Source organism: Peromyscus leucopus, chromosome 8b (genome assembly GCF_004664715.2).
Source record: "Peromyscus leucopus breed LL Stock chromosome 8b, UCI_PerLeu_2.1, whole genome shotgun sequence".
Taxonomy (NCBI): domain Eukaryota; kingdom Metazoa; phylum Chordata; class Mammalia; order Rodentia; family Cricetidae; genus Peromyscus; species Peromyscus leucopus.
The window spans coordinates 50,565,916-50,708,593 of record NC_051086.1 but is presented as its reverse complement, the minus strand read 5'-3'; the positions used below and the strand labels follow the sequence as shown (position 1 = coordinate 50,708,593).

The 142,678-nt window shown below is 46.5% G+C and overlaps 4 protein-coding genes across 4 annotated transcripts; 1 reads left to right on the top strand and 3 right to left on the bottom strand.

Moving 5' to 3' along the window:
• Positions 1-25,609: 25,609 nt before the first annotated feature.
• Positions 25,610-43,209, bottom strand: Dhrs7c (dehydrogenase/reductase 7C). The gene is made up of 7 exons (XM_028869384.2): positions 43,079-43,209; positions 42,706-42,865; positions 33,367-33,479; positions 31,832-32,042; positions 28,649-28,741; positions 26,601-26,756; positions 25,610-25,871 (listed from the first exon to the last, which is right to left on the bottom strand). The coding sequence occupies exons 2-7, from the start codon at positions 42,857-42,859 to the stop codon at positions 25,663-25,665; spliced, it is 936 nt and encodes a 311-aa protein (XP_028725217.1). The 5' UTR covers positions 42,860-42,865; positions 43,079-43,209; the 3' UTR covers positions 25,610-25,662.
• A 9,802-nt stretch (positions 43,210-53,011) lies between these two features.
• Positions 53,012-67,363, bottom strand: Gsg1l2 (GSG1 like 2). The gene is made up of 5 exons (XM_028869544.1): positions 67,054-67,363; positions 59,619-59,666; positions 57,742-57,894; positions 56,598-56,709; positions 53,012-53,261 (listed from the first exon to the last, which is right to left on the bottom strand). The coding sequence occupies exons 1-5, from the start codon at positions 67,361-67,363 to the stop codon at positions 53,012-53,014; spliced, it is 873 nt and encodes a 290-aa protein (XP_028725377.1).
• Positions 67,364-71,233: 3,870 nt separating this feature from the next.
• Glp2r (glucagon like peptide 2 receptor) lies at positions 71,234-124,096 on the top strand. The gene is made up of 13 exons (XM_037201268.1): positions 71,234-71,349; positions 77,232-77,319; positions 78,954-79,058; positions 83,851-83,972; positions 91,284-91,390; positions 93,160-93,313; positions 95,542-95,701; positions 96,561-96,621; positions 97,432-97,501; positions 104,924-105,012; positions 114,307-114,445; positions 120,394-120,435; positions 122,707-124,096. The coding sequence occupies exons 1-13, from the start codon at positions 71,284-71,286 to the stop codon at positions 123,031-123,033; spliced, it is 1,530 nt and encodes a 509-aa protein (XP_037057163.1). The 5' UTR covers positions 71,234-71,283; the 3' UTR covers positions 123,034-124,096.
• A 5,469-nt stretch (positions 124,097-129,565) lies between these two features.
• Positions 129,566-138,411, bottom strand: Rcvrn (recoverin). The gene is made up of 3 exons (XM_028869542.2): positions 137,607-138,411; positions 133,170-133,281; positions 129,566-129,995 (listed from the first exon to the last, which is right to left on the bottom strand). The coding sequence occupies exons 1-3, from the start codon at positions 137,985-137,987 to the stop codon at positions 129,880-129,882; spliced, it is 609 nt and encodes a 202-aa protein (XP_028725375.1). The 5' UTR covers positions 137,988-138,411; the 3' UTR covers positions 129,566-129,879.
• Between the last annotated feature and the right edge of the window lie 4,267 nt (positions 138,412-142,678).

Here is a 142,678-nt window from a genome sequence, read left to right as displayed (position 1 = left end):
AATCCCCAACCCCAAAACCCTGTCTCGAAACAAACAAACAAGCCAAACAAAGAAGAAAGTAACCGATAAAAGTCTCCTTTCAAAATATTCCTACCTTGCAAATTAACCATTACTGATTTCTGGGTTAGAAAGCCAAGATTCGAGAATCACATCCATAGCAGATTGAAATGCCTGAGCTGGTCAGAAGGCCTGTAGACCCCTGCTGAAAGGTCAGGAGACGCTGCAGTTATAAAGCCCTGGAGAAAGATGGCAGGGAGGGAGGGGGTCACAGTATCATGAAATACTGTTTATAACTCTGATGTTTTCTAACCTGCCGCTGTAAAACCAGTCTTATTCCCTTTTGAAACAGCGTCCTGGGAGCCCCGAGATGACCCGTTCGGATGTTCTCAAACAGACTTTCCCGGTGAACCTGGCATGCGATGGTTTGTTTAAGGATCTTTGTGATTCATTTAGTCTCCAAAGGAGCCCCCAGGTCAGTTTGTAAAGAGACCCGAGAGATCTTTTGGAATTCTCCTGAATTCTTCTGTGAAGTTCAAGAGCTTCACATTTGGATTTTATTTAAATCTGAAGCTACAGGGCAACGTATCATGAACATGTAAGATGCAGTTTCCACTGAGGTATTGGGGTGAACTGATGAGGACTTTGAAATAACTAAGTTAAAGGATTGAAGACAAAGGAGCGGGCATAGCACCCAAGAGAGCCCCCTGCTCTTCCAGAGGACCAGAGTTCGGTTCCCAGCACCCACGTCAGGCAGTTCCAGGACATCTGACTTCCTCCTCTGGCCTCCTGGGGTACCCAGACACAGGTGCCACGTACATAAATAAAAATAAGTATTTTTTTTAGTAGAAGAAAGAGTAGAAAATTTTACCAGGGAACTGGGGATCCTTTCAAAAACTAGTCACGTGAGAATTTTAAAAATGAAATAAAAATGTGGTGCCCCAAATTAAGACCTTATTAGATAGGCTGAACAGCAGAGGATGATGTAAACAATGCAACTACTGGTGTGTTACTCAACCTTTCCATCACTGTAACAAACTCCCTGAGGTAATCAACAGATAAAGGGAAAAGTTTTGTTTCTGAAGTTCTGGCTCCTGGTTGATTGGTCATGCTGCTTTTGGCCTGTGGTGAGGTGACGCCTCTTCACAAAAGAGAAAGATGGGGCTAGGTTCCCCCCACTGCTATCTGAGGACATGCTCCCCCAGACCTAAGGACCTTCCCTGTAGATCCTGACCCCCAGAAGCTCTATGACTTCTGGACAGTGTCATCCCAGGGATCATGATTTTTTCACTCATGGGTCTTTGGGGACATTCAGATTCAAGCAATAGCAATAGGTCAGTAAACATTACCCACAGCACAAACACTATGGCGCATTCCTATCACGAAATACAACACAGTAAAAGAAATGAACAAAAATATAAGATACTGATCTGTACAGCCCAAATGACATGCAAAGAAATCATATGAGAGAAATGAAATATAAAACAGACATGTTCTGGTCATCTATTTATACATAATTCAAGAATAAATATTGATTTCAGAAAAAAAAAACCCAAATGGTCCCTGCTTCTGAGGAGCAGGTATGAACTGGGTGTAAGCAAAAAACATTATGGAGTAATATAGGTGTTTTGTAACTTGATTTGTATAATGGTTACAAGGGGAACACCATACACACGCATGCACACACACATAGACATACACATAATACACATATGCACATACACATACATGCACACACAGGCACATATATACATTCATAAAAACACACACATTTTTTATGCATGTAAAATTTCACTGAGTGCACACTTAAAATCTACTTGCTTTGCTCTGCATAAAAAATAGCTTAATTAAAAGCACACTAAAAGAGACTCCCCAACTGTTCTGTTTTTGAGTCATCTTTTGTGTGTTGGAAGGAAGGTCCCTGGGGTTGTCAGTGACTCCTACGGCTGCTGGGAAGTCTATCAAGGAGGAAGGAGCCTGGACGGAGGGTGTTCAGGAAGTTGCAGAGCGTCTACCATGAACTACTGCTGTCCTTAGAGGTAAGAAAACTGAAGTCTCCCTTGAAGAGCCTCTGGAGGAAGTCAGCAGGGGTCACTCCGCATTCCCTTGCTTATTCCCTGACAAGTTCTCCAGGCCCCCGGTCGTCCTCTCAGCCTCTCCTCCGAGTACAAATTAACCTGTTATCACCATACATGTGCACTTAGGATGTGACGCACAGGCCGCCAGCCTTTGCCTCAATAGTTTTTGGCTTAAAGCCGTGTGTGTGTGTGTGTGTGTGTGTGTGTGTGTGTGTGTGTGTGTGTGTGTGTGTGTGTATACCCAGGCCCTTTCACTTGTTAGAGACCCAGCCCCAAGGTGTAGCGCTATCAAAATGTCAAGCATTCTCAGTTGAGCAGGGATATTTAACAGCCTGTCTCTTTCAAATAGTTTACCCTGTAGGCAAGAAGGTGGAGGGCATTTACGTACACTCTGAGTTCTTCATTATGGAAAGCACTGAAGTAGTCAACATTTAAAATGACCATGTGTCATTTAATGAATACATGTGTGGTAAGACAGACCCAAGCCCCTTTGCTACCAGTGGTCAGAGCCTGGGTCCTGTGTTTTCAGGAAAGAATTATCCTGAGCGCCGAAAGCAGAGGCTCGCACAGTTTCACAGAAGGAGCAAGGTAACTTTATTTGGAGCAAAGTGACAGTATGCATTAAAGAAGGATGCGCTGTGGTCCATCTTGATTGACAGTGGGACCCATGGGTGAGGCTCCTCAAGGACTCTGATTTTTTTTTTTTAAATAGGGTTTAAGAAAAGGGGGCACTGATTACGAGGGGGCATAGTTTGGGAGGGTCTCTTTTTTGTATTTATATTTTATTTTATGTATATCAGTGTTTTCCTTGTACATTTGACTGTACACTGTGTACATGCCTGGTGCTCACAGAAGCCAGAAAAGGGCACTGAATCCCCTGGAACTGGAGTGATGTTGTGAATCACCATGTGGGTGCTGAAAACCAAACCTAGGTTCTCTGCAAGACCAGCCAGTGCCCTGAGCAGCTGAGCCATCTCTCCAGCCCAATTATTCTCTATTTTGATTGATAGGTTATGTAATCACTTCTTGGTTGCACATGTCCCTTCCCATAATGCATCTAGTTTTAATCATAAGCACACCTAATTACATATATGTATAAGATAGTAAATAGAGGATTAGCCTTTAAAGGTTATTAGAGGACACAATTTTGTCTTACTGAGCATGCACCCGAGACTAGTCCAGGCCAGAACAGCCCTCTATTCTTTACACCCACAGATATGTTGGGAATACACTTGAACAGAAACTATATAAATAGTGTTATCATGGAAGATGATCAGAGATGGGAGTACATGTAGCCCAATGCAGGTTAGAGATATAGGGCATTGTGACATTACCAAGTGCATTTTTTAAAGAGGGGTGTGTGTGTATATAGTGTGAACAGGTAATGGATCTTGGTTGCCAAGTGCATTATTGCAAGAGGTCTTCATGTGTGCATAACCCAAAACCAAATGGGGATCTCAGGGCACTAAACTATGTCCTGTGCTTGTCTGCCTCACTTTCTGTTGGGTGGCATTCCTAGAGATGTTCACATTTTTCTCATTTCCTGACAGTTATGCAGTACCAAGCTAGGAAGGGAGATAGACGAGGTCTGAGACCTCCTTTCCACTGCCAGGGCCCCACATCACAGCCCCTGGAATCAGCAGGATCCGGTCTAAGTTCCTCTCTCTAAAAAACTTCAGGTTTAAATCATTTTTCACAACTGTGGAAGTGGCTTCTCATATGAGTTCTCATGACTGATGGAAAGAGAAGGAATCATTCTGAGACTGCCTCCCTGTTTGCTGGTGAGGAGGCAAGTGGAATAGAAGATGAAAAGGCCAGGCTTGCCTTTTTTCTTGGGAAAATATTGAAAACTCAGTTTAATTAGGATAAGTTATACCATAACTGGAGGCTTTGTGAGTTTTCCCACTCATTGATTCATCTATACATTCATCCATATCCATTTTGTCTATCTCTCTGTCTCTCTGTCTCTTTCTCTCTCTCTCTGTCTATCTGTCTATCTATCTATCATGTGTCCATTCATTCATTGATCTGATCACCCACTCATCCATATCTATCCAGTCATTCTTCCACGCACCCACCTACCCAATCAATATTTATTGACTCCATGTCCCAAGCCAGATACTGTTCTAGGATAAGGGATATTCTGCTGATCGTGGTGTGTTCTCATGAAGCCTACATTTTGTTTAGGGAGACAGACAGTAAACAAGACAAAAACAAGCAAACACTTTCTTATTGTGATCTGTGCTGGCAAGAAAATGAAACAGAGCGATATTCCAAAGACTGGGAGATGATTCCTGTGGGTTACAGGTCAAACACCTTAGACCATCATCCTTCTCTCAGAGTTCAGTTTTTCTCTTCTAAATTCTTTCATAGCGAATACCTGTGTTGGTCCTCTTTTTGAGACTTCTATTTGGTTGGGTAAATAACAATGATAAGACAGAATATATTGTACTTATTTGAATGTAAATTATGTTTGTGTGCTGAATCTGCCTTGAGAGGTACATAGGAAGGAGCCCATCAAGATGAAGGGAGGTGTGCGGAATTCCAGAAGAGGAGGTCAGAGCTGGCGTTTGTCTTAGCCCTTTAAAATTCCAGGAAGCATATATAAACAAGTGAGTATTTATATAGCACACATTTTGTTAAGATGAGGAAAGACTCCAGGTTCCTTTCAGCTTTAGTAGGCAGGGCCCCCGCTCCTATGACTCAGTGACATCCAGTTGCTCCATACAGATAGCTCATTGCTGGAAGGAGGAAAGAGTGATCACACACAGCATGGTCAGGTTTGGATAGGACACTAGTGGGTTCCCAGAGGGTGAGCTGGGTACATCAAGAGGCACGGTCTTGCCCTGGTCATCTCTCTGGATGGCTGTCTCCCTTCTTCTTTCACTCTTGGACCATAGCAGGGAGCCAGCCATCCCTCCCCAGCCTGTGCAATTGCTCTTGCTGTCTTGACTTTTCCGTAGTGGTGGATCCAATGGATTCTTGTAAGTACCAGAATTCAGTGGCTTCCTTTCCATCTCCCACCTCGCCCCATCCTCTGTCTCTACAGCATTTTATATCATAGTTTGTTATTTCTATTTAGAAGCCAATTTCTCTTGAACATTTGTGATACCAATGTCCCTTTAAGTTCTGGGAGGAAGAAGGTTAGGGGATAGAACTCAGGGGAAACTTCCAGAAGCAGGCTGACCCTGGGCTTAGAGGGATGAGGGTGTCAGGGAGAGTTCACCAGATCGGCCATGCTTTCACTCCATTTCCTCCTTCATTCTCTAAAAAATGCAGAAAACTCAAATGTCATTTTTTTTCTTTTTCTAAAAGGATGTTTTGGGGAACAGCTCCTGCCAGGAGGGTAACTGAGATGTCTTTCAGTGCTTAAAATCCAAATTCTACTAACGTTCATGTAAACAGTTTCAATGCAAAAACACAGGTCTTGCCTAAAGGGAATAAGAGATAGTTTATTCTGGAGTCAAATATGAGCAGCCCCGGCCCAAGAAGACGGAGTCAGGTTTCCCCAAATACTGTGTTAGACTGCAGAAGAATTTAGAAGGGAATACTTGTCTTTTCCCAAATACTGTGTTAGACTGCAGAAGAATTTAGTAGGGAATACTGTCTTTCCCCAAATACTGGGTTATGATGAAAGGGTTACGTGAGATGGAAGAATTATGTGAGAACAGTTGGAAATCAAAGTATTTATCAAATACACTCAAGGTAGCAGGTTGAGGGGAGCTAGTGACTTACAGCAGTGAGGGAAAACTCTGCAATAGGTTTAGATAATATCTGTGGACATCCTTAGCTTCTTAAAATTTTTTTATTTATTTATTTATTCATTTATTTTTCCCAAATCCAAATCTCTCTCTCTCTCTCTCTCTCTCTCTCTCTCTCTCTCTCTCTCTCTCTCCCCCTAACTCTCTCACTCTTTCATGTTCTCTTTTTCTCTCTCCCTAAAAACATGAAAATCAAAACAAACAAACTTTTTGGTTGGCATTGGTATTTTCGGCTAGTAGGGAGCTAAGAATACATTGCAAGGCTCTGATAGTCGCAAGGATGTTAGAGCAGACACAGCTGTGGGCAATGGACGGCTGTGGTAGGTTAAGTGAGAAATGTTCCCCTCAGGCTCAGGTATTTGAACACTGGCTCCCCAGTTGGTGACTTAGTTGGGGGATGTTATTGAACATTTAGGGGGAAGTCCGTCACTAAGGGCAGGTTTTGAGAGTTTATAGCCTTACCCAACTTCCTGTTTGCTACCTCGGTTTCTTTATCCAGTTGAAGATGTAATCACTCAGCTTTCATATCAGAACACTGCTGCCATGACGGCCTCTCCCTCTGCAACTGTAGAGCCAAATGAACTCTTTATTCCTTAAGTTGCTTTTGGTCTGGGTGTTTTATCACTGCAATATAAAAGTAACTAATATAATAGTTTCTAAAGGGATTAAAAGTAGCCCAAGATAATTTGGTTTTGATTTGTAACATTTTCTCTAGCTATAATCTTAAACTTTAGTCATTTGGCCTTGCAGAATCTTTAACATAAGTACAATCTATCTATCTATCTATCTATCTATCTATCTATCTATCTATCTATCTATCTAATCTATCTATCTCAATCTCTATCTCTTTTCTATGTCTTTCCTTTCTTTCTTTTTAGGGCTTCAATTGGGATTGTTCTCAGATATTCCAAAAGAAGAGAGGAGGCAAAACGCCTTTTCTGACTCGGAGCCTGATTGCATTTGGCTTGAGGGCCCTTATGGGGCCAAAGGCGCAGCAGGTTTTTCTGACCAGTGAGTAGGTTTGCTTTGGCATAAACGTTGCGGTGGAGGTAGGGAATTTGTTAAGCAGGTGTAAGGAGCTAGGATGACACAGATCTAAAGGAGTGTCATGTGAGAAGGGACTTTGGCCAATCCACCCCACATCAAAGCCATGAAAAGGATCACACTTGCCTGGACAGTAGATGCCCGCTGATAGAGGAGAAGGGATGTAGCTGGGAGATGGCTCTTCTGGGACTGTGGGGACTGGGACACTGGGGTGGAAGATTAGTCACTGAAACAAAAGTGAAAGGAGGGAAAGAAATAAATTATTGTAAGTTTTTAAAAAAGATTTATTTTCAATTATATGCACACATGTGAGTTTGTTGTGGGCATGTTCATTAGAGAGCCGCTATCATCAAATACGAGAAGAGGGTTGTCTGAGTCCCTGGAGTTGGGAGTTTCTAGCAGTTGTGAGCCAACCTATAGGATGTTGGGAACCTAATTCAGATCCTCTGCAAGAGCAGCAAAAGCTCTTGACTGCTGAGCCTTCTCTCTAGACCGATTTGCCTTTTTGATGTTTTATTTCTTAAGTTCTTTATATATACCGATATTAATCCCCTGTCTGATGCATAGTTAGCAAGGATTTTGCTCCCTCATTCTATAGGCTGTTTCCTCTCTATTGAAATGATTGTTTCCTTTGCTGTACAGAAACTTTAAAGTTTCATTTAATACAATTTTTCAACACCTAAAAAAAGTTTTTAAAGTTTATGTTTTAAGTGTATTTTTAAGGTGTTTTGCCTGCATGTATTTCTGTGTACCATGTGTGTTCCTGATGCCAGGCTCCCCTCAGAAGAGGATACCTGATCTACTAAGACTGGAGTTATAGACAGTTGGGTGCTGGAGTTATAGACAGTTATGAGCTGCTATGTGGGTGCTGGGACTCAAAACCAGGTCCTCCGGAAGAGCAGCCAGTGCTCTTAACCACTGAGCTATCTCTCCAGCCCCACTTGTCAATTCTTGCTATTGGTGTCCTCTTCAGAAAGTCTTTGCCTCTATCTACATCTTGAAGTGTTTTCTCTTATCAGTTTTAAAGTTTTGGACCTGGTACTGTGGTGGTTTGAATGAGATCAGCCCCCAGAGGGTCATGTGTTTGAATACATGGTGCACAGTTTGTGGGACTGTTTGGGAAGAATTTGAAGTGTGACCTTGTTGGAGGATGTGTGTCACTGAGGGGGAGTTTTGAGGTTTCAAAAGGCTCTTGCTATTCCCAGTGTGCTCCCTCCTTTCAACTTGTAGTTTGAGATGTGAGCTCTCAGGGGTTCCTGTCACCATGCCTTCGCTCCAACATCATGTATTTGCTATGTGCATGGAACTTGCTATGTAGACCAAGACGGCCCAAGACAGCCTGAAACTCAGAGATCCACCTGCTGCTACCTCCTGAATGTTGGGATTAAAGACTTGTACCACCACACCCAGTCTGTCTTGTTTTTGTTGTTACTGTTGGGTTTTTTTTTGAGATAGAGTCTCATATATCTTTGGCTGGCCTTGAACTTTCAATAGCCAAGGATGAATTTGAACTCCTGATCCTCCTGCCTCCATCTTCCAAGTCCTGGGATTGTAGGCATGTGCCACCACACCTGGCCATGAGTCCAAAAGACATCTGCTAGAGAATTCCCCTTATTCAGAGGTCAAGCGTCTGTTCTCTTTAGCCTATTAGCTGACTGCATGAGACCTATGGGAGAAAATCTGCTTTACTTAGAATCTACAGATTCAGTTTAAATCTCACCAAAATCCACCCTCACAGAAACCCCCAGACTAAATATTTGGGCACCACAGACCAGCCATTGACCACCATACCTACCTACCATACCACCATACCACCATACCCCATGGCTTAGTTAGGGTTTTTATCACTGTGATAAAACACAATGACCAAAAGCAACTTGGAGAGGCAAGGGTTTATTTTGCTCCCATTTCCACATCACAGTCCATCACTGAAGGACGTGAGGGCAGAAGGACTCAAGGCAGGAACCTGGAGGCAGGAACTGATGCAGAGGCCATAGAGGAGTGCTGCTTACTGATGGACTTGCCATGCTTATTCAGCCTGCTTTTTTTTTTTTATAAAAACCCAGGACCACATGAGCCCAGGGGTAGACCTGCCCTCAGTGAGCTAGGCCTTCCCACATCATCAGTCAAGAAAATGCATTACAGGCTTGCTCATAGGCCAATCTATCAGGAGCCTGTGTCAAGTTGACATTAAACCAGACAACACAATTGACCCCTTCTCAATTTGACACACAAACACATCTCTATCAAACTACAATCTTTCCTATTTGTCCCTCAAGATTGCATGTTAATATTATCATCACAATACAAAACATCCCAACTTTAAAAGTTTCATAGTCTTTTAAAAAATTCAAACACTTTAAAAGTTCAGTCTCTTTAAAATATCCAAAATCTCTTTCAACACGCAAGGTTCTCTAAAATATCCAAAGCCTCTAAAATACCAAGTTTCCCCAAAATATTCTAAGTCTTACAACTCTGGGCTCTTCTAAAATAAAAAATAAGTTACAAACTTTCTTATTTCAAGAGGGAAGAACCAGGACACAGTCGAGATCAAATCAAAGAAAACCCAAAGCCCGCCAGTTGGAGGTTCAGCATCAGGCTTCTGGGATTCATTTACAACTTGTAGGCTCCTCCAAGGGGCTTGGACATCCATCCACAGCACAGGCAGCTTGTCTCTAGCTCAGGCTGGCTCCCCTCCAGAGTTGCTGTCCTTGGCAGTCACCCCATGGTATTGGCATCTCCAAAATGCTGGGATCTCCACAGCAACTGGCCTGTATCTTCACCAAGAGCCTCTCCTGGCTCTCTTTGGTGAGTCTAACTCAGTCATATGGTGCCAAGCCTCAGCTTCTCCCATGGCCTCTTCAGTCTTAAGGTTTTCACTGTTATTGAGGCTATCACCTTCACCAATGGCCTCTGCCTGTGTTCCTTCAGGGACTCCAGTCCTACCACACAGTACCAAGCCTCAACCTCTCTTCATGACCCCCTGGTGCATTCAAAGCCAGTGTCACCTGGATGACTCATACACATTATGGAGTTTGGGTGCTAGCATGAGATATACCTGCAGCCCATTCTGGACCACAGCGTCCGTGTGCTTACCCTGAGGAAACCTTTCCAGGAGATTTCACCTCAGTGATGCTGGGCACTTAATCACAGCCAATTCCTAAGTCCCAACTGTTCATAACCACATATCCTTGTATTTTTGGTTGTCAGCCCAGCCTTTAGCACCTGAGCCATCTCTCCAGCCTGACTACAGATTCTTAAAGCTCAAAGCGTCCACAATCTTCCCCAAGACACATAGTCGGGTCTGTCACAGCAATACCCTATCACCTGGTACTAATTCATGTTTTAGAGTTTCTATTGCTGTGATAAAACACAATGACCAAAAGCAACTTGGGGAGGAAAGGGTTTATTTCTCCTCCACAGGACAGTGTATCAGGAAAGAAGTCAGGGCAGGAACACAAGGCAGGAACCTGGAGGCAGGAACTGACGCAGAAGCCATGGAGGAATGATGCCTGCTGATGTACTTGCCATGGTTTATTCAGCCTGCTTTCTTATAGCACTGTTGTTGGGTTTGTGTTTTACTCTTTGGGGGCTCACCACCCAGCTCCCAAATAAACACATGGAGACTTATTCTTACTTATGAATGCCTGGACTTAGCTTGGTTTGTTTCCAGACAGCTTTTCTAACTTAAATTATCCTGTTTCTCTTTAACTACATTTTGCCTCTGGGCTTTTTGTCTTTATTTATTCTATATATCTTTCTTCACTTATTACTCCATGACTGGCTGTGTGGCTGGGTAGCTGGCCCTTGGCATCTTCCTCTCCTTTTCTTGATCCTCCCTCTTCTTCTCTCGCACCTAGTTTTCTCCTCCTATTTATTCTCTCTGCCTGGCAGTCCTGCCTATTTCTCTCTCCTATCTAGTTATTGGGTGTTCAGCTCTTTATTAGACCAATCAAGTGTTTTAGGCAGGCAAAGTAACACAGCTTTACAGAGTTAAACAAATGCAATATAAAAGAATGCAATCACATCTTTGCATCATTAAACAAAATTCCACAGTATAAATGAATGTAACACATCTTAAACTAATATTCTACAACACAGCACCCAGGACCACCATCCCAGGGTTGAAAACACCCACAGTGAGCTGGGCCTTCCTGTATCAATCAAGAAAATGTACCACTGCTCACAGGTCAATCTGGTGGGGGCATTTTCTCAATTGGGGTTTTGTCTTTCAAAATGACTCTAACTTGTGTCAACTTGACATAAAACTAGCCAGGACACCCTGGCACTTTGGCAAGAATTTTATAGAACAAGCACCTTCTTTTACTCTGGTCCAAAAGCCTCAGTTTCTTGTACTTTGTATCCATCATCTATTGATTTCTGCACCACTACCAAATGAGCACTACCACTACCATTATCTTCATTTTATAGATGAGATGGTAGGGACTTAGAGATGCCAAGGAACTTGTCCAGGCTTGCTCTGTACCTAGGAAATGCTCCGTGTCCAAAGCAGGTGTTCTTCCTCATTGCTAGGTTAACCAGTTGCCCCCTGCTCCAATAGCTCTGGAGGCTTAAATGGATCCTAGTCCTCCAGTTGGCTGTGATTTCAGGCAGGGTGAACTCTAACTGCCTTCTCTACTCTTTGTCTAAGAAGTGGGTAGCCAGAGAAAGGTGAGAGACGAAGCTAAATCTGTAAGACTCATTAACTGTTAGGATGCTAATTTTATATCCAAGACAAAGGATTTTCTTTTCTTCCATTTTTGTATGTATGTGTGTATTTTTTTTCTAGTGTGGTACATGTGGAAACCTGAGCTTAATATCAGGAACCATGAATTGTTCTTCCACTTCATTCACTGAGGCAGGGTCTCTCTAGCAAATCCCTGATATGGTTGGCCTTGCTAGCCAGCTTGCTCTGGTAACCCCCTCTCTGCCTTCGGAGGCAAGGCTAGAATTACAGGCAGGCTGGGTCACCATGCCCACCCTGCACTTTTGTGGGTTCTGGGGTTCTGAACCCTAGTCCTCAAACTTGCACAGCAAGTTCCTTAACCACCCAGTCGTGTCCTCATCCCAGAGAAGAAGTTTTAAGTAAAATTATTTCAACTGTCCCATAACTTTGTTCAGGATGGTCTTATTTATCATGAACAATAAAGGAAAAAGATTGTCGTCATAGAGGAAAATCCAAGCGATGGTTCTTTTCCATAGGAGACTGTGAACAGTAGTCTTTCTTAGAGGAAATGCCACATTCCTTTGATTGCATGTACACAGTCAGACTTGAGCATCTCTGGAATTGGGGTGTGTTTCACGGTTGATGGCATGTGTGGTGGTCTGAAGGAGAAGTTCCATACATGCTCAGAAGTTTGGATACTTGGTCCCCGGTTAGTGGCTCTGTTTGGAAAGGTTATGAGGTGTGGCTTTGCTGGAGACACTATGTCACCAGGGGCAGGCTTTGAAGATTCAAAGCCACGTGCCATTCCTAGTTTATTGCCTCTGCTTCCTGCTTGCTGTTCCAGATGTGAGCCCTCAGCTGTCCCCGACGCCCTGCCTGCCGACTCTCATACTTCCCTTCCATGATAGCGATGAACTCTTACCCGCTGGAACCTTAAGTCCAAACAAAGCCTTTCCTTTTGTAAGTTGCCTTGGCCATGGTGTTTTATTACAGCAATAGGAAATTAACTAAGACTGTATCTTAACATGGTATTCTAGAAAACTAGGTATTTTTCTCCCCAAGATACTTTTAAAGTCTTAGATTTAATGTAATATTTGAGTCACGTAAAAAACCTGATCACACTGATGTTACTTATGATAGTTATTCATTAGGTAAGCCTGGGATTACTTATTTTTTTTGAAGTGGTGATGCTGATTAAGCCTCAGATCTTGCAGACGGCAGGCAAATACTCTACAACTGAGCTATACCCCCAGGCTTTGGGTTCATTTTTTACATTTAAGAATTATTATGCGGCAAAATCAACTCTCTCTCTCTCTCTCTCTCTCTCTCTCTCTCTCTCTCTCTCTCTGTGTGTGTGTGTGTGTGTGTGTGTGAATTTCAATGGCATGTATAGATTTGCATAATCACCACTATAAAGTGAATACAAAGTAACCCACCACCCTAAATCTTTCTTATGCTCTCCGACATAGCCTTCCATCTCCCCCATGCTCCCTAGCCCCTGGTGTCTTCTCCATTGTTTCGTCTGACATCATCACATAAGTAGATTCATATAGTATGTGACTTTTGAAGACTGGCTCCCCCCCACACACACACTCAGTGTGATGCCTTTGAGAATCATTCAGGCTGTTGCTATGTGTGAATAGCTGGATCCTTTTCATTGCTGGGCAGTACATCACTGTATCGGTCCAGTTCAATAATTTACCCCTCATGGAGGTTTGGGCTGGTGATTCTAACTCAAACTGCCATTAAACATGTGTGTGCAGGCTTTATAAAGGTTTTATCCTTTAGGGTCAGCATCCCATGTGAGAGCTTGTCAGATCATGTGGTACAGTCATTCCTTCTCATGAAGCTAGCACACCATTTCCCGGAATGGTGACCGGTTTGTTTCCTGTTGTAACCTCGGAGAATTATAGCTGTTTGGTCTCTCTCAGCACTTGCTATTCACAGCATTGCTTACTTTAGACGTTCTAGTAGATGTGTGATGCCTTTTATTTTCATTTGCATTTCTGTAGTAACCAATGACTACAAGCAACTTTCTCTATCATTTGCCCCCATTTGTACTCTGACAAAATAGCTGTTTGAGTCCCGTTAAATTAGTTTGTTTTCTTACCAGTGAGTTGTTAATTTTTTTTAAAGATTTATTTTCATTTTTAATTGTGTCTGTCTCTCTCTCTGTGTGTGCCTGTGTCCATGCATATGAGTGCTGGTTGGTGCCTAGGGAGACCAGAATACCCACATCAGGTAGCTCAGAGCTACCTGGGTGTAACTCCAGCTCCAGTAATCGAACTTGGATCATCTGGAAGAACACTATATGCTCTTAACCACTGAGTCATATCTCTAGCCCACCCCTGAATTTTGAGGGCTCCTTATAGGTTCTATTACTTTGTGGGATGTGTGGCTTGGAAATAGTTTTGCTTAGCCTATTAATTATCATTTATTTCCTTAAAATGTCATTCAGAGAGCAAATATTTTAGAGTTTGATAAACTCTGATTTATCCTAAGTATGTGTATACACACACACACACACACACACACACACACACACACACATTGCTCTTTTCTTTGCTTGTGTCTAATCCCAGGAGGTCCCACCAATTTTCTTCAAACTCAACATTTTATAGTTTTTATCTTTTACATTTAGGTCTATGATCCTTGTGCTGGCTAGTTTTATGGCAACTCAATGTAAACATTGACACTGGAAACAGAAAGTCTCAATTAAGAAAATGACCTCACCAGATTGGCCTGTGGACAAGCCTGTGGGCATTTTCTTGATTGATAATCAATATGGGACAGCCCAGCTCAAGTGGGCAGTGCCAACCCTGGGTTGGTGGTCCTGAGTTGTATAAGAAAGCAAACTGGAGCAAACCAGGAGGAGTGAGCCTGTAAGCAGCACTCCTCCATGGCCTCTGCAGCAGCTCCTGCCTCCAGGCTCCTGCCCTGACTTACACTTGGATCATGAACTACAAGCTGTAAGGCAGAATAAACCCTTTTCCCCAAGTTGCTTTTGGTCATCGAATTTGTTACAGCAGCACAAGGCTAACTAAGACAATCTCCTTTGAACTAATTTTGTATGATGTGAGATTTAGATTGATACTCTTCCCCACATAGAGCTCAAATATTCTGGCAGGTTTTTTTTTTTTTTTTTTTTTTTTTTTTTTTTTTTTTTTAATAGCGGAGACCATCCTTCCTCCGTTGAGTTATTTTTGCCCCTTTCTCAAGGTGATTGACCATCTTATGGAGGCCTATTTTTAGACTCTCTGTTTTATTCCGGTGTCTCCTTTTCATTATTGCAGCACTGTCTCAGTGACAATGGGTGGTTCACTTTGCTTTTTAAGCAGATATTATTCTATAAATGGCATCTGGCATATCCACACAATTCAAAATGCAGATCTAGACAGGGTCTACGCAGTAGTGAGAATCCAATGTGTAGCATGAATTTTAAAGAGTCTTATTAATAAAAATCAAACCTGAGACCAGTTATTGGGGTGAACTGGAAGATCAGAGAACCAGAACAAGCCACAGCTACCTCGCCTCACCAGTTCCTCAGCTGATTCTGTTTCTTCAGACTGGAGGCCTCTGAGTCCTCATCCCAATGGCTCTCAGCTGAACTGCTGCTCAAAAGCCTGAAGCTTAACCAGCTAAAAGCTTAACCAGCCAAATGCTTCTTGTTCCTGGTCCTCACGCCTTATATATCTTTCTGCTTTCTACCACCACTCTCTGGGATTAAAGGCTCACTTTCTGGGATTAAAGGCGTATGTCACCATGCCTGGCCATTTCCAATGTGGCCTTGAACTCACAGAGATCCAGAGGGATTTATACCTCTGGAGTGCTAGGATTAAAGGTGTGAGTGCCACCATTTTCTAGCCTTTGTATCTAGTGGCTGTTCTGTCTCTGACCCCAGATAAGTTTATTAGGTTGTGCAATATTTTGGGGAACACAATACCGCCACACCAATGTCTAAAGAAGCTGCTGAATCAAAAGCACCTGCCTCTGAGAGAGTCAAGAAGCGGGCGGTGGTGTGGCTGGGATGGATGCTGGTCATGCTTTGGGCTAGTGACACTTGGACATTTTATACTGTGTTTTACTTTCCGATGTGAAACAGCAAATTTCACTCTCTAAAGACGAATAGAGGAAACAGGTGAAGCATGAGCTCATTTTGATCCAGGCTCTTTGGTCTGGGTGCTGATTACAAGGTCGTCCCCCTGGGAAAACCCACTGGTTCCCCATTTTGATCTGTGCGCTTTTCCACATGTGTGTCTGTGCTTGAACCGAAACATTTACAAAACGCTGCAGATAGCTCTAGGGGCCTGGGACTGTGAGTCGAGAGATTAGATGAAGAACTGCCCCTACCACCTTTCAGCTTCCTGCTTTATTACTTCCCTTTGTGTTCTGATGCGAACCTTTAAAAAACATTTTAAGGAATTGTTCGCACGTCAACTATTCCAGAAGAAAGAAGCAGATGGCTATGTGTGCACACAGAAAACACGGTGTACGGCAGTCTGGTGTAGCGTGCAACTCAGAAAAGAGTGGAACACCTACTGATGTAGCAGCGTAAAAACAACAACAACAACGAAAAACTATAACAGTACCCATGAGAAGTAGTAGTATATGATTGGGATTTCTTTTAAAATATTTTCTATATGGGACTTTTAATAATAATTATAGTAACTCATTCCCATAATCCCAGAACTTGGGGAAAAGGCAAGAGGATCATGAGTTCCACAACCAAGACAGCCTGGGCTACATAGTGAGTGAGGTACTGTTTCAAAGGAAACAAAACATACCTGAAACTAAGACCCAAACAAAATGATTTTGAAAATTAAAAGGAGCGAAAGGGAAATAGGAATGTTGATGATAACCTGACAATAAAATTAAGATGCCCTCCTGAAGGCATGTGAAGACCACCATGCTCTTGGGGACACTTCTGAGATCATTGGTACTCATTCACTCAGTGCTATTAAAAATGAAATGATTCTATAATTAAAGTTATGCTTAGGGAAGTTCTAAGTTTCAGCTCACTGCTTTCTCTCTTCCTTTAGGCCCTTTTTGCTAATCTGCTGGGATTCATTCCCCCCAGAACCCGATTTAACAAGATAGCAGAGACAGGCGGTGGAAATGAGTGGGATGTCAAAGAGCACCCGTCGCCATCACTGGTTCACGTGCTTAGAGCTCTTCCTTCTCATCCTTATCTGCTTGGCTCCTGTGTGGCTCCTTCAGGAGAGGCCTCCCACTTGCAGGGTGATAAGAGAATGACAGATACAGAAGGCCTGGAGGCTCAGCCCGGTGTCCTTATCTGCACAAAGCATCCATTTATCCTCCAAACAATGCCAGAAAGAAATCCTAGCTTTGTCCTCATTTTTATCAACATTCCATCAATTGTGGAGAAGCGGTTCTGACCACCACCCCATAAAACTTTGAAATTGAGGGGAGAACCAGAGGCTTCAGCCTTGAGAAGGTTCTTTTAAATTATTTTTATTTTATCTTACATATACGATTCTTTCCCCAGCATGTGAGCCTGGCACCTATGGAGGCCAGAAGATGGTGTTGGATCCCTCAGGACTGAGTTATGGACAGTTATGATCCACCATGTGGGTGCTGGGAATTGAACCCAGGTTCCCTGGAAGAGAAGTCAGTGCTTTTAATCTGAGCCATTGCTTAACTTCTCTTAGATTCCAGCCCATCAGTGGGCTCTAAGGTCTGTCTCTTTGATGTTTAGGGAGATGCAGCTGTGGTAGACCGAAAGCGTGAACACAGAAGCTGTGTGCATAAGCAGTAAGCAAGACTGTTGTCATTTTCAATTTGTGAATGTTAATAAAATAGTTGATAAACATGAGTGTAAATCATATTTGAAGGAACGAGTAAGCCTCAGTCATGAACCTGTTGCTAAGCTTAAAAAGTACCAACCTCATCAGCACATCTGGAGCCTCTGTGCCTCCCCCAGGTCAGATCTCCACCCCTGACCACTCCCGGGATTGCTATGGGCCCCTCCTAACCCCTCCCCTGCTTTTCCTTGGAGTTTCATCACACACATGTTTCTGCTTAAATAGTACATTCAGTCAATTTGCTCATTTCTGAATTTTAAATGCTCTAAATTTGCTCTCTGTTTCTTTAAGTTTGAACATTTTAATTTAGGGCTATTCATAGGGATTTATAGTCATTAATTTGTCTATATCTAAATTGGACATGATCTTCTGTTTCCACCAAATTATCTCATCATTGACTTTGTTAACACTTGGCTTCACGGGCGATTGTTGTGGGATGTTCTGTATGTCCTGTGGGAGCCCGTTCTTGGGTTCCTCGTGGCTTTACATCCTCCAGCAGGTCTGCATAGAGGATGATTAGGACCATGGGCCTGAGTGCAGGTGTTTGAGATGGTCTGCACTTTGCTGTGCTGTGGGATGGTCTATATGTCAAGTTGCTCTGATTGGTCAATGAATAAAACCTGATTGGCCATGGCTAGGCAGGAAGTATAGGCAGGACTAACAGAGGAGAAATAAAAGAACAGGAAGGCAGAAGGGGTCACTGCCTGGAGCCACCACTAGGACAGGGAAGATGTAAAGTACTGGTAAGCCACGAGCCACGTGGCAGGGTATAGATTTATGGAAATGGATTAATTTAAGCTGTAAGAACAGTTAGCAAGAAGCCTGCCACGGCCATACAGTTTGTAAGCAGTATAAGTCTCTGTGTTTACTTGGTTGGGTCTGAGTGGCTGTGGGACTGACAGGTGACAAAGATTTGTCCTGGCTGTGGGCAAGGCAGGAAAACTCTAGCTACAGGCAATCATGTAAATTTAGGTTGAGATCAATTCAACTCTACCAGAAGTTAATCCTTCATAAATAACCATGCTTCGCTATGCAGAACAAAAGAGTGTCCAAACACATGTTATCTGAGGGTGTAGAGCAGTGTATTTGGTTAGGGGAGCAGAGAGTACTTGGCTACCCTGCCCCTATCTCAGTGTCCTTCAGTACCTGTCTCATATGCCTAGTGACACCTCATAGCCATTTGTAACCCCTCTTTCTCCCTTACTCTTACGTCTAACTAGCTGCCAGTCTTGCCAGTTACAGATGCTCCGCACCACAGCCATCTGTCCACCCTGAATGCCGCCTGACCCTCATTATCAATCATCTGGATTATTGAAACAGCCTCCTTACGCCTTCCTTGCCTGCTGCTGTTCCGATTTAGTCTTACATATAATCCACATTAATGTTTCAGAAGCTTAGCTGCCCCTCTTCTCCTTGGTTGTATTTGTTTTAATTTCGTTTTCTGTCTCCTCACCCATGCCCCTGTCTTAGTAATCTGGTCTACCCATACGGACTGGAAGAAGCCAGAGGCCTGATTGAACCAGGGGTAGAACCAGAAACTCGTAAAAAGGGGCATTTGAACTCATCTGCTTGGGAGAATAAAGCTGTGTAAGGGGGCAAGAGAAGAAGCCAGCCAAGAGTGCTATTGAACGGTACTCAGGTCTGTTGCAGACCCCATGGGAAACCGCATAGATATGCCTCTGAGATGTAAAAGGTTGAGGCCCTGCCCACAAACTCCTGCCCCTGGTTGGTACTGGATTCCTGGCCAGGGACATGAACGCTTACAGTTCTGTACTGCACACGCAATGGCTGAAAAACTCTTTTGCTTTAGAGAGAGCCCCAGGCAGAAAAGTGGGGACTGGAAAGGTGAGATGGAATGGCAGTTGGCATGCATGAGATCATCTGCCATAACTGTGGTAGAAAGTCCTTCATCTGGAGAGATGGCTGCTCTTCCAGAGGACCCTGGAGTGATTCCCAGCACCCACATGATGGCTCAAAACTCTCCATAACTGCAATTGCAGGGCCTTGGTGTCCCCTTCTGGCCTCCATGGATACTGAACATACTGTGATAAAAAGACATAGGTGCAGGCAAAACACCCAAACACATAAAATAAAATAATAAAAACATTCAAAATTAACTTTTAGAAAGTCCCCCTTTATGTCTATAGATCACTGGCTGGCCCAGAACAGACTCCCCACCATGGCTTCCTTAACTTACCTTTGCCTCCTATGGCTTCCCAAGTACCACCGTTGACACACTAGGAGGATGCCTGACCTGATTCTGCAACCAGAAGTCTGGCCCACTTCTAACACAGGTTATTATTGCTCTTGGTCCTTGAACGGTCCATCCCTCCATCTCCATTCACCAGGCTTTTCAGTTGACCAGCTACATAATGTTGCCTCTGCTACCTACCCTCTTTGATGATAGGCATATATTTTTACGTTATGTGTAGCGATAGAGCCAATATTTGTTTTGGAGACTTGCTGGGAGCATCGCATGGAGTGATGAAGATTCAAGTCAGTCAGAGAACGAGTCACCCACGTTCCCTGTGTGCTCTTTCCTTGCCTCCTCTGGGGAGCATGCACGTATAACAAAGGCTGCTGTGTCTGCAAAGCAAGTGTTGTCCCTTCCTTTTGGAAAAGTATCTTAGTTACAGACCCTGTGAGAAGCCACTGGGCATGTGTCTTCAAAGCATAAGAGGTTGGGGCACTGCCTACCAACCCTGGGTCCCTGTTGGTGGAGGGATCCCTCCACACACATGGACTCCGACCGCACCTGTAAAGGCTGGAGGGACATGTGCCTTAGAGAAAGCCCAGACACGGCACAAGTAGAGGCTGGGGAGGAGAGCTTGCCTGCTCTTGGCATGTATGGGAACCATCGGCCCTTGATGAAGCTGAGAGTGGGGCTTGGGTAGGAGGAGGCTTGCTCGGGAAAGGATGCTTCCCTGCTCTGCTCCCGTTCACTCAATCCTGTCCCCAATCCTGTCTCCAAACTCCTGGCCTAGAGAGGGCATGTGGCCCAGGCCCAGGACCTTAGACATGAGATGCCTGGCTATTTCACCAATCCCCGCTGAGAAAGAGGACTCTCATTATACTTTGCTTCTACACAGATAGGACACAGCCCTGGAGTCGTTGGTGCCCTCTTATCCCAACAATGGGAAGACAATGGAATATGTTTGAGAGATAGTGGGGATCGGGGCATTGGTACCCTGCATCTAAACGCTTCAAACAGGACTTTGTACTTACTTGGAGGAATAAATGTATACTTTGGGTTCTTGTTGCCTGTAGCCCCCACCCCCCTCAAGCCATAACTGACTTCCTAAGCATCCACATAGTCACTCCCAGAATACAGAATGACAATGGCTGTAAGATGCCAAGGACAACCCGGGCTGGCTCAAGGTCCACTCTGATTGGCTCACGGTCTGTCTTCAACAGACTTTTGATTCACTCCTGTGAGAGATTCCACATCAGAGAAGACCATCCTGCCACAGGGCAGAGCTGGCAGTGGGCAGCCTTGACTGGGCTTGGTGCACTTGGCTGCTTATTGGTGTTGAGGACCCAGGAGTCCCTCCTCCCACGGAGATCTGGCCTACCATGCTGTGAGGAGAAAGAGAGAAGAATGCCGGTGTCCTGCTTCCTCTCCTTTTATTCAGCACGGAATAGTGCTGCTCACTTTCAGGGTGAGTTTTCCCACCTGAGCTAAAGTCCTTAGAGACACCCTCACAGACATTTCCAGAGGTTGGTTTCTGAGGCGACGAGGTAACCTGGTTATAATGCAGAAACTAGTTATGCAGTGCAGTTCGAGTTAACAGGAACCAGCAAGGAGGCACAAGCACCCAGGATTAACAGCCGCAAAAGGCATTAACCTCCCTGAGCTCCAGGACGAGGGAAGGAGTTGTCTAACCATAGTCTAGCCTAAGGATCTGCTCCCCATCTGCTCCCCACCTGCCAGCCACCACAGCAACCTGATGGAAAGTCTAGGTAGTTAAACGCTCTGGCTTCATCCCCCCCCCCCCCCCCCCCCCCCCCCCCCCCCCGCCAGCCAATCAATCTCCAGTGGCTGAGCTCCATCACCAGCCAACAGCTAGGGGAACCCACAGCTGCCATCCACAGGGGCTGGGCTCCTGGGGACAACGAGATACAGCCAATACAGGATCTGCTGGGGCAAATAGAGACGGAGCTCAGCCACCGTGAATGTGTGTACACTTCTCACTGCCATGACCTGGTGCAGGAATCCAAGAGGCCCAAGCGGTGTGCTGTTTTTCGAGGGTTCTAATCTTACCAGAGAAGGGCCCAAGTGCTAAAAGAGGTTGGCAATTGTGATCCACTTATCTGTTTCTTTGTGTTTTCTTATGTAATGCACTTCTAGAGTTTTTACAGGTATGGGCTAGGAAGCAGTGACAAGAAAATCGACTTTGTCTTTGATAGCACCGAGTTGAGAGCTGTTTCAGTGTCCTGAAATGGCCACTGCTGGGTCTGGGACCGCCACTGCTACCTAGGTCCTTTATCGCATCCAGTCATTCTGTATCTCGGGATAAGTACAGGCCACCCTTGTTCTTCCCTGAACAACAGCAGCAGCAGGCAAGCACGGATACCCTTAGCTTCCCCATCTGTGACATGGACTGCTGGTCCTTCCAGGGAACCAAGGCAGAGAGGAGGGCCACATCGCATCTTTTTAAAAATTATACATGATATTGTGAGTGTGACACATGGAATCTTGCATCTATCTAGTTGTGCTTTGTGTGAGTTCTAGGATGCATCTTGTAAAATGTGTTTGGAGCAACAGCGACACCCTGTGGTTATTACTCATACTGCATAACATGTCCGTTTCCACCACACCTCGTTTCTTGGCTAATATTTCATTCATTCATTCATTCATTCATTCATTCATTCATTCATTCATTCATTCGTTCGTTTGCTTATTTATTTGTTTGCTTATTTATTTATCTATCTTTCGTCCTGGGTTTCAATATAAAGGTTGGAGGTCTTTATTTACTATGCTAGTGCGTTATCCCACTATGACAGGGTGGCAGCCGTCTGAGAGCAACAAGTTGCATCCTGAGGGAGATGATGGACAGGAAATTTGACTATGGTTGCTCCGGGCCGTTCTTACTAAGCCCACCCCAAGGCTCTGGGATCCCTGTCCAGCTGGCAGAGGATGGTAGAGCAAACTCACCTACGTGGGAGGGTCCTTTTTTCCTTAGCGTTGCTCACCCTGGCTTGTTTTAGGGGAATTCCAGTGCAGTGGCTTCCCCCACTCTGGAATCCTTGCTTTGCAGAATGCAACCTTCAGTGACCCAGTGGGTGCTTCTAGTGACAGTGCCCCTCCCCCTCCCCCAAAGGTCAGGCCCTTGTGCCCACTTACCCTAGGTACTGAGAAGCAGCTTTTACTAAAACTATTGACTTCTCACTTGGGCCTGCAAGGTAACTAAGCAGGACCAATGCCCAGCTTCGGCATCTATGCCTTCATGTAACATCCGCCTCCCTTGTCTGAAAACCCCAGGTCAGACTTCTGCTTAACTTAGCATGCAGACATGCTAGTCACTCCAGGAGTGTCTACCTACAAGCTGGTGATGCCGAACCTGTCTCATCCCCCTTCAAGACAGACGACACAGGCGCGTGATTTAAACTAATCAGTCAGCTTCCATAATCTGGGATAGGTCTGGTCCTAGCCCAGACCTCAGAAGGCATCCACAGGTCTCTCATCATTGGCCCAAATCTGCAAGTCACTCTGGATTCCAGGAAGAGTAGAGCCCTATAGACAAGTCACCGTATCATGAGATCACTCCCAAGCAGGGGCAGTCATTTTATGGGAGCTGCCTTGTGCCCTTAAGCAAGAAGAGCTACTTCGAACCACCCCCCACCCCCGCCCGCCCGCCCGCCCCTGCCCCTGCAGAACCAGAACTAAGACAACGATCAACCAGACACACTTGACCAGGACTGCTCAGTTATGCGAACCTCTGGCCCTCTGCCCTACTTACTCTTAGTTCAAACTAAAGCTCACATTGATATTCTAAGTGGACATGGGGTCACTCAAGCCTTGTTCTTCCCAGCATAACCACATTGCTAGATCTCTCTTCTCTGTCCTTCACTGCTCCTCACTTTGATGGACATTTCTGATCAGGTGACAGAGCCTGGTCTGTTGAGACTCTCTTGCCCTAATAACACACTCTTGGTCTGGAGCTTACCTTTGCAAAGCAGAGCCTGGAAGGGAGCAGGTGCGGACTCCGGCCAAGCTCTGAGTGAGTAAGTCCTGAGGACCAGATGCCCATGGCTCTGGCTCTGACCCTTCCTGCCCCAAAGGTGCCATACTCATATTCTGGCTATGGCTGATGCTGCCTCCTGCTTCCCACAACGTTTCCCACCATGACAATCAAACCCACTAAAACAGAGTTGCCTTGCTGACATCCTCCTAAATTGGAACCCCATATTTTGCTTCCTGTGGAGGACTTGGCAATCCCATGTTTTGGGGGCTCTTGGGTGACCATGAAAGCCTAGACAACTTTTTAAAAAAGATTTATTTTATCATGTGGATATGTGTGTGTGCATGTGGGTAGGTGTATGGGAGTGCAGGTGCCCTCAGAGGCCAAAGGGGTCAGAGCCTCTGGAGCTGGAGTTAGAGGCAGCTGTGAGCATGCAAGAACAGTAAGCACTCTTAACTTCAGAACTGTCTCTATGGCCCACATTTTTACTTTTTAAAAGATTGATTTATTTATTTTACACGTATGAGTGTTTTGTCTGCATGTATGTGTGTGCACTGAGTATCTGGTGCCTGCAGAGGCCAAAAGAGGGCATTGGGTGCCTTGGAACTGGAGTTACTGATGGTTGTGAGACATGATCTGGGTGGTGGGAATTGAACCCCTGTCCTCTGGAAGAGCAGCAAGTGCTCTTAACCACTGAGCCATCTCCCTAGCCCATGATTTTACCTTTTAGGAGAAGATTAACATAGGTGCATCTATAAAGCTTTATATGTTAATTTTGTGAGTGACAGGTTTGGGGAATGTAGTAGCATTGCGGTTTTTCATCTACAAATATTAGAAGGTTTGAGTCACTGGTTACAATATTAGTGCAGAACCATATGTCAATACTTCCCAAGAGTCCAAGAATCATTTACCGTCTGCACACGCAGAGCAGCGAGGTGGTGCTTTAGAACGGGGTTTTGTTCTGAGAAAGTCTGGAAGACGATGCCTGAAGCGGAGGGTCTTAGCAGCCACTGAGGATTTAAGAAACAGGCTGTTGGTGGCTACCTCCCAACTGGGGAAGGGCTAAATTGTGCTTCTAATGAGGTGTGCTTGTAATAATTTCCAGCCAAGCTTAATAAGAAGTATATCATGATGTAATATTATGTATAGCATAAGCATATTATTACATGTGTTCACAGTATATATTTATTTGTAAAGTATATACACAATATATTATATAATTTATATATCACATAATATACCATATTAAATAGTAACACTCAATAACTATATTAATATTAGTCATTCTTATTGGCATAATTTAGCTTTATATATTTATATAAGTTATGTGATATATTTATATAATATAAAAATGTTAACATAAATCAATGATTGACCTTTTTATGATGTCATGTTCTTATAATATCATGCTTAAATAATATTAATATTTAAATTACTCTCAATTAAATACAATTTAAAATTCAATTTGTCCCACATGGCTGGTGGCTGTTGCACAGGCTGATAGAGATTAGAGGCTATTTTCATCCTATAGGAAGTTGGACTGGGAAAAGCTCCTTTAATGGGTTATCCAGTGCTGTCTGGCTGTTGGAGGTTGACTGAGCATATACCCCTGTAGGAGACCGGGGTGGGGGCGGTGGTGGTGGGGGTGGTGGGTGGTGGTGGTAGTAGTGGTGGGGTGTAGGGGTGTGGGGGTGGGGGTTGTTGTTGGTGGGTGGGTGGGGTGGTGGTGGTGGTGGTGGGGGTGTGGGTGTGGTGGGTGGGTGGTGGGGGTTGGTGGTGGGTGTTTCTGGGCAGGCTAGAGGCCATAGCATGCTTAGATAAATTGATGGTTTGATGGTTACAGCTCATACACTCCTGCTCAGTTGTCACCCCATAAAGCAGAGAAGCTTCTGGAAATGTGCCCCTGCTTTTGTGTAGGAGACACGCAGGGGCCCTGTAGCTCTGGGGTGGCATGGCCACCCTCAGTGGGAGGGTGAGAGCCTTGCGCAGGGGATCTAGCAGTGTTTGGCCTGTGGCCTGTAAGCGACCTCTCTGGAGGGAGAGAATGGATGAGCCAGCACTAGCTAGGAGAGCCTTTATTCCCCCTCCGTGGCCCCTTCGGTCACTCTCGCGTTAATTCTCTTCTGGGACACTGAGCTTCTCCTTCACCCCACAGGCCACCACAGCAAAGAAGAACTCTGGAAAGAAGGTTCGAATGAACACGGCGGCCTTGGGGATCGGGTTGGCCATGAACACCTCTTGCTTCCTCCTCCGCACCGTGCGCATCACTTCCTCAGCCACCTCCACCGGGTGCACGCCGTAGGCTAGCTTCCTGCAAAAGACTGAAAACACGGGCTGGGGTGGCCGCAGCTGGTTCCAATCCCCCCACTACGAAGATGCTTGAGTGCATCTTTAAAGTCAGGGTTTCCTGACACTCTTGCTATCCTCCGGCCTCAAGCCTGGGAAAGACACTTCACCCTCCAGCCTCTGCAGCTTTGTTTACTGCCACATTTTCTCCATGGTGCCTTCACAGTGGAGGGGATGGGGACGAGCTTGAGTGCTAAGGAGAAGGAGGGTCTGCCATGTGTGGTGGTGAAGCTGTGCTTGCCTAGGGCCTCTGGTGCTCTTTGCTCTGACCTCCAGGCCAGTTGATGTTGCTGTCTCAGTGCAGACCTAGGGCTCTGAGTAAGGAGCAATCTCTGTCATGAGAGTATTCAGGCTATTGGGCTAGAACCTTCTTCCCTGTTTCCAAAAGGGAAAATGGGGCCTAGCTCTATAAAGGGCTTGCCTCTAAGCTGTGGCAGAGGCAAGCCTGAGGTACAGGCAGTCCTAGCTGGGAAGGCTTAGCCTCCACTCAGAGCTGCCTCTTCAGAAAGAGGGAGCAGGGTGGTTCTTGAAGACCACGTGTTGGTTGTTAGGCCTGGGAAAATCTGTTGAACAGGGTGAGTGTCCCACTCAGCCCTGCCAGGGTCTGTTGGGTGCAGCTTGGGTGTGCTCTCTACCTGGTACCCCAGGCCTAAAGGCTTTGTTTCTCTACCTCCAGACTTAGGGTTCTCTCTTTTAACTCTTACATTTACAAATGGATGACTCCCAGTTTCTTTGCTCAGGATAAACATGGTAGGAACGGATGAAAGTCGGGCTCACGGTGCTGACCACAACATCGTACTCCTCAACCTCAGCTCGGAGGCAGTCGAAGAAACCCATGATGGCGTGCTTGGAGGCTGCATCTGGAAGAAAGACCAGCCAGAGGTGGGTACAGGAAGGGCTTCTCTGGGCTTGACTGTAGACAAGAGGGCAGACATACATCTTCCTCCTAGCTCAGATCCGAAAGGGGCCTGCAAGCTCCCTGGGTTAAACTGTTAAACTAATTTATTCACTATCTCACTGGATCTCTGCTCCTATTGTATGGCTTGCTGTCTCCTTAATTTAAATCAGCCCTCGAGACCCACAGGTTCCCCAGCCGTGAACTGAAATACTCAGAAAAATAACTGCATGTTCCCTAAACAGGACACTACAGCGACTTCCCCACAGCTGTATTAGGTATTTCATGCAATCCAGAGATGATGGAAAGTATGCGAGAGGATGCAAACACCATTTGTAGGGTGTCTAAGGACCACCGTTGCCATGGATACCGAGGGACCACTGTACACCGAATGAAGAGATAGAGGAGCCATTGTGCCCACTTTATGAAGAGTAAAAGAGTCACCGAGAGGTCATGTGATGGCACTAGGTTCTCAGCCAAAGGTGGAAAAGCGTTGGCTAGAATCCTGGCCTCCTATCCCCCATCACTCAGTGGGCCCACCCTCAGTAGAGCTCATAGGAGACCTGATTCCATATGCATGAACATAGGGACGGTTAACCAAAGCCACTTCTTCATACCACTAAGAGGGCTACAATCAAGATGGACCGTCACTAGTGTTGGTGAGTGGAGGAGATTTCAGAACCCTTATGCAATGCTGGTGGGAATGGAAGGGGTGTATCTGCTTTGGAGACAGCTTAGGGAGTTTCTTATAGACATTTAAATATAATTCCTTCCCTAGGTTTGCAACCCTGGAGAAATGAAGCCATGTTCTCAACAGAAGCTATTCATGCATGCCCATAGACTCATTACTCGTAATTCCAAAGTGGTATCAACAGATAGCCATCAATAGATATAGATAAGTAACTTGTGGTATATCCAAGCCATGAAGGATTTGCCATTTTCAATGGAAAAGATGGCAAGAAATTTTGATGCATGCTACAACATTGTGCTAAGTTTAAAACACACACACACACACACACACACACACACACACATCTTTAAGAGCCAATAACAGTCTGTCTGGGGATGGGGAGGTCAAGAAGTACCACCCTTCTCTGAGGACATATAGGTGGCTAATTGTTGGTGGGGGTGGGGCAGAGACATTTTCTTCAGTGATGTAACCACTTATAAGTTACCCATGCTCCCGTAAGGTGACTCCTCATCCATCCCCTGTCAGTAGTGCCAGTGAATCTCCTTGATTCACCAAGCTAGAACTGGGTAGGACTATCATTGTTCATATCACCCAGAAAAAATAAATACAACAGGGACATAACAAAGGTGAGAAAGTTTCCAGAGTTTCTCCGATAGTTCCTGGGAACACACCCCTGGAGTCTCCTCCATGCACATCTCGCTTTTGGAGCTGCCCATCTCCTGGGATTCTCAGTGGCAATGATCATGCCTCAGATAAACCCCTTTGGCTATGATATTGCTATTTCACAGATCCTCTTCTTTTTCTCTTCTTTCTTGTCCCCAGTTCTAGTCTTTGGAGACAACTTCATAGAGGAAGAGGTGTTTGAGCTAGGGATGTGTGTATGTGTGTGTGTATGTATGTAAGAGTGTGACCTTCACCTGAAGTGTCATGTTGAAGCAGCACATATCTTTCCACCTGTGGGACTGCACTTTGGGAGGAGAGGAACCTTGTCTATAACATCCCCAAATCAGGGAACTGGGACATGAAAGAAATCCCAGCTGACCCATCTCATCTCTGGATGAGATTCCCCTTATCCCGTATGGTCCCTTGCCTGGTCTAGACCTAACGGTGCTTGCTCTGACACAAACACACAGCAAGGACACCCCTATTTTGTCTTAGTGACTTACAGGCTGTGCGGAAGGGGATCCCAAACTTGGCTTGGATGTTGTTCACTAACACAATCTGGCCTGTCCTCCTGGAGATCATGTTGGGAAGCAGAACTGGAAGAGACAAGGAGTCCCAGTTAGAAATCTGAGCTAGGCAGGCAGCAGAGGCAGGTCCCCAGCTCTACCCCTTGTCACCCACGGCTCTGCTACCTCTTTGCCTTCTAGAGGGCAAGGGACAGAGATGGAGCGGTTCCAGGAAGTCACTGGCCCTGTGTTTCTGAGAGACCAGATGGCTGGCTCATTGCTGGGTGATTTGAAATGACCCACCAATGCACTAGCTAAGACACAGAACTTTCTCCTCTCTCTCCTCTTCCCTCTCCCCCATCTCTCCTACTCCCCTTTCCTCCCCTCCCTTCTTTTCTCCTCCTCTTTCCTATTTCTCCACTTCCTCCTCCAGTCTGGGTCATCGCTACATGCAGCTTGGAGGGCGTTTTCTTCTCACTTCTATTACTTCAAGAAGACAGTTTCTTGTTGTTCCTAACAGGTCTCTTCTGCTGTTTTGAGACAAGATTGCCGCATACAGCCAAGGCTGGTCTGGAATTTGCTGTGTGGCTCAGATAGGCTTTGAACTTGTGATCTATCTGCCCGAGCCTCCCACTGCAGATATTATAGGTGTGCACCACTGCACCTGGCCTCCAGCGGGTCTCTAATTCCTCCTCTTTTGCAGGCGTTAATCTTTTAATAAAGAGAGGGAAGAGCACGTGTCCTCTGGGCTGTCTGGGAAGATGCACTTGCTTAGTTCTTAGGTGGCTGGCTTCTTGTTGGCTGTGAGTGGAAAGGGTTTAGATATATGCTGCTATGACAATATTTCTTCCTCAGGCAGATTTAATATAAAATGAGGAAATGTGGAGAAAGATGAGAGTAAACAGTACTGGTCCGGATGAAAGGGGGTGCTCAGAATTGGAGCTCAGCCCCTCTGCCTTAGAGAAGAGCAAAGGGAGGCCCGGAGCTCCCCTCAGACTCTGGTCCCTTAGCACTTGACAGGGAGGCCCACCCAGAAGAAACCAGTTGTGGTGGCCATTCATGGTTGTCAACTGGATGATGTCTGGGATTAACTGAAGCACGAGGGGCCGGGTACAACTGTGAGGGGTTTTCTTTTCTTTCTTTTTTTTTTTTTTTTGAGACAGGGTTTCTCTGTGTTGTTTTGGTGCCTGTCCTGGATCTTGCTCTGTAGACCAGGCTGGCCTCGAACTCACAGAGATCTGCCTGGTTTTGCCTCCCGAGTGCTAGGATTAAAGGGGTGCACCACCATCGCCTGGCTTTTTTTTTTCCTCTTAAAATCATTAAATTTTTTGAAGTGGGAAGATACACCTTTAATCTGGGCCACACTTTCTGGTGGAAGCTTATATAAAGGACACGGAAGAAGCAATCTCTCTCTCTCTCTCTCTCTCTCTCTCTCTCTCTCTCTCTCTCTCTCTCTCTCTGTCAGCTTGTCCTTTCTGGCTGGCAAGTCCATTCCTTCACTAGCATCAGAGCCTACTTCTTTGGGATTCCAGTACATACTGAAGATCAGCTGAGACATCCAGCCTTGTGAACTGAACAACTACTGGGTTCTTGGACTTTCTGTTGGTAGACAGCCATTGTTAAACTAGTTAGACCCCATCCTGTAAGCTACTCATACATATTATATACATATATTCTGTAAGTTCTGCTCCTTAGAGAACCCTGACTGAACACACCGGCCCTGGCCTTTCTCACACTCTTCCTTTCATTCCTCACTCTTCGTCACTGAGTGGCCCTGCCAGAGGTTGGCGAAGTGACATGCCTTTTCTGGTCTGCTTGGGTGGCAAAAAGGACGGGGATGGGGGAAAACTGCTCTTTTTCTTTTTTGTTGAGACAGAATCTCACGATGTGGTCCAGCCTGGCTTCAAATTCATAATCCTCCTGCTTCAGCCTCGTGAGTACTGGGAATACAGGCTTCTGCCACCATGCCGGCTGGAAATGTGTTCTTTCTGGAGTGCCATTTTAGACGTGGCACAAAGTCAACTTTCTATCTCAGGTGCCTCTTTCCCTCTGCCTCAGAGTCCCATTCCTGGAGGCCTCAGTACGGGAGCAAGCTGAGGAAAGTGACCCGAGAACATGCCTCCACAACCACAGCCCGGGCTCCAGGTCCCCACATGGACACATTTTCCATGTTCATGCTGTCTGCTGTGAAACACGTACAGGTTTTGGAGGGGAAAGGTCAATTAGTGATTCTCTTCCATGACCATCTTCCTCCCTAACCCAGACTGCAGACCCGAGGTTGAACATCGCTATGAGCAATCTCTATCTGGAGGTCTTCTAGGCCCTTAGACGGGTCCCCCTGGGGGCCACTGCTTCTGCTGTAAAGGGACGCACATTCATACACATCCTGCTTTGGTGAAGGGATCAAAAGAATGCTGAATCTTTTATAGTTGGGCACCGTAACAGTCTTCATTTCTTTCTTTTCCGCATGCGTGTGTGCGCGTGCGTGCGTGTATGCGTGTCCCCATGCATGCACACATAGTGGCCAGAGGTCGACTTTGGGTGTCTTCTTTGACTGTTCTTACCTTTTGAGACAGCGTCTGTCATTGAACCTGGATCTCGCTATTTCAATTAAACTGGCTAGACAGCAAGCTCCCAGGATCCTCTTACCTTTTCCTGCCCAGAGCTGGGCTTACAACCGTGTGCCACCACGCCTAGCTTTTATGTTGTGCTGGGAATCTGGTCCTCATGCTTGCCTTGGACCAGCTCTTGACCCCCTGAGCCGTCTCCCAGTCCCAACTCCTTCATTTCTGAAGACAGAACCTTTGACCAGCTCTCACGGTTAGTGAAGAACAACTGTAAGGCCTGTGTAGCAAAACTTAGGCAAAAGCTGAAGACAGTGGCGCAGAGAGACAGACAGACTCACGGGGGAACTGTGGATTGGGTACAAACGAGAGAGCTACCGAGTGGAATGTGAATCGGGGCAGAGTTTCACAGTGAAGTGAGAATACGCCAGCAAGACACTTCCTTTTTGTGACCAATGTTTACAGTTGGGGACCTGAAAGCTCTCAGTGTTTGAATTCTGAACTTTCTCGGGTTGAAGAACTCTATCTAGAACCAGATGGCCACCTGGTGGCACCATAGGCCTTTCCACGGCATTCGGTGGCCCACAGACCCAGAGGAAAATGAGACTCACAGGACCTTTGGTGAAGGTGATGGGTCCGAAGTAGTTGGCATCCATGATCTTTTTGTCGAGCTCCAGGGAAATCTTGTGGGCAGGTCCTTTCACTTTCACGCTGGCGTTGTTGATGAGGATGTCCACACACCCGTAGCAGTCCAGGACCTCTTTGGCAACATCTTGAACACAGCTGATGTCTGAGAGATCCAAGAGGACCAACTTTGGGGTGAATGTCTGCCAGAGCAACGAGAAAGTCAACATGTTTGGGATAACTTCCTTGGAGATGTTGGGGGCCCTCCATCAAACAGCTACCCTGCTGGGAATTCAAAGCCATAGGCTAACTAGGAAAACAAACCAAGACAAAGAAGGAGGAGTAAAACAATTGTGGGAAGAAAGAGATTGCTGGAGAATCTAGTTTTGGAGACCAGGTCTGCAATTAAATGCTGATAAGCAGTAGGAAGTCTGAACTTGTGGCCAGGGCTCCTCAGCTGATCAAACTGGGTGACCCTTTGGAGGCTGTGAACTGACTCCGGTGCTGGCATCATAACTTTGAACCACTTGCTGGGTTCCTCTTGGAAATTGCTGCTTCCCCGTTTGTTTTATAAGCTACAAGAAAATTCAGCACAGCATCGGGCAGCTACCCCTTGTTTTGGATCAAAATGGTGTATTCCCCTCAGCGCTGCTTTTGAAGCATCTATTATGTGCTAGGTGCTCTACTCAGCTCTGGACACTTGCTGTCTTCAAGATGTTACCGGTTGAGAAGTAAAGATGGGGTGGGGCTTGACAGTACCCTGGAGTCAATGCAACTTTTGGGCAAATGTTAGTTCTGACACTCTTGAAGAGAAGGCTCCCATTGTGGATCACATCTGTCCGGGAAACATTTACTGATCTCTGAGTTCTTTGGGGAGATACACACTCACACAATAGAGGTTCTGAAAAGACAAGCTGAACAGAACTCAGTATTTCCCACACAACTTTTTCCTTTTCTTTCTTTCTTTTCTTTTCTTTTTTTTTTTTTTTACTGAAAACCTAATAATAACCCAAGAAATTCTCCATGTAGCATTCGGTGAGGTTCTAATCGATTCCCCTCCTCAAGTGCCAGGTTTAGCTCTGAATTCCTTTGAGCTGTTTGCAAGCAGCAACGTCAAGCTTGGGAGCGAGGGCTGGAGTTTTCTTCTTAAAGAGTGTTGAAGGCAACACCTGTAATCTGGGTGGCTTGGGGGGGGGGGTTCCTTGATGTCTTTGATGCTACAGTCACTTATGTTGCTTGTCTGAACATCAGCGCTATTTGTAATCATAACATGCAGCTGGTACACTTGCTATCTGCATTTTTTTTTTTTCTGAGTCTGACTCACATAGACTCTGGGATCGGTGCCCAAGTTCTGCCATGATGAGTGATCAAAACAAGCCAGAGCCTTTTGTTGGGCAGACAGGCCTCTATCTGGGTCAGTGCCATCGACTCTGATTTCTCCCAAGCCACTGTCCCATTTCCCCAGAAACTGCTCCTTAACAAACACGGAGGCTCGGGGTATCTCAGGCTGTCTGGAGAGGACCTTACCTTGCTGGGGTCAGCCACACTGGTCAAGGTAGCGTAGAGGCTCTCCAGCCCCTCCCAGTTCTTTCCACACAGCACCAGTCTTGCCCCACCTGCATGGAACACGCGAGCACACTCTGTGGAGAAGAGGGAAGGGAGGCAAGGTGTGCTGTGTGAATGGAGCCATAGAAGGCAGTTCCCCTCATAGGAACTCCTGACGTCAAAAAATCCCGATGTCTCATCCATCACCACGAGGTCCTTCCCTGGGGAAGTCATTTCATTCGATCCCCTCCACAGGCTAGATGTTTTAGGGGTCCTGAGGATTGAACCCCAACCTTGCATGTGTTAAGGGATTGCTCTAGCACTGAGCGGTACCCTAGGCTAGGCTGGCTTGTTGGTGTGTTGTGTTTCTAGCCTCAGCTTGGTTGCTTCCCTGAAGGGAAGCTCACAGTGGGGAGCAGCAGGCTCTGCTTGGCTGGGAGTTCTGATGATGGACATTCCTTATACTGAATGGAGAGAGTCACTAGCCTTTGAGACCGCAGCCCTCGGGACTCCTCAATTTGCAGATACTGGTAAGAGCTACCATGTCTGTTTAGACCACATACCACCCAGCCCTCCATATTGTCTCTGTGGAGAGAGACTCTCATCAAGGCTCGTTGCTCACAGGCCACTCTACACAAAGAACTCCAGGCAACCCAGCCAAGCTGGGAGCGGGAGAGATGGTCCTCCCCAGGGAAGAACACACCAACTGCTTGTCCAGAGCCAAATGGTCAGCCCTGAAAACATGCACACAAGTAACATTAGGTGAACTCAACAGGTCTTATCCATATACATGTATATGCAAATACTTATATGCTTGCAATAACAATTAATGGAAAGAGGCTATAAATTTGAAAGAGAGTGGGAGGGGCACATGGGAGGGTTTGGAGGGAGGAAAGGGAAGGAAGAAATGTAATTAAATCACAATCTCAAAAATAAAAAGAAAGACAAAAGATGTTGACTTTGCTTTATGTTTCACTCTGAACTTATTACTGATTACTCCAATACAGGGCTTTCCTTAAGTTTTTAAACATTGATTTATTTATTTGGTAGACAAGTTTGTGTGCACTGGCATGTGCATGCCAATTCCATCTGTGGAGATTGGAGGAAACCTCTGGGAGTCTGTTATCTCCTTCCACCATATGGGTCCCAGGGATGGATCCTAGGTGGCAAGCACCTTTACCTACTGAGCCATCTCTAGGGCAATAGCTGGCAGATATACAACATTCACAGGTAACAATAATCCAGACACTTTAAAACAATGAAAGCACACATGTTTGGACAGTTCATTTGTTCTAAGGATGGTTGGGAAAGACATCTATGTGTTTGCTCAGTTAATTCTTACTATGGCCATGGGAGGTACTAACTTTCTGTGGCGGTTTGAATAGGAATGGCCCCCATAGGCTCATGTATTTGAAGGCTTGGTCACCAGGGAGTGGCGCTATGAGGAGGCGTGGCCTTGTAGGAGGAGGTGTGGCCGTGATGGAGGAAGTGTGTCACTTGGGGTGGGCTTTTGAGGTTTCAAATGCTTAACTAGACCCAGTGTCTCTTTCTTCTTGATGCCTTCTGATCTGGATGTTGAGCTCTTGCCTCCTTCTCCAGCACAGTGTCTGCTTGCATGCTACCATGCTTCCTGCCATGATGATGACACTGGACTAAATCTCTGAACTGTAAGCCAGCCCTGATGAAATGTTTTCTTATAGGAGTTACTGTGGTTACGGTGTCTCTTCACAGTAATAGGACCCTCAGGCAGTCTCATGAAGCAGCAGCTGGCAGGAAGAGCTGTCTTGCCTGCATGTAAGAGGTCCAGCCTTTGCACACTTTTGTCCATCACCTACCGACTGCATTATCCCCTCTTGGAGGAAGTGCCTAGACAGCAACACTATAAAGCTGCCAAAACTAGAACAAAATGTTAACAATTCCAACAGAGGTAAGAAATATTGACAAAAATGGAGCCGGGTATTGATGAGCATTTAGTACCCACATGATAAAGTTAATATATTGAACCAGTGGGAAAAGAATATATTACCTAAAAAAAATATTTGAGGGGGCTGATGAGATGGCTCAGTGAGTACCACTCTTGCCGAGGACCCAAGTTCTCAACCCATCAGCCAGTTCACAACCACCTGTGAGTCTAGCTCCAGGGGATCAGATGCCCTCTTCTGGCCTTCAAGGGCACTACACTCACATGCATATACACCTACACACACATACACATAATTAAAATAAAATGAATCTTTAAAAAATGATATTTGTGTGCATGTTTGGGAGATAAAAAGCTAGATGTGTCATATTATAACATACAACAACAGTTAAACGTAAAAAGAGAACCACAAAAGAGCTAGAGATGAATCTGCTCTCTTACATTGGGGAAGGTCTTCTGATCATGCCCAAAAGAAACAAATTGTATCAGAGTTGGTTTATAGATTTTACCCTTAAATTTTTTTACAGCAAAGACATAAATAAAGAGCAAACAAATTAAGAAAAGTATTTACAACCTATATGTCAGCAAAGGACTTATTTATTCAATATGCAAAGGACTTTTACAAATAAGAAGAATCAACTGGGAAAAAGAAAAAAGCACAGTTAATGACCAGAAGATTAAGATTCAATACTCATGACATGATAAAGAGATGCAATTTAAACCACACACTAATTTTGACCCATCAGATATTGAAAGACAAAACTGATCACAGTCTTAGCGAGATGTGAGCAGTGGGTTTATCTCACATTCGCTCTAATATATATATGAATTGCTACAGGTTTTAGAAGAAAAACTTGACTGTATCCTTCTACAGGTTTTAGAAGAAAAACTTGACTGTATCCTTCAAAGGACTTTGATTCATCAATTTCATTTATGGGTATTCCTTCTAAAGCAACCATTAAGAATGTCTACACAGACACAGTTGTAATATTGCTTATCTCAGTACCACAGCCAACAGTAAAACACTGGAAATAATTGCAAGTGTCTCATACAATAGGAGGTTGGTTAAGTCAATTACAGTACATCTAGAAAACTTATTTTCAAATCCTTAAAACTGATTTTACAAAAACGAATCTGTTGGCATGAAAAGAAATTTATATTAAAGTAAGTTTAAAATATGAGAGCTTTAGAAGCAGCTTATCAGGTGCCAGAGAGATGGCTCAGTGGTTAAGAGCACTTATTACTCTTACAAAGGACCCGAGTTCAGTTCCCAGCACCTGCTTTGGTCTTATAAATGCTCTAACTCCAGCTTCAGGAGGATCTGACTCCCTCTTCTGGCCTCCTTGCATATCTGTACTCACATGCACATACCTACATACAGACACATAAATAAAACCTTATTTTAAGAGTGTGTCAAACACAACACTACAACTTGAATGTATATGTTTGTATGTAAAGCAGGGTGGTAACAGGACATTAAGTTGGAAATTTCAGAGGCACTAAAATACAATAGATATAAAATTCCAAAGCTAGTTGCTAGTACAAGATACATTCTTTCAAAAGAAATAACTGCTTTATTAAGTTCATTCCTTTTGCCGTAAAATAAGACACAAAGGAGGAGGAAGAAGAGAAAGAGGAGGAGGGGAAGGAGGACAAGGGCTTAGGAAGCAGGCTTCTCAGTAGAGGACACAATAAGCTTTTGCCCATGGGCCAAGATGGGGATGTTCTTCCTGCCCATCATCTCCAGGAGAGAAGGCATCTGTGGGTCCTTTGAATGGTTTGCTAAGAGTTCTCTGTATCTGGGAACCCAGCCCAGACTGGTCTCTAAGGAGTTGCCTACCCCTAAACCAGGCAGGGCTCAAGGCAAGGAGAGCCATGGGAGAAGTCCACATGCTCCACTTCCCAGAGGTGCAGCTGAATGTTTCAATGGAAGCCTCTGAGGGACACAGGGGTGCCCATAATAGAAAGAAAACACTTTAGTGCCCACCTTGGCCCAGTGCTGGGGCTGAAACCAGAGACTTCCTATGTGTCAAGCAAATACATTCTCACTGAGCCAGACCCCCAGCCAAGTGCCCTGCCCATGTACCTTGGAGCCATCTTACAATGTGCGTCCCTTAGGTAAACACATCCCTTGCTCTCCTCTATGTCCTCTTTTCTGTTTCTTTATCCCTAGAAAGGCCAGAAACAGTAAGAAGCTTAGGCCAGGGAGAATCGGGGTGGGAAAGGAAATCAAGGAAATTGAACACATTGATTATGAATTAGTCCTGTTTGACTTGCCTGTTGGGGGTGTGCTGTGATGGAAGGATTGTGTATAAAGTGTATTGTATATAATTTATAATGTACATAATGTCTGTAATCAGAAAGTCAGGAGGCAGCCTGGCCTTTCTTTTCTGTCCAGCTGCAGGAAGAGGTTCCTGTCTGGGCTGATTTGAATGGGATTGATCTGTCCCCAGGCACTCTTGGTCCCCTCCCACAGAACTGACTGAGCTGTCAGCTTCACCAAGAAGCAGAAAGGAAACAGAGCCAAACATCCGCACAGGATGCTCCTCAGGGAGGCAGTTCTATGTGTGTTTTATGTTTCATTACTTAAAAATTCATCTTTCATAATTGTGATCTTGACAATTATGGAATTTTTGTCACTTGGTTTGGAGGGAGAAGGCTCAGCTGTGGTTGTAAATGGCTGAAGCAGGCATGCTGGGTGTGAGCCAGCCATGATGACCAAATTCCCTGTATCAGAGCAATGGGGTACAGAGTTGGAAGGAGTTTCCCACATTCCCACCACTGCTAAGCAGGGAGAGGAATGAAGACATGATTCAAGAAGTCTGATGTCCAGGTGGGAGAAACTGTTCTCCACATTAGGCTGCCTCTTGACCAATCTGTAGCTGAAGTTATCTGCAGTCCTGCCCGGGGCCAGCAGCCACTCAGACTCAAACACACAGATGCTTATATTACTTATAAACTGAATGGCCATGGCAGGCTTCTTGCTATCTGTTCTTACATCTTAAATTAACCTATTTTTATTAATCTATAAGTTGCCATGTGGCTTGTGGCTTACCGGCACTTTTACATCTCGCTTCCTCTGTGTCTGGCTGGCAACTCCTGATCCAGCCTTCCTGTTTCCACGATTCCCTTCTCTGCTTGTCCCACCTATACTTCCTGCCTGGCTACTGACCAATCAACATTTTATTTATCAACCAATCAGAGCAACACATTCACAGCATACAGAATGTATCCACGGCACCAATCCCCCCCCCCACCACCACTGAGAGGGGGACAGGCTGGGGTTAACTGTCACTCACCCACTCTCTTTCCTAATGGTGGGATGTATCTGCAAGGTCTCACTAAGTTGTCCAGGTTGATCTTGAACTTGCAATCCTCCTGCGTCAGCCTCCCGCATAGTTGGGCTTACAGGCCCACACTAACAGGCCCACTTGGAAATTCTTCGTTCTGTTCTTGTTTTGTTTTTGTCATTTTTGAGACTGGGCCTCACTGCTTAGCCCAGGCTGGCTTCCAGCTGAGTGATCCTCCTGTCCCGCCACAGTCTCCCAAACGCTGAGATCACAGGATTGATGGGTAGTCTTCTTGTCAGTTTGACTAGGTTTGGAATCACCTAGGAGACTGAGGCACACCTCTTATATTTTTTGGTTGTGAGCCTAGCCTTTAATGGCTGAGCCATCTCTCCAGCCCTGAGGCACACCTCTAGGCGTGCTTCTAGGGGGTTTTTGAGCGGGACGGTGGAGGGGGGCAATCATCCTGAATGTGGGGGACACCACCGCACAGGCTGGAGGCTTGGAGTGAATGAAGGGGGAATTGGTGGCATTCTCTCACTGCCTGTCTTTGCTTCTTCTTCCGCGGTGATGTAAAGGAACTTAGCTCTTCTCTCTTGCCCTGCCTGTCACGGTGGACCAATTCCTTTGAAGCTCTTCTTTCTGTCCTGCTGAGCATTTTGTGGCAGTGCCTCTGTACTCCAACCCTTAGGTTTTTTCATTTGTTTAATTTATGTATTTTTGAGACAGTATCTCAGGGAGCCTAAGCTGGTCTAGAAATCACTGTGTAGCTGAGGATGACCTTGAATTTCCTAATCCTCCTGCTAGAATTACAGGTGACCACATCCAGCTTTAGTTTGTTATCAGCTCAGCTCAGTATTTGCCTCCCATCAAGCATTTCAATGCCGACGGTGCCCTTTCCAACTAATAAACACAAACTGGGCACTTACTTGCATATTTCCTCAGATCTAAGATGCCAAAGAGTGTGAAGCGATTTCTGATTCCGGAGACAGTGAAGTGAGGAAGGCTGGCCTGTAGGGGCTATGAGATGTTGTTGTGGGTGGCTAGGTTTCAGCAGTGTTTAAAGAAGACTGGCGTCTTGGGGATTGTAATAACACAGGCCGGGATAGCGTCTGGTCAGCTCTCCCTGAAGGCCAAGTCCAGTGCTTAGGTATTCTGATTGTCACTCTTGTCGCAGACCCAGTGAGTACAAGGTAACACAGTGGTTGACCTGATTGACTTGGGATGGTTTGGGATGAGGGCTAGATATCTGGATTTAGGCTGTTCCCTTGATTTCCCTGGTCTATAACTACCCACAGGGTTCATCCTGGCTCTAGGGTACCCGGGCACAGTATGGGCTACGTGTAAGCTACTCCGTGCTTGAGCGGTTTTTCTTGCCTTGAGGTTGAAAAGGAGCAGCTGGTGTCTGGGACTGCTGTCATCAGCACCACACGGAAAGCAGGCATTTATTTAAAGTCGCACACACCCAGGGTCTCATGTTACTTGCAAATACTTGGACTTCATTCCTTTCTGCTTTGCATTTCTGCAGGGTTGGGGGTAGAGTCGGGAAGGTGGGAGGTACAAAGAGCCAGTGAGATGCAGTCCAAGAGAATAGAGATCGGAATCTAGACTGCTTGGGCCACTTTCTTTGGCAAACACCTGTGGTGTATTTCCCGGGGTCCTGACTTATGTGTGATATAACCCAATGAGATTAAAAAACAATAACTGGGACTGTTGAAATAAACACACAAACCTCACCCAAGGAGAACAGTGGTTCCATCTAGTAACACAGAACATTCCAAAGACACGATCTGAACAGCATCTTCAACGACAAGATGTAGCTAACATTTGCAGGACCATCTACCCAAGCATAGCAGTAGAAGTGTTCTTTCCCAGCCCTCTGGGAACAGACTGCATGACAGGCCACAGCCACACTGGAGAGCAAACCTTGACACACTCCAAAGAACTGCATTATGCAGAGTTCATTCTCTGGCCATATTGGAACCAAAGTGGAGATCAATTAAACCGATATTCATGAACATACTTATCTGGGTGCCTTCCCTGATCAAATGACCTCTAGATGCTGGCCCTTAAATGGACTTGTTGCCTGTCTCATGGCTGTGAAAAAATCCTGTCAGGAGCAATTTATAGGAATAAAGGTTTGTTTAGGTCCAGGTTTGAGAGGATCCATTCTGCCAGGAAGGCACAGGGCAACAGCTGGGTCTGTGCTGATGGAAGTTGGAGGTGACAGCCTGTGTGGGGGAGGAGAGTTGAGAAGGTATAATCTTCCCAAGCCTGTACCTCATGACCTACTGCTGCCAGCCAGGCCCCTCTTCTAGGGCGGTGGCTCTCAACCTTCCTAATGCTGTGACCATTTAGTACCATTCCTCATGTTGTGGTGACTCCCCACAAACACAAAATTATTTTCGTTGCTACTTCGTAACTGTAATTTTGCTACTGTTGCAAATCACAATGAAAATATCTGCATTTTCTAACGGTCTTTGGTGACTTCTTGAAAAGGTCATTTGAACCCCAAAGGGTTTGCAACCCACAGGTTAAGAACCACTGTGACCTTGACTTAAAGACACTACAGCTTCCAAAATAGCACTCAAAACATGGGTCTGTTGGGGGACAGTGCAGATTTAAAACAAAATTTTTAAAAACATTTATTGAGTGTTTACTAGATGGGAAGCATTGAGGAGGTAGGCGTGGGGGCATTAGCATGAAGGAGGCCAGGCTGATGGTGGTGAGCATGCACAGAACCTGAGGATGTGGGAAGGCAGGTCTCCGGGGGCCACCTGAAAGGATGGCACAGGTCAGGTGGCAGAGAAGGCTCCAGGGACCTGGCCTGCGCCTAGACAAACATTCTACTTGGAGAAAGAGTGTCCCACAGCCCATGACTGAACAGCTTCAGGTGAATCACTCTCGTGACTTACCCAACAACCCTGTGGTCTTGTGTCTGGTCTGATGGGCAAACTAGAGTGTCCTGGTCCTGGGGAAGATTGAGCTTTGGGGTTGTGTGTCTCCCCACCTTTTGAGTGCCAATCCCAATGAGTTGGGGTAGCCTATTTGGCAATTGCTCCAGAGGCCACATCGGCTGTGTTAGGCTTAGTGTCTTCTTCACCTGCCATGGCTGACCCAAGGCACACACTCACTGAGACCTCACCCAGCCTCTTGTTATCAGGTTGACATGCTACCTTTGGGGGCGAACAAGCAGCAGGCTGTGGGATAAACCTCAGAGACAGGGCCACAGAAGTTCTCCCAGTGGCTACACCATAGGAGGAAGTGCACCCCACACCCCCAGAGACTCTAGAAAAGGGGATGCTTAGGACAGCATGGACCCATTGGCTCCTGTTGAGCAGCTAGTGGATGGTTGGTTATGTGGGTTCTATGCTGGATTAAACAACAAAAATAACAGCAGAATTTGTCATTAATTTATGTAACAGGATCACACTGCCATCATTAGGAATAATAGAATCCCGCCAAATCAAAAGGATATTCCTCTCACAAATGCCACAAGTAAGAGGGCCCAGGAGACTGTCTTACTTAGGGATTGTGAATGAAAATGCCTTCAAGACCAGGAAGTGAGATGGTGGGAGGCAGTAGTCACGTGGGACATAGGAGGTGAGTGGACTCTGTGGAAAATGTATTCAACATGACCATCTCTAGCAACACTTGAATGGTGGTGGCCACTGTTGTTCCAAGTTCCACCCATGTGCAAATTCATTTGCACATTCCAAAGTGGAGACTGCCATCATCCTTGATCTACACATGCAACATCGAGGTCACATAGGTGAAGGCACCTGCTACTTAACTGCTGGAACCAGGATTGAAATCTAGCATCCTAGTCTGGCCTCATATTCAGTATGCAGCTCCAACTAATGGCTTGGCATTTCAAGATTTCTGGAAACTCCTGAAGCAATCAAACCCAACACTTTCCTAACACTGGGCCTGGAGTTTGCAGCCCCAGGAATCCCGACCCTGCCAATCACAGGGCAAGCAAGCTTCAGTCTCCCAAAGAGAAGTGCCCATTGGGTTGACTCCTCTCTGTCAGCAGGTATGCTCCACACCATCCTGCCTCCACAGGTCCCTCATGGGCAGAGATGGACACACATCCAGGGGAAGCCAGCTTACCCTTTCCCAGTCCTGAGATGGCATCGGTGATGACGACCACTTTGTTCTGCACGGCGGACTTTGACCACAGCCTGGATGCCTCCTGATAAATGAAGAGCAGGCCACTGATCCCCAGCAGGAGCAGGGGCAGCATCAGGACAGCCATGATCCCCATCTTGCTCTGCAGGACAGCAGGACAAAGGATTGGCTTTGCAGAGGCCCTGATGGCAACACTCAGGGCAGGGGGAGGTTCACGCTCCCAGCACTCATTCCCTCCAAGCCCAGGGTCTGTTCTCCAGGGAACTGGGCTCTGCAAGCTCCCGGGAGGTTCTTTCCAGCCGATCAGCAAGGAGCGTGTAGATCCCCAGAAGCTCAACAAATAGAAATTACTCACGGTGTCTCACACTAGAGGAGTCCTGGGGGCCTGCCCTTCCCTAAGGCTAATTACAAATTTAATTAAAATGGGCCTGCATTTTTGGAAGGAAATCCATGTGTTAAGGCCACTTGCTGGGGCCCTAATGGTTATTTATAGCTCTCAGTTGCACTAAAGGACTTTTCAGGGTAAATATAGTGTCTGTTCTGATATTCAGGGACACATGTTGGCCGGGTCTGATTTCAGAGTTCTTGCCAGGACTTTTAAAGCTTTGCTGGCTGGCGGGACTATTAGAGTTTCCTCTAGTTTGGGCTGAGAATCAGGGATCAGTCCCTGGGATTGTCAGCACAAATGCCTGTGCCTTTCTTTCCTGCACTGGGTACTTTGCAGGTGGCATAGACTAGGTGGACACCAAGCCGTCTGGCTTTCCCTTCCTGAGTGGCGATGGGGATGAGAAGCAAAAAAAGCTGGTCAGTGGAATGGAACCTGTTTAAAAAAAGCCCACACAGAAACGTGGCATCAAGGAGCACTGTGTAGAGAGCACTACTTGTCTTTGTGAGGTTCAAGTTCTTTCTCTCAAAAACAGGAATGTTTGTTTTATTTTGCAACTCTCTTGGAGTACAAAATAAGATCCTGCCTCTCTCGAACCTGGCATAGATTCTGAGCCTCCAGGAGGTAACTGTTGCTGTCTTTTTTAAAAATTATTATTATTTTTTATTTACTTTACAAACCAACCACAGTTTCCCCTCCCTCCTCTCCTCCTGTTCCCTCCCCCCACCTCCTTCTACTCTTCATCCATTCCTCAGAAAAGGTAAGGCCTCCATGGGAGTCAACAATGCATGGCATATCAAGTTGAGGCAGGACTAAGCCCCTCCCCTCTGCATCAAGACCAAGCAAGGCATCCCATCATAGGGAATAGGTTCCAAAGAGCCAGCTCATGTACCAGGGACAGATCCTGGTCCCACTGCTAGGGACTCCATAAACAGACCAAGCTACACATCTGTCACCCACGTGCAGAGGGCCTAGGCTGGTCCCATGCAGGCTCCCTGGCTGTCATACAGAGTCCATGAGCTCCCCTGAGCTCTGGTCATCGTCTCTGTGGGTTTCCCCGTCATGATCTTGATTCCCCTTGCTCATATAATCCCTCCTCCCTCTCTTCAACTGGACTCCCAGAACTTGGCCCAGTGCTTGGCTATGGATCTCTGCATCTGCTTCCCCCAGTTACTGGATGAAAGCTCTCTGTTGACAATTAGGGTAGTCACCAATCTGATTACAGGAGAAGGCCAGTTCAGGCACCCTCTCCACTATTGCTAGGAGTTTTAGCTAGGGTCATCCTTGTGGATTCCTGGGATATTCCCTGGCACCAGGTTCTGTTGCTATCTTCTATGATTAAATATCCAAGATGTTAAATTTAATTATATAAGGAACTCAGCATGGCTAAAACCATCAAAAGCCCCGGGCCCCACCCCAGCATCCTGTCTGTTATGCTTTAAAGTTTGCTTTTATTATTTATTCATATGTATGTGTGTATCTATGTGAGTATATAGCATCTGTTTGTGGGTGCCTGTGGAGACCAGAAGAGGCCTTAGATCTCCTGCAATCCCCTGGTTACAGGTGGTTGTGAGCCATCTGACCTGGGCGCTGGGAACCAAACTTGGGTCCTCTGCAGGAGCAGCAAGAACTCTTAAGTGCTGACCCATTTTCTCCAGCCACACAGCATTTATACTGTAAAGAGAATGGAGCTGGCCAGGCTGGGGTGGGAGTAAGGCTGGGGTGGGTGGTGGGTGGAGGATGAGTTATAGGATTATATCACTAGCAATCCACGGAGTCTGCTTAATGGGCAAAGGAATTTATTTGTGAAAGAAAACTTATAAGACATAGAGGAATTTGTCGCAGGATCCTGGAAGGGTGAGGTGCAGTCCAAGGCTGTTCTCTGGCGAGATCTGGTTCTGTCCCAGCATCCAAAATCAGGAGGTAGTGAAGAGAGCACCATGAACGTGCATCCCAGGTCTTAAGAGTCCAGAGCAGCCACGCCACAGGGGCATGTACTTCAAGGTCATAGGCAGGTATAACGGTTACCTGCTATCTCGCTAGGGGCGGTGCTTCAGGGTGTGGCGAGAGCATCTACACACTACAGATGAGATGTCAGAAACTGCTTAGAAATGAGGAACAACCAGGAACATCACAAACATCATCTCTTTATGGGCATTTAGTGTCTGTATTAGGGATGTATAGTACTTGCTGACTCGATGACAAACATTTGTGTGACCAGCACCCATATCACCAAGCATAGTATAAATATGTCTCTGTGGATTTCCTTCCAGCTCCAATGGGGAACTACTTCCCGATCTTTAAATGGGTGTAGTAGTTTGCATTTGTGTGTGTGTGTGCACCATTTCCTTTGTAAACTTTATTTAAATAGAATCACAGAGTTGACACTTCTGCGCAGCATCACATTTGTGATTCATCCACACAGTGGTATAACATTGGAACCGTTATTGGTTATTGTGTGAATCCATCTCACGTTTTCAGTTTGTTCTTCTGAGAGTGGGCATGTGCAGGCACCCTGGGGCAGGTGTGCTTCGTATTCTTTATTATTATTAATTAACTAATTTTCTTTTATTTAATTTACATATAGACCACAGTTTCCCCTCCCTCCTCTCCTCCTGTCCCCTCTCCCCAGCTCCCGTCTCCCCCGCCCCCCCCCATTCACTTCTCCATCTCCATTCAGAAAGGGGCAGGTTTCCCATGGACTGCAACAAAGCATGATGCTTTGTATTCTTATGAGACAAAGAAGACACATTACATTGCATATAGACATGAAGAAGGAGGGATGGTAGCCAGGGTTAGAGAGATAGTTCCATAGTCATAGAATCTAAGACAAGGAATTGAGGGCATAGTTGGGTCAGTTAGTCTGGAACACACCAGGGAAGGTTAAGGTAAGAACATCCATTTGGGGGCTATCACAGGTAGGTAGGAGAGCCATTCCATCCGAGTGAGACCTTTGAAGGGACATACCTGAAGGCTGAGCTCTTGGGTACTTGTTTAGAGGGTGGGGACTGGAAGAGGGATCAGCAAAGGGCAAGAAGAAAAGTGGCCAGTGTTCTGTCAGGGACCAAGAAGCCCCGTGTTCCGGGAGCACATGAAGGCTGTCTTGGGGAGACTGCTAAATTAATTAATCAGGAAGCTACTGGCCTGAGGCTGCCTCTGTGCTAGGAATTTCTAGGTAATAAACTGGAACCGAATTTAGGAAGTTTTTTTTTTTTTTCTTGTTCTGTTTTAATAGCAAGTAGCCAAATTTCACCCAATCACAGACAACCAAGCTAGTTTCACTCAGCTGACCAGCCCACGCCCCATAAGGCCCAACTCACTCACTGGAGCAGATCCAGTGAGTTTTCTACGTGCCTTCCAGGGTCACCTGTAAAAGCCTGTTGCTCATGTAGCTGGAACTGCTGAGTTTGGAGTCTTGCCCAATTCATGAATCATTCTTTGGTCAAATAAACTGTTAGGGTTAATCTAGTTAATTTGCTGAGTATTTTTCTTCTAACAGCTGATCTGTGTTGGAGACCACTGCCTGGTCAAGTGAAGACAGGGCCTGAAAAATGACTGTACCGTTAGCAATGATGGACAGGAGCCTCTCAGATCAAGGGCACCTTGCATTCTCAGTACTGCGGTGGACTTACGGCCAGTGGTTCTGCAATGCCCCATTCCTGCCTGGCGGTTTCTGACACACTCATGTTCCCTAGACCATAAGCTTTGAAATCTGTCTTTCATATACTTTGACATTTGAAGGAAAATGGCTACAACTTTGAAAGGTGGTCCCAGCCCCGCCTGCAGGTCCTTCAGCAAATGGCTGAAATATACTAGGCCCCTTCTACATCACTTCATGGCCCTAGCGGGAAAGACAAGAACACGGGTGCCCTGGTGTGAAGCTGCATTCATCCATAGATGGAGGTCCTGGGGCACCTTCAGTTGTGTTGGTGACAAGGTCAGTTCACTGCTTGTCAGGAGGGCTTCCTTTCTTTAACTTAATCACCCCAGGGCAGACATGGAGTTTTCCAACCAGCACGTACTCTTCAGTTCACTGAGAATTCCTTCAAGCATCTGTTTTACTGCCCCTTTTGGGGAAGAAGACAGTTTGCTTATCTTTAAAGTTGTAGGGGTTCTTTTTCTTCACTTTTTTGCCATGCTGACATGGAACCCATGAGCATGCCAGATGAGCCCTCGACCACTGAGCTGTATGTACACCAGCTCTGAAATGATGTGTCTAATCCACGTATCAAGAGCAAAGACTGAGTAGTTTAGATACACGAATGTTTGGGGTTATCCTAGAAAGCCTGGGATGGTGGAGAACCCCCTCCTAGGTCAGGGCTGGTCACACCCACTTTCTCCTCTTGTTCCAAGTAGAAGTCACACCCAGCTCTAAACTGGACCTAGAAACTTCCCCACATATAGTTCATCAGTGAGTCAGAACATAGTGTTCCCTTGGTCCTTTCCTCCCAGCCTCTCTTACCCCTTCATTCATCCACGTAGACAGCCAAGTGCCCTGAACCATGCTGGTTCCACCTGGAGAGGATGAGGAGGGATAGGGATGGAAGATGGCCTGCTAGGACTCAGACGTCAGCCTTCCAAAGTTCATGCCATTCTTTGGAAGTAGAGATACCGACACAGTGCAGAAAGCTCACCACGAGTTGAGCAGTCCTAGTGCAGAGATCGGACACCTAAATCCCAAACTTGTGTTAATGGGACACAACAAGTGGAAATACTCATCTGTGATTTAAATCACAGTATCAACTCATTGCCAGGCTGTGTGTATTAGGTGTGCGCGAAACATGAATTTCATGTTTGGCTTGGGTCCTTTTCCCAAGATACCTTATTTTATATGTGCAAATATTAAAAACAAACAAACAAATGAACAAATGAAAAAAAAATCTAAAATCCCACCAGAAACATCTCCACTCTGGAGTGTATTGGGTAAGGGATGCTCCATCCTCTTCAGTGCACCGTTGTGCGGCATCAGGGTGTAAGACACGCCTGAGGTTAGCACCTTGGATGGGTCTGGTCCATCACTAACCTATTTCAGTCTTTCCTCCCTGGCAGGTCTTTCTCTGGTTGCTGTTCTTTCTCCTCCACGTCTTCCCTCAGTGCATGGTGGAACCATTCCTGGGGCCGTCGGACATGTTTGGCGGAAGGATGGGTGCTCTCTTTATGAACATAGGCAATGCCATCTTCTACAGGTCTTTGAGGTGTGGTGATGTTGGAGGTCACAGGTGAAGGATGAAGGTACCGATATGAGTACTTTCATGTGTATGAATGCAATGTATAGGTCTCTGCCGCTCTAAACCATGTTACCCTTCACCCATGTACATGGCTTCTAGGCTGATGTGCAGGGTTGACTAGCTTGCCATTTTGCTTCAGGCTAGAAATAAGACTTGATTTGTTGTATAAAACACTTTCTAATAGATCCCCTCTTAGAAATGGGTGCCCATCTATGGAGGCCTTCATGCTCCATAGATAGGCTGGACGGGACTGTGATTATTGAACAAGCTACTGGGGGAGGTTTCTGGGGCAGATTTGTCTGACAAAATTAATTGTCTGGAATATTATGTATCCTTTTTTAAAAAAATGTTAGACACACAATATGGATGCACCTTAAGGACATTCTCTTATGTGAAATAAGCCAGTCACAAGAGACAAATACGGTATGGCCCCACTTGTGTGAGGTCCCCAGAGTGGTCAAACCTGGAGACAGAAGAGGTACTGACTGCCAGGGGCTAAGGAGAGGGGTGGGCTAGTGTCTAATGGGCACAGGGATCCACAGGTTCTGGGGGAGAGGAGGTCATTCTGGGGATGCACGGTGGAGATGCACTTTTGTGCAAATGTTCTTGATGCCACTGAACTGTGCACTTGAGGTGGGTGGGAAGGGGAAATTATGTGATACATTTTAACCCAATAAAAAAGGTGGAAAGGAAAAGGTCTGACCCCCTTTGAGAGACAACAGAATTAGGTGGTTTTATTCCTGTGGTTTTTTTCCAAGACAAGTTTATGTGGTTATGGAAACAGTTGGAGGGGACAGACATGTTCAACAGTGTGAAGGTGTAGCGCCCAGGATTTTCAGGTACTGCTTTGGAGAGGGCAAAGAGGAAAGGTGTGTGTGGGGGGGTACTAGTTGTTCATCTTACATTTTATTTTCCTTTTCTTATAAAGGGAGTTGAGTGGCAGCCATAGCAAGTACTTGTGTTAAGTCCGAGTACTGGGTAGAGGAGTGTCTGTCCCATTATTTCATATAGTTTATACCAAACTAATTTTACATTTGAAATGAGAAAATAAACTAGAATAAGCCAGGGAAGAGGAAGAGTCAGGTGGATTCTGTCTGAATTCTTGCAGTCTGTCCTCAAGTCTCTCGTTTTAATTTGCCATCTTTTTTTCTTCCATATCTTGGTGTAGAAGGCATTCCTCCCTTTGCTGCATGGAACAACTCAAAATCACCCTGACCCTTTCTGCCCTACCTTCCTGAGGCAATGCTACTAAAGAGAGCAACAGATACTTTTGGTCACCCACATGGGTCCTTGACATGTCCTATAATTTTTAGAAACTTGGACAATTTTCCAATCTGCCCTTTCTCGCCTACTGTGCCCAAGACTGAAGATTTTCTGAGACTGTCTCAGTCCCATTTGTGGTACCCATCCAGGACTCTATGTACATGCTCCTTGTCCGTATTTAAGGAGTCAAAATGATTCAGTAGCAAACCTGATTCCAGCCTCAGTTTCCAGGGTTCCAAAGACGTCCTTCTTAGAGGAACTACCAGCTGTGGTTCCTCCAGGGAGCTCACCGAAGTACAGCTCTCATCGTCTTTGGAAGATGTGGGTCAAACTGATTCCCAAGGAGGGGTTGGGCTTGAGGGCTGAATCGCCAGCTGTGCTGAAACCGTTGGCTTCCTCCCCCCCCCCCCCCCCCCCCCCCCCCGTCTTTCCCCTGAACCTTGCCCACTCTTACCCAGCCACCTCCTGACAGCTGCATCCTTCTTGGCACCTGGAAAGAAGGCCACAGGACTCTTTCTCCTGAGTTCCCTGACCCCTGGCAGGGGTGGTCACTGAGGGCCAGGTTGCATTTCAATGAAAAATGGGCTCCATGTGTGGAACATCTGATGCCTGAATGCTACCTTGTCTGCTGGTGTAGATTCTGGTTGTGGGCCAGTTCTTCAAGCACTGGCCCCCACTGAAATTCTAAATTCTTTCACGCAAAAGAAGTGGCATGGTACCTATGGCGTTGTAGACACCTGATAAAACTCACCAATGGGCTAACCAAGGACAGAGAGCTTCCAGGTTAAAATGGCCAGTGGGTTTTTGTGCCTACATCCTGGCTGTCTCTGAGACAGGGCCACTGAGCCTTTTGCTCCCATTCAAAGTCACACATACCCTAAATCATTTATTTATTCCACAAGGACCCACCTTCTAAAAGCCCATTCAGTCATTAACTCATCACTTAGCCCATTGATGCCCTCATGATCCAAGCACTATCAATAATGCCCCCAGGTGGGGACCAATTCTTTAATACAAATGTAAAATGGTCCCTTTTACATCCAAACCCAAACAGGCAGATTTTCTGCTGTAGAGTCAATGTTCTTCATCATGACCATATTATTTCCCATGAAATTATTTTTATAAGGCTATCTGGCTGTGTGTGTGTGTGTGTTGAACTTTATAGAAATACACACACATATATACAATTATATATACACACACACATACACACACACATACACACACACACACATGTCAGCCATTAATTTAGATGTTGGAGATATAAGGAGCAGTCCTTACATGGACTCATAAAACAGGTTTATGATGGTTAAGAGGGGACAGAATGTAAAGAGATAATTTTAATACAGCGGAGAATTAAAATGTGGCAGTGTCTGTGTTCTGGCAAAGAGGGGGAGATAACGTGTTTGTTTCTTGACCAGCAATAGGGTTACACTGGGGTGAATGTTCACTTTCTGAAAATGCCTTACATTGTACAGATATAATTTAGATACATTTCTCTTATATGCTATGCTTCAATGAATTGACATTTGTCTTTTTTAGAAAGGACCTGACTGTGGACTTTGAGCTAGCTTCAGATTCATGATCCTCCTGCCTCAGATTATAGGCATGTACCATGACACCTGGTATACAAGCAACATTTTCAGATTTTAAAGAAAACAAACAACCTGTTTGACTTGGGCTTCAGGGATTGAAGGCCTCTGCCCTGACGTCTACGTCAGCTGCAGCTGCTGGCGCCTTGGACGTCAGTTCTGTTCGCATGGCTCCAGGAGGTTCACTCGGCATCATCGGCTGTCATCTTCTGGTATTTACCCGACAGACAAGTGTCTTTGGGGGAGCAATTCTGAGGATTTCCTTCTCTCTGGGCCCAGCTTAGACTTGACATCATGCACTCACAGAGGATCTCCCTGCACACACATGTAGGGTGATTCACCCTATAAAGAAGCCGCATGCTGCAAAGGGCAGAGGCTACTGGGTATCAGTCCTTCTGTGCTTGGAGGGCAGAGAGCCTGGGGGATGCCAGCACTCATCTCCAAGGTGAAAGAAGCTGGCTCCTCAACGTTGTACAACAAAACACGGGACCAATGATTTGTCAGACAGATGCTCAACTCGAATCTTAAACACAAAGAAATTAGTTGGTCCCCTCTGCTTTACTCGTTGATAGTATAACTTAATTTCAGCACAAACAAATGAGTGTTTTACTATAGACATCTAGCTTTTGTTCTGAAATATATTTACTAGACACATAAATGCAATTAACAACAACAACAATAACAACAAAAAAGACTCTGACGGGCTGGTGGTGTTTGCCATCAAACCTAAGCACCGGAGTTCCATCTCCAGGACCCACATGGTGGTAGGAGAGAACCAATTCTGCAAATTGTCCTTTGACCTCCACCCATGAACTGTGACATATGCACATGCGCATACACACAAGATAAACACATAAGCAAATAAATGTAAATTCTTTTAAATGACTCTGAGCTAGGACATATTTAAGGTTCTGGAGATCTGGCAGTCTATGCTCCTTCCACTACCTGAGGCTTCATCCCCTGCCAGTTTAAAACAGGAACTAGATTGATGCAGGATCGTAACCGAACACACCAGGAAGTCCAGAGCACAGCGCCACCTCCCACAAGACCTGCCTGCTTGGCAGAGTTTATTTTTAGACACAAGAATGCCTGGTGATTTAACTTGAGCAGGACAATCCAAACATTTGTTCCTCTTCACTGTGATAAGATGTCATTCCACTTCTTTCTATCGTTTCACCATCCTTCCGAGCTGGCTCCATCGTAAATAGACATTATGAATTTATTTCGAGTCAGAGCCCCTCTATTATGCAGCCCTAGCTGTCTTGGAACTGGCTGTGTAGACAAGGCTGGTTTTGAACTCTCAGAAATCTACCTGTCTCTACCTCCTGAGCTCTAGGATTAAAAGCCTGTGTCCCCACACTTGGTGAAGAATATTTTTAGGCAACAAAACTTATTTTAAAATTTCCTTTTTCTTAATGAAAATTAGAAAGCACAGTATATCCACATATTTCCTGTGTCAACTAGAAAAAACTATTCTGGGTTTGTCCATCACTAAATATACGTGTGGGTAACATATTCTGCATCTGCTGTAAGGGATGGGGAGTCTTTTCTCTCATCTTCTTTCCCCTTAAGACTTCCATGATTCTGCTTCCTTTGGGAGACTTAGTAAACTCAGAGTCAGGGAAGCTTATGATGTTACTTTATACTAGGGTGTCAGTAGTTGATACCTTCCACAGACATTATCTCCTCTAAAGATGCTGGCATTGTAGGAGACACAAGAGGCTGAATCCAGAGGTGGGTACCGGAAGGTCTATCTATACCATAGTCTTCTGAACCCCATTGTGGTAACAAGTGCCCGGCTCATCTGCAGGCACACAAAGCTAGCACACGGACACTTTGCCTCCTATACCTAGGGGATGGTGTCCAGGAACATTCACGAAGACTTGTCCCACAGAGGGGGAAGCAGCTCCTGCCTGCCAAACCCGCTGTGACGCTTCAGGCTGTGGGATGTTGTGCTGAGGGTATGGACCGCCTCTCTGTGCCCTTGGCTTCTCTGCATGGGCAGCCGTGTATCTGCTCATGGTCGCCACTGCCACAGCCATACAGAGGGCGAAAGATCCCCAGGCGAGGCTGCAACAGAAGGCAGAGTTAGGAAAGGCTGCCCTGGGGTTGGCCACCCATGTAGGGGTAGGGAGACGTTGCTGTTATCCACAGGGATGCTGTTTTGTGCCTGTAGGTGCCTTGTACAGTCAGGTTGGGAGATTTCCTTTCACTGGGCGGATTTGTTGTCGAAACAAATTATAAAATTCTTCCTGGAAAAGGGTAAGGTAGGAGGAGACTGCAGGGTTTTCAGGAAGGGGTGGCAGGCAGTTATGAGAGGAGGGACTGATCCATGAAAGACAGGAGCAACACACAGTATTTAGGGAGAGGGGTTCCCAGAAGACAAGGAGGAGTATATTGCATAACCCCACTGAGTCCTCGAGAGGCCATCCTTACACACATGCGCACACACACACACACACACACACACACACACACACACACACACACACACAGTCTCACTAGGACATCAGGCAAAAGTCTGACTATGGACAATGACTGACTGGCGCTCAGATGTCTTCCTCACCACAAACATGACCCCACACCCCTGTGCCTAGGAGAGCACAGGTTTAGTCCCTGAAAACACAGGCACAAGGACCCAGAGATAGGAGGATGCGTGGGAAACAGGGGAAAGCTGTCTGAAGATAGGCTTAGTATGAGAATGGGCTGTAGAGCAAATGCTGTTTTGCTCTTTTCTCATGTCTAACCTCGGAATTAAGGCTGGAAGGCAAGCAGAGGACATCACCTCTCCCCCTAAACCCCCTCCCACTACCAGAAAGTGAAACAAAAAGAGAAAGAGGACTGTTAAGGAAAGACACAGGACCTTTGGGTAAAGAGCCCCAGGGACCCTGCTAGGGCGAGTTCTAAGAGGACAGAAAAGCAAGGAGAAGAAATAGTCAGAGAAGTGACACAGGAGAAGTTCCCTGAAGTCTGGGTACAAGATAAGCAGCTTGCCAAGCCCTTGGAAGTACGAGGGACGTGATGGAAAGAACCTCCCATCAGAGGACATCCTGACCCTTGCCGAGAAAGCAGTAGTCAGAATGGTGTTGAACCCTTGGCAGCAACAGCACACATGGGAAGAAAACAAAACCGTGCCTTCAAAATTCCAAGGGCAAATGATTTTCAACAGACTTTTGGACATTTTTTAATTTTAAGTTTTTGGCCAGACGTTCAAGCACAGAGTACCAGATAAACATCGTTCTGGATATGCAAGGACTGAAATAGCCAATCTCTGTCTATTGATCATTCAAGTGTGGATAATGCTGGTGATAAGGCCTCAGAACCCAGGGCACTAGTCAAGCTGGAAGCCACTCCAGTGACCCAGGTGGAAGGAATAGTGTCCGGAGTCCCAGTTACAAAAATCAACATCTTCTGACTGGGGAGGCCGAAGCTGAGAAGGGTTTAGAAACAGGTGCCTCATGAAGTTTAATGGCAGGATGAGGGAGTAATTGCTAAAAATGAGTTTTACAGACAGGAAAATAACTGTCAGCACCAAAGGAAATACAAAGACAGTTCTCCAAGCAAAGATGTAACTTGGCACAAATAACAAATCCAAGTGCAATCTAAGACACCTGGACTGACAGGGGTAGCCTCTGGCATTTCTGGAGAACGAAGGAAAAAGACTGGTTACTGAAAAAGAAAGATGGATGCGCTCTCTTGTATGCATTAGGAGATGGGAAATGATGATTGGCTGGTGTCAGTAGTTTCTAGGTAAGATTTGTAATATTAGTGGTACATCTTGATCCTTGTGATTTGGGGTCAAGCTTGTGCTGCATTCAGTGTGTTGGGGCTTCTTGTTCAAGTGACTGACTCTCCTATGCCTCTAGGTGTCTTGGTGTAGGTCACAGTACATTCTTGCCTGGAATTTTTTTTATTTTTCAAAAGTTCCAAGTATCAGGAGAATTATGAGTGAGTGCTCAGTGTATGGCTTTCTTTGGCTCTATTCTGTCAGGTTTTGACGAGAGTGACTCTGTTCTGAAGCTGGCAACTTTCTCCCAGCGTTAGAGGTTATTGTGTGGGATGAAGATGTAACTGTAAGTACACTGGTTTTTAAGATACACTATGTTTGGGGCTTATGAAGCAGGTCAGCAGTCAAGCACCTGCCCAGCATGTGTGAGTTCCTTGGTTTGCTCTCTACCACTGCAAAACCAAGAATTTACAAAGAAATAAAGAAATCCCCTGTGGTCTTGCGTGGCATGACTGAGTGTTTCCAACAGAAATAGAAGCTAGGTTTGAAAGGGTCAAGCTCAGAAAAAATTTCTCCAGTCTGTGTTTTTAAAAAAAAAAATCTAGATTTTTACCACTTTCAGGTATTTAATAAATACAACATCTTTATTCTCCACAGCCTGATGGTAAGGCCCTATTGCTAAAGACATAACTTTTTTTTTTTTTTTTTTGGTTTTTTTTTTTTTTTTTGGTTTTTTCGAGACAGGGTTTCTCTGTGTAGCTTTGCGCCTTTCCTGGAGCTTACTTGGTAGCCCAGGCTGGCCTTGAACTCACAGAGATCCGCCTGGCTCTGCCTCCCGAGTGCTGGGATTAAAGGCGTGCGCCACCACGCCCGGCCAAAGACATAACTTTTATATGTCATTGAAGATGGAAGAATCAAGATGATGCCCAGCTAGAAGCTTCACCCCTACTGACTAGCATTCATGGTAACTGAAGATACATTGTATGTTAACAGAGGAGAAAGGTAATCACCAATATCACCCAGCTACAAACTCTGCAACCTATGACCGTTACTTGTAAGATAGAATGGTGTAGTGGTGGCACAGATGTTTTAAGAGTAATCAACCACTTTTTAAAATTGGATCTAAGGTCCATTCCTTAAGATGGAATCCATACCTGACACTGTTCAAGTGGAAAGAATCTGAGACTAGATAGGTCATGGGCCCTAGGTGGGAACCTACTACTACTATTATTCTATAAAAGGAACACAGCAATAAAATGACTTCCAATGACATACTGCTATACCCATAGATCAGAGCACCAATCAACTCTCAGCAGAGAAGCTTCTTCTTGCAGTAGATAGTAATGAACACAGTGACCCACAACTGGACAAAGTGCAGAGAGTGAGAGACCTTGGAGCACTCGGCTCTAAATGAACACCCTCACACAGGCATACATGTGGACAAAACACCAACACACACAAAATAAAAGTAAGTAATAAAAACTTAAGAAAATAGAGTATAAAAACACTCTTAGAAAGTAAAGATAAGTGATTTCACTCGACAGCTGAGAAGTGTGGATTGTAGAAAGGTCATAATACCAATCAAGAGTGACAGGAAGGGCAGGTCTATTTTTCTACAGAAATCTATGTTGATCTCTTTTGGTCCACCAGAGCTTGAGCATGGTAACCAAGCAACTTACCAATAGGACCAGCCATAGTCCCATGTCTGGGGCCGCCAATCTTCTGGTCCCAGGTTCACAGTGATTTGAAAACTAGTTGTGTACATCATATGGGCCACCATGCCCAGGAGCCCTGTGTAAGTAAAGCTTTGTGAGCTACAGTTTAGAACATAGCACAATAGGAAATCTGTTCTACCCTGCATGTGTTGGATGCTGGGAGCACTCTGGCATCCACAGATCCTTATGTAGTATCAACACTTACACACCCTTAAGCATTCCATCTGACATCTCACTCCCACAGTAGAAACTAAAGGGACACCCAGAAACAGGCTTGATCATAACCAAGAGGAACACAGTAGATACCAGGACCTGAGCAGGAATCTCCACATGTCCATGACCCTGCTCTTCGCTATGGAAGATCTAGCAATTGGATTTTATCTTTTTACTTACTGATGCTAAGTCCTAGGCAAGATGTGTTATGTTCATCAAACACAAGGATGATGCACAAGTTGGACTGATACATTAACAGAACGTTGTCTGTCTGGAGGCTGGAAGGAAGCCAGATGTGTAGGGTTCTACCTTGGTGGAGACATTAACTTTATGAACCTTATTAGGCCAAATTAAGTCATTTGGAGAGCAGAAGTAGCCTTAAAAAATAAGAGTTCTTTGTGGAACATTTATATCAAATTTTTGTAATCATTTATTGAAATGTATGTAGTAGGTACACTCCTGTTTTGTCTTCACCAGAACTTAGCTATGACACTTTACTTGCCAAAGTTAAGTAACTCTCCCAGGTTTACTTAATACACACTTGCTTATATACAGGTATTATGTACCCGAGGTCTGGCCCCAGGAGGATTCCTCTGTGGACTCAAAGCTAACCTCTCTGCTAAGTGAGGTCATTGCTGTTCGGAGCACCAGTGCAGCCTCTTGTCTGCTGTGACATAAACTGGTAAGTGTTTCTCTCCACCTCTGCCCATCTTTTTTTTTTCTCTTTTTAACACTACTTCCACCCAACGGAATCAGTTCAGTGACTTTTCCAGAACACCAGCTGTCTTATTGAGTCAGCCAGTGACTGGAGGGAGCCAGCCAGCCTATTCTCTGGCTTGAGGCATCATGAGCTGTCTGGGGTGGGCTGGGGGAAACAGCCCCTGCTAGAAGATACCTGCGAGCGCCATGAGGATGGCCACTGAGGCATCCACCTTGAGCCAGTTGCATCCAGAATGGTAACAACTCACACTGAAGCCCAGGAAGACGACACCTGTCAGTATCAGGAAGACATCCAAGACTTCAGCCCCAATGGAGAGCCACAAAACACCTAGAAACACAAAGGACAGAAATGCTGGGCATTCACAATCTATAACTAGAAGGAAGGCTTGATCCTTTGGTTTTATTACTAACACACTTTCTGTTCTTATAATGAAAGCCTGGAGGCTAGGCATTTTGTAAACAAAAAGGTCTCTTCAGTTCACAGTTTTGGGTGCTGTAAAGCCCAGACAGCATGGGCCTGGTTCTTGCAAAACTTCCTTGGCTATCTTATAACATGAGCTTGGTGTCATGGTGGGGCCATATATGAAAAGGAGCAGATGTGTCTCATTGTTCAGAAAGCTTAAGTTTTTAAAACCTTTTAAATGACATATTCTGTAGGTCTTTGAAGTGTTTGAAAATTACCTACCTAATTGAATTATATCTATGTATACCTAGAAAACTTAACATGATTATAAGTTTGACTATCATAGATGACTAATTATTAATCTGTATTTCTTAATTATACATTAAAATTTTAAATGAGGTACATAAATATAATACCTTAAGTGAGAGTAGAAATATATACAGCATAACAAAATTAACCTTAAATTTATATCAATAAACTAAAATCCATAGCAATGTCAAACATTTTCAAACAAGTTGTTGTTCTTTAAAAGTAGGTTCATTAATCTACCCTTTCATCCTATCATATCTATATCCTCTATTTCTATATCAGCATCTTGGTGGAGTCTTAGGAAGTTGGTCAGTCAAGGGGATCCTGGGACCTCAAGGAGGTTATAAAGACTGACGGGAGGGAAACATAACCAAAATCTTGGCATAAGAGCTGTAAGAGACTCCGGGAACGTCCAGCCCCCAGCTTACAAGTCAGCATGTTTTCATTACAGTGGAGACATTGTCCATTGTAATGCACAGGGGCTGGGGAGGTGGCTCTGTGTCTAAGAGCACTTGCTGCTCTTGCAGAGGACCCGAGTTCAGCTACCAGCACCCAAGTCTGGTGATTCACAACCACCTGTAACTCCATTTCCAGGGGATCCCCACTCCTTTCCTGGCCTCTGCAGGTGTCTGTCAAGAGGGGTTCAGATTCATACACCCCCCCAACACACAAATCAGAAATGAAATCTTTGGAAGAAGATACACAGACTTAACTATGAGGGCAGAAGGGTCTGAGCGTTTAAGAGCCTTGGGTGGGTTCCAGGTCTATCAACATCCTTTGTGTCCACGCAAGCTGCTTGTGCACTCTTGCTGGGATGTGGGGTAGAGAAGGGTGGGTAGAGGGAACAGAAGGGAAATAGGAATTTGTAAAAGTCCCACTACCAAGCAGGCGAGTCAGGTGATGGGACAGAGGAACACCCAAGACTAACAGGATCCTCTCTGCAGCTTCATAAAGGCTCTGTTCCCTCTGGGAGAGCAGACACCAAGAAAGCAAGCCCAACCTCGATGGATGATGGAGAGAAGGAAGCACACAAGGCAAGGTATTCCAGATCTCGTGTCTTCCCGACTCTGACTTTGCTTCACCCACAGAGCTTGAGATTGGCCGCTGTGGGAATATTTATGGCTTGGAAAACTGCAGCATCTACCGGCCAGTTTCCTGTCATCCTGGGAAGCTGACTACCATCTTCCGGCACACCAGGGATATAAGGCACACAAATGGAGCCTGGTTGACTTCATGGGAAAAACCATTTCCCAACCATCTCATCCTTTCCCTGCATCCAACAAAACAATAAGAGCCATTCAAATGGCACGAGGGACCCTGTCTGAAAGCACAATGCTTACCTTGTCCCTCGGTGGGCACTATCCCCAGGAAGCACCTGCATCGCTCACCTAGAAGACAAGGAGAACACAGGCAAGCACCGTTCCACAAATAGACAAATGGATAACAAAAAATGTGCTGTGCATACACGATTCTATTCAGCTATAAAGAAAAATGAATTTGCAGAAAATTGGGTGGAATTGGAAAACATTATTTATGAGTGGTAACCCAGACCCAGAAAGACAAATATCATGTATTCTTCCCAGGCATATTCTAGCATGTTACCCTGAAGTATGCATGTCCAGGTGGAAATAAACATTAGTACATGCAGAAACTAGAAAGGATCCCTCATGGCTGGGTGTGGGGGTCGGGCAAAGGGAATCTAATGGAGGGAGGGTGGAAGTAGAGCAAAATGGAGGTGAGACGGTAGCATGAGGAAGGGGGACAGGCAGAGGAAGTGGGGACAAAGGGAGGTCAGTAGTGACAGCAGCAGAAGATGATGGGCAGCACGTGGCCGATCAGCCACCAAGGTGTAGCTTCTGTGGCCACCCCCACAGGAAGTTTCCAGACTTCTCTGAGCCTGTTTTCTTGAGCTTAGACAGGGTCTAAGTAAAGTCCGTAGTGAAATGGTTATGAAAACATGCTGCAGATTGCCGACGCACTCTCCTGTTTAATCATCGAGTGATGGCGGTACAAGGATCTCTGTTTTGCAAATCTGAAAGTCATGCTCAAAGCAAGCTACAAAGTTAGTGGAGTAAGGGCTGGAAAGTGAGGTTTTCCGGGCTGTGGGTGTGGCCCAGTAGAGTGTTTGCCTAGCATTGGTTTGCAAGGCCCTAGGTTCAATTCCCAGTACTGGAAAGAGAGGAAGGAAGAAAGGAGGGAGGGGGAGAGAAAAGAAAAGAAAAGAAAAAGTGGGGCTTTCCTACCTGAGGACTAGTACATTTTCCCATATCACTAGCTGCTCTCTCTCCTGATGTGGATATCACTCTATATAAATAAAACACTGATGGCCAGTGAACAGACAGGAAGTATAGGCAGGACAAGGAGAGAGGAGAATTGGGGAAACAGGAAGAAGGAGAGAGAGACACTGCAGCCACCGCCAGGACAAGCAGCATGTGAAGACGCCGGTAAGCCACCAGCCACGTGGCAAGGTATAGATTTATAAAAATGGGTTAATTTAAGATAAAAGAACAGTTAGCAAGAAGCCTGCCACGGCCATACAGTTTATAAGTAATATAAGCGTCTGAGTGATTATTTTATATGTGGATTGTGGGACTGCGGGGCTTGGTGGAACCTGGAGAGAAGCCCTCCAGCAACACTCTCTACCTAATGCTTAGAGGCATTTATTAGTCTGTTTTCTACTATAACACAATACCAAAGTTCAGATACTTTACAAAGAAAAGTAAGTATTTGTTAGCTCACAATTCTGGACTTTTAAGAGCAAGAGCCTGGCTTCTGCTTGGCTCTGATGAGGGCCTGGCCTAGTCGAAGCACAGTGGCAGCTGGCATCATGATGGGAGTGTGTGAGTACAAGACAGAGGGCAGTCACTGTATGACAGGGGGCAAGCGGGATTCACTCTCTCAGGAACGAACCAGGATCTTAGGACAAAGAGGGTAGCACCCATGACCCAATCATCTTTCACGAGGTCCCGCCTCGGAAAAATCCTACTGCCTTAAATCACCACCCGAGGACCAGGATCAGCACATGAACCTTTGGGGGACACCCTCAAACCACATTCCAAGCACACGAAAGGAGTGAGTATCCTGAGTCTGAGGAGAGCTGTCTTTTCCAACAGTAATGGAGAGAAGCCAGGACCAGGGTAGGGGCAGGGGAAGCCAGGACCAGGGTAGGGTCAGGGGCGGGGCCAGGGTAAGGCAGGAGCAGGGTAAGGCAGGGGCAGGGTAGGAGCAAGGGTAGGGGAAGCCAAGAGCAGGGTAGGCAGGGTAGAGGAAGGGGCGGGGGCAGGGGAAGCCAGGAACCAGGCAGGGGCAAGGCACAGAGCACCGGGAAGCCAGCTGAACAGATTAAGAGAATTCCCAATAGCTTAGAAGGGCAAGTTTAGCTGGGCCCAGAGAGCTAGACCCGAATGACCCCTTGATTAATGTGAATCCCCAGAAACGGTGTTCCTTCTGAACAAAGCCAGCAGGATTAAGAAGAAAAATCTTTACAAATCCCATGAAGCCAGAGAGGCGGGTGTTACATAGCTTGGCAGGGCTGGGGCGGCCAAGAGGCACGGCAAGCCAGCTGCAGGAGCCCCGGGCGCTCGGCTCTGCCGTTCTGCCCTTGAATCAAGGCCCCGGGGCTACCCACATGCCCCCGTCTGAAAGCTCCGAGTTCAGCAGAACAGCTCAGGGGCTACTCAGGCACGTGCCATTGCTTCGGAGATTTGCCTAAGGAAACGGAAACGTGAGCCTCGTCTCTGCCAGGAGCGTTCATTGCAAACCTTTATTTGAGAATGTGGAAAGAGAGGGGTAGACTCCCTTCTCAAAGCACTGAAGGGCCCACTTGCAGGGAGACAAGCTGACTCAGATAGATAACCTTTTCTCAGTCAGGTCCCATGATGCAAAACTGGGGTGTTGCGCCCCCCCCCCCAAGCTCCTTGGATGCCCTTGGTTAGGAACATCTTGGGACCAGATTCCTTATTACCCGTGCATTGGGCCCATTCCACCTGCTCCCAACTCTCCACTGTTTGTACTACTTCCCATTCATTTCTGTCCTTACCCTCTTTCTCCCTCTCATGCCCCTAGCCTCTCAGGTGCTTGTGATAGCCCATGTACTCAATGACTGGGTGCTGTGTTCCATACTTCATTGCAAACATGGCTTTACAGGCCTGTGTAAAGCTCTAAACAGATTTTTTTAAATTGGGAGATAGAAAACTCCAAATGTCTCCCTTCACAAAAGCAAAGGATCTGTATGTACTGAGCTCCCAAGAGGACCTGACCCCAGTGCTGAGCTGAGCTCTAACGGATGACCCCTTGGTCAAGGCATGAGGTTCAAGGTCCCTGGCAAGCACAACTTCTTCATCCACTTCTGTGGCCACCTCCTGTGAGCAATTTGTGTTTGTAACTTCTAATACCTTTTTTTTTTTCATATTGTTTTGTTTCTTGAGATGGGATTTCTCTGTGTAGCTCTGGCTGTCCTGGAACTCACTTTGTAGAAGAGGCTGGCCTCGAACTCCCAGAGATCCATCTGCCTCTGTCTCCTGAGTGCTGGGATTAAGGGCATGCACCACCACAACTGGCCTACTTAGCTTTGACTTACCCTCTAATGTCTGGTGTTAATGAATTCCTATCAAGTCAAAATTGAACTCTAAACTTTTTGCTTTAGTTACACCCTGCAAAACATGGAGGTGATGATGTGTCTTCAGATAGTGAAATTTTTTTTTTTTTTTTCTGGGAAGATGTCTTCTTTCTGTTGTAATAAAACAGTAGCATTGTGGTAACATTTAGAAACCCTAACTTTCTTATACCCTAAGTATGGAAAATGTGAGCAGAGGAGTTTTAGATGGATGGGCAAAAAGCATTTATGGTACTTATCAGATTGTGGGGTACCAGCAGAAGTCAGAGTGAAGAGTGCAGCGTCCAAGTTCTTCAGCCTCTGCAATCTTCAGTGGGGTGCATGTGCTTCTACAGCGCACTTTCTCACTATGATTCTCACATAAATAATAGAAATAGAAGCAAATATACAAACTTCTTCTTTTGGGAAACACTGGGATCTATTATTCAGTTTTTTTAAATCATGGTGCTTCCCAGAGATTTTTTTTTTTACATGCTAATGGACACTGTGAGTTTCCAAGAAGAAAATACAATATGCGATAGTTTCCAGTCTTGTTTGGGTATTCAAACTCTATTTTCTGCAGAGAACATCCCTGTGGACTGAGTTTAGGACCAGTCAGTGGGGTTCTTGTTGAAGGGTCTTCCCATCCTGAACTCAAGAACAAAGGTGCACAAATTTTCGAAGCGACCAAGAAACACACTCTTAGTTTCTTTTCAGGATTGTGTGTGAGTCGCTAAGAACATCGGTCTTCCTTAAAATTCAGTGTGTGTCCTAGATGATGTAGAAAAGGCCCTCTAGCTTTGCCGTCCAAGTGGTGGTGGTGGTGGTGGTGGTGGTGGTGGTGGTGGTGGTGGTGGTGATGATGATGGTGATAGTGGTGGTGGTGGTGGTGGTGTGTGTACTCCCTGGGTTGACAGGAATGCCAATGGGACTTCCTCTAGAGGAAGGAGTTAAAAGAGCCTCACACAGTCTCTTAATGTTGCTCCCAGATCCTGTTTTAGGATGAGGACTTTCCCCTCACACACACACACACACACACAGGCTGGTCAATGACTTTTTATCCGAAGTCTTGGGGATAATTTACAGCAACACCAGCTTAGAGTTGTAGTGACTAAGGGGCACCCACCGCAGGGCATGCAGATAGCAAGCTGATACATGCTTCTGGGCCCCCTTAAAGTCCAGTGTTCCTCCCTTTTCTTAAGTCCAGCCAAGGCAGTTTTTCTCACAGGCAAAGCTATGAGGAAAACCACTCCCAGCTCATGCTCCGCTGAAGGCCCCCTCCCTCTGATGTCACAAATAGCATGCCAATGCCAACACAATGCCAGTCTCTCCAGTTAGGTTTTCCCCCTGATATAACGGAGGGACAGCTGCCCCAGGGACATGGAGGTATCATTTCCAAGGATGGCACCTGAGGTTGTGGTCTCCACATATATGTATACACACACAACCCTCCTCAACATGCCCAAACAGACATTCGCAAAAACTAAAACGTGGGGGATTGGCACAACGGCTGTCTCCTTATGAAGCCTTGTCTATACCTAAGTAGCATATCTTTCATTCCCATCATGAATGGACCTCCATCTTAACCATTATCACACCCTTCCTCATTTTACTTTTTTTCTTAGATATTTTCCAGGACCCTTTTAGCTTTCAGCACTGTGGATCCCCACTGTTAGTTCCCCTAGCCCTGGGCCAAGCACGGAAGTTGGTGAATATAGCCCATGACATTCCAAGTGCCTTCTATCCAGAAGGCTTTTCTGTGTCCTGGAGCCTGCTTCTCTCACTGTGGTGTGTGCCATAGTCACCAGGGAAGCAAATTAGGCATAGAGGTACTCTAGAGAGATAAAGTTGAGTGGAATAGAGATACTAATGTTATGAGGGTGGGAAGAGAAACAGCAATTAGAAACTCCAGGGAAACCAAAAATCTGTACAAACAATGAATGTAATCAGAACATTCTTTCTGATGCTGGCTAGAATGAGCAACATCTAGTCAAAATTATTGGCTTATGATTTTAATAAAACAGTGATATTACTTTACCAGGAAGATAGCAGATGTTATGTGGGGTATCCTCACGGAGAATGATCCATTTTATTTATTATAACACTAAGTCTAATGTCTAAAATGAAGATACCCATGTTTGTCCTTCATATAGAAACAGTTTGCCCCGAAGGAAGGGACAAAGAATGTAGGTTTTACTTATAAGTCTTTTAAAATGTGTGACTCTTATCTGTGCATAAATATTACCTTAGATAAAATCAAAACAAAACAAAAACAAAAACCTCAACAGCAAAAAACCTACCCAACCAACCAACCAAACAAACAAACAAGAGTGGGTTTTTAGATTCCAGCCCACATCTATTGAGTTAGGATGCTGGGGCCGGGTGTCCGGATGTTGACATGCTACCGGAGCGATTCTGACTCATGCCATTATACAAAGCTGTGCAGATATAAGGCTATCCTCAGGTGGGGGAACAGACTTGGAAACAGAAGTTCATAAGCCATTTGCTTATTGATGTGGTATCTACAGTTCCCAAAGCAAAACTATGGGACTATCTTGGCGATCCCAGAGGATACAGGATCGATCACAAATCAAATGTAACTATGTGTGTGTGGGGGGGGGGGTTGGGGGGGTCAGAGAAAGTGGACTTTTTATGTTAGTACTCCAGAGAAAAGAGGACTTGGGAGGTCCCTTTGGTAGTCTTAGCTCCAGGTATACTGCTGTGCCTGCATCACACGGAACAAAGGCCACTTTGCCTGGAGGCTAAGGTGGGACGTTATTTGTCCCTCAGAAGCCCACTTGGATGGGGTTGGAGGTGGCTGTGCTGTGTCTTGGAGGACTGCCCCTTGTTGCAGTCTACTTAGGCTGCAAGAAAAATTTTTAAAATGCCACAAGATGGCGAAATAAACATCTCTACAAGAAATGCAGTATGTCTGAGGTCAGAAAATAAGTGGGGACTGTATGGGTGCCCACCCTTTTCCCTTTGGGGCCTTTGCTTTGAAAGCAGAGGAGCTCATCTAGCCCTGAGCATGGGCTTCAGCCAGCCTGTCTAACACCAAGGGTTGACATTCTTTCCTCTTCCATTCTTTGTGAGGTCAAAACACTGGCTGGAAACTGTGCTCTATGTACGAACCCTCCCCTCCATCATCTCTTTTTTCTTCTCTCACCATTTACATGATAAACTGAAGTCCAGAAGGTGTTAATGAGTCGGGGCTGACTAACAGGAGAGGAGGCTCAGTCTCCTGCTTCAGAGCTGAGGGAACGCTCTACTGCGCAGGCCTGTTTCAAGGGCTGCCTGAGACAAAGGTCCAACCTGTTATGGGCCTTGATTATGATAGATCTGGTAGGTGATGTAATGATGTTATGGGTTTTGTTTTTTGTTTTTTTGTTTTTTTAGTTGTGAGCCTAGCCTGTAAAGGCTGAGTCATCCCTCCAGCCCCCCCCTTTTTTCCCCTAAAGAGAACCCTTATTTCAAAAGCCCGTAGAGGTGTAAGAGAGGCCGGAGTGATGGTTCAGCATCAAAGAGCGCTTGCTGCTCCCGAAGAGGACTTGGGTTTGGTTTCCCAACAAGTCAGGTGTCTCACAACTGCCTGTAACTCTAGAGAGGATGTACGTACACACACACACACACACACACACACACACACACACACACACACACATACACACACACACACACACACACACACAGAGAGAGAGAGAGAGAGAGAAGAGAGAGAGAGAGAGAGAGAGAGAGAGAGAGATATTTATCTCTGTGAGTCTATATTCCAGGCCAGCCAAGGCTACCATGTTAGACCCCCATCTCCAGTAACAACAACAGTTTTTAAAGTGAGACAGAACCCTTAGGGATGCAGCTTAGAGGTGGGTGGGGGCCACCGTTGATTCTTGAGAAACTGACAGACAGTGGCAAGTGGATGAACACTAGTACTTCATAAACAGTGTGTCAGTCACTGCTGCAGACACTTGCCATGAATCTGCTCTGTGCTCTCTCCCTAGGAGTTAACACCTCCATGGTTCCCATTTCATAGGTGAGAAAATTGAGGCTCAGAGGTCAAGGACGTCCTTAAGGTCACATAGTTAGTCCATGGCAGACCCAAGACTCAATCCCAGGCAACCTGGCTCTGGAGCCCCTTCTCAGAGCCATCCTGCACCTGTCAGCCTGGGGGCACAGACTGCACTCACCTGTGCTGTTGAGACTTTCCTCACAGGACTGCCAGAGCCCCGCGTGGAACCTGCGCTGGATGAACTTGTCGTCCCCCGTCTCCCAGATGTACTGGACAGCCTGGCTATCACCGTGCCTTCTCCCAGGGCTGCTGTTGGTCCGGCTGAAGTGAATGCAGTTCAGTCCCCCCAGGAGGTCCTGGCACAGTGGTTTCGTCATCCGCCGGATCCCCTCACACCAGTGGCTGCTGCCCATGGCCGTGAGGGAGAAGGCAAGCGCCAGGCAGATGGGGAGGAGGGTCAGTACCCGTTGCCACCTCGCCCTGTCCATGGCAGAATGAAGCTCCTAGTGCCAGCATGAGCGAGGGCCCCCTCCTCTCTACTGTATCATGGTCTCCGTCCTCCAGCCCTGCCATCTGGCATCCTGACACAGCTGACGGTCCCCTGGGGAACCCGAGTATATTCCAGCATGTAGCGTTTGTGTAAGTACTGTGCCCTGAGATACCCTCCTGTGAAGTTCAGAGTGGGCCTTTCTATCCTCCCTAGGATGAGCATGTGCAAGGGACACTGGCCCGTTTTCTAAATTGGTAGTAAACTATGCATAACAAAAATGTACTACCTTAACCGTAAGTGTACAATTCAGTGGCAGTGAGCATGGTCACATTGCTATGCAGCCCTCACCTCCACCTCCAGAGCTCCCCTCGGCTTGCAAAATCCAAAATCGAAGCCCTGTCACCATTAAACAACTTTCCATTCTCTCTCCTCCGAGCTCCTGGCAGCCTCCAATTGTCCCTACTGTCTTGGAATTCTACAAAAAAGCCACATAGAAATGTAGCTATGCAGTATTTATTCATCCTTATTTCCGGATGTTTTCATGGCTTGTTTCACATAATGTGGCATCCTCAAACTTCATCATGTTGTAGTATCCATCAAAAACTTCGTGACTCTTTGCACGGCAGAGTAATATTCCCTTGTGTTTAATATATCACAACTAGTTTGTCTGTTTATCTCTTTTTTTTTTTTTTTTGGTTTTTTCGAGACAGGGTTTCTCTGTGTAGTTTTGCGCCTTTCCTAGAACTCGCTTTGGAGACCAGGCTGGCCTCGAACTCACAGAGATCCACCTGGCTCTGCCTCCTAAGTGCTGGAATTAAAGGCGTGCGCCACCACCACCCGGCTGTTTATCTCTTGATGGACAGCTGGGTTGCTTCCTTTGACAATTATAGAGAACACTGAATTTGACCAAAGGCCGAGACTATTTGGGTGGGTGTCAGGATGTCCCACCCCACTCTAACTTTTGGAATTGAGGAGGGCCTTTGGTGTTAGATTCAGAAGCATGAAATGCTTTCTAAAAAAAAAAAAAATATTAGCTTACAAATAATTAGGTTTCATTATGACATTTTCCAAACAAAATTTGCTTTTGTTGTTTCTCTTTCTACCTTCTTTCCCATCTGCCCTCCTCCTGCCCTCCCACCCCCAGTCACTTCCTTTCTACTCCCAAGACATATGTGATCTTTTGTCCTCTTTCTCCACGTTCCCCCCCATGGTCTGCTGTCTAGTTTCGTAGTTCACACCCACTCTTACAAACCTCTGTTTGCATGCATAAGCCTTAGAAGCTAGGATCTGCATGTAAGAGTGAACATACAAGAAATATGGAAACTTGGGGAATTTCTGGGCCGGTTTCTTACCCAGCCCTGGGAAAGAGAGACTGCAGAGGACTGACGTTTAGCTCAGGGACTCAGAGGAGCAAGACACAGGCAGTTTGCCTCAAAGTCTGTGTATTGTGCAGAGCGGGAGGGACATGTGCTCAGCTGGCTGCAGAACTTCACACCTTCCAGGGGACTCAAAGCCCTTGGGCCATCACGCACATCCTCACTGCAGGAGGGGTGATGTTGAAGATCCTTAAGTCTGTGGGAGGGTAAGGCTAGGCCCCGCCCCTTCGTGGCCATGTCTCCAGTAGGGTTGGGAAGGAGTGTGGAGCCTCCCAGGAACCTTGTCTTTTACTTAGGTCTGAGGAATAAAACACAAACTAAACCAAACGTTTTTAGGATGAGGAAAGAAAAGGCAATTAGAAACTCTGGGAAAAGTGAAAATTTACATAAGAAATTCAATAAGCCTGAAGGCAGGAAGGAACGGCGAGCCTGTGTGGCCTCGGAAGATTTTGGGCTCCTCATTACGTGTGGAGCAGCCCTGGAGATGTCCAGATGTAAACGGGCAGTGACGTTTGTGTCTGTCTCCTCTCATCTGTTCTTCCCTGCTGGCAAAGCCTGAGGACCTGTGCTCCATGCTCTTTGTAGCCTTAGAAACCACACAGTGCCCTCACAGACAGGCTTACCACATTTTGTCACTAGATGGCAGCCATTCCAATAGGTAGCAGGTGGGGAAGTTGTACACATTAGCCAAGGCATGTCCTTTCAGGGGGGGAAAAGTCAGGAAAAATGCTTTTGAGAACCATTTAAAGAAGCAAGGTGGAATATTCGTACAAAGCAGACATTTTTCTCCCCCACCATGCAACCTGGAAATTCCCCTATGATGTGTGTAGAATAGCTTTACAGCCACCTCTCTCTCTCTCTCTCTCTCTCTCTCTCTCTCTCTCTCTCTCTCTCTCTCTCACACACACACACACACACACACACACACACACACACTTTCCTTCCTCCCTGCCACTCTATCCCATTCTCTGTGTTCCCAAAGAGACGACCACATTGACTCTGGAAATCACACTGGCACAAAAGCCCATCTGGGAGTCCTTTCCAGACTGATCTTTTGACTATTAAGGTTTGAATGCTTGCCACATGAGGGTTTTAAGATTTCCAGGGTCTTTTATCTAGTGGTGTTCATGCGTTTCCCCTTGAATGTTCAGAATTCACAGCTAATGGAAATGAGCTATGATTTGATTCAAATGTGTAAAAAAAAAAAAAAAAAAAAAAAGAGGTGGAGGAGGAAAGAAGGGAGGGGGAAGGGAAGGAGGGAGGGAGAGAAGGAGAGGGAGAGGGAGGGACACAAACCTGCCTTTCCTGACTCTTGCCTTTCTGACATTTTGTCTATCACCTTCCACTTGGGCCTCCAACTGGAAAAGGTGGAGAGAATTCTGGGAGTCGTCCAGACAGAGGAGGGCTGAGGGACCCAAGGAAAGCCTTGGAGACAGAGACGAGCCTGCTACTGGCTAGGAGTTTGCTCTGAGGCCAGAGTGGTAAAGAACAGCCCCTGACCAGGTAGCCGTGATCAGGTAACTTGGCTAGAAGGCTTGGCTCTGTCTTTAACTTGCTGTGTAGCCTTGCACAAAAAAACACTTAACCTCTCTGAACCCCACTATTTCTCAGCTCTCAGATGAAGGGGAGGATACTGTGTGAGTTCAAGTGAAACAGGACAGGGGATGGAAGATATTGTAACTGTAAACTGCAGTGGGAAGGTAGGGTTAGTAAGTGGTGGGTCATGAATTCCATGGAAGTATCCAGGTGATCAGAGCAACATTGTGTTCAGAGCACAACAGCCTGCTCTGAACACATGGGCAATTGGGAGGCACCAACCTCTGCGCTTTCTACCCATTGTTTTGCTATTGTGTAGATGTAACTCTCAACACTGAATGGGCTTTTGCTACAGACCTTGGGTCTGGAGGTGTTGGCTGTGAGACAGGCAAACTGTCCTTGTTCCCTTGGCATAATCAGAGCTCAGAGGTGGCCCTGCCTTTGTGGCTAGCCTCAGCACAGTTTAGAAAACTTTGATGCCTCAGAAAGAAATGCTGGCATAAAAGATACCCTCCTGGCATCCCGACCCATCCTCTCCAGCTGTCCGAACCTCAGTCCGGCCCTGTGCATGGAGCAGACTCCTCGGGATAGAAAGCATGCCTTACTTTCTCTTCTGGGCTTGCTGAGGAAGTCCCAGGCAGCATAGCCGTCTTGGGGTAGGTCTGGGAAAAATCTCTCAAGATTTCAGGAGGGGCAGGCGGGGGATGAGAAACTTGGAGATTCAGTAGATCGCTGTAGAGCAGCTCAGACACTCGGCGGCCTGCAGGGGACTCGTGCAAACACTTCCTCTCTGGACAAGGAGGAATGCAGGAGGCCACCGCCTGCAGTACATCTTGGAGTGCTGGAGGGATGTGCTTGCACTTGTGAAGGGGCGCCCCGGAGGATGAGGCCCCAACCAAGCCTGGCAGTGCCCAGTAGAACGAGAGAGGGACCCGTACCCCGGATGCGGGCACAGCCGGTGGGCACCCCTGCGGCCCAGAGGACCGGTCCTCTCCAGTCCCACGGGATGCGTCTGCTCTGGGGCCCTAGGAGGCTCTTCCTCACCCTGCTTCTGCTGGTTTCCATCAAGCAAGTAAGAGCAGATTCTATTCCTCATTCTTCTTGTTAATATTATCAGTTGTGCATGTTTTCTGATTGTAGAAGCAATTTAGGCCCCTTGTAGGCAATTTGGGAAGAAGAAAACCATATTAAGAAAATGATGTTCAGCCGTAACCACAGCGTCCTGTTCACTGTTCATATTTTGGCTTCCCCCCTTCTCCCCAATCTCTTGTCTGTGCATTATTTTGCAGAGCTGAAATAATGAAGTGCAAATTATTTGTGTCCAAGTCTTCCCTTTACATCCTTCTAGAAGCATCTTCCACGTCTGCATTGATGAATGGCTGCTTGTATCCCCCTGTACACTCTCCCTGGTTTGAGTGCTCACAGGAAGTGCACATTCCCGGGTCTGAGTGGTGACAGGGAGTGTGCCTTTTTTTTTTCTTCTTTTCTCTTTTCCTTCGTTCCTATTGCAAATACTTAGAATTTTTTCTTTATTTTATTCTATAGTCTTTAATATTAAAAGACACAGAATCCAAAGACCTATCAGTGTAAGTTACAGATCACAGTGATCCCACCAACTGGAACTCCCCCTCACTCACATTTGGGGGCTACACACCCAACACTTTCCCACTGTTCACTTACATCCAAGTGAAAACTTGCATGCTATATTTATTTATATTTATATTATATTTATTTTGTAATCTGATTTTTAGCAGCAAACACATAAAGAGCATGAGCGCACCAATAGCCAAGTGGCACTGAGTTTGGTATCATGCATCCCCGCTTCTGTGATCTCATTCTGTGCTCTCAGTGCCCCTGTGAGGGAGACTCTCTTGTTAACCCCATTTTACAGAGGAGCAAACTGAGCCTGTGGGGCTTGTCACACTGCTCCACACTCATCAGTGCAGACCCACCGTGGGATGGCGAGGGCTCTCTGGGTGTGTGAGCACGTGCTTAACTGATGCCTCTAGTTAGGCTTTTCAGTAGCTCGCTTTATTCTTATCAGAGGAGGTTAACCCTGGGCCTTCTCCTTCCCTCTCCAAGGTCTCGTTTCTTCAGCGCTGTGGTGGAAGTGACCCTGCCACTTACCTCGGTAGAGAAGACACTGTAGGGAACGGCCGTCTTTCCCCTTCTGCTTCCTAGCCCTCATATGCAGCTTCAGAATGAAAACAGCCTGCATCCAGGGAGGGCAGAGGTGCCAGGTCTCATAAATGTCCCCTTTCCCAGCCCTTCTGCCGGAGACGAGACAGGCAAACAACGTTGCTTCTGACTGGCTGCATCCAAGCTCTCCCTCGGGCTGCCTTCATCCCTCATGTCCTGTCAGCTCGGGGACAATTGGTGGTCTTGGGGAACCTTGCCGTGGTGGCAGAGTCTTACGAGGGGACTATATCCCCAAGGAGCAGCTGACCTTGGCCTGCTGTTTGCACCGTGACTGGTGGTGCCGTTGGAGGGCGAGCTGGTGGCATGCCATCCTTGCTTGCAGTCTCTGGGTATCCCTCTAAAACCCCAATGCATCCGGCTAACTGCTGCATTCTGCTCAGTTTCTATTCACATGTGTCCAACTGTCCAGCACCCACCCACACTGCTGCTGCCCTGGCCGCACCACTGGAAGATGCCTCCTTACACCTCCTCCTGTGGAATGCTCACAGGCAGCCCGTGAGAAGAATATTACTATTGAACCCATTACATAGATGGGCAAAAAGCTCGAGGGAGTTACACGATTGCCTTCCCTCACGTACACTCATGAGCCCGGGAGCCATTGTGTCTACCCGGCGGGTGGTGGCCCTGTGTTCTGTCTTCTCTAGCACTCTTGGGAGCTGTTGACATATGACTATTTATATATAATAACAGCAGCGCCTGCAGTCCTTCAGGCCGGCTGACAATGCTGACCAAATCATACCTTAGCCCTTTTACTCTGGTGTTTCCATATCAAAACTGCACTGGGGTGGTGTGTGTGTGTGTGTGTGTGTGTGTGTGTGTGTGTGTGTGTGTGTCCTTGACCCTTGTCGCTTGGACTGTGTGTTCAGAGGCCCTGGCTCTGTCTGTTCTGCAGCATGTGGCTGTGACTCTGATGAATCTCCCCTTGATTATCCAACTTTAACCTCAGAGTCTTTAGATGTTTATACATTACTAGGCTTTGCGTAGACATTCGTGAAATTCGCTCACACATGAGTTCCCTACCCGGAGATATAAATGACTGTGGCGTGTGTGTGCTGGCAGGAAGTCTTCATAAAATTCACCTAATGAGAAATTCTCAGAAACACTTTAATTTCTAAATGCAAGTGGTAGAGTAGTGCTTGCTCGCACCCACCCACTTACTCATTTACCTCATTAGGCACAAAAACTATTAAAGGGACTCGGAGAAGTGGATTTTATACATTGATGGTTGATGTATGAAATGGTGCAGGGTTAGAAAAAATTAAATTGGCAAGGATAAGCAGTTTGGTGGAAGCTTTTAAAAAACCTTTAAAAATGTGTATATTCCCTGACCCAGGAACTGTGATCCACATGCACCCTACAAAGAAAGGTCTAGCTAGGAGGATTTTCATCATGGACACCCATTAGCAGCATCCGAAAGTAACTTTGACTTTCTATGTTGGAGGATTTAAAAATTAAATTATAACACATTGGCTCCCCGAACTATGTGTGGCAATTAACGGGGTATTGAATAAAAGCAACAATAAAGCAGTTTTAAGTACATCTTGAAATGGATGTGTTTTCTAGGTGGAAAAATAAAGTTTGCAGTACAATAAGGCTTCCTTTGTTTGGTTAGAATAAAACAGAACAGAAAAAGAAGCAAGATGAAACGTGTGGAAAGAAGGGTCTAGAAGGGAAGGTGCTCCCTGGGGATGAAGGTTGTGATCCCCCTTTCCCCTGTTTCTGGTTCCCTGTGCCTTTCCCTTTCTTTGTTCTGTGGTGTACACATTCTCTATCAAAGGAAGAAAGATTTTTGCGTAAGCAGGTCAATAAATGCTCTCCTCCCACACACACCTTCTTGATTTCTTCTCAGTTATGGATACATGCTGCCTATGCAAGGAAAGAGGAATAAAGGTCAGGGTGGACCTCTCTGTGCGTCTCTTCCCCGCATTACACTGGGAACTCAGCTGAGGTTGACTTTAGACATGCCTCCCATCTTCCTGATGTCTTTTAAAAAGTTCCTGGGAAGGCCAAGTTTGTCTAGCTCCCCTAGACTGATCACATTCAGTGGTTTGTTTTGTTTTTGTTTGTTTGGTTTTTTAGCTCTAATTTGTTTTCTGCTGTGTGTGTTTTTGTGTATTGTTTGTGTGTACGAGTGTGCATATGCTCAGGCCAGAGGTTGACGCCAGGCATCCTCCTCCGTTGCTCTCCGCCTTGTTTTTTGAGACAGGGTGTCTCACTGGTGCAGGATCTCACTGAATCGGCCAGACTAGCTAGCCTGCAAGACAGGGCTCCCTCTGTCTCCTCCTCCCTAACTCTAGGATTACAGGCATGTACCCGCCATGCCTGGCTTTTTACATGGGTGTTGGGAATCCAAGTTCTGGTCTTCCAGCTTGTGTGGCAAAGCATTCTACCAACTCAGCCGACTCTCCAGCTCCCGCTTTTCTGCTTTCACCATCACCATCAGTCCTGGCAAAGAACAAGGGAGCCAGGAGAATTTTAGTCCCAAGACTAATTTCATAGTCTCTCCTTTAGGTAGGTCTGAGGAAGGAGCCCCAGTGCACAAATAGCCCTTTAGGCAAGGGAGGGTCTGACTTTCATGACTTTGAGGATTATGGAAACTTGTTGATTAGTTATTAATTCATCTGCTGAAATTTTTGAAAGAAAATATGAGTCAGTCAAGCTCTGATTAGGATGCTTATTTTATTAAACGATATCTTAATAAACTTACTTGGTGCCTCTTGGGGTCCAACTAGAAAGGAACATTATTAGCAGAGATTCAAAACTCACTGGAAAATGAAGCTGAGATAGTGCCAGCTATTGTATCCTTATGGTTCCTCCTTATTGGTTAATCTCATGGTCCCCAGACTGTGTGTCAAGATGCCCAGGGCACCATGGTGAACTCAGTGGGTGCTATGGGAAATTTTAATTTTTGGAGGAAACAGTGATTGCGTCACTTTCCAGACACCATGCAAACTCTTAGCTCAAGATATTCATGGCTTCTTCTGTGTTTGTAGTGCTGGGATGGAACCCAGACCTTGCACATGTCAGGTAAGCATGGGGAGGAGCTACATCCTAAGACCTGAATTTAATTCATTCACAGGGTCTCATGTAGCCCAGGCTGGCCTTGAATTCACAGTGTAGCTAAGGTTGGACTTGAACTCTTGATCCTCCTGCCTTCCCCTCCCAAGTGCTAGCTGTGTTCCATAACACTGTGTCTGCTTGACTTACTATTAAACCAGGAAAAACACGGTGGTCTGCAGGTACTGTGCTAAAAAAAGCAAGTACCAAACAGAACAGAACCAGCATGGAACAGGAAATGGAGGTGGTGATGTCTAATCCCATCCTAAAGTTTGAGAAATTGTGCAATGCCCGATAGGTTCAAAGTTGTTAAGATATAAATATTTACAAACTGTTGGGACTTACTTACTTAATAAACAGGACCTTAGCTTTTTTTTTTTTTTTTTTTTGGTCTGGGAATGCCTTGGAAAATTACTGAGATAGTTAAGGGTGCCACAAACTGAGAAATTTTGGAAACCTATGGACCAATGACGACAGCACAAGCCCTTTTCCAAAACGTGTTGTATATGTGCATGTGCGTGTGCGTGTGCGTGTGCGTGTGCGTGTGTGTGTGTGTGTGTGTGTGTGTGTGTGTTGTGATCCTCCAGGAAAGCTATAGAAGGAACCCACAGACCTCACTGGGATTGCCAAGGTGATGGGGGAGGGGTGTACTGAACAGAGGAGGGAGAGCAGATTAGACAAACTACTTAGGTGGCCAAACCAGACCACCCATTAGTTCTAGATGGAGCTCACTATTTTGGGGACAGCGGTTGGTCGCATATGTTTAATTAAACTTGAATGTCTTCAGGGGGAATATTTCCCAATTTTCTAGAGGCTGCTCTGTACCTCACTGTTGCACCTATCGTATGAATCTTTAGCAAATTGTGAATCTTCGGATCCCTCTACTCCTCCTCAGTGCAAGGGTTGACACACAAAAGTGTGCTTCAGCCAGATGTCTCCACTGAACAGCAAGAGAAAGGCCCTTTGGGAAATGGAAAGAAGGGGGTCTAGGTTCACAGCGAGAGGCTGGTAGACTAACTTCCGTTACTGGAGAGCCCTCAAATGAGCTGCATCCCCAAGATTCAATGGACAAGACAGTCAAGGTCAGAAAGGAAAACATCCCGAGGCCTCAGAACAAGGGTGTGTCTCCTCGGTGGTTCTGGACATACACACACACACACACACACACACACACACACACACACACACACAGAGCAAGATGTGTTTTTTGTTTTTTGTTTTTTTTTTTTTTGAGGAACTGTATGGTCTCAGGAGCACTCAAGCATTTCTGTGCAAGTGTGTGAAAGTTTGGCCTGACTGTTTTACATTCCCTTGAAATGTCACCTTAAAGATTTTGGAAAAAAAATCATATTTTTGTCAAAACAACTATAGTTATATTATGAAGTAAATGCAAAACTCAGAATTATTTTTTTAAGTACAACATAGGACACCAAGGAAATTCTATTTCTTGGTATGGGGTACTTCAGAAGGCAATTTAAAGACCAGGGTGTGAGAAGACAGGACCACAGCTGGACTCGCAGCTACTCGGTAATGATCTTTTTTGTTTGTTTGTTTGGTTTGGTTTGTTTCTAAGACAGAGTCTTACCATGTAGCTCAGGCTGGCCCAGGACTCGTAGTCCTCCTGCCTTAGCCTACTGAGTGCAGAGATTTCAGGCACACACCACCATGCCTGGCTGTGACCATGTTTTGTGTGCTTAGGTTACAGGATCTCTCCTTGAGGAGACAACTCGGAAGTGGACTCAGTATAGGGAGAAGTGTCTTAGAGACTTGCTCAATAAACCTTCTGGTAAGCATGCGCCTTAGTTACCTGCGACTGTGTAACAAGCTGCCCTCAATCATGGTGGCTTAGAACAATGTTCGCTTGGATGGGACAATTATAAAGTCTAACCAGGCTGGGGGGGGGGTTGATAAATATAGACTCACTTTGTATGCTAAAATAAGATGGACTGTATGTAGGTGAAGTCGCTCTGATTGAAGCAGTCTGCCACAACACACTTACTGCCTTGCCACCCAGCATGAGTGACTCCTATAGGTTGACCTGGGAAGCTATTTAGGTATGTGGAGTTCCCCATCTCTTGGGGATGTTAGCTGGGTCTGAGCAATAACACAATTTCTCTTTTCCAGTCTACACTATGTTTAGAGCATTCTAGCAAGTGTGTTGTAGGTTAGCCAGTCCACAGCCTCGCCTGTCCATATGTTGACGTACTAGGTGAATACACATACTACATCCACAAAAACAACAACAACCACAAAAACAAACAAACAAACAAAATCCAAGCCAATCAATGAAAACAAAACCATAAAGTGCTTCTGAGCATCATGAATGGATAACAGATAAAGACTACCCTTCATCCTCCTCACACCTGTCAATCATTTCATTTGGTTGCCCAGCAGTGCTAGAAGCTACTCTCTTTTCCCTGCTTACCTGACCCAAAGCCAGCAACAGCCTTCAAGAGTCACCCCTAGCCCTTTGTGAAGACCCCTTTGCCCAGGCTTGATGCCAACTACAAAATCCACTTTTCATTTCAAGGGAATACTACTTCTGAGGTCAAAGTAGGGCAGGTCATCTTCATATGGAGCAGGACTGTGAGCAGAGCACCTTGGCAACCAGGTTGGCAGTGACCCTAAGTAGAGAAGTAGCTCATAGCTGGGCCAACCTGGGTCAGGTCTATATGGTTTTAATGCTAGGAATCTGCTTGTTTACCTCAATAAACCCTTGGGTTCCTCCCTAATAAGAAAGAGGTGTGAGAAGGGTGGTGCTTGACTTCTGAGAAGTCCAGGAGCTTGTGGTATGAAACACCTCCATTGAGTTCTAGGAGGTCTGTCAGGCTGTGTTCTAAGTTTGGACATTCTAGTTATCAAGAACTGATATATAGATCATCTCCTGAATTTAAGATGATCCAAGCTCCTCTAATAAAATATTCAAATGGAGAGCTACACATATGTAGAATAGAGCTAGATATAACCAGGAGCTGCAGCTCCACAGAGCCCCTTAGATCCATCCATCATTTTGCAGTAATTCTGTTCTACACTCAACGTGGTGAAAACTTGACCATCACTTAACTATGCAATAAAAGTCACTGGCTGAACCTCCAAACAGCTTTCCCCTGACCCTGAGTTCCCATGAGTTTAGTTAGTAAAAAAACAAAGTAAAACCAGCATGACATGTCCAGTGACTGGAGGTCAAATAGGGTAGACAAAGGCAGTGTTGGGGGCTACATTCAGCATCCCTATGTTCCCCAGTCACTCTTCATCCTTGACTGCTCTAGAGAGAAGGATATCTCACAGATGGTCTCTGCGAAGGTTACACCAGCTTCCAAAGATGGGAAAGTGAGCTCTAAGCTTCTGGAGCTTTTGATTCTATCAGAAGACTCCGTGTGAGAACACTGACATTTGTTCCGCCTTCTCTTCTCCCCACAGGTATATTTTGCAATGGAACATTCGATAAGTTGGTGTGCTGGCCTCATTCTTCTCCTGGAAACGTCTCTGTTCCCTGCCCTTCATACTTGCCTTGGTGGAGTGAAGGTAATGGGTCTCATCTTCCTCTCTGACAGTTCCTTTGAAGGACAGATTCTCCTGGTAGAGCAGCTAGTGGGAAGTTAGGCAGAACTTTAACCAAGAGATTCTCCTAAGATTTTCATGCCTCCTAAAGGTATTCTTGTATGATCTCTGTATTGTATCTTATTTCCTTGCCTCTGCCCCTTCTATGCCCTGGGAAGTAAACCCAGGGTCTCATGCATGCTAGACAAATGTTGTATCACTGAACTATACCCTTTATTCCCCATCTTCATGTAATTTGTAGGCTCCTGTCTGCTCCACTTATACAGTACTTTTGGGCTAACATATAGATTACAGTCCAGATTCAGCTCCCATACAACCTGAGTGTTGTGGGAAGGATGCAAGGGTTTCAACCTTGGTCATTTGGAGGAAAAGGACATGAGAAAGACTGGGAAGCTTTTATTTGTACAACGTATGGCTTCTTGTGCAGAGAAAGATAATTTCAAGCCTTTCTTTACATCAGCTTTGAAAAAAGTATCATTAAATTGGTGTTGTCAGAGCATGGAACTTGGATGGAGAATTCAACAACTTTCTAGACAGGGAAACCACAGCCTTGGGGTCTCCAGGAACATCCCCCAACAGAACAGAGGGACTGAGTCTGACTTCTGGGCTCTGAATTCCAAGGGATGGTACTAAAGAGCTTTCTGGGCTCAGAGAGGTCTAGAAGGTTCAAGAAGACAGTCCTCATGGCAACCAGCTCCAAGAGAGACAGGAAGAACACTGGCTATGAAATTGGCAGCCTGGAAGTCAGAGGCTTGAGAGTCAATTCACTTTACAGCCTTCTGTAAAGTGAATTGACTCTCAAGATCATTTTGACAGAGCTTGAACCTAGTAAGCACTTCAGAAGTAAGAGCTGAAGCGGAGTCCCAAGGTTGAAACCCTTGCTGCCCTTAACATCATTCAGATCTCCATATACTACAAGGTCATCCACGGTGCATGGACAGACACAACCTACCATCTAGCTCTACCATCTTCTTGCTCCTTCCCAGTAGCTGAAAAGTCCAGATTCATTCCACCTAGGGAAAAAATGTGGTCCTAAACCCAAGGCTACAAAGAAGTTAATTTGGGGTTTTAGTTGCTGGAGTGTGCTAAATGGAATATGGTTTATAAAACATGGGAACTGACTCTCATTCAACATTTTTTTTAACATTCAATTTTAGAATCCAAATGGATTTCTAAAGTCCAAAAAAGAACATGGAGGCAATGGAAGGGTTTGGAAAAGAATCATCCCAAATATCAAGAGGTGCAAATGAATTCTTTGAGATGGGATTATAGAAATGAGTTTATGATGCACAGAGGGAGTCAGATGATGGACGGATGGGTTGTCTGGGATCTAGACCTGACCAGCGAGGCTGGGTGCTGATTGTGAAGGAAACCGTAGTGCACTGTAGGGCAGAGGAGAATGACCCAGAGCCACAGAAGGCGTCAAGGCATGAGAGGGGCACAAGAGAAATCCAGTTTGGGAAGTCATCATTTACAGCATGGGCTCTTGAACTGGCAGACGCAGAGGGGGGATTATGAAGGAGAGTGTGGGAGCTACCAGAACAGTCCACAGAAAGAGGTGGCATTGGTTTGGGTTCAAGCAGAGTCAGAAATTGGAGAGAAAAATAAAAGTTTAGAGAAAGTATTGGAGGTAGAATAGCTACATCAGACGGGACAGAAACTGAGGGACAGAAGGAAGTGGGAAATAGATTAGGAGAAACAAATGCAGGAGCCTCCTCTTTCCCCATTAGGCGTGGCCTCCTGTTCCCCCTGGCCCTGTGTTAACTCCGCATCATCTGGTGGGTACCTGGTTCTCTTCCATTTCCTCCCCCATGGTGCTGTGGTAGCTCAGCAGCCTCATCTCATCTAGCTGCTTCCTGGTATCCTTATTGCCCCCCGCCTCAGATCTTACCCCCTGCCACCACCTCCTATAAAGCTTTATAAAATGCCAGCCACTGTTGGCTCCCCATCTTGAGAACCACGAATGGCATTTGTGACCTTCTGCAACCTGGCCCTGCTGACCTTCTGTGGCATCCTGTCCTGCTTTCTCTCTTCCCCTGCAGCCAAAATGAAGAGCTCCTAGGCTCGTCCATCTGTTCAGCGGTTGTTACCAGACATTTCGGTCCTTACCCACTGCCTCAGTTTCCATGGTTTCCAAAAGAAATTAGGAACTAGAAATTATAAAAGGGAAGTAGATTGACTTACAATTTGGCCCAGCTCGGGTTGGCAGGAAAGATCCAATTTCCTCAACACCATGACTGTGGTGACTTACAACTTGTAGGAAACAGTCAGAAGATACATCTATCTAACAGACAGCTCAGCCATCCTTTTTTGGAGGGAGGTGATTCAGCTCTAGGTAGCCTCCACTATCTCTGTTCCCTGTTATAGAGGGCTTTTTATTCAATTCAGGCCAGAGCAAGGTAGGGTAGAGATTATGTCTTAAAACCCTCTATTTTTGAAAAGTCTCAGGGTCTTACAGGATGGTGGGTGTGAGATTCCCTACCTGTTCCAGCCCTGGCAGAGTTCTTTGTCTCTTGGCCCATTCCTTTGTGAGGTGCAGGGTCTTTTACATCTTTCTTTGAAGGCAGTTTCAAGCTTGGGTTCCTACATGCCTGTTAAACATACCAATTTTGCAATTGAAAAGAGGTGTTAGCCTCATAGCCCAAAGGAGGGACATGAGCATTCCTTTCTTTCCCTCTGGGACCATAACTCATTCTTCCAGTGTGGGATCACGGCTACACCGTCCTCATACCATGATGGCTGCACTGTACCCACCCCATTATAGCTGGGTATCTCCATCCTATGATGGCTACCCTGTCTGCACCCTATTATGGCTTCACTGTCCATAGCCTATGCCTGTGTTCCCTCTTCTCTTCAGGATACCCCCTTAAAGCTCTACTCTCTCCTCTCCTCTTTTTACAAGTCCAACTTCAATTCTCACTTTGAATTTCCCATCCTTCTAAAAAATTCTTCTGGCTTCTCCCCTGAAGTCAACGGACCCCTGTCTTTCTGGATCCTCTCTTATACATGCACAGCCTCTGTCTTAGCATTTATAACAGTTTATGACACTTTCATGTGCATTCTCCCAGCTCAACTTCGAGCTGTGTCCTCAGCAGAGCATTATGACTGGCGTGGGCAGCACAGGTTCCAAGTGGCATTATTGTCATCTTTTCATTTAACCCTATCTAGTAAGTACCCATTGTGTGCTGACCACCATTTTTAAATGTTCGGGATCTATTAGTGACCAAACCAGAATAAAATCCCTCTCCTAAGGCTCACATTGTAGGAAGAAGGGCAGACAATGATCATGGGCATCCTCTGTAAGTATAGATGTGATATACTGTAGACTCAATGGAGCTGGAGATGGAATGGGAGGATTGGGGTGGGGGCCATGGGTAGCTGAAAGATGATTCAACGGCAAAGTGATACCTCATTGAAGACTTAAGAGTTTGAGCCCAAAGGGGGTTGTGTTTGGGAGAGAGCGCATAATAAGCAGTGGCCTGTGCTGGAGAGGAGCATACCTCCAAGATGGGGAGATGATACGCACAGATGGGGCTAAGGAAGAAGAAAAACAATATGAGGCAAGGGCAGAGAGGTTTGGAGCCCAGTTCCTACAAGCCTTTGTGGATGGCCACAGAAGGGCTCTCACTTATCCTTAGAAAGCCCTTGGAGGATTTTGAACTGAAGCATGGCAACTGGGCTGTCCATAGCTGTGAGGGCAGTACCATCAGCAGAGTTAGCAATAAACCAGGGAAGAAATAAGATATCTAATTAGGTAGAAAGGGGGATGTAGAAAGTAGGTTCAGATCTTGGATCTATGTGGAAGTTAATACAACTCGCTAATGGAGCAGGTGGGGCGAGAGGCAGAAAGAGAGAGCAGAGACTAGGGTTCTGGGCTCGGGGATGTCAGGATGGGCTTGTCACCCACTGGAGTGGGGCAGATTTGGAGAAGGTGAAGAGCTTGGCTGGAACTTGTTTGAGATGTCAGGATGGGCAGGAGGAAGTGCTTCCTGGGTAGGGTGGGTAACAATCAGTTAAATATGGCCAATAGTTACTGTTAGTGTAGGAAGTACAGGGTCTGGACCAGACCGTTAGGGGAAATTTCCACATCTCATTTGTATCTCCTACTTGGTCCTTCAGGTAGGAAAACCTTTATTGGGGCTTCTAGGGTAGATGTGGCCAAGTGACAAGAACTCAATGTGGGCTGAGTGATTCACCCATCATCTGCGCGCACACACACACACACACACAATCTTCCTTCACATCACAGAGGATAGGTAGCAGTATTGTACCCGATTCCTGATGAAGACATCAATAAGACTCAGAGACTACAAAGCTGGATCCAGGACACTGCTCAGAAGTCGGCTTATCAAGTATTAGTCCTGAGTCTGCCTACTTTGTGCCAATGGCTTTCTCTCTTCTTCATGGCGCCACCTCTTGGACAGTGGAGAGAGATGACTCACTGAGCATGCGCAGGGGCCCAGGTCAGCTTCTCCCAGTAGACTGTACCTTACAGGGCCTTCTAACTTCGGAGAAATGTGTAAACACTAAGGACATTAGGGGATCATGGTTAGTTACAAAACCTAGACGCTTCCGTGTTGTTCTTTCCATCCCAAATAAACAATAGGAATGCTAATGAGCCCCCAAACGGAGAACTGAAAACCCCTCTTCCCTGGGATTTTCCACAGCTTCTTAGCTAAGGGTGAGGACCTTCCAGCGTGCTCAGGGAACGGACTGTGTGTTTTGACCTTTCCTCTAGAGCCTTGTTTACTTTCAGAGAGCCCAGGAAGGGCCTACAGACACTGCTTGGCTCAGGGGACTTGGCAGACGCGAGAGAACGCCACGGCTATTTGGCAGGATGACTCAGAATGTGCAGAGAACCACAGCTTCAAACAAAACGTGAGTTTACCGGTTTGCTGATAAAGCACCTGGGACCAGAACTTGGGACACCCGCGGGGATGGCCAGCTTTGGGGGACACACACGGGACATTTCACAAGCTCATCTCCTCCGGATTCCACTAGGAAAGGTCTGCAATCACCTAAACAGCAACTCCCATGACAGCCACAGAATTTACTTCTCTGTGAGATGAAGCATGACATCTTAAGGGGACTCTTCCAGAAGCGTCCCGGCCTCAGCACCCGCTGTGTGTCCCGTGTCTGGAACAGCTTCCCCAAACAACCCAGCATTGGGGTTTCAGTTCAGCAGTCTCCTAGCAAGCGAGATGGCCCATGGCCCCATTCAGAGAAGCCCCGTGGCCACTTTACCACACTCCTCATGGATTCCCCCCATTGCCCTGCCTCTCTTTGGTAGTCTCTTGCTTGCTTATTCCTTATCTAGGCATGCCTCCAAAGCCCATATCCAGTGACATCTGAGGACTTGTGTGCCTAGAGGGAGGCAGCACAGCATAAGTTTCTGGGACCAGACTCATCACGGATCCAGCTTCTTCCTTTACTGCCTGTGAATTTACACCATTTATTTCATTCTTGGTGCCTCTGCTTCCTACATCATCCCTTGGGGATCATATTTGCTGCATGGGATCATCGTGAGACTCTGGGCACTCAAGAGACATAGATTTCACAGGGAAGTCCTGGCTGTCATTAGCAAGTTCTAAGTAAGAGTTATGCTCTGTCGCCAGGACCCAGAATCCAGAGAATGAACCGCTCAGCCTGCCACCCCTGCAGCTCAGCAAATGCAGAGTAAATGAGCCAGTCACCTTCCAGACTTCCTCCACATGTTTTCTCCTTCTGTCCCTTTCTCCCTGTCCTCTTTCTTCTGGTCTCCTTGTTGGCTCCAAACTGGTGATCCTGCTGCCTCAGCCTCCTGAGTGCTGTGATTATAGGTGTGGGTGGCAACGCCCAGTTCTACCCATTTTTCTTCTGAGACAGGATAGGAAGGCAGGGGGAGTCTTGGGGACATGAGAAGTGGGGAAAAGAAGGCCCTCTCTCTGGAATTGGGTGGAAGCCTTTGCCAGCAGTGGGAGCAATAATTCCAGCATAAATAACAGCCCTGCTTCCCTGCTAGCCAGGAACCTGCAATTTTTTTAAAAAAGATCTCACCAGAAACCTCAGTTTCAGGGAAAGAACGGGTGTTAAACTCCTGAAACCTTAGGAGCCTCTGATTTTATTTGATCAGATTATAATTCCAGGAAAGGTGTCTCTGGGGCCATCTCATGTATCTCTCTCATCAAAAGAGGGGGTAGGATGTGAGGATTCTTTACAGACTTTTGAGATGGAGCTTCAGAGTCACCAACAGGGTGTACAAAGCTAAGACAACTAAGTGCTCGCTCCTTGAGAGCCCGTGCCTGCTCTCGGGTGTGTCTTCCTCCGAGCACCTCTGTGGTAACCCCTGTGCTTAAGCCTGTATTAAAATATCTCTAATAAAACCCCAGCCCTGCTTCACTGTATTGGCTAGTCCTGGAATTCCTCTCATCATCAAAGCCCCGAGTCCTGGGTTGGGGCTAATTGAGGTCCCTAGAAGCTTGGGGGGGGGGGACTCCTTAAGCTAGTGAGAGTGACAACGTGGAGCTGTGTCTCTGTGTCCTCAGTGCTAACACTTCCAGCACTGGATTCTGAAGCCCCCTTCGGAGCATACCTTTTCTATGTTCTCATTGAGCTCCCGCTCTCTTCCTAAAGCTACTACTGGTTTGTCCAAACCCTGCTCACTTGTCCTCAAGGTCACGTGTAAAGGGGAAGCGTAGGAGAGAGGAGGAGATGTTGGGGAATTAGACAGATGTGTAGGGCATGTCTTCCCCTTACCCCTTTTGGTCACGCCATACACAGTAACGAAGCACTTCCTTCATGCCAGGTTTTGGTAGCAGACACAGGTAACCAGCCAGGCACATTGATTTTTAAGGAGCTTGAAGCTTTGTGGGGCATTAGAGGCAGGTTGAGTAACTGCTAGGACAAAGTATAGGATGCTCAGAGCCACAGCAAAGGGGCCCTGATGCAGAATCAGGGCAAGGAAGGCTGCCCAGTCTGAGACTGAGGGTGAGAAGGAAGGAGGAGAGCAGGAAGGTCCTTGGCAGAAGGGAAAGCACGCACTCAGGGTCAAAGAGTGGGTGACTGCCACTTCCGGGGAGAGATAGGAAAGTCTAAGGGAAGTCACTCTTGCAGTATGGGCCCTTAGCTTGCTGGTCACCGCTTGGGATGCCTTCCCCTGCTCCCCTGTGGCGGCCTATCCCTCACCATCGTGGTTCGCCTCCATGTCTCCTTTTAAGAGGTGACTTGGAGTGTTTCTGTGTAGAGAGGAAGAAGGCGCAGTGGGTCTGGAGACCTCTAGGGAGGTGAGAAGGCAAAGTCTGCCTGTACTGTAGATTGAAGAACAGAGGGTCAGAGCTTAGAACAGGTGCTGATAGGATCTCTGTGCAGGTTGGAGAGTGGTGGGGCTGGCCAGGCTGGAGACAGGAAGAGGGTGATGAGCCAGGAGTCTTATTTCCTGTTTTGAGTTGGTAGGACTCTGTGTTCCCTATACAGTTTTACTGTGTGACAGGTCCCGTCTCTTAAAGGGTTTAAAGTGACACATGAGGTTTATCTCAAGACTACCTGGCTTATGCCATAATGTCTAAGTTATGCTAATTTCATACTTTGGATGAAGCCCATAATGTGTATTTCTTATCTTCTTTCTTTGTGATGCAAATTAAGAACAATCGAATTGTCACCATCATATTGGATACCATTCCCAAACCCTAGCAAAATGGTATGCAAAGTAGGATTTATGATAGTAGACACTTAATATATGCTGAATGAAAGACTTCATGAATTCTGAGTCAAAGGGTATACAGTGGAGTCTAGATCTCAATACCATTGCTAGATTTCCTCAGGTAATTCTTGTATGCAGTCAGATGCACTGGCAGATGTAAACCCCACTTTGGTCTGCTTGGCAGCATTCCCCAAGTCAGTGAGTAGAAAAACATGAAGTAGAGATTTGCCTCTCAAAAAGTGAGCACAATAGGGGTGCATGCCTCTGACTGCAGCCCTTGGAAGGCTTAAGCAGGATGGCCTTGAGTTCTGAAGCTACTCTCACCTAGACACCCCATCTCAAAGATAATATCCCCTGCAGAGAGAGGGGGTGGGAGAGAAGGATACTGCTTCCTTCCTTCTTCCTTCCTTCCTTCTGCAAGTTGTATTTCCAAGAATTCAAATACTTAAAAACAAAAAGCTTTTGGCCATGTTTACCTGTGTTTCACAGAGTGGGCTGAAATTATTCCCAAAAAAGGGCAGTGTTAGTAAACCTTTTGCCCTTCAGAGTTTTGGCAAGCAAACTATGTTATGTTCGGCTAACAGCATGCTGGGAATCCTTATGTATGTTAAGTGCATTTCTTGGCTCTGTGTCTGTGGTATCCACAAATAAGCGAACACTGTGTTCAGAGTCCTCTGTGTATGGATTTCCATTTAATAGTATGGGGGTCAGTTCTTCTCTTACTTCAGACTGTTTTCTTTACTCTTATGTAGAGGGCTTTCTATTTCCAAATATAGAATTTAATTGTTATACATTTATCAATTATAAAATTGCATAGGGCATACTCTAAAGTATTTTTATATTTGTGTGTGTGTGTGTGTGTGTGTGTGTGTTATGCACACCATGGCACACACTTGTACAGAGATCAGAGGACAACTTGTGGAAGTAAGTCCTCCACTTTCCCTGTGTGGGTCCCTGAGATCAGACTTGGAGGCAAGCGCCTTTACGTGTGGAGTCGTCTTACTGGCCCAAGGGTAATTTTGTAATATATAGTTGTGATGGTTAAGCCTGGTTGTCACTCAGCTGGATTGAGATCTCCTAGGAAGTTAGTCAAGCATACCTCCAGGATGTGTGTGAAGATGTCAGAATGGACTAACAAAAGGAGGAGGACACACCCTGAGTTCGGGCTCTGCCATCCCATGGGCTGGGAGTCCAGGTGGGATAAAAGTGGGGAGGAAGGGGAAGAGGAGAGAGTGTAGGATTTGCTCACCCGGCTTTCTAGCTGTCCTGACAGGAGCTGCCCTGCCTCCTCACATCCTCCCTACCGTGAGTCAAGATCAGCCATTCCTCCTTCCAATTGTTTATTATAGACATTGTCACAGCCACAAAATTCTGACACAGGAATGTTTCATTGTAGAGATACATTTAAATTATTAATATAATTTAACACTTGAAAAGCTGATTGTAATCTTCTGGCATTTTACCTTGAAATATTCAAACATATACAATTGTTAAAAAGAATAATAAAATATCTACCACCTAGATTGCAATGTATTCATGTTTGGTCATAACTGCTCTCACTATATCTCCAAAAAACCGGAAAATGCCTCTCAGACACTGTGAGATTTCATCCCTGTTAATCGCATCTATCCATTTCCCTGTATTAGTTTCAAATTTAAGATAGCAATATTGCTGTTGACACCACAAACCTAATTGGCAGATCTGAAGGTTTCTTTGTAGATCTTTTCTTCTCCTTGTCACTCAGAAGGCAGAGGCAGGTGATCTCTGTAAGTTCAAGGCCCATGTGGTCTGTATTGTGAGTTCCAGGCCAGCCAGGGCAACACAGTGAGACCCTATCATAAAAAAAAAAAAAAAAAAAAAAAAAAAATGAGTTTGAGGACATACACCTATAACCCCAGGACTGAGGAGGCAAAGACGGGTTTTTTTTTTTTTTTTTTTTTTTTTGACTCATTGGTCAGCCAGCCTTGCCATTTGGGTAGTTCTAGCCTCTGTGAGAGATCACCTTGTTTCAGAAAGTAAGTCAGAGAGTGTTCTAGGAAGACATCCAACATCGGCATCAGGCTTCCACAGGTGCTGGGGAGTGCACTTTAGTTCACATAACACACATGAATGTGCACATACGCCATCACAAATGCATGCACACATATGTGCACACATGCACAGAACAAAATAAAATAAAAATAGTAATAGTAGTAATAATAATAATAGTGATACAATTGGTGTCCCAATTTATGAACAGTCCTAAGTGCTGTGATGATAAGAGCTGTCATAAACAGAGAGGCATTTATGGAAGACTTGAAAAACATATGTGTATATTTGTGAGTCTGTGTGCGCATGAGTGCAGGTGCCCATTGAGGCTAGAGGCATTAGATCTTCCTTGTCCCCGAGCTGGAGTTACCGGAAGTTCTGAGCCTCCTGATGTGAGTGCTGGGAATTGAACTCAGATCCTTTAGGGAGAGGCAGATCTCTGTGAGTTCGAGGCCAGCCTGGTCTACAGAGTAAGATCCAGGACAGGCACCAAAACTACACGGAGAAACCCTGTCTCAAAAGCAAAAACAAACAAACAAACAAACAAAACCCACAGTAAAAAAGTTTTGCATCTAGATTACCAAACATACCATGTGGACATTTTGATCCACACAGAGGAATAAAGATCACTATAGCAATGGCATAGACAAGAGATAATCGTATTTCAAAAGATGGAGTACTAGTTAAAGCAAAAGTAGTAATGATGTATCGGGAGCCTGTGGGATGTGTTGTAGTAAATGGATGGAGGGCAGCAATAGCAAAATGGGCAGGATGGAGGATGTGTCAGTGTACAGTGGCAACGTTTTTAAATTATGCATCAAATGATAAAGCATTATTTCATGGTAGACTACAATAATTTAAAAATGTTTACTATAAACCTCAAAGCAGCCACAGAAAATTGGAAGAAGGCACACTAAATCACAGAAAGAGAATAAAGGAACAGTCAATTCAAAATAAGACAGAAAAAGAAGAGGGTAAAGAAAATATGAGTTAAAGAAAAAGACCATTGGATTCAAACCCAGCCAGATAAATAACAGCATTAAATATAAATGGTCTAAACATCCCAAGCAGGTAGATTGCAGTTTGTGTTAAAAAAAAAAATAGTGCAAAAGTCAGCATGATGGTATCTCTACGAGAGTCACTTCAAATACAAATCTTCAGGGTAAAATTTTAAAAGATACAACAGTAAGTTGTTGTCTTTGTTATTGCTGTCATAAAACACCATGACCAAGGCAACTCACAGAAGATAACATTTAGTTTGGGGCTTATGGTTTCAGAAGGTGAGAGTCCATGATGGTGGAGCAAAGGCATGGTGCAGGAAGAGCTGAGAGCTCACATCCTCGTCTGCAAATGGTTGGTAGAGAGAGAAAGAGATCTTGGGGATGGCTTGAGTCTTTTGAAATCTTAAAGCCCACCCCAGAGACACACCTCTTCCAACAAGGCCACACTCCCCAATCCTTCTCAAGTAGTTCCACTTACTAGCCCAAGTACTCAACCATGCGGGCCAATGAGGACCATTCTTGTTCAAGGCATCACAACTGAAAACCAATACTAATTAGAAGGAAGGGAGATTGTTACATTGCTGTCAGACGAAGTAGATTTCAGGGTAATGAATATCACCAGGACATAGAGTACCATTTCAACGGTGTGGTGGCACACATCCCAATACTTGGAAGATAGAGGCAGGTGGGCCTCTGTGAGCTCAAGGCCAACCTGGTCTACATAGTAAGACCCTGCCTCTAAATAAATAAATATCATAATAGTGAGGTAAATTCACCAGGAGAGTACATACCATAGTAATGATGATGATGATGATAATAACAACAACAGCCACTACCTGTTAACAGGCTCTCAAAACTTGTGAAACAAACGCTGATTAAATTTCAAAGAAAAAGAGAGAAAAATTACTACAAATTCTATAAAACTTCCCTGAATGTTGAAGAAGCAGCATTTGTTCAATCAGTCTATGAGATAACTGTCACACAGATATCTCCAGACCTGACAAAGACAAAACATTCTTTATGGACGTAGACAAGCTATCACCAAATTAAACCAAACAATGTGCTGAAAGAAATGAGTGTCATGACTGAGTGCAATCAAACCATTGATTTAACATCTAAAAACTGACAATTTATCATATTTACAAGCCCCAACTGACCACAGCATCCTTTGTTAGGATTCAATTCCTTCTGATATAGTGACTCCAGGTGAAGGAGTGCTGGGCTGTGAGTCCAGCCATGGGGTGAGACTCAGGTGGGCTCTTACTCATGGGGGCTTGGTGGCCTCTGAAGTTGCCACAAGCAGTTTGGGCTGCCTATTTGGGTACCAACAAAGTTGGGAAGGAAAGGTCTATAAGCAGGCTTGGGACTCAGAGCATTGTCTTGGTTTGTGCCTGGCCCCTGGTAACTCTGGGCATGGAGCTGGGGTGAAGGTGGGGTTGCAGACTGCATCCTGGTGGTCATGTCTGCTCTTCCTGTATCCAGGTGGATCACTATGCCTTGCTGTCCACCTTGCAGCTGATGTACACCGTGGGCTACTCCCTCTCTCTCATCTCCCTCTTCCTGGCTCTTACACTCTTCTTGTTTCTTCGGTGAGTAGAACCACAGCATGTGGTCAGATATGTGTCCTGTAACTTGCTCAGTGGCCATCACTAGGAGGCAGTAGAAGAGTCTTCTGGATGATGTCATGGATCGTCAGAGCTGGAAGCTTGAGTTGCATCCATTCTGTTTTCAGATGAGAGGGCAGAAAGTTTCAGTGAGGGACATTGAGTCCCTATTGGTGGGAAAGGCAGTTGGATATACAGACAGAACTTGAAGTAGGACTCCTGAGTCTTTGCCTAAGTTCCTGATCACACCCTTTACCACCACAGTCCAGGCAAACCTCAGTCCCACCAGAACCATTGTTTGTATACAAGACCTTCCTTCCCCCTAGAAAAGTCATAGTAGACCAAGGGTTTGAATGAGGCCTGTGGACGCCAGCCAGCAGCCAGTACCTGTAATTCCCCTTCTCATCTGATTTAAGATTAATTCTAATTTTAGAAGGTTACTGTTAGCTGTCCTATTTTATAAGTGAGTTAACTAAACTATGGAAAGGTGAAATGACTTGCCTAGGACCACACAGGTATTGGGTGACTGATTGGTCACAACCAATCAGTCTTCTGCACTGTTTCAAAATCCAAAGCCCCAGTGCATTTTACTAATCTATGCTTTAGGTGTCTCCTAAGTGAGACAATTATGAATCCACCAGGAGTCCTCCAAGGAGGTTCCTCAGTCAGAGGCACTGGTCAGTCTAACATGGCAGAATGGACATTCAGTACCAATGCAGGAGACTTGTATGAAGACAGGAGACATGGGAGGTGGAGTGTCCCACCTGGGCTCACCTGGTTCTAGATCTGGCCTCATTTGTCTCCCTCATGACCTTCCTTGGCTCCAGGAGCAGCCGTGACATCTACCTACTGGAGAACACTCTTGAGTTTTGGAAAGTTCCACCTCCAGTACCCACTGACTATAGACTAACCCCTTTCTCCATGCGCTTTCCCTAAGTGCCCAGCCCGAGCCAGCAGAATATAACCATCTGGTCCAGCAGGAGGTGAATTCATCAGGGCTTGGCTTGGCAAGTGTCTGCTTTGCTTGACCCCCCTGGTCTAGCCAGGGAAAAGCATGCAATACATCATAAAAGGCAAGGGCCCACCTCCATTTGGAAGTTGCCAAGGTAACAACAGGAGGAAAGGAAGCAGGATGGGGTAGGTGCTGCATCAAAGGCACAGAGGTGGAAAGACAGACTGAGGATGCACAGTGGCACAAGGAGCTAGGGGGAGACCCCAGGCAGAAGTGATTAAAGATGACATTTTTTTCTGAACGCCTATTACATGATTTTATATGAGTTAATGGATGTGATCTTCCCCGGCCTCTGAGATAAATGTTCTAATTCTCAGAGACAGCTGAGCCTCGGTGAGCCAGACCCTGGTCTCCACATTTCTAGGCTTAAATTCAGCTCCACCACTCACTGTCTGGGGACTTTTACCATTTGCAAAAATCATCACTCACTGCCCAGGGAGTCTGCTATTTGCAAAATAGAGGTTATAAGAGTGCCTGCTCCTCCAGTGGCAGCCAGAGGTGAAGGTACCATAGGTCCCTGTCCACATGACCTGGCAATGCCAAACATATTATCTAGGGAGCAACTTACTGCCCCATTTTACAGATGGGGAGGGTAAGGCACAGAGACCATCATCATCATCATCATCGAGACCAGCAGCCTGGACTGTGCACCTCTGTCTCGAGTGACAGAGGCACAGGCGGCCAGGTCTGCACTTCCAGCCATTCTTTCCTAAGGGAAGACACTTGGTTTTCTTTTGTGCAGAAAGCTACACTGCACACGCAATTACATCCACATGAACTTGTTTGCTTCGTTCATCCTGAGAGCGCTGGCCGTCTTGGTGAAAGACATCATCTTCTACAACTCTTACTCCAAGAGGCCTGACAATGAGAGCGGATGGATGTCATATGTGTCCGAGGTAATCCCCTCCCACTGGATGGGGCAGACCTGTTGTGGGGGGGGGGCGGGGACTGGCGAGGGAGACAGATAAAGAGTCTTAAAACCTCTCCGACAGAGAGGCAGCGTATGACTTATTAAAAACAACCTCCCCAGAGTGGGTCGGGTCTAGAGGCTGATGGGCTCTCCATAGTGACCTGCAAGCAAAAGACTAGATCAATCCTTTGTTGAGACAGACTGACTGTGTAACCCAGGCTGATCCTCCTGCTTCTGCCTCCTGAGTGCTGGCATAAGTGGGTGCCACCATGCCCCTGTCCTCGTGGGTTTTAGGTTATGGGGGATGGGGAGATGGCTTAGTGGGTAAAGGACTTGCTGTGCAAATCAGAGAACTGGAACAAGCTGGCTAGCTAGGCTGGCCTGATCAGCAAGCTCTAGGGCCAAGTGAGAGACTCTGCTCCAATACATAAAGTGTAGCACAATCAAAGAAGATTGCTAGTGTCAACCTCTCACCTCTACACACACACACACACACACACACACACACACACACACACACACATGACCCCTTACACACACATGAATCCACACATTTGAAAATGCACACACATACATAAACATGCACACCACATACACACACGTTATAGAGTCATAGATTGATCATGAGTCTTTCTTACTACATTGATTTATTTGTGGGTACAGGAGTGCATACGGGGTCAAAGTAGAGGAGACTTAGAAGGAGTTGATTCTTATCTCCCACCATGTGGGTCCCAGGGTTCGAACTCAGGGGGTCAGGATTAGTGGCAAGCACCTTTATCTGCTGAGCCAGCTCACTGGACCCTTACCGTGGACCTCATATTCAAAATTTCTATTTTTTTCTAGTGTCTATACATTTCATGCAATCTTTCAAGTTTCTTGGCATAATATTGCTCATGACCTTCTATGTCGCTTTTCTTCAAGTCGTGTGTGTGTGTGTGGGGGGTCTGTAGTTGTGTTTTCATTTTCAGTTTTGATTATTTATATCTTTGCTGTTTTACTTTCATACCTGGATACTTGTAGCCAGACGTTTCTCAATTCTTTTGGGTTTTTCCAAGAACAAACTCTTGGCATTATTGAGCTTTTTAGTTTATGTTTCTCATTTGCATTAATTTCTACTTTCATTATTTCCTTCCATGGAATTTCTTTGGGTTGAACCTGCCATTTTTTTTTTTTCTAACTTTCTCACAAGAGCTTATGGTAACTGATCTTCAATCTTCTCTTTTCAGATAATTCCACTTAAGGGTGGAAGTTTCATTCTAGGTCTTCTCATTGATATTAGTTGCATAATACAAAATTTGTCACACCATATTTTTTTTTAACATTAAGTTCAAGAAACACTCCTCATTTGTTATTGGACCTAAGAACTCCATGTGATGATTTTTAGTCATGTGAAGATTTATTTAGTTATTGCAGTTCCTAGTCTAGTTGAACTGAGGTTAGAGAACTGGCCCTTCCATGCTTTCATTTGGGCTGTTGCTAATGGTAAACTCTCTGATTTTGTGTCCTTTCTCCCCCCTCCTCCCCTCCCTCTTCCCCCTCCATTCCCCCTCCTTTCTTCCCTCTCCTCCTCCCTCCCTCCTTTTTTCTTTCTTTATTTAATTTTGTATGCATGTGTGTGTGTGTGTACCATGTACATGAAGAAGCCCCCAAAAGCCAGAAAACGGCATCAGATCCATTGGGACCAGTATTACACAAACTGTTGTGAGCAGCACATGGGTGCTGGAAACCAAAACCAGGTCCTCTGTAAGAGCAATAAGTGCTCTTAACCACTGAGTCATCTCTCCAGACCTTGCTTTTTTTTTTTTTTTAAAGTCTACACGTGATGCTTACTTTGCATAAATGAAGTCCTAGGTTCCCTAGGAACCACATAAACAAGGAGCTGTGGCTCACCCCTGTAATCCCAGCATTTAGGAAGTAGAAGGCAGGAGGATCAAAAGTGCAGGGTCATCCTTGACTACGTAGCAAGTTCAAGCCTGACCTGGGATATATAAGGCCCAGTCTCAAAACAAAACAAAAGGAAAAAGAAAGCCTAGAATGTCAAGGAAGAGATTGATCTTTAAAAGCTCCATAAAGCCTTCTTGCCAGCCTCTTTGAGGTAGTCAGCAAGGGCTCAGGAAAGAGGGGAGGACAGGCCTGGGCATGTGTGTACTTGGGTAGGCCATGCTCATCTAGGTGTTGAGAATGCCAGGACTCACCCAGGTTCTGTCCCTGCAGATATCCGCCTCCTGCCGCTCCGTCCAGGTCCTCTTGCACTACTTTGTGGGGGCCAATCACTTGTGGCTGCTGGTGGAAGGTCTTTACCTCCACGCTCTGCTGGAGCCCACCGTGCTTCCTGAAAGGCGGCTGTGGCCCAGATACCTGGTGGTGGGCTGGGGTGAGTGACGTGACTCCCATCTCCTCTCCCAGGGACCCATCGGAACATGTACATGCATGTGCATACACACATACATACATGCACAAGCACAGGTTCTGTATGCCCGATGCACACATGCAAAAATGGAAAGATCTTTGGTACCACCAGATGGCATCCTTCTTGCCCTCTTTCCAACTGCATTAGACTGCTCACAATGCCATAACAAAACACCTGCGCAGCTTGAGCAGCAGACACTGGTTTCTCCTGCTTTAGGAGGCTAGGGGTTCAGTGTGCTTGTGTTCTGGTGAGGCCCCTCTTCCCGGGGGCACAAAACTGCCCTCTTAGCTGTGTCCTCACATGGTGGAGAGCGAGAGAAAACGAGACCTCCAATCTCTAAATCTAGTTTCCCCACGTCCCCCATTATTGAATACCACCACAGTGGTAACAAAGGAATTTTGGGATGACATGATCCTTCAGTCTGTGACAATAAGTCTTTTGAAAAAACAATTATTATTATTATTATTTTCATCTTAAAAGTATGAACAGGGTATTCTGATCTGGAACTCTGGTTTCCATAAGCCCTTGGTCAATTAGATCTTACGGGATTCAGAGGAAGTAAATGGACCCTGATATTCCTGATGAAAAATTTGACTGAAACCCAAGAATTATTCCAAACCTTTTCTCCCCAGGGCCCAGCTTCTCTGACAGTAGATCCATGATTGGTCTTGGGCTACCCTAAGCCTCACGAGTTTCAGTGTCTGTGGTTCTATATTTAGTTTTTAACCCTTTGGACGTATTGTGCTAGGCCCCATCAGGCTGGTGGGGAGCAGGCAGTACTAGACAAAGCAACTCTTAACTCCCTTCTCTGTCTTCTACACAGCCTTCCCCATGCTGTTTGTCATCCCCTGGGGTTTCGCCCGTGCACACCTGGAGAACACAGGGTAGGTAATCCGCCTGGACAAGCAATCCCCAGAGATGCCCAAATATAGGAAATGACATCACATTTCCAAAGAGACTATGCAATTTCTCCCATGTTGTCCTTCTAGAGTGTAACAGGGGTGTAGACAGATCTTGTAGATGCCTATAAGTTACACATGTAAATTATCAAGGATGCTGTATGGACCAGCTATGGTGCTGGGTGTATAGAGACAGAAGCAGAGTAGATGCTATAGCTTTGTTCGTGTGAGAGAAAACAGCATCCTGGATGCACATTGATGGAAGAATCGCCATGCACAATGTGGCACAGCTGTATTGTGAAATACAATTCAAAGACTAGAATACACCAAGAAACACAAGTTAGGTCTGAATCTCCCAACTTGTAGGAACTGAATCTCAGCAAGTGTTTTAAGCCTATTCCTAAATAATAGATCTATTTTTTCCCTCCAAATAACCATCATCCAGCCTTCATATTTACATATGGATATACACATATATTTCTAAGTATGTAAGTGATATGTAAAATAAGGAAAACCAACTATTGGGTAAAGTAATAAGGGTCTATAACCCAGAGTTTTTTGTTTGCATGCACATGGAGGAAAATGTGAAAGGGTCCATGAAGTACACTCCTAATGCTGAAGAGCAATTTCATGGTAGGAAGTCAATAGTTCTCTTTTGCCCTCATCTCTCCTCCTAGGAGATGGGCTGGCAGACAGGTGAGCTTGAAGGCAGGCAAGCATCCTTCTTTCATAGGGCATGAAGGTTAGACATTCATCCTCATCTCATGTCTCTCCTACTCCTGATCTTGTCTGTAGGTGCTGGGCAACAAATGGAAATAAGAAAATCTGGTGGATCATCCGAGGACCCATGCTGCTTTGCGTGACAGTAAGGACCATCCCATCCATCCGTTTCTTCTCTGGGCTCCACAACTTCAGGAGCACCCCTCTAACCCTCACCTCCCTCCTAACTCCTCAAATCTCTGGTCTGTGCATATGAAATGAGAGCAGTTTCTGCTGGGTGAGAAATTAGAAACTTCTTCTGGTTCAGGACCTAAATTCGGGGCAACACTGTAAGCCTCCATCTCTCTGGATCTTTAAATGGGGTCTTGAAGTCAGCTCTCCATCCTACACTGAAGGGCTGTGACAGGGAAAAGGACTTTCTGTGGTCTTGTGAGACTCAAGAAACCATGGAACTATCACTGTGTGTCTTTTGATTGTTTGCTTGAGACAGGATCTTGCTACATAGAGGAGACAGATCTCCAACTCATGGTAGCCCTCCTGCCATGGTCTGCTCATTGTTGGGATTACAGATATGTGCCACCATGCCCTGCTCAGCTCTTGTCTTAATGCCAGTTAGCAAGTGGGAGAAGGAAACCAAAGGAACTATTTTCAGAGGAGAAACATGTACAATCAGTGTTAATACAAAATAATCATGGCTAGTAGAATAGATATTACTCCAGACACCTGGAGAAGGATGGACTTGGTTTTGTCATGGTGCAGAATACTTTCAGGGGAAAGAGATGCCTGGCCTAGAGGGACACAGATAGCCATTTCAAGTGTGCTTCTAAAGCCTTCCCACTTGTGACCTCTTTTTTCCAAAGCTTTTTGGGATCCCAACTGTATGGACATATACAATATGGCTACAACCCAAACATCTGCGGACAGTGGATTAAAAAGAAATCTGCTTTAAAAGAATTCCTTGGCATACACACAATTTGACCATTTGACAAAAGCAAGTGAGATCCATCTGCTCATTTGTTTTCACATAAATAATTAAATCTTGGCTCAATATCTGATACTGCACTTTCAATGCTTTTCAGAGTTGCTAGACATTTTGATTTTTATGATTGTTAATATAGAGAATGTCGCTTCATATAAATATGTAGTTCAAAATGGCAGAAGTATGTTTAGGGCCATTTTAGAAATTGTTGAAAATTCTTCCCAAGACCAAGCTAAAATTCATGTAGCAATGTTAAAAACGAATCTGAAATTAGCAACTCAAACAGCAATTTTTGAAAGGTTTATTTTTTTTTAAGATTTTAATTAGTATGTGTGTGTGTGTGTGTGTGTGTGTGTGTGTGTGTGTGTGTGTGTGTAAGTGCAAGTATCCTTGGAGCTAGAAGAGGGTATCAGAGCCCCTGGAGCTGGAGTTACAGGCAGTTGAGCCACCTGATGTGGGTGTTGGGAATTGAACCTGGGTCCTCTGGAAGAGCAGCAAACACTCTTAACTGCTGAGCCATCTCTCCATCCTCTCAAACAGCATTTTTTTTTTAAAAAATTCAAACATTCTAACTATCCAATCCAAAGGCAAATGGACTGAATACTTACAATGTTATAGAATGATGGTAGAGAAATGTGAAGTCTTTCTCTTTTCTTTAATTAAATCGTTATGTTTCTTTAAGAGAAGAAAGCTTTGTACATAGAGTGAAAAACACAATTCATAAAACACAAGTCTTGAACCTAAGCTGAGGTGTCTCAGGCAGCGTTCCCTGGCGTGTGCAGTAAAAGTGTCCATGTTATGTCTTCAGAGCCAACGTTGAATCAAGTTCCACTTGCAACACGGGCAAATGCTGCCAGAAACACATTGGATGCATGCATTTAATTTTGAACTAAGTTTTTAGTTGCTGTGTGGTTTGAAGCCTTTTGCTAGGGATAATGCTTGTGACTTCCTCCAGTGGGTCAGTGGTGTGACCCACAGTTTAGGAACTGGGATTTAGACAGTGATGTGTGAGGATGAACTTTGTTAAAGAAGCTGGAGGAGGTGCAGGGGGCTAACAACAGAGGACTGACGAGTTCCACTGAGGACTGGGTAGAAGATCTTCCTGCCCAAGGCTGAGTGACCACTGGATATCTAGCACTGTGCTCCATGTCATTGCCAAGGGGCAGCTGGGTGGTCTATTTTAGCTCTTTTATGTAGATAGGGTCTTGAAAGTAAAAACAAAACAAAAAAAAGTTTTGTAGAAGATTATTAGTGTTTGTCAACAACTCAAGAAAATTCCTTGCTTGAACCTAGCTGTAACCTAGAGGGAAAATGGGCATAGAAATGGTAGGAACACTAAGGATATGGGGGCCCCCTAATTGCAAGTGGTATGCCTACTGTTGGCTATCTCCCCTCTGTCACTGGAGACTTGGCCGAGAGAGAATGTTCAAGTAGAAGTTGGCCACACATGTCTTACTTACAGGACCCTGAGCTCTCACCTCTCCAATCATTCAGTTTTCTACTGTTCTGTTCTCTTTGGTCACACTGCCCCATGGGGGTCCCAGCACCCACCTCCTTGCCCAGGCACCAGGACCACCGCCTGATAACATTTACTGAGTACATTCAACCAATGCCAACTCTTAAGTGCTTTGAGCATATGAACTCAATTCATCTTCTCAATGAGCCTGCAAAGTTGAAATGCTATTTTGTTTATGTTTTGGTGAGGACACTGAAAAGCTGAGGAGTTATTTGCCTCCATAAATTCATAGACTAAGTTAAGTTGGATGACTGAGTAACAATTCCACTTACTGCTTCTCAAAACACATTTCATCCAGGCTTGCGCCCATGATACTTATGGCTCTTTCAGACATTAGCTCATAGTCTCAGACACCCCGGATCCCAGCCGCTTTGCCCAACATCTTACCCACTGAAGAGTTGAAGTGGGATTCTCCCTACCTGCCTTGTCCCATTGTCTGCCACTAAAACCCTCTTCCAGTCCTACAGGGAAAAGTGGAGCGATACTGTCGCTTTTATACATCCTTTGTCCACTCCTGTTCTAACTGTCCGCTTCCTTCACCGACAAGCCTCACAATGCACCGCAATCCGGCTCTTGGTCTCCTCACTGCACCACAGCACTGTTAGGGAGCTCCTTGTGGCTAAATCCTGTCTGACTTTGTTTACCTTCACTGCATCCCCACTTCTGCTTTTCACAGTGGAAGTGAAGCAGATCCTAGGCATATTAATTACTTTTCTATCGCTGTGATACAAGAGTCCATCATGGCAGGGATATGGCAATGGGCAGGGAAAGCCCGGCAGCAGGAAAACGAAGCTGTCTGACCTCATTTTCATCCCTGCTGGGAACGCAGGGAGAAACAACAGGAAGTCGGGTGAAGCTGTAAACCCTCAAGGCTTGGCCCTAGTGACGCACTTCCTGTAGCCAGGCTCCACATCCTAAAAAATTCCATAACCTTCCCAAACAGTGCCATCAACTGGGGACCAAGTGTGGGGCATGGGCACTTCTCACTCAAACCACTGCAATAGGCCTTTGCTGGAGGCTTCAGTGCCGTGGCAAGTGAGTGCATTTGGATGAGAGGAAGGAGACCTTTCCCTGTGCTCTCTCAGCCATTCCTTCTACAGAGCACATGCATTTCAGCAGGATCCCTGGGGAAGGCATGCATTTCAGCAGGATCCCTGGGGAAGGTATGTTTTGGCCTGAAGGAGGAGCCTTAGAAGTATCATCATTTTCGTCCATATAGCAGGCCAAAAGAGCCAGGACTTGGCCGGTAGAAGAGATTGCTGGTTTGTAAAGTCTGCCCCAGAGCACCCGCCGTGTTAGAAATTACCACTGCTAACCTGCAGGCCCACATCTGTATACAGTTGCTAGGGCGCGGAACACATGTTACCAAGAAGGTAACATCTGCAAAAGCAACTGTGGTGTCTAAGCCCTGGAAGAGAGTTTTATATGTTTGAGGTTCCAGATGTTCCCTGTCTATTCACAAATTCCTAGGGGAGTGTTCCTTATCTGGTCACGAATTCCTAGGGGAGTTAGCTTCATTCTTGAAAACGTTCCTCATTTATCACCTTCTCCGATGGTGAATGAAAGAATGAAGAACCCACCATCCAAATGTGGCTGCCGACTCTAGACCTCTGGAAACCTGGAGGAGCCCAGACTCCATGGTAACCGGGGATGATGATCCACTAGGGTTGTGGGGAGGTGCTTCCTTCCTGTGGCCACAGGCTGATGCTCATTTTCTCTTGTCTGGTCTCTGGGAGACACGGGGAGGTGCAGATACACAGGCCCTTCATTTCCTAGGAGACGGTCCAACTGCAGTCCCTAGCCTCAAAGATCCATCTTCCTCATTAAGCTTACCTTGTCAGAAAAGGGCCAGTGTTCTACAGGTTACTAAGGCAAGCACACAGTGTTTTCTCGTTGTGATGAAAAGCAGATACCCCATTAAAAGGGACAAAATTACTTGGTTATGTTTCATTTGAATTTTTAAAATTTTCTGGTGCTAAATATCCTTTGGCTGGGATCTGCCTTCATTCCTGTGGGTTTATGTTTTAGAAACTCTAGCTTTTTAGCACTGAGCATTGAGTCCAGGGGAAGCACATAAAAGGTATATATATTGCATTCTGTATGTGTGTGTATATATATATTGCATTCTGTAGCATGTGTTTCAGTCTGTAGGAATTTTAGGGATATTTGTAGTGTGCTAGATCAACAGTTGTGGAGATTTTGGTCCATGACTTGTCACCTCATTGCCCTTTCTGTCAGCTCTTCTCCCATTGTACGTGAGTCTTATTGAACCTTTTCTATCTTAGAAAACATCTGCCACCAAAACCGGCACTCTCCATCTGCCTTAGGCATCTCTTATGTTTGAAGCTTTCAGACACACCCTTCTTCTAGCATCACCAAAGCTCTTCCTCCACACGTGGTCCCTCTCTGGGTGAATGGCACTACCACACAGTAGAGGGCTACTTTGAACTGTCAGGTCATCTTTGGTCTCACATCCAACCAGTAACAAAGGGCATTTGATGCACACTTTGTAGTTTCAAAGGCTCCGTTATCACTGAAACTCCAGGCCTGAGTTTGCCTGTCCATCATCTTCCCCAGGAACTTGGAAGCTGCCTTCCAGCTGCTTTCCTTCCTCAAGACTTACCCACGTCTAATCATTCCCCCTCACTGCTGCTAAATATTGTCTTCCTGAAAAATAAATGTTCTGATCTGATCAAGTCAGATGCTTGTTAAAAATGTATCCCTGGTTCTCTACCTTCATAAGAAAACCCAGGGCCTTCAGCATGACCGCGAAAAAGCTTCACTGGTCAGCCCTGCCTCTCCAGTCTCCTCACAAACTCGGCCCTCAGTATCATGTTCACACTTAGCCTGCACTCAACTGCTTGATTTTCTCCAGTCCAGCAGACCCATGATCTCTCCTGAGTCAAAATATCAGCCAGAAATGAGGCCATATGAAGGCTTGACAGGGCCTGGAGGATCGTCTCCCAAGGCTCACACACGTGCCTGTGGAGCACTGTGGGCTATTGGCTGGGAGACTTGGTTCTCCCTTGAGGGACTCTTCTCACAGGGTGGTGGTTGGCTTCCCCTAGACTGAGCAATCCAGACAGAGGTGAAGGGAGAGGAAAAGAGGGAGAGGAGAGAAAGGGAGGGAGAGGGAGGGAGAGAGAAGGAGGGAAAGGGAGAGGGAGAGGGAGAGAGGGAGGGAGAGAGAGAGAATATGAGAACTTCCTTTTTTAGTCCCTACTCAGAAATCACAAGATATCACTTCTTGCATGTTCTTTTCATTTCTACAAGTAATTAAATCTAATGCACACACAAGGTGAGAGTGGGGAAGGAGACCAGAGTCTCTCTCTCTCTCTCTTTTTTTTTTTGGTTTTTCGAGACAGGGTTTCTCTGTGTATCTTTGCGCCTTTCCTGGAACTCGCTTTGTAGACCAGGCTGGCCTCGGACTCACTGAGATCTGCCTACCTCTGCCTCCCAAGTGCTGGGATTAAAGGCGTGCGCCACCACCACCTGGCTCAGGGTCTCTTTTTAAAAATAACTATAAGGAACTTCAGACATATTTTATCGTTTCTGTCAAAGCTGGCAGTGAAGGTCTAGATTTGCTCGTTCTGTGATAGTTATAGGAAATACCCCAGAGTGGAAGACATACACTCTCCAGTGAGTCCCACTGCAGACCTTGAGTTAGACACCAAGAAGGCCATAGTTCTTGTGTTACGACTCTGAAGGGAAAGGTATGCTGGCTGTCAAGAGCCAAGGAATACCACAAGGTCACACCACACAACAAACCTCGTGCAAGAGATTTGTTGGGAAAAACACAAGAGGATGGCTGCCTCTGCCTGGGGGAGAAGCAGCGGGGATCTGAGCAGGAGACAGGCTTATACAGGGTTTCTTGGAGGAGGGGTTTTCCAGGGTGGGGTGTAGCAGGAATCTTAAATGGTCTTATTAATAAGATCAAACCTGGAGCCAGATATTGTGGTGAATGTTGGAAGATCAGAGAAGCAGAACAAGCCACAGCTACTTCACCTTGCCAGTTCCTCAGTTGATCCTGTTTTCTCAGACTGGAAGCCTCTGAGTCCTCATTCAGAATGGCTCTCAGCTGAACTGTGGCTCAAAAGCCTAAAAGCTTAACCAGCCAAATGCTTCTAGTTCCTGGTCTTCACGCCTTATATACCTTTCTGCTATCTGCCATCACTCCCTGGGATTAAAGGCTCACTTCTTGGGATTAAAGGTGTGTGTCACCATGCCTGGCTGTTTCCAATGTGGCCTTGAACTCACAGAGATCCAGAGGGATTTCTGCCTCTGGAATGCTAGGATTAAAGGTGTGAGTGCCACCATTTTCTAGCCTCTGTATCTAGTGGCTGTTCTGTTCTTTGACCCCAGATAGGTTTATTAGGGTGCACAATATTTTGGGGAACACAATACCACCACAGTGGGGACTAAGGAGATTTCAAGTCCTGAGCTAGAGCAGGCTCAGGGATTGGTGGGTTTTCGTGCTCAGGGATGGGTGGGGTTTGGTAGGTTTTCAAGCCCAGAGGTGGACTCTGACCGTTTTACAGTTCTCAACTGAGAAGAGTGAGCGCACAGTTCCGTTGAAGGGAAGGCAGCATTGTTAGCTCCGGTCACAATCAGCTGCTCAGTCACTGCCTAGGTACGCACGCTTCGGTATCGTGCGCATCCCCTCTTTGCTGTGCTTCCTCAAGGTCTTATGGGGACAAAAATAAATAACTGTGACAACTTCAGAGAGTTGTGTGGAAGGTTCTTAGGCCAAAGATTGGGTAGTAAGTAGTCAATAAGTGTTCATTAATAATGATGCGTGTTTGTCTTTCTCAGAGTGCTGAGTGGAGGCCCTCCCTGAGACAGCATGAACTAAATCACACTCCAAGTTCCCCCCCAGACTTTCAGTTCTAAGAGTCTTTGGGACAATGGGGACTAGCGTAGACATGTCCTGTGCCACCAGCTAACTGCCAACGTGCCCCTGGTTCACATGGACGAGGAGCTGATGGGCACACCCAGGATGACCTTGAGATCCACAGCGTGTGACATCCACCCCTTACTTACCTGTATTTTTTGTTTGTTTGTTTGTTTTCAAGGTCAATTTCTTCATCTTCCTCAAAATTCTCAAGCTTCTCATTTCCAAGCTCAAAGCCCATCAGATGTGCTTCAGAGACTATAAATACAGGTGAGTGGCCCCAGGCCAGCGCTTGGCAATCCAAGCTTATCTTGACTGTTGTTGGTGTCCCCCATGTGATGGGAAGGGCACAACAGTGTGTTCCGTACTGTTATCATGCCTGTAACCAAATACTGGGCAGGAAGCAGCTTGCCGGAGGAAACACATGCTTTGGCTCACCATGTGAGGCGTAGTAGTCCGCCAGGGCTGGGAAGGCCTGGCAGCGGCGGGAGCAGGCTCACATCCATGGTGGTGACAGCCTGCGGACGTCTTCATCATTTCTCAGCAGATCGGGAAGCAGAGCACTTGGGAGAGAAATGAGGCTGGGATATAACCTTTGATTCCTGGTCTCTTCATCCCTATGTCTGCCAGGTAGGCCCCCTGTCAAAAAGGTTCTACAAACTCCTACAGGAGCACCACCAGCCGAGGCTTAAGGATTTAAACAGGTGAAGACATTTCACATTCAAAGCGTAACACACAGATTGTGTTCAGATATTTGTCACCTGAGGTGAGGGGACAGAGGAGAGCCCTTCTGGGGAGGTGTTGGGTTACGGATGGGGCTTTTGCCAATGACTCAGCCCTTCTAACCTCGTGACAGTGATTTAAGTGGGGAGCAGTCAAAGACACATTAATCCCCCTGTTAGGAGCCCATTAAAACAAATGGTTGCCTTAGTTATTTTTCTATTGCTGTGGTAAGTCCCCATGACCAAGACAACGTACGGAAGGAAGAGTTTACTGGGGACTTACAGTTTCAGAGGGATAAAGTTCATGACCACCATGGCAGGAGGCATGGCAGCAAGCAGGCAGGCATGGCACTGGAGCAGTAGCTGAGTTCTTACATCTTGAGCTACAAGCACGAGGCAGAAAGAGAGATGTGGGGAAGGGAGTGGGCTTTGGAAACCTAAAAGCCCACCCCTGGTGATATACCTCTTCCAACAAGGCCACACCTCCTAATCTTTTCCAAGCATTCCACCAGCTGGAGACCAAGTATTCAAACAGATGAGCCTATGGGTCCATTTTCACTCAAACTACCGAGTGGTTTATGGAGCTGGAAAGCCTGGTATGAAGGGCAGTTTGTGTTGTCTTCCAGGTGGGAGGATCTGAGGCAGGAAATGCTTAGAGTCCAGAGAAATACATTCGTTACACAGTTCCCTTCTCTTCATGACTTACCTCTGTGGGATCTCACCTTTAGTTCTCTGTAGTGACAAGCGTCCCTACCTAATAAGAGTCAGATGATAGGCTTTTATTGAACACTGAACTGCTGTAAAAATGAATGAGTGAAGAAGGAATGAATGGCGGGCAACGCCCTCTTCTTCTGTTTCTAATTATTCTTCCAAGGTGGCAGGTAAACTTTGTCAGGGCTGGAAGGGAACATGTGTTTTAACCTGAAGGAAAGGTCCGAGTTGGGGGTTCTAGTCCACACAGCAGACCACAAGCAGGGGGTGTGCGTGGAGAAGCTCCAGCCATGCTGCTCCCTATTTCTGACTTTGGAGATAAAACGGTAGATCCATCCTCCTCCATTTGCCAGGCAAATATTCATTGAGCGCTTCCCATGTGCTTGGACAAAAGGTGAGTATGATGTGGGCCCCACCATGCTGCCTTAGGAGCGTGCGTGCTACATTAGCGGTGTCTGAGACAATGATATGGAGCAGACAGGAGGAAAGGGGCTGGCCACACACAGCTCCCTCACTGACCCTAAGTAAGCTTGGCCCCACGCTCTGTTTTCTGGAGTCTAAAAAGGGAGTGTTGTGGCAGAACCATCTCCTACGAATTGTGACAGCTAAAGAACATTGTTTATGGCAGCCACTTTAATCAGATACGGAGCATTTACTCTAGACCTGGACCCTGAGCCCATCATCCCAAGACTCTTACTCTAACAGATCTAGAAGAGTAACCCTACCCAATTCAGGAAAGAGCATATATATACTATAACCACTCCTGAGGGCTTTCATCCAAACATTTGACAGAAACCCTTAGCCTTGGGGAGCTGGCCTGGTCTGGGCCCCAGGGAGTCATGCTATCTCTCGTGGCGCCTCTGGTCCAGACTCCAAGTGGTCAGGCAGCCTCTTTGGCCCCTGTCCCAAGGCTCAGCCCCCTCACACCACTGTTCTCAGGGTGGAGCCCCGAGAACAGGCAGAGCTGCCAGAGTCCACTCAAGGAGTGCCACCCCCTTGACAAGCCAGAGCTCTGACCAGCAGGGCACCTCCAGGAACTGCACAGAGGCAAAGGCTTGAAGGAGACAGAAGGAGGGAAGTTGAGTGTGAGCCTAGCTACAGACCCTGTTACTGTGATAAAGTGTCATGACCAAAGCAACTTGGGGAGTGTGGTAGTTTGAATGTGTGTGGCCCCCATAAGCTCTTAGGGAGTGGCACTATGAGGAGGTGTGGCCTTGTTGGAGAAAGTGGGGTCTTGTCGGAGGAGGCAGGATGACACATGCCTTTAGTCCAGACCTCGAGGCTGGAGGGCACACCTTTAATCCGGGCCACACTTTCCATTGGAAGTGTGTCCCAGTGTGGGCAGGCTTTGAGGTTTTTTTCTCAAGCTTCCCTCATTGTGACAGTCAGTAGATTTCCTGCTGCCTGCAAGATGTAGGGCACTCAGTTATTTCTCCAGCATCATGCCTGCTGCATGCCACCATGCTCCATGCTGTGATGGACTGAACTTCCGAAACTGTAAAGGAGCCCTTCAGTCACATGTTTCATTTATAAGAACTGGCCATAGTGTCTCTTCCCAGCAATAGTAAACCCTTACTAAGAAAGAAAGAGTTTATTTCATCTTATACTTGTAGCTCATCATCTTGGAAAGTCAGGGCAGAGGGCAGACACTCAAGGCAGGAATCCGGAGGCAGGAACTGATGCAGAGACCTTGGAAGAGGGCTTCTCACTGGCTGGTTCCTCGTGGCTTGCTCAGCTGGCTCTGTTATAGCACCCAGAACCACCAGCTTGGGAGTAGCACCACCCACAGTGAGCAGGGCCCTCCCACATCAATCATCAATCAAAAATGATGCCTTGCCCAGTCTGGTGGGAGTGTATTCTCAGTTGAAATTCCTTCTTTCCAAATGATTCTGACTTGTGTCAAGTTGGTATAAAACCAGCCAGCAGCCATCTCATGGTCCCATGAGACCCAAAGGCTGATGCCTATGGCTTTGTACCCATGGCAAAGTCCACCATGTTTCCCTGGGACCTTCACCATGCTCTAGACCCTCAGTGACTCCTAATAGTTGCCCAATTTAGCTGCTGTGAGCATCTGCTGAGAGCTGGCTCAAAACATAGCCTTGGGGGCCCCACCACTGAGTAGTTCACTCAGGAAGTGTGGGATAGTCTTACTATGTGGGCTTCTTAGAGACTTCCTCAGGAGATTCTGATAGACAGCCAGAGCAGAGGACCACTGATCTGATGCTCTAGTGACTAGCACATGGGGCTTCCTTCTTGGACCATGGTGAATGTGTTCCTTTACAGCCTCACTGGGTGGCATTGATCTGGGCAAGGGTAGGTTAAGACGCTGGGAAAAACCATGTGACTGGGCAATGATCAGAGATGAATGCTTTGTGGGAGGTGGAATAACTTTGGCTGACATGTGCAATCTGTCTGGAATCTGACTTTTCCTCTTCCCACCCTTGTTCAAGAAAAATGCTTGAGAAGAACCTTGGTGTGCATCTACCCAAAGGCTTCCCTGGGGGAGAGGCCTCACCTTGGGGAGTTAGCTACTAGACTGTTGTGCAGTTTTTGAAATCTGTGGAAGGCGGAGGTAAGGGGAGGGTGTTCCACTATAAGTCCTCATGTGCTTCATAAGGTTTTCTGGTCGCAAAGACGACTCACAAATGCAGAGGTCGCCAGAATGGTGCTTGGTGAGCACTCTGTCAAAGCAGAGTCGTGGTGTTGACGGCTGCTCAAGAAGCCCCTCCCAGCCCCTCCTCTCAGCTACCTTTTGGGCAGGTGGTTCATTTCTCCAGCTAGCTTCCGCAGTCGATGGGCTAAGATCTGGAAATGTGCTCCTTTGGTGCTCTTCTCTGCCATTTTGGTTGGCCATACCTTTTCTGCTGACTCACTCTTCTCCCATGGAGAGCATGACCCAGTTGGTTAGCATGACCCTACTAGTTTGTTAATGGTGGGACTTCTCTCTGAAGACACAGACATGCTCTGTCATTATGCTCTCTGAGCTGGAGAACTCTGCTTGAGTTCTGTGAGCTTCTTTGCCCATTTTGCTCTTGGGAAGCCATGGTGTCCCATCAGTGGGCATCGTCACCCCCTCCCTTACACTTCCCTCTTCCATGCCCTCTCCATGTTAATTTTTCTATGAAAGCCCCCAGTAGGGTGGAGAGAGAGCCATGGTGCCAGGGCATGTCACCGGGTAGATTCGAGGCTGCCTTCAGCTCTCTGAGATGTGAGAACCTTCAGAATGGAATGCTCAAGCTCTGGCCCCTCTCCAGGAGTCTATATTAGGAAGGTTTAAATTAAACACTTGTAGATCTTACCCCAGAGGCAAGTGTCTAGAATCAAGAGATAACCCTGTCTTCTTAGCTTTCCTGAGGCCTCCACCCCCAGGCAAAGGAAACGGTAAATGACTCTACTATCTGACTCGGGTAGGGTAAGCTGAGGCAGGGGTGAAAGGCACTTCCTCTGAGAGTAACAGACCCTCAGCTCCTTCCACCTCACTATTCTCTGTGGGTCCCAGCAGGGACGCAGCTCTTTTTCCCTTTATTAATGGTTTTATTCTCCATGTGATGTGTGCAGCCTGAGTGCACAATGGATTTATAGGGGAAAATAATTTCTTCACATACTCACCCCATTCTCTTATGAAAGGAGTTTGGTGGGCAGCAGAATGGAGGGAAGGTTTGACTTAGACTCACAGAAACCTTGGCTGGCGTTGGAAAATTGTATGGGTTAGATGAGTAACAGGGGGAAAAAAGCATACAGACTTAGAAGTTTTGGGTGTGTCGTGCGAGCCTTCTCAAGGCGATGAAGACACAAAGAAGTGATCAGACTTGTGTATTTTTGTGTTAGGTTTGCTAAAGTACAGTCCTGGAGAGACAGTACCGGACAAATGGGCTGTGGTCTGGTAGTAATAGACTGGGGGAGGGGGGTGTAGCAATGACCCATGAGTTCACATGCTTATCTGTGGCCTGACATCTTCACTAATAAGGCTGCTCCTTTCCTGCGGGAAGAGGGAGGGCACTTCTCCAAGGAAGGTCTTAGGGCATGCTTCAGGGACAGCTCAGAAAATCCTTCCTAGGTTACATGCACTGCCTGCTCCAGGAGAAGGAGGGTGAAAACACAGTGATCTTTCCACGTCCGCAGTTTTATCAAATCCCTTCAGCGTATCCCACTCAGCCCACCAAGTACCCATTTGAGTGTTATGTCTGAACCTCATCAGCCACTGACCGGTGACGTCACAAATGGAAGTCAAATTGACAAGAATCGTTGGAGCTAGAGCACCTGCCAAGCCAGGGTCTTAATCGTACCTTAAGAGTGCACGGGTTGAAGATTTGGCCTCCAGCTTGTGGCACCACTGGGGACAAGCTGTAGAGTATGTAGGAGGCAGATGCCTAAGTAGAAGGAAATTGGTCTCTGGAAGGGGATACGAGGTGTGCAGCTTTGTGGATCATGTGCTCCCCGCCGCCACGTTGTAATGTCTCCACCCAGCCCCTCCCCTGAAAAGTGGTCAAGTGAGCATGGATTAAGCCTCTGAAAGTGTGACCCCCAAACAAGTCTCTCCTACTTTGTCACAAATGTCTGTCACAGTGATAAAACACAGACTAAAACACACACACACACACACACACACACACACACACACACACACGCTGCATTATCTGTCTAATCCTTATGAGGACCCTGCCCCGTAAATGCTATTATTTGTATAATCTTCTTTCTATAAGTAAGGAAACTAATGGACAAAGAGGTTGAAGAATTTGTCCAGGGTCACACCGAGTGGTTGGTGACAATGCTATTTGAACCCTGACCCATGTGCTGTCCCTGTGTCCTACTGCCCTTGGCTTGAGCTCCCCACTCTTTTGTACCCACTCATGTCCCCAGAGCAGATACCTAATAAATATTTGTTGAATTCTTAAATGGCTGCAACAAACTGTACCATTTAAATAAACAAACATCCATGGATGAAAAAGAAGCATGCACCCAGTCTGTTTTTAAATAGTCAACGGCTTTGACTATTTATGGCTTTCATCTGGGCTGGGACACAGATTGTACTTTTGTCTAAGGAGACGTTAGAAGGGCATGAGTAGTGGGGAGTTACAGCCTGCATCTTACCCAGAGGGCTGGGAGGAACGACAGTGGCCCAACATGCCGTTAGATATGTGATGCTTGCAGCATGGATCCCGGTGGTGGACAGGATGGAAACGGGAAACAGGTAAAATCTAACCACACCTGGAATTTGTTACTAGTCTGGTTCCAAGACTGGCTTCCTGGAGTTGACAGATAGACTATGGCCGCACCATCAATGAACACTAGGGAAATGGAGGGAAGGATATGTGGAAGCCCTCTGTGTCCTCTTTGATGTCATTCTGTAGAACTAAAGTCATTCCGAAGTTGCTTTAAAAACCCGTAGCTGGACCAGAGAGATGGCTCAGTGTTTAAGAATGCATATTACACTTGTAGAGGACCAGAGTTCGGTTACTAGAACCAAGGTCATATCGCTCGCATCCATCTGCAAGTGGGGGATGAGATGCATCTGGCCTTCACAGGCACCTGTACTCACATGCACACACACACACACACACACACACACACACACACACACACACACACTTAAAAACAAAAACTCTAAAAACCCATAGTTGCCATAATACGGCCCAAGAATCAGTTGCTGGTGAGACACGGGCCTGCACATAGGTATATTAATGTGTGTTATTAATCCAGATAACAGAGAGTAAAGCGTCCCAAGTTCAGACTCTGGTCAGCGCAGAGCGGGTCACATGAAGAGTGCAGGCCATGTAGAGGCTGGAGATTGCAGGCTCCCTCCAAATGTTAGAGTCTAAAGGGAGAACCACCAGCTACAGCTGATTGTCAAGCAGGGGTTTTGGGGTCTGTATCATCAGATTGCTCCTGCTTTCAAGGGATTAAAACATGAGCATCCTCACTTACATCTCCTCACTAAAGATGGTTCTGATAGTAGAAATAACTCTACGTCCTGAGCAGAAGATTCTTCAGGTCAAGTTCCAACCTGTGCTCTTTCTTTTGAGACCGTCCAGCCAAAGGGGTCTAAAGACTTTCCGGGGCATTCCAACCAACAAAATAACCCTTAGGGGCAGGGCATGTAACTTGGTGGCAGAGTCATATGCTCAGCGCACGTGAAGCTCTGGTCTCAATCCTTGGCAACCAAAAAAGGGAAAGGGAAAAAAAAATTCTCCCTGGAAATATTCTTTCCTAAGCGACTCCCACGTGGGTGGGTGCGGGGGCAGAAGCAGATCTGAGCTCCCTTCAGGAAAAGCACATAACCAGGCTCTGTCATTCACCTCCCCAGTCGTGGGTTCCCCTGACTGTCACGGCTCCGGGGACATCCAGCCCACATGAGCAGATAGAGTCCCTCCTGTGCAAAGGCTGTAAAGAAGAAAAATGTTTTGCTGCATGGATGGCCGTGCATTTGAAGGCATCTCACAGACATAGGGTAGAGTCCAGCCTTTTGAAAGAATGCCGTATGGACTGATGATCATACTGTCTTTCTACATCTTTACCGTGTGTGTGTGTGTGTGTGTGTGTGTGTGTGTGTGTGTGTGTGTGTGTGTGTGTTTTGGAGGTGGGCTTCCTCCTACTCTGGCTCATTAAGTCCTTGGGTTAAAAACACATTACAATTAAGTTCTGGTTTTTTTCCAGTGTAGATTAGACACTAGTTTAGTTTTTTTTTTTTTTTTCCTGAAGATGAGTCACCTTTGCTAATTCTGTTAACTTCAAATCAAGAAACCGATTAGTGGTAAAGTGAGGTCATTCCCAGGCTCCACTACTTCTCAGAGTTCCCTAAAACTTCACACTCTCAGGGAACAGCCTCCACATGTTTGGCCTCAGTGTGGCCACACTGGGACCTAGAAATATGTCCTTTATGGACATGGGGACCTATTCCAGAACCCACCCAAGGCGCTGACATCCTTTAAATAAACAGCATAGTGTCTGTACATCTTCCATATACTTTGTTTAAGGTTTATTTTTATTTAGGTGTTATGCATATACATCTATGGGGGTGCATGTCATGTGTGTGCAGGTGCCCACGGAAGCTGGAGGAAGGCTTCCCTGGAGTTGGAGTTGCAGGTGGTTGTGAGCTACCTGATGGGGGTGCAGGGAACAGACCTGGGCTCCCCCGGAAGAAGAGCAAGCAACTCAACTGCCCCTCTATCTCTTCAGCTCTTCCAGATACTTTAAACCATCTCTGGATTATATCAAGCACACAAAGCAGTGTGAATGCTGTGTAAATAGTTTCAATGTTGCAATGTCTAGAGAGAAATGATAAGGAGACAAATCTGTACATGTTCAATAGAGACACAATTGAAGGCACAGTCTCCATCAATCAGTCTCCAGTTGATTGGATCCCTCAGGGCAGAACTTACACATTCAGAGGACCCACTGTATATATCTTAAAGGCTTCGGAAGGAATTTTAATAGCCAGCAGTGCTTGGGATTCACCAGTTTGGAGCACTTGGGCCCCAGCTGTGCACTTTGCTCTTGGGTGGTACAAAGAAATGTTTGCCTTTTTGTGTGTTTGTAGACTGTAAACAACCACCAACCTCAACACCATGTACTTTACGAGGAGGATCAGTTTTCCATTTCCTGCAGCCCTCCCTGTCACAGGATTGAGGGGCAGCTAAGGGCACTGATAAAGCCCAGCTTGGAGTACGCAGCCTGGTGTGCAACACAAGACCCATTGTGAGGCTGAGAATAGCCCCTTGGTGTCTGTGTGGCTCTAGGCAACTCATTTTCTTTCCATCTGAGGTGTTGGCATTGGAAGTACTGGATTTCTGGGGAGAGAAAGCAGTGTGGGGACCTGCTAGCCACATGCTAGGAAACTTGTCAAATTTGGGTGGTATCTGAGGTGTATTACTAGCACAGAAGTGGATTATCCATCAGACACATCACTATCTGTAGGCATGATGTCCTATGGGGGATGACTTCTTCATTCATTCTGTAAATGCTCCCTGAATATTTGCTGTGTACAGGGATACAAGAGTGAGTAAGATCACAGAGGATAAACCAGCTGTTCATCAAGAGTGGGGGATTTACAATACAGATGTGCACAGCAGGGCAGGAAATGTTCCCTAGTCCGAGCAAGGCCCTTACAACTGCTACTTGGTGTCGTTTGCAGATTGGCAAAGTCAACGCTGCTCCTCATTCCTTTATTGGGGGTTCATGAAGTCCTCTTCTCTTTCATCACTGATGACCAAGTTCAAGGATTTTCAAAACTTATTCGACTCTTCATCCAGCTGACATTGAGCTCCTTCCACGTAAGTAATCTGACTGAGGCCATGGCTCAGAGAAGTACACAGGGCCCCAACAGAGAACTGAGCAGAGCTGTGGACCAATGCAGGTTTCTAGCATCGGCAGGCTTTATTAGTGAGGATCTGTGATATTGGAAGGGTGTACAGATGGGGAAGTGCTGCCTGGATCCTGCCGGCATGATTCAGTGACTCAAAGGGGCTAACCAGACTTGTTCCTGGGTTGTCTCATGGTGTGACTCATGATCATATTAACTGTGAGTGTCAACATGAAGCCTTTTATTAAGGGCCTATTTTTTGCTGTGTTAGCTGCAGAACATTGTACAAATCGAACCTTTTCCAGCATCCTATGACATATACACAGCACACCATACCACTGGGGTAGGGAGTAGGGAGTCTAGATCAGGAGGCTCTTAATCCAGACAGATGTGTGTGCAGCAGAACTAGAAACAGGAATTCAGCTCTGGTTACCTGGATGTTTTGGTTAACCAGTGCTAACTACCTATGAACTGACAGCTTAGCATGGCCCTCAATTTTATTCTTTCTCATGACTTTGGGAGTCAGGCGTCCAGAGAGGACATGGGAAGGATGGCTAAGCTCTGGCCTGGTGAAGCCTGCTGGGACCCTGTGGCTTTTTAAACATCTGCAGTATCCTGAGCTGGGACTGGCTTCTTTTAGGCTGAATTTCTGGGGCCTCCCTTTTTTTTTTTTTTTTTTTTTTTTTTTACCATCAACTGTGGTTCCTTCCTTCCATTTGGTCTGAGGGTCTCGTGCTTTCCACGTGCTTTCTCCTTGTGGTTTCTCCACAGGGTGAGTGCTTTTGAATGTGGCAGCTCAGGTCTCCCAAGAGCACTGGGAACAGGGGCTGCTGGGCATTTTAAGTACCTAGGCCCGGAGTTGACATCTTGATGATTCCACTGCATTCTTCAGATTAAAGCAAGCCACTGTCCTGGCCTAGACTGAAGGAAGGTGAGATTGAAGACGGGCATGGATGCAGAGAGGCACAGCTCAGAAGCCAAGGCCACTAAAGCAACACCTAAATTTTAAACTTTAAAAAATGAGCAGAGACGCCAGTGGCTGCATGTAGAGGGCTGTGGCGCACGCTGGCAATCACTGCATTCAGGAGGCTGAAGGAGTAGGAGTGTTATGAGTTTGGGACCAGCCTGCTCTACCTATTGAATTCCAAGCCAGCCTGGGGTACAGAGTGATACCCCGTCTGATCTACCCTTCTTGCAGAAGAAACACACAACAACTGACATTCATTTGGGGAGCTAGAGTTGTGAGATATGTCACATAGTACATGGTGAGCATCCTGTAAGACTGTAACCAGGAGACACCAAGTTCCTCTACCACATTCTGCAGGCCTCTGCCATCAGGAAGGGTCAGGTGCTGAGATCCTGTGCAGAGAACAGAGAAAACATGCTCACCCACTTCGTTCTCACCAGTAACTCAGGACACAGAGCCCGGGACAGGGTACAGGAACTGAACGGCCCTTTTCTCTTCCCTAACAGTCCTATCAGAGCTAAATTCTTTGTGGCTTTAAACTGAGACATCAGATCCATTGGTAACATTTTTCCCCATCATTGAAGCATGTTTAATTTATTTCAGTCTTTTGGGGGATTTCAGAAGCTAAGAGTTAGTAATTTGACTTTCCTGTGTTGCTTGGCTATAAGCTTCTGTAAAAGGTAATCTGAAAAGAGAAAAACAAAACAAAAGCAAATCCTCCAGCTGTTTGGTCGGTAGTATTTGGTGGCCTTTTGGCATACTGGTCAACCTAAACTCCAAATCACCTGATATTGCACATCCAAGGCAAGTTGAGGGCCAGACAGTCATGTGGAGATCATAGGACCAATTAATTTTTAAGGAGGAAGCTTCACTTATCAGACTCCTTAGGCCTGGAGGATGCTCTGGCCTTTTGTGCGATAAGCCACCTCTGGCTTACAGCAATTATCACTATTATTTTTGACGATTCTGTGGGTTGGGCTGTCCAGGCTCCATAGGCATGGTCTTTTTGATACATGTAATTTTGGCTGGGCCTGCAAACATCTGAAGGCTTAATCAGGCTGGAACATCCTCAGTGGCTCATTCACATGACTACATTCACATGACTACATGTTGATGTGACCTGTGGGCCAGGACCATTGATCAGTGAACTTCATCTTCCTCCACGTATCTTGTGCATCTCACCACATAGCAGCTGGACTCTTGGCTTACAGCAAGAGCAAATGTTCTAAGAGGGAGCAAGCGGGACTGTCCATGCTTCGAAGGCAGAGTCTCAGAAGTAAATACCTAACTAGATCCATACTTTCACCACATTACACTGGTAAATAGTCGCAGGCTCATCTCAGACTCAAGAGGAGGGGAAACAAAATTCAGGTTTTAAAGCAAGGAGAAGCCTGAGCCTGTATAATGAGGAGAAACACTGGGGCCTTCCTTGGAAAGGAGCTGCCGCGGTGGGTCACGGTCCAGCCACCAGCGGAGGCTCTACTCACCTGCTGGTGGTACTGAGGAACGTGAGGGCTCACAGTGTTGCACGTTCTAAACCAGGATGGAGACAGAAAGCGTTTGGCTACAGACAGAGGCTCCCTTCCATTCAACACACCCAATACTGCTCTCCTCCATCTCACCAAGCAGAGATGAGTGTGGGGATGGGCAATAAGAGGCACGTTTGGTGCAGCCTGTCTTAGTGATGAAAGGAATCAGTGAAAGCAGGCCTTCGCCTCAGCAGCTTTCTTTCCTTGCTGCTGGAGACCCCTTCACTCTTCAAAGGTTTACTGTGTAGAATGCTTCACCAGCCTCCTGCTATCATCAGGTCTTTGGAGAAATCGCCACATGTTGGGGACATGTGAAGTGAGAGCCATGTGTTCTGTGGGACCTACTCCTTCACACTTGCTTTATCTGGAGCAGGAGCCAGACTGCAGAGTGTTCTGAAACTGGTGAAGTGAAGACACACTTGTCATAGGAATCCTGTTTTAGCCTTCGTGATGATTCTGGCACACCCAAAGCCAGCTTATCTTATACCGCATCCTCAGGGTTGGCTTATTACTTTTCCTGTGACCCACAGCAAGCCCTGTTGCAATTGCATGTGTGAAAAAGGCCCCACCCAGAAGTAGACTCTTCTGGTGCATGAGAAAAGGGGAAGCCCACACTTGCAGACAGTATCTAGCTGGGAGGTTCCTGGCCTTATTCAGAAGGGACATGTTGGCAGTGGTAACTGTAAAGATCAGAGACAACTCCCCCCCCCCCCCGCCAGGGTCATACTTCTTTAGTGTCAAAAGATATAGGAAATCTTGGCATGGTGGCACATACCTGTAATCTCGGGATTTGGGATACCTAGGTAGGAGTTTTGGACCAGCCTGAGCTACACTGTGAAACCATATCTTAAATAAATGAATAAATCGATAAATAAGATATAGAAAGAGTCAGCCTATCATTGTGATCCTTCAGTTGGAGATGTGCCCATTCTTGTGGGGTCTGGCATTTTGAGACTCTTCCTTTAAACCCTCAAGTGCTTGGGGGTTCACAAATATCTGTTCCCCTGTCAGACCCACAGCACAGACTCCACAGATCTCCATATCAGTTATGGAAAGTTGAGATATATATTCTAAAAAGCCATGAAAAGAATAGAAAGTAAGATATGTCATCACAGTTTAGAAGTAGCTTGACATTGTACAAGACAAAACCCTTTATCTCAAGTGACAGAAGCCCAACTCATTCATTCATTCATTCATTCATTCATTCAATAAATATGTAATATAATTCTATTATGTGCCAGATATTTTCAGTTGCTGGGGATCTGGTAGTGAAGTCTATACATGGAAGCCACTGTCACTGTGAGTGATACAGAGATGGGCTGGTAATAGCCACATAGCAATATAACTCCAGTCCTCATTAAAGTTGGACAGCCTTCAGGACCTCTTTGTGGTGATTTTGAGCTGATATCTGAATTTGAAGAAGCCAAATTAGGTAGAAATTAGTGGAAAGAACATTCCAGGACACAGGAAGTGTGAAAGGGCTTGAGAAATAAGTGAGCTGTGGTAATCTGAGTGATATCCACACCCTTGTTTAGGCCCCAGCCATACCGGATGGCACTGACCCTGGTGGCGATTAGGTTTTGTAGAGTGATGATGTATGACGTCAGAGGCTAGGCCATTCAATGAAAGGGTTGCAGCTTCTGCTGATTCACCCTCTCTGACCGAGTCAGGTCACCCAAGCAACTCTAAGGACAGAGAACTCAGACCCACTGCCTTCAAGCTAAGTGAATCTGAACATAAGCAGAGATTCTAAATGCAAACACCTTTGCCTGGGACATATTCTGCAAGACCATTTGAACATTAATTGATAAATAATCATTGTTATATGAAGAAGAAGTCTTTGTTTCTAAGGCTACGGTTATGTTTTACTGTGAAATCAGAAAATTTCGGAGGAGTGGACCAATTTTTAAAATAACAGCGTGGGAGCTGAAGAGATGGCTCAGCAGTTAAGATTCCTAGCTGTCCTTGCAGAGGACTTGAGTTTGGTTCTCAACACTCACCTGAAGTGGCTCAAAACAGCCTGTAACTCCAGCTCTAGGGGGTCCAACATTCTCTTCTGGCCTTTGCAGGTACCTGAATACCTGTTCAAATACACACATACACACACACACACACACACACACACACACACACACACACACACACACACACTCACTTAGAAAAATCTTTAAAAAAATAATGATTTGAAGGCATAATCTACAACAGTACAGCCAGAGCCACCAGATCAAGCTTACAAGCCACATAAGTTCCAGCATTTCAAGGCCTTATGTTAAGTGTCTGTTGTGTATAGTTTGGTGACCAAAATAATATGGATTTGTCATCACATGCCATGCCCTTTAGATGCCCTTCGGATGAGGCTCTGACAGTCTTCACTGGACATTCCGGCTCAGGGTCACCAAACTGGCTGGGCTATAGTGACTGAGAGAAAATGGGGCGTGAGATGAGGCCAGCACCACAGAGGCCGGGAGCCCAGATCACCTCAGACCTTTTACGCTTAGGGAGTTTATTTTGTGCTAAGTGAGATTAGAAACCACCAGAGGGAAATAATCTATCACTTCAAAGGAAATAGCTTGACAAGAATATAAGGGTGTTTATTAAGTCACATAAGTGAAAATTTCAGGACCAGGCATAACAAGATGCAGGTCCACAAGCAATCCACGAGCAATCTGTCACCCACCATCACTGGTCTCTGGCGTTGGCTTCATGCCCAGGAAGGCTCTCTCTCTCTCCACGTTATGGGGAGATGCCAGCTGTATCTCTGAGCTTACACTCTCTGTAATTATAATTATTATGACAGACACAGGGGAGAGAAGACAACCTCCTCTCCTTTCCAGTGGAAAGAGCTCCAGTCGGCCTTGCTGGTGTCACAGAGCCTGTTTGGGACAATTATTGTGGTGATGGCGGTCCTAAAACATGAAAACCTCAGGGTTAGCAACTATGCCATAAGCTCAGGGAATGAGGCTGGGGAAAGAATACAAGCTGGCAGCACTTGGGAGGCAGACGCAAACAGATCTCTGTGAGTTCAAGGTCAGCCAGGGTTACACAGTGAGACCCCCATGTCAAAGAAAGAGAGGAGGAAGAAAAAGTGAATTAGTCAGTAACCACCATGAAAAAGTAGAAATAGGATTGTGGCCTTGCCTGTGTTTGTATCACTGAATGACCTTGGGTCTCAGGAGGCCAATTATCATGGACTTAAGGGTCCCCACAAGTACCCAGGAGGCTACTGATGTGCGTAGCAGGTGTCAGGGTAAGAAGAGACACCAGCCAGCATGGCTGACTCCATTCTGTGTAAGCACCACATTAGAATGCCACTTCAGGAGCAGATATCCTAGGACATTGCTGGTGACTCTCAGACACATCTTCTACCAAGCAGGAGTAGATGTGTCTACTACATTTTCACATTACATTTTCCTTTTGTTCCAGGGATTTCTGGTGGCCTTGCAGTATGGCTTTGCCAATGGAGAGGTATGTTTTCTACACTGCCATCCCAGCCTCTGGTGAGGTGGAGGTTATCATTCCAGGCTCCCTAGGGGTTTCCATTTGTGTGATTGTATAACTGTCACTAGTATGTACTGGCACAAACTTTTGTTGTGAACATCCATTAGAGGGGAACAGGAGGCAGATTAGACTCACGGGATGGTCTGAGAAGCTCGGAACACAGCCCTCAGTCTGTTGGAGACATGAAAGGGTTAAAAATGTGATGGAAGAGGCAACTTTGGACTTTAGGGTCTAAAAAATCTGCACCCAAACATTTGGCTGACCACTTAGAAGCTTTGTGGCTTAGTCATTTGGCTTCGATTTTCTCATGTGTAAAATATGAACAACAGCTGGCCCTGTTCATAGTGGTGCCCTGGGCATGCTCAGCACAAAGTCAACACCGAGTGCCTGGGAGCAATGCTCTTCTTATTTTTACTACATTCTGTTTCCTCTGTGTGCTAGTCAGCTTTCTGTTACTGTAACAAACACCCGAGATAATCGACCTACAAAGAAGGAAGGGTTTGTTTGGCGCATGGATTCAGAGGTTTCAGTCAATGGTTGTTTGCCTGACCACCTTGCCTTTAGGCCTGTGGTGAGACCATTCATAATGATGGGACTACACAGTGGAATGAGATGCTCACCTCATGAATGAGGGAGGGAAGGAGGGAAAGAGGGAGGGGGAGAGAGGGAGGGAGGGAGGGAGGGAGGGAGGGAGAGAGAGAGAGAGAGAGAGAGAGAGAGAGAGAGAGAGAGAGAGAGAGAGAGAGAGAGAGCGCTCATATTCTAGTATCCCCTCCAGGAATAGCCCCTCTCCTGACTTCCTTCCATTATACCTCACATCTTAAAGGTTCTACCATCTCCCAAGAGGGGCAAGGGCTGGAGACTAAACCTTCAATGCAAGAGCCTTATCCAAACTAGAGTACCCGAGAAAAGGCTTTAAGGGGCGAGAGGCAGAGGCCAGGAGGGTGTTTTCATGAGTCAGTAGTTTCCAGCCCCCTTTCATCCTTTCCACCCTCCACTCCCGGGGCTGTCTCCTCCAGTAGAATGGATGCATCTCAGCAGCAAACCCCACTTCTCCTTGGCTTGCTGCTGTTTCTGTGTCTCCACATGGGAGCTCCCTGCCCGTCAGGAAGGTTCCAGCTAAAATGCTGCTCTGTAAAGCCACCACCCGAACACCGTGTCTCGATCTTCCAGCGTCCCATCAAAAGGCAGAAAGGGAAACAATGGTGGACAGTTTTAACCTGGCTTTATGAAGTCTAGGGCCAGGCAATGTTCCATCCCATGAAATAAAATAACCGTTCCAATAAGGAGGGCAGAAGGGCTTGTTTTAGTAGATAGAAAAAGAATGAGGGAAGCAGAAATTAAGAACAAAATGATTCAAAGTGATTTTTCTTGTAAGACAGTGTCTTAGTCAGGGTTTCTGTTGCTGTGATGAAACACCATGACCAAAAAGCAAGTTGGGGAGGAAGTGATTTGTTTGGCTTTACACTTCTACAGCACCAAAGAAAACCAGGACAGGAACCTGGAGGCAGGAGCTGATGCAGAGGCCATGGAGGCGTGCTGCTTACTGGCTTTCTCCTCATGGCTCGCTCAGCCTGCTTTCTTACAGGCCCCAGGACCACCAGCCCAGGGATGGAACCATCTACGATGGCTTCTAGGCCCTTCCCCATCAATCATTAATTAAGAAAATGTCCTACAGGCTGCCATACAGCCTGATCTTACAGAGGCATTTTCTTAATTGAGGTTCCAGACGACTTTAGCTTGTGTCAAGTTGGCGTAAAACTATCCAGCACAGACAGGCATGGGCATTCATGTAGAGAAGTGCCCGGTGAACATGAGATTACTGCAGGCAACCTTTTTGTAGATGAGTTAAGGTAGAGGGACCTTTGCTACCATACCAGATGAAACTGGCCTTTTGGGGAAATTTGGCTGGTAACTCTCAGTTTATTTTGGTGGAATAGAAACTTAGCATGGCTGACTCCATTTTCAGCACAGGAACTTAAAACCAGACCATGACCTCCTATAGCATGAATTTAACAGCCTTCACCACACCCCCTACTGCTCCTGTCTCATGGTATCTTCAGTGTTTGTGCTCACGTGTCTTTCTTGTCTTTGTTCTGCTCCACCGGTAAAAGTTAAAGGTAGCCCCAAGGTAGCTCCCAGGAGCCACTTAATAAACACCTGCTGAATGGACAGGGGATCAATGACTCCAGTGACTCCAGTGACTCCAGTGACCCCACCTTTGTCTCCCCCTGGCAGGTGAAGGCTGAGCTGCGCAAGTCCTGGGGCCGCTTCTTGCTAGCTCGCCACTGGCGCTGCAGAGCCTGTGTCCTGGGGAAGAACTTCCGGTTCCTGGGGAAATGTTCCAAGAAGCTGTCGGAGGGAGATGGCGCTGAGACACTTCGGAAGCTGCAGTCCTCAACCTGCAGTTCCCACTTGGCCTCTGAGACCCGGGGGGAGCTGGGGGCTAGGTCTCACCGGGGCCGGGGAGCTTGGCCCCGGGGAAGCAGCCTGTCTGAGAGCAGTGAGGGCGACTTCACCCTGGCCAATACCATGGAGGAGATTTTGGAAGAGAGTGAGATCTAGGGCAGGGTCTGTTGCTCCAGCTCCGCCACTGGCGACTCTTGAGAAGGATGTTGATGAGCCCGGGATCCTCCTCCTGCTCACTATGCCCATTCTGATGTGAAGTTGTCTCTCCTGGGTTGTCAAGCTCGGTATAAATGAGTCTGTGTAATGCCCACGGCCCTTCCTGCCATGGTCACCCTACTGGTTCCCCTGCCAGGTGTATGTCCCAGAATGTTCACTGATCTCTGGGGCCTTGCCCTAAATTCAAGTGAATGTAGCCTTCCAAGAAGAGAAGTCACTTACTAAATAGGGTCCAGCTAGTATCTCCTTCCCCCTCATGGTACATGGCCTCTTTCTGGGTGTAGGGTGCACCGGAACCCCACAGGAAGCTTTGAAGTGTCAAGTCCTGGGGACCATGACCAACATTCTGAGAGAGCAAGTGTGGGGTGATGACCAAGAATTGGAAGGGTTTGACAAGCATCTGAGGAAATTCTGGGAGGTTCGCCCTTGGCAAACGAACCCTGGGCAGGATAGATGGAGTGACTATTATGCATTTGCTGCTCACCTGGGACATACCACTCTCCTTGGACAGGGGGTGACCCCATGTTGTCCCCCAGATCCCTCTCCTCCCTGTTTCTCTTCTCTTCCTCTCCTGTCAAGTCTCGCCTCCCTTTCTCCATCTCACTTCTGTCTGGGGTTGACAGAAGTTGGAATGTCACTACACTGTATGTTAGTTTCTGTCCTCAGTGCGGTGACCAAATGGCCTGGTGATTTAAGAGGTGAAGTGCCATGTGGGCTCATGGCTTGAGAGTGCAGTCCATCAAGGTGAGGAAGGCACAGTGGTGAGGGGTAGGGGTTCTAGTGGAGCTGCAGGATCATGAGGTGACTCATGGGGTGGCTGGTCACTGTTCTAGTCAGCATGCTGGTTGTTTTTTGTCAACTTGACACAAACCTAGAAATCTCCGGGAAGAGAAACTCTGAACTGAGGACTGTTCCTCCATCATACTGTCCCATAGGCAAGTCTGTGGGAGCATTTTTTTTGATTAACGGTTGATGTGGAAGGGCCCAGCCCACCGTGGGTGGTGCCATCCCTAGGCAGGTGGTCCTGGGTTGTATAAGAAAGCAGGCTGAGTGAGTCATGAGGAGCAAGCCAGTAAGGCACACTCCTCTATCACCTCCTGCCTCTGCTCCTGCTTGAGTTCATACCCTGACTTTGCTCAGTGATGGACTGATGTGGAAGTGTGAGTCAAATAAACCCTTTCCTCCCCAACTTGTTTTTGGTCATGATGTTTATCATGGCAGAATAAAAAAGCAAATCAGGACAGAAATTGGTACTGGAGAGTGGGCTACTGCCATGACAGATCTGACTATGTCTTTTGGGGGAGGATTGTAGAAGTGTTTGGAACTTCAGACTGGAGAAGCCTCTGAGTGTTCAAATCTTCATGGGTGTTACCAGACAATTGGAGTGTTGAGGGAGATGCGGTTGATAGAGGCCTGGCTTGTGAATTTTTAGAGGGAAGCAAAGACCCTACAAGGGTTGTCTGAGCTGTTTTGAATTGAGTTTGTAGCTTCTGGTCAGCTGAGGATGATGAATCCACTTAGTAAGAGACCAGCATCACTGAGGCAAAGCCTTCTGGGAGGTGTTCCTCAGGATAGGAAGCCGTGGTCTGGTGGGGAAGCCATGACCAGGCTGTACATCAGACCAGCAGCAAAACTGGGCAAACCAGGAAGTCGGGCAGCAGTGAAAGAAGGAGGCTGGTGCTCTGAGCTCCTTTTCCACCTTGTTCAGCGGGTGGGATGGTGCTGCCCACGTTCAGGGTCTTCCCTCCTTAGGTAAGCCTCTCTAGAAATGTCCGAAGGCACAGTGAAAGGTGTGTCTGCGAGGCGATTCTAAGTCCAGGCAAGCTGACAGTGAAGATTCACCACACTGTCCTTTCTCTGGCCTCAGCTGCCCGGAGCCTTCTGAATGTTGTCATTGGTTCTGTCCTCTTCTTCCTGGGTCCTCCTGTCCTTCTGAAGTCAGCTTCTACCAGCCCACTTGTTCTACATACCTCAGAGAAGGAACATCCTTCCATTGATCCTTTGATAGCCAGGCTTCCTGCTCCAGGAGGCTAATCCACTACTTTCCTGACTCAAGCCCCATGGACAAGAATTTTTCTTCCCAGACAGGTGCCGACAGCCCAGGGGAGGGAAAAGGACTCCGGCTGAGTGTGGACTTGCCGGGGGTGGCGCAAGAAGCCCAAGGCTCTACAGCTGTTAGGCTTATTGGACCTTCATGCCAATGGGAAATCAGCTGCATTTGACCTGACCTACGGAGGCTGAGGAGGGTCAGGCAGCCAAGGCCAGGCTCAGTTACGGAGGCCACAAGGCAAGAGGTTGCAGAATGACTGAGGGAGGAACTGTTTGTAGAAACATTGTGCAGATGGCGAGGAGTGCTGTTTTTTAGTGGGCAAAGTGTATGTGTCCATGGTGGGGTATGTGTCCATGGTGGGGTATGTGTCCATGGTGGGGTATGTGTCCATGGTGGGGTATGTTACCTGGGTGGGGTATGTGTCCATGGTGGAGTATGTGTCCATGGTGGAGTATGTTGCCTGGGTGGGGTATGTGTCCATGGTGGGGGATGTTGCCTGGGTGGGGGGTATGTGCCCATGGTGGGGGATGTTGCCATGGATAGGAACACTGCCTTGATACTTCTCAAGCAGAGTTTCTGGGCTCAGCAAATGGAACTCAAGATATTCCATTGTATGTGAACTTCAGAAGATATCCATGAATAATCTCCTTATGTTAAGTTTATCCTATAATAGACTGAAATTCATCTGAAATTCGAATCTAATTGTACATTGTGTCTTACCTGGCCACTCTCTTTATTAGGAGATGTGAAGGCAAGACCAGAACAAGATGAGCAAGTCAGCAAGGACAAGGGTGAACCACTTAAGGTGGTCAGTTGCCTCTGAAAAGCACAGTGATAAAATAAATTGTAACTTAATGCAATTTTTTTTTAAAAAAAGTCAAACCCACTAACTATAGCCCATAGGCCACTTGTAAGGATAAAGTTTATTGCCACCAGGGCAGGGTTGAGTGTGCAAAAGATGAAGGCCCAGGATGCTAGCATAGGTTCTAACCATGACCTTGTCTACAATGCTAATAGTGTGTTCATTTTATCAATAATTTTGGTATTGAGTGATTGCATTAAAATATTATTTATCTCGACTATGGAGCTTTCCTGGTGTCCCCTTACATTCTACGCCATTCCCAGCCCCGGTTTGCAGGGTGTGGACAGACATTAAGCAAGTGCATAATGAAGCAAGGGTTTGGGGTATCTAAATTTCCAGAATTTATATTCAAACACATATCCCATTTCTCTCTCTTTTTTGCAAACGTACTTCCTTTCCCTGTTACTGGGCAGGCAGCTCCAAGAATGCTGGGACATCTTGCTTTTCTAGCATGTGCCCAGCCCAGGGCTGGTGTGGAAAAGTGGTTCCAGATCCACTGGCTGAGAGAGGGTTAAAGCGCCCCTGGTGAGTGTCAGGTTTTGCCTAGATGGGGGGGGGGCTGTCTGAGATCTTATCAGGAACAGGGAGAGGGGTTTCCCTAAAGCATCTGTAGACAGAGTCACCCTCCCACACTTCTTCCGCTTTGTTGTGCTGCTGATTAAAACGAGTTTGTTTTAAGTTGGTTTTCCTGCCGTCCATTCTCTGTTTCTAATTGAGCCGGAAGTCTCCCACCTGCCTGGGGAATCCCTTGAACTGGTTCTGAGAAGAAGTGGGGAGAAAGGGTGTGGTCCACCGTTTCGGAAGGGCTGGAAGCAGAGGTCAGCTGTCAAAAGGGTTAGGCCAGTGGTCTCTTTTTCCAAACCAGCTCTTAAATCTCTCAGTGTGCTGGTTGCTTGCAGGTCTAGCCTGCTGCCCACAGTCCTTCTGACACTGGGTGACAAAACGGGCCGTTGTACATGCCAAGCAAATGCTGTGCCTCTGGGCTCCATCCCCAAACACTGCCCACCCCCTCCCCATTATTTTCCTTTTCTTGAAACAGAATCTTGCTATGTAGCCAAGGCTGGCCCGAAACTCAGTGTGTAGTCACAGTGACCCTGAATTTACAATCCTTCTGCCCCAGCCTCCCAAGGGCTGGGATTACAGCCACATGTTACTATTCCCTGTGTGGAAACCTTTTAAATGGAGCAATGGCTGCATCTGATTCCATTTATTCGGATAGAATACCCAGTGTCTAGAAGGAGGAACCCAGGCATGGCTGGATCTGACTGCGGATATTCTGATTGAATACCCCAAGCCTGGAAGCAGGAACCGAGGCATCCACTGCCATCTATAGAAGCATTATTCACAGGAGCCAAAAATGGGAACATCTTGGTGTCTATCACCCCCTGGTTCCATGGATAGTGTCTAAGCCTGAGGAGGGAAGTAAAGCGATCGACCGCTCTAGGAGAGCTGCTTCTCATGATGACTTCCACGTCTATCATGGAGTCATTCTAACGGATCTTCCTACAGAAGACTTTGCAGCACATCAGGAGCCCTACAACCATGCCCGCCGTAGTGGAAAATCTGGTGTCCGGGCACAGCAAGGGCACCAGGCACTAAGAGACGTATGGGTGAATCTGTGGGAGCCACAGGGACTTCATGATTAGGCAGCCTGTTCTTTCAGACTTGAGTGACAATGATATCCAGACCTCCGATGGAAATAAGAAGCCCCCAGTCTCATAGTCCACCAGGAGTCTTAATCAAGGAAGGGATGGGAAGAGGCCTGGAGGGGATCCCTAAGTCACTGTGGGATCGACTAAATTCCCCAGTCCCCTCCCTGCACTGGCTCCCAGCTACCCACCATTTCTATAACGGAGAAGCATCTTAAACAGGTGATGTGCCCACTCATTCCCTCATCCCTGAATTGCTCTGGAGATGCTGTGTGTTGCATCTCTCTTCTGCCATAGATGATGAACTATCCCAAGATTCATGATCCTGTCATGTCCAGGACCAAAACTTCTGCAGGCACTCTGGTGTCATCAGAAAGGCTCTAATGTAAGTCCTAAGTCCTACTCTTCTTTCATCAGTGTTCTCATCTATATTGCAGATGTGGTAATACTTCCACCCCTAAAATAGTAACTACAAAGAGCCTCACACTGTGCCTGACTCACAGACAGCATTCAGGTGCTCACTATCTTGTTCTCTTTCTCCTAAGAGCAGTGTCTCTGGGTTGGTGATTGGGACATCACTGTGGCTAAGTCTTGGGAGCTGCAAAGGATCACCCCGAACACCAGCAAAGGGAGACACCCCAGCCTCAGGGAGTTGTGTACAGGTCGGTGAAGGGTCAGAGCATCCATATATTTCCCTGACCTCATCTTGGAACTCCAGGTTGGAGAATCAATGGGCTTTCTACACGAGTCTTGTGGTCTTGGAGAAGCCACTTGAGGCATTCTTGGGTAGCCCCAGCCCTGGAGCTTCAAGGGAGCCATGTATACTGGTACATGTCCCTGGCTCAGTCTCTGCCTCTCAGCTGGCTGGCCTTGGACAAGCTGCTTCTATGAGTTCTGTTTCCTTGTCTCCTACATGAGGGCCTGGGGGCAGGGAGAGGGGGGCATCTATGGCTCCCTCTTCACTACCCACCCAACCAGGCAGGGCTCCTGTCCATCCCCTGAAAACAGTGCCACCCCAAGGTTTCCTGTCTCGGTAGATGGCACTGCTATGTAGCCAGCCACAGCCCTCCTGCCATCCTTGCTCCTCTTTTTTCTCACGTGTCAGTGGCAGGATGCTACCCTCTGCAGCTGTCCTTTCGTCCCTCTGCCACTCCTGAACCCGGGCCACCATTGTCACCACTGGCCCCCAGTCTCGTCCACGTATTCTATCCACCCTGCTAGGAGCTTGCTCCCCAAAACAAACCTTTCCTACTTGGACTGGCACAGGCACTGGCAAAGGCTGCAAAGGACATTTCGGGATTACAGTTCTCTGGAAGCAGATGCCCCTTCCTGCATCCGTGGCTGTGCCAGTCACTCTGAGATGCGAGCTCTCCGCCTTCCTCCCATTCCCCCCTAGAGTCTGCTGTGAGTGGGTCTGAATGTATCGCTTCATCGGAAATAGCGTCTCTGGTCATTACTGCCAAGCCAGCCCCTAGAGTGTTATGTATTCCCTTAGTGCTCTGCATGTCACCATGGTAACCTTGGTCCTGGCATTAAGCTCCATCAGCCTGGTAGAGAGGCCCATGCCTGTAATGTTAGCTCATGGAAGGCTTAAGCAGGTAGATCGTTCTGGGTTCAAGATCAGCATAGGCTCCAGAGTGAGACTTTGTCTTGAAAAAAACCTAACCCGAAGAAACAAGATCCATCATCTTCCCTCAGAGACCTTTATCTCTCAGGAGAGCACCACTCAGGGCCATTCGCATCTCCTTCAGCACCCTCGCTGGCCTAGAGCTGCAATCACATCAACCCATCCAGCTGCCAGGAAGCGGTTCCTTTTCCAGGTGGAAAATGACTAGCCAGCTGTGTGCCCAGTCTTGCATTTATTGCAACCTGCTTACCCAGCAATCCCCAAAGGAGCTTAAGCAGGGCTGACATTTGGGACTCCTATGACCTAAGCCTGGGATTATCACAAGGCTACCTGGGCAGGAGAAGGAGACAGGTAGGGTGGGAAGGGAGGGTCACCGAAGACAAAAGGAAGCAGAAACCGTGTCCTGCTAAGGACCTTTAGTTGGCAAGGAGAGGTTTGGTTCCCCATCTCTCCAGGCCCAGGGTGTGTGTGTGTGTGTGTGTGTGTGTGTGTGTGTGTGTGTGCCCACTCGTGCGTGCACGCGAGCATGCTGACATGTGAGCATGCTCACACTGCGGGTGTTTATGTGAGGGGTGGGGGAGGAGGTGGGCAGCTCCCATCACTGATTCTTTTCCTTTATCCTCTCCTTCACTTTTTGAGGTTCAAACTGGATCAGTCGTAGGATTTCCTTATTGGCCAGGGTCCCCTCGATGAATTCCTCCTCGGTGAGTTTATCTGTGTAGTCGAGGAGAAGCATTAGTCAGGACTGGCCGTCTCAAGCTGCAGAAGGTGATTCCCCAACCTCCACACCTAGTAAAACTGTGTGAAAATATACTGAACACTCAGGACTCCCAGGGACCCCCACTACCCTACCAGATGTCACCCCTCCTTCAAGACCCTTGATCCTCCCTCAAATCAGCCCAAGACAACCAAATATTCGCATCATAGATGTCTCCCAGAACCTATTCCTATACCCTGTTCCTTCTGCTTGGGCAGAGCTCTTGCCTTGTTGGTTATTACACATCGAAATCATCAATGATTATAAATACCTCTTTTCATATGCCTTCAAAATTGCCCCCCAGCTCCAGCCTAAAGTTCTAGGGGCAAATCTAGGAGGCTGAGAGAGGCAGGCCTAAAGTCTCAGTGCGGAAGTAGGAGCTGTGTCCCCAAAGGAGTGACGAGCGAGAGATCAAGGGAATAGAGGCATGCTAAGGATAGCCTTGCTTGCAGCAAAGTCTCTTGTGTGCCCATAGTACTCAAACAACCTTGTGACACCAGGTGACACATCCTTTGTGACTGCCTCCCCTGCTTGCAATTCTCTCAGTCTGTTCTACCTCATTTGGGATGAGGATGGAGAGAGAGAGAGCCTCTGCTTCCAGCCAGCCAGGTTTCCTTGTGTGTGTGCATGGGTGTGTGTGTGTGTGTGTGTGTGTGTGTGTGTGTGTGTGTGTGTGTGTGTGTGTGTGTGTGTGTGTGTGTGTGTGTCTCAGTCTAGCCAAATGCATAGCACTGCACCCTTCCTCTCTGGGCTTCATGCTACTGTTCTTGGGGTTACAAACATCACAGAGGCTGGGGTGTAGCAGAAGAGAGTGAGGCAAAGCTCATCCTCAGAGGGTCTTGTGGGAAGACATTCCCGTGTAGAAAGAAGTCTAGGGTGAGACAGATCTTTCCTGTTCAGGGTCACTCTCAGGATCCTCAGTACAGTGTGGACACAATACCGCAGAGTTAGATTCAACTTCCATTGGCTTACATTCATGGCCTTTGGACATCCTTAGTTCTTACTGGAGCTGGGATCGATCCAGGATACTTCTCTGCCTAAGTCTGGGTGGTGACATTGGATTTCAAAGTTCTAACTGCCTCACCAGCCTCACTCCAAGCTTGAAAGTCCCATCCCTGGAGCCTGCTACTATGACAATGCTGTCTTCAGATGGGGCATGTGAAATACACACACACACACACACACACACACACACACACACACACCCCAGCAGTGACAGCCAGCATTCTAACACCAGCCTTTCCGGTGGAGCACTTTTCAGATTAGCAAAAAGTAGCAGAGGGACCCTGACACGTGGACAGACAGACCCAGAGGGAAGTGGGGGAGGATTCAGAAGTTAAGCGTCACAGGAAGCCATCTAACCCACCCAGAATCCATGCAAGCCAAGCGTTCAGGGGGCAAGTGCCAATGGGGCTGGGTGCACAATGGAACCAGGGGAGTGCCTAGGCACAATATGTAAGGAGTTGTTCACTTTTAGGGGGTGCAGGGATACGGCTGCCCCTTGAGAGTGAGCACCGCTATGAACTGCGCGCTCCGAGAGCCTGCTTCCCTCACCCTGGCTCCCACCTCAGGGTCTTCCTCTGATGCCAGTATTTGACTGTGGAGTAGGGACAGACCATCTCCACCTCTATTTTGTATCCTTCTGAGGATTTGTTTCTTTAGCCCTGGTAAGGGTCTTCCTCTGACGCCATCATTTGACTGTGGAGTAGAGATAGATCATCTCCACCTTTATTTTGTATCCTTCTGAGGATTTGTTTCTTTAGCCCTGGTAAAAGCGTGCCCCAGAGGACACATGAGGGTGTGTCAGACATGCCTGAGCTACGCTGTACTGTATTTACTGAGACACCTCGGGTTTTAAACAACTCGGATGCTTACATCTCTTAAAAAATAAAAGAAAATTATATGACATGGTAGCAATAAGCTCCATATTTCCCTAGGGGAAATGTGAGAACTCTTCAGGGCTGTTTACCAGTTCCTGACTCTCAGTGGGGCTATCATCCACTGCACTCAAGTTCATTATCAAGCCCCATGTGGCTATGAATCTGTAGACCCTGTCTGACACCAAGTCAGTCTGACTCTTTCTGTCTGTCTGTCTGTTGCTTCGTCCCACCTCCCACCCCCACATGCGTACATTGTGTGTGTGTTTGTGTGTGTGTGTGTGTGTGTGTGTGTGTGTGTGTATGATGATACCAATTCTTGTACTGTATCCTTCCCATAATGGCTGTGCGTGCCATGAACCAACAGCTCCAGCTGCCACATTCTGGAATTCATCACTCTTTCAAGCTCCAGAGGCTGCTCCCAGGCAGCCACTAAGCAGCGCAAGGACACTGAAAGGCCCAGTGAGGACATCCCAATGAATGCCAGCACTGTCTTAGAGTGTCACGGCCTAGGTGCTTCTTACCTATCCTTCCTCCCTGTCCTTTATCCCTGTACTGATTCCCAGATGGGGGCCAGGTCCTCATGACATGGGCTTTCCCAGCCACAGGTCCCTGCCCGGTTTCCCTTGGTGGCTCTCCTCTCAATAAACTCCTAGCAATGTCATTGACTCTAATCCCTTCTTGGTGGGGTTTTGAGGTCACTGAAAGTAGCTTCTTGGTTAGTTCTGGGGTCTCTGCTGGGTGAGCTGCTGTCTTCTCCTATTCTCACTGTGCAGGGAACATCTGCATAGCAAGTAACTAGAAGAGAGAAAGGGCAGCATTCCTCTAAACTCGCCAGTGTGTACACATGGCCAGGGAGCCTGCACACTTTACATTAGCTCTAGGTTAAAAGACTGCCAAACCTGACACCCCAGTACTCATGAAGCTGAGGCAAGAGGACCACTAGTTCACTGTCAACCTGGGATATATAGTGTTTTCCTTCTTTCCCCCACAAGCCCAGGCAGTGAGTGAGTTTGGTGAGTAATAGGGGTGTGTTGGTACCCCCCATCGGCTGGAGGGTAGTAGTAGACCTAGTCCTCGCCGATGCATCTGGCTGACAACTACCCTTGACTTTGAAGATAGCTTGGAGAAAGTGTGGTGACAAGAAGTGTCCCCGGCCTGGGCACTGGGACTCAGAAGAGGGAATCCTGCTGGGGGTCTCCAGGAAATAGCAGAGGCTGTAAAGTCAGAAATAATAAAGACAATGGAATTCACCATCCTCTTTCTTTCCAAAGAATGCCCAAATCTTCTCAGCCCGCTTTTCTGGGGTGTTTTCATCATCTGGAAGGTGTTTCACATCCTCAGGCTTGATCATTTTGAAAATAGCCTGTAGCAGACGGAGAGAAAGATCTAGTCACAAGGAGCAGTAAGGGCTTAGTGGTCATGAGAAATCCGTGTCTCGCACTACACACAAATCTACCAGAGATGGATTAAAGACTTAATTTTCCAGCCCAAACTATATAATTCCTGGAGGGCGCATTAAGCTTCATGACGTTGGTTGTGATAATGATATTTGAACTATTGGGATTATATTAAAACTTAAGAAGCTTCTACACAACGAAGGAGACAACAAGATTAGATAACCTTGGGATAGGAGAAAATGTTTACAATCCTTTGATAAGGATTACTTTAATAAGGGATTAATATATATCATATATGAAGAACACCTCCAACTCAATGCTAAAACAATAAGTGCCGTTGAGGGTGGTGGAAAAAGAGAAAGGGGCCAGCCTGGTCTACACAGGGAGCTCCAAGATAGCCAGGGCTACATAGTGAGACTCTGTCTCAAACAAACGAAGAAACAAACAAACAACAAACAAATAAACAAAACCACACACAAAAGCAAACAAAACAATAAACAACTGAATTAAAAACAGACAAGGGAACTGGACAGACATTTCTTTAAAAAAATAAATAAAAAAGAGAGATGGCCAACAAGTATGTGTAAAGGTGCTCAGCTTCATTAGACCATAGCAAGGTATCCCTTCCACCTGTTGGGACAGCTACTCTTACAAAAGCTTGCCTTGTCTGGGTCTCTTGTCAGATGGGGCTGGGGACATGGCTCAGTGGTAAAGCTCTAGCTTGCGGGAGGCCCAGGTTTGATCCTCAGCGCAGCAATAAACACTCCCACCCCAGACGCAAAGACCAAAGGTAAGTGTTGGAGAGGATGTGTAGAAAAGGAAGCCCCTGGTCATTACTTGGGCCACCACATCATTACTTCTCTTTCTTGATACCCAAACAGCCTGGAGCATCAGGTGTCCTCTAAGGCAACAAGTTTACAGTCCAGGTGCCTACCAAAGCCCCACATGTTTTACTGAATCAAAATTCCTGAGGGCAGGACCCAGGCATCATTAGCACCTTTGAGACCTTTGTAAGGGACAGTGAATATGGAGGAAAACTTGCTTTTTAGTGTGCCATTTGAATTTTCTGACTAGATGCCATAGTTTTGTTCAGGAAAAAAAGAGTAAGAAATAGAAATATCCCAACAATTATCTCACAGCAGCGCCGAGGTTGAAGTTTGGGGGCCACTAGCACAGACCCTGCCTCCTACAGGCTTGAGAGAATCAAACAGTGTCTTCTGGGTCTGCAAGGTTCTCTTTCCCAGTTCTCTAGCAGGACTAACCAGATGTTGGCCTATGACCATAAAGGCTAACATCTTTCTAAACACTCACATCACTCTTCTAAGCATTTTTAGATTAATTCTCAAGAGAACCTTACAGAGAGGATGTTGTTGGTCCCATTTTACAGGCAGCAAGCAAACCTGGAAACATCAAACTTCTGCAAAGTTACCCAGGGCAGCAGAGAGTCTAACACGGGCAGATAAGTTCTAGAATCTGCATTCTTGCATTATACCTGAGTCTGCTTATCTCATTTCTGAAGATCATAGACTAGGTTGGGGACGTGGAAGGGAGGTGTGAAAAAGATTTGCAAACGTCTGTTTGGGACACAGAAATCCCCTTAGATACCCTCCAGCTGAGGGAGGAATCCAGAGAAAGGCTGGGTGTTGGGCCCAGGGATCCCCTCCAGCCTCTTCTCTCTCCCATTGAGGACAAAGCCAGACGTGCTCCTGACCTATTTGAATGAGATCAGAGAATTGGACAAGGTGGTACCTGTTTATCCCGATTGACCTAATGACATTTCCATAGGGTAGAATTTTAAGTAGCTCTTAACATATTTTTAATCTGGTTGAGGTCACATCTGTAATCTCAGTTACTGTGGGGACTGGGGCAAGAAGGCAGAGAACCTGAGGACAGCCTGAACGGCACAGGGAGACTTCCAGAAAAATAAAATGTTTCTGAAAAACTTGTGATGAAATAGGAAAATATTCATAATAAAAGAATAACAGAAAAGGCATGGGGGAAAGTCACATGTAAATATGTTAGGATTCCTCCAATCGAGGACAAAGCCAGAAGTGCTCCTGACCTATATGACATCAGAGAAGTGAACAGGGTGGTCCCTGTTTATCCTGATACCAGGTTTCTAGGATTCTACTGACTCAGCAGCTCCAGGTCCAGCCAGGCTCACAGAGGACACTCAAGGCTAGAGATCCTCAGTTGTTAGGCAGGCTCAGACCGTGGGTAAGTACATTGACAAGAGAACCTGGGCAGCTGCTGCCTTTGACCAAACCCCTGCCTCCCTGGAGACTCAAGGACACTACAAAAGGGTAACAATGCCTGGACTTCAGGAGGGTCAACATCCATAAGAAGTGCCCTTGCCCACTGGTGCTAGGACGAGAAGGACACCAAGTCTGGTAGTCCAGGGAAGGGGCTTTATAGGCAGCACACAGACCCCCTGAAATGAACAGAAGTATAGATGACTCCCAGAATTCCTCTCTCCTGATCTACCGGCACCATGTCCAGGCATGATGGCTAAATACTGGCTGTGACCGGCTATCTGTGTGACCTCTCCTTCAACACTGAGTGGGTTGGTGGTAGAGTGGGAGGGAGTCAAGCCCTCGGGGTTCTGGGAAAGGCCATAGAAATCATCAAAGCCTCACCCTGGACCAGGGGAGGTTATATGCATTTCCCACGGTCTGAATAGTGAGTTGGTGTCAGAGCTGGCACAAGAACTCATCATTTCTGGCTTCCAGACCAATGCTTTCACAATGACCTTGTGACCCGGTGACGATGGAGGCCTTGGACTCAGCCTCTCCTCCCTACCTCTTCTCTCTGCTCCTCTCCTTCCTCTTTTCCTAGAAGAGCATCAACCTAGCACTCTTTAGGTGGCTTTGAATTGGTCCCCACCCCGTGCCACCCAGGGACTCCAAAACTAACCCAGAGGAGGTTGCTCTGCAGGCTTTGCCCCACAGACAGTGAGAGCAGCACATGTCGGACCCTTTTCCAGAGATGACCTAGCCTGCCCCTCGCTACAGGCCTTGCTATTATGTTTGTGGTTTATCCTAATAAGGGACAGGGAGAATTTTGCAAGTAAAAAAGCATGATTACAAATGCACCAAACATTACACAAAATATGAAGAATATTGTCCCTTCTAACAGGAATGGAATTCAAAAAATAAAGCAAGTGATAGGGATGGGGTGGGGTGGGGGGCTGGGTTAGGAGGAAAATCGGTAGACACTCAAAGAAAGAACTTCAGTGACATAATATGAGGGGAAATTGAAGTTCTCTGATGTCTAAAACTATAGGACGCTTGAATGAATGACCTTAGGACATTTCCATAGGGTAGAATTTTAAGTAGCTCTTAACATATTTTTAAACTGCCTGTGGTCACATCTGTAATCCCAGCTCCTGGGGGGACTGAGGTAAGAAGGCTGAGAACCTGAGGACAGCCTGAACGGTACAGGAAGACTCCTAGAAAAATAAAATGTTTCTGAAAAATCTGTGATGATATAGAAAATATTCATGATAAAAGAATAACAGGAAAGGCGTGGGGAAAAGTCACATGTAAATATGTTAGGATTCCGGAACTGTCTTAAAGCAGATAAAACACTGGAAAGGCGTGTAGCAATGTACTAACAATAAGTACATGGGTTATGGATTTTAGTCTGCAACATCCCTTTGGCATCGTTTCTAAATTTCACAGACTGCTTATATATCAGATAAAAAAGAACTACTTGTAAGACAGCAAAAATACTCAGAACAAACTGTAGGCAGAAGGGAGAGGAGACAGAGAACTCCACAGATCGGATCAGGAACCTTGAGGATCCCTGCCTAGGCCCACCACACCAGGATTAGGAAGAGAACCAATCAGGACCTAGATTCCATGTTCCCCGCTGTGGTCAATGCTTTATAATTGAAGCATATGTGTTTTAACTTTACTGTTGTAGAGTCTACATGTGTGTTACTGAATAAAACAAAACAAAACCCAAAAACTGAAGACTTAATGGGGAAGGGGAAAACGTGTGACAGAGGAAAGGAGGAAGAGAAGAGAGAGAGAGAGGAGGGGGAGGAGAGAGGAAGAGGAGGAGGGACAAGGGAAGAAGGAGGAAGGGAAAATTTGAACTGTATTAGGAAACACCCCGATTGTTCTTTGGGAAGCAGATGACACTACGGGGAGGTACCCTCTAATTCTCTCAGGACGTTGGAGATCCTTCCTTTTCCCACTCCACTGGGCTACACAGCATCTGTGCCCTCCACCCCATGCCCTCCTCCCCGGGGATCCCACACAGGTGGCCGGGACAGAGACACACTGACCATGACGATCTCCAACACCTCGTTCTTGCTGATGGCCCCGTTGCCATCCACGTCGTAGAGCGAGAAGGCCCACTCGAGCTTCTGCGTGGGCTTGCCCGCCGTGGTCATGTGCAGCGCGATCACGTACTCCTTGAAGTCCAGGGTACCATCGCTGTTGGCATCGAAGCTGCGGAACACGTGCTGCGCGTAGGCCTTAGGGTCTGAGTCCGGGAAGAACTTGGAATAGATGCTTTCGAACTCCTGCCGCGTGATGCGGCCGCTGGGGCACTCCTTCAGGAAGGACTGGTACCAGGCACACAGCTCCTCCTCGGTAAACTTGGTGTTGAGCTGCAACTCCTCCAGGATCTCCTTGGACAGAGCCCCGCTCTTGCTGTTCCCCATGGTGAGGGAGAGTGGGCGCCGTGGGGGCGGGAGGGACAAGTGTGGTCGCCTGGCTAGTGAGGCTGTGGGCAGCTGTAGGGTGGAGACCCAGGTGCTGATGGATTAGGGGGGGATTTGCAGACAGTTCCTCCCAGTCCTTGGAAGGAGGAGGGGCACAGAGCCCTCCTGAGATTAAAATAAAGAGCTGAGAGTAGACACTCACCTCCTCTGTGTCTGCTGAGAAGAAAGGACCAGAGTGGGGACCCTTGAATCAGGCATTCTCCTGAACTCAAGTCCTGGAAGAGTCATCCTGGCCCCTGTGTGTGTTCCCCCATCTCAGGGGCACCCACAGGACCTTGTAAGGCTGTGGTTAGGGATTTGGGGGCTCGAGGTAGCTGGGTTTAAAATTCCAGCCCTGCCACTTAACCTAGGGCATCTTCTTCTTTTTTTTAATTAAGAAAAAATTTTAATTCATTTTACATACCAATCAAAGATCCCCCCCCATTCCCTCCTCCTGCCCCCTCTCCAAACCCACCCCCATTCCCTCCTACAAGAAGGTAAGGCCTCCCATGGGGAGGTACATCTAGAAGAGGCAGGTCCAAGCTCCTACCCCGCCACTAGGCTGTGCTGAGGTGTCCCATCATAGGTAGTGGGCTCCAAAAAGCCTGGTCTTAACCTCTCTCTGCATGGGATGCCTTTCTAATCCTTCACCCAGTCACCTTTTCAGCAAGGCCTTTTATCCACCACTCTATGATGGCACCCCTTCCCCACATCCATTGGTAGACCCCAAACTGTCTGTCAGAATGGACGTTCCCAGAAAGGGAAGGATTGTGTTCCTACCGGTTGTTACCTCCATTGCCAGAACAGTGACAAAATAGCTCAAACTGACCCGAGGAAGTTCTGAACACACACACACACACACACACACGCACACGCACACGCACACGCACACGCACACGCACACGCACACGCACACACACACGCACACGCAGGCACGCACGGTCCCAAGACTCACCAAGAGTCCGCTTAAATGTTTTGACTTTACCACAGTACAAAACATGCCCACACAACTGCAGGAGATCGCTGCCCCAGAGGGTTTAGTGGCATGGAAGGGTTCTGAGTGGACTGAAGTGGGCAAGCCGAGTTACAGAGCTCAGGGGGTCAGGTGAACGGTAAGCATGCTCACTTACAGTGTGTTCGACTTAAGACAGGGGCATGGAGACCTGGCCCTGTTGTAAGTCAAGCACTGCTGTTATTGTTCCTCAGTAACAAGGGTAAAATAAAGCTGCCGAGGAAGGGTGAGCAGGCAGACTGAATGAAAGCAAGCAGACCAAGCAGGTGGCAAGGGACAGAGAGGTCTGCCACACTGGCAGAGGACACAGGTGAATGTGTCATTCAAACCTAGTCACGGGGGTTGTAAGATTTTGTGGTCCTTGCTGTTTTCGCGCACCGTTCATGGCTGCCCCTCCCCCACCCTCGTTATTTCTTTAGAGGCTGGAACACGGTTGGGATAGAGTGAGTTTAAGAAAGAAAAACCCATCACTACCTTCTGATGCTGTCCCTTTGCCTGACCCTCCATACAACACTGAGCATTGCAAACCGAGATTTCTTTTTTCCAAGCATCCCCTAGAAACTAAGTATCTATTACCACCTTTTCTGCTTTTGTCAAGGCCTTCTCTGCCTGTTTTAGTCAGGGTTACTGTTGCTATGATGAAACACCATGACCAAAAGCAAGATAGGGAGGAAAGGGCTTATTCAACTTATGTTTCTACAACAGTGTTGGCTTCTGTTGCTACAACAGTTCATTGAAGGAAGTCAGATCAGGAACTCAAACAGGACAGGAACCTGGAGGCAGGAGCTGATGCAGACAGAGGCCATGGAGGGGTGCTGCTTACTGGCTTACTCCCCATGGCTTGTTCAGTCTGCTTTCTTATAGAACCCAGGACCACCAGCCCAGGGATGGCCCCACCCATAATGGGCTGGGCCCTCCCTCTTTGATCTCTAATTAAGAAAATGCCCTACAGGCTTGCCTACAGCCCGATCTTATTGAGACATTTTCTCAATCGAGGCTCCCCCCCTCTCTGATGACTCAACTTGATGTGTCAAGTTGAAATAAAAACCAGTGCACTGCTCTACCCTATGAGAAAGTTGAGTGATAAGATGCTTATTTTAGAAGGACCCTGTTTTATTATAGAGGCCTGGGCTTAGGGCTGGTTGTATGAAGTGGGGCCATCTTGAGGACGGGGCCCTCAACCCCATGTTGGGGTCAGATGCTTTCCCTAGGTTCATACTGTCAGAGCTGATTGCACTAGGGGATATCCAGCTGTTGTCCAGGGACAATGACTGGTTCTTGCAGGTGGGTAAAAGCACCACATCCTCTGGGATCACAGGTGACCAGAGCTGTGAATGGACAGGAGGAAAATCTGCGTTGGAGTTGGATTTTTTTTCCACTCCAGGGTCAGATTAATGTTGCAAGATCTTTAAGCTACTCAAAAGAAATGCTGAAATCATATTTTAAGGAATTTTTGGTGTGTGTGTGTGTGTGTGTGTGTGTGTGTGTGTGTGTGTGTGTGTGTGAGAGAGAGAGAGAGAGAGAGAGAGAGAGAGAGAGAGAGAGAGAGGTATATGTGCATATGTGAGCCTGTGTATGCACATGAAGGCCAGAGGAGGATGTCACGTGTCCTGTTCTATGACTTTTTCTCTTACTCCTTGAGGGGTTGTATCTTTTACTGAACCTGAAGTGTCTTGGTTTCCAGCAAGCCCAGTCTCTGCTCACTCACAATACTGGGGTTACAGGCTCATGTACAAACACACCTGGTTTCTATGCAGGTTCTGATTGAACTCACAATTGCATAGCAATTGTTCTTAACCTCAGAGCACTCCAAAGAACTGAAATTGATCTCAGATCTTTAAAACACAATTTCTTAAAACATTCACATATATATTCATATATGATTACGTGTTTGAGTATATATATATATGTGTGTGTGTATTGTGTGTGTGTGTGTGTGTGTGTGTGTGTGTGTGTGTGTGTACATGGACATGACATGAATATGGAGGTAAGAGGGCAATGTACAGGAGTGTTGGTTCTCTGTTTTACCCTGTGGATTACAAAGATGGAACTTGGATTACGAGGCTTGGCTGCCAACATCTTTACCCACTGAACCATCTCAATTTCAGCCAGCAGGAAGTTTGTTTGCAGCCCAGCATGGTGCTGGGGGCCAGGAGGCCACAGCAAGCTTTCTAAGTAAATGATGGGGAAATAAATCAGCCCAAGACAGGGAGTTGCACACTGTAGTGGCTCAGATATGAGCCCAGAACACAAGGAAGAGCCCTCATGGGCATGTTAGATTCAAATTCTTGCCATGGAGAGGGAAAGTGGGCAGAGCCCTTGGCTTAGCTGGGATCAGGGGAGACATCTGGAGCCCTAGTGTTGCTATGTAAGATGAGGTGTGGGTGCTCAAGGTATGAATTATGAAGAACAGACCCCAGAAGTCTCCAGGCAGGTATGTGAAATGTATATAGACTGTTTGCTAACAGGCCACTGATGGTGGAAGCAGGTCTTCACTGCTGGGAGAGCCACCTGTCAGGTCCACTGTGAATCAGCTTCCTGTCACAGTGACAAAATACCCGAGACAATCAATGCAAGAAGAGAAGCTTCTCTTGTCTCACAGTTTTTGTGGTTTCTGTCCACAGTCATCCTCGTGTGCCTGTGCAGAGGCAGCCTATCAGAGTGGGTGTGCCGTGGATGTGCCAGGGCGGCGGGGGGCGGTGAGAAGAGGCCAGGGCATCAAGGAACTTTCCAAAGGCACACCCCCAAATACCTAACTCCCTTACCCGAGGCCCTACTTCATTTTTTTTATTAAGAAAATTTTTTATTCATTTTACATATCAATCAACAATCCCCCTCTTCCCTCCTCCCACCCCTCCAGCCTCCCCCTCCCAAACTACCCCCCCATTCCCTCCTACAAGAAGGTAAGGCCTCCTATGGGGAGCTACATATAGTAAAGGCAGGTCCAACACCACCACCACCCCTCACACACCGGGGATTGATTCTTGGATTCTGATCCTACTGCCAGGGGGCCCCTTAAGCAGATCAAGCTACACAACTGTCTCCCTATTCAGAAAGCCTAGTCCAGTCCCACTTCTTAAAGGTCCTACCACTTCCCAACAGTGTGCTACGGCCCGAGAGGACAGTATCTAAAACATTATCCACCTTGGCACTGCTTAGGAAAGATATAGAAGGTCACATGTCAAAGTGCTGGCTTACCCCCCCCCTCGCTCCCCCCCCCTGCGCCCCGCTGCCACCCCCCACCATGCATGCACATCCTACCCAATGCACTACCAGAGGAGTTTTCAGGAAATATTAAGGAGAGGGGAGAGAGGACAGAAGAGAGAGGAGAGAGAGGAGAGAGAGAGAGAGAGAGAGAGAGAGAGAGAGAGAGAGAGTGAGAGAGAGAGTGAGAGAGTCTTTTTCCACAGCTTAGGAGAGAATATTATTTCCTAGTAGGAGTGCTTTCTCCCCTGCACCCTCACCCCCCTCCAGGAGGCGTTTGCTCTCAAATATGATTAGAAATGGGCCAGTTCCATTGAAGACCCCAGGCCGCGCTGGAAGCATATGCAATTATGGAACAGCAGGGTAGCCTACCGTCCCCCTGGGGGAAGGGAGGAAACTCTGAGTCCTGTCTGAGAGCTGGGTGGACGTGCATCCC

What these genes read in the sequence shown, in the direction of transcription:
- Dhrs7c (XM_028869384.2), bottom strand. Translation starts at nt 42,859, where the DNA reads ATGGGGATCATGGCTGTCCTGATGCTGCCCCTGCTCCTGCTGGGGATC. An exon ending in CATCTCAGGACTGGGAAAGG is followed by an intron (nt 33,480 to 42,705) that starts GTAAGCTGGCTT and finishes TCTTCTCCACAG; the next exon opens with AGTGTGCTCGCGTGTTCCAT. An exon ending in GTGTGGCTGACCCCAGCAAG is followed by an intron (nt 32,043 to 33,366) that starts GTAAGGTCCTCT and finishes TTGCTCTGGCAG; the next exon opens with ACATTCACCCCAAAGTTGGT.
- Gsg1l2 (XM_028869544.1), bottom strand. Translation starts at nt 67,363, where the DNA reads ATGGACAGGGCGAGGTGGCAACGGGTACTGACCCTCCTCCCCATCTGC. An exon ending in AGTGCCCACCGAGGGACAAG is followed by an intron (nt 57,895 to 59,618) that starts GTAAGCATTGTG and finishes TTGTGTTTCTAG; the next exon opens with GTGTTTTGTGGCTCTCCATT. An exon ending in CATCCTCATGGCGCTCGCAG is followed by an intron (nt 56,710 to 57,741) that starts GTATCTTCTAGC and finishes TTACTTACACAG; the next exon opens with GGCTCCTGGGCATGGTGGCC.
- Glp2r (XM_037201268.1), top strand. Translation starts at nt 71,284, where the DNA reads ATGCGTCTGCTCTGGGGCCCTAGGAGGCTCTTCCTCACCCTGCTTCTG. An exon ending in CTTGCCTTGGTGGAGTGAAG is followed by an intron (nt 79,059 to 83,850) that starts GTAATGGGTCTC and finishes GTTTACTTTCAG; the next exon opens with AGAGCCCAGGAAGGGCCTAC. An exon ending in CCATGCTGCTTTGCGTGACA is followed by an intron (nt 97,502 to 104,923) that starts GTAAGGACCATC and finishes TTTGTTTTCAAG; the next exon opens with GTCAATTTCTTCATCTTCCT.
- Rcvrn (XM_028869542.2), bottom strand. Translation starts at nt 137,987, where the DNA reads ATGGGGAACAGCAAGAGCGGGGCTCTGTCCAAGGAGATCCTGGAGGAG. An exon ending in AGGTGTTGGAGATCGTCATG is followed by an intron (nt 133,282 to 137,606) that starts GTCAGTGTGTCT and finishes CGTCTGCTACAG; the next exon opens with GCTATTTTCAAAATGATCAA. An exon ending in CTTTGGAAAGAAAGAGGATG is followed by an intron (nt 129,996 to 133,169) that starts GTGAATTCCATT and finishes TCGACTACACAG; the next exon opens with ATAAACTCACCGAGGAGGAA.